This window comes from Pyrus communis, chromosome 13 (genome assembly GCF_963583255.1).
Source record: "Pyrus communis chromosome 13, drPyrComm1.1, whole genome shotgun sequence".
NCBI lineage: Eukaryota > Viridiplantae > Streptophyta > Magnoliopsida > Rosales > Rosaceae > Pyrus > Pyrus communis.
The window spans coordinates 17,464,170-17,608,348 of NC_084815.1; the positions used below are offsets into that span (position 1 = coordinate 17,464,170).

General features: G+C 37.5%; 8 protein-coding genes, 1 long non-coding RNA gene, 1 other non-coding gene and 3 pseudogenes across 10 annotated transcripts; 7 read left to right on the forward strand and 6 right to left on the reverse strand.

Moving 5' to 3' along the window:
* Positions 1-25,017: 25,017 nt before the first annotated feature.
* On the forward strand, positions 25,018-28,936 carry LOC137712970 (cellulose synthase-like protein G3). The gene is made up of 6 exons (XM_068452186.1): positions 25,018-25,847; positions 26,278-26,427; positions 26,657-26,782; positions 26,896-27,339; positions 27,562-27,906; positions 28,142-28,936. The coding sequence occupies exons 1-6, from the start codon at positions 25,257-25,259 to the stop codon at positions 28,691-28,693; spliced, it is 2,208 nt and encodes a 735-aa protein (XP_068308287.1). The 5' UTR covers positions 25,018-25,256; the 3' UTR covers positions 28,694-28,936.
* A 2,162-nt stretch (positions 28,937-31,098) lies between these two features.
* Positions 31,099-35,575, forward strand: LOC137714001 (cellulose synthase-like protein G3; annotated as a pseudogene).
* Positions 35,576-36,752: 1,177 nt separating this feature from the next.
* On the forward strand, positions 36,753-36,834 carry TRNAS-UGA (transfer RNA serine (anticodon UGA)). Its single transcript has one exon. It is a non-coding gene; the product is annotated as a tRNA-Ser (tRNA).
* A 400-nt stretch (positions 36,835-37,234) lies between these two features.
* On the reverse strand, positions 37,235-39,586 carry LOC137712016 (probable E3 ubiquitin-protein ligase RHA4A). Its single transcript, XM_068451167.1, has 3 exons — positions 39,301-39,586; positions 38,865-38,950; positions 37,235-37,877 (listed from the first exon to the last, which is right to left on the reverse strand). Exons 1-3 carry the CDS (start codon positions 39,547-39,549, stop codon positions 37,412-37,414), a joined length of 801 nt encoding a protein of 266 aa, XP_068307268.1. The 5' UTR covers positions 39,550-39,586; the 3' UTR covers positions 37,235-37,411.
* Positions 39,587-53,638: 14,052 nt separating this feature from the next.
* Positions 53,639-54,885, reverse strand: LOC137712281 (protein FAR1-RELATED SEQUENCE 5-like; annotated as a pseudogene).
* A 4,911-nt stretch (positions 54,886-59,796) lies between these two features.
* Positions 59,797-61,903, reverse strand: LOC137713400 (small ribosomal subunit protein bS6c-like). The gene is made up of 2 exons (XM_068452693.1): positions 61,448-61,903; positions 59,797-60,271 (listed from the first exon to the last, which is right to left on the reverse strand). The coding sequence occupies exons 1-2, from the start codon at positions 61,817-61,819 to the stop codon at positions 60,032-60,034; spliced, it is 612 nt and encodes a 203-aa protein (XP_068308794.1). The 5' UTR covers positions 61,820-61,903; the 3' UTR covers positions 59,797-60,031.
* Positions 61,904-62,408: 505 nt separating this feature from the next.
* Positions 62,409-65,277, forward strand: LOC137712708 (26S proteasome non-ATPase regulatory subunit 8 homolog A-like). Its single transcript, XM_068451842.1, has 6 exons — positions 62,409-62,585; positions 63,063-63,141; positions 63,365-63,467; positions 63,627-63,890; positions 64,168-64,279; positions 64,934-65,277. The coding sequence occupies exons 1-6, from the start codon at positions 62,481-62,483 to the stop codon at positions 65,072-65,074; spliced, it is 804 nt and encodes a 267-aa protein (XP_068307943.1). The 5' UTR covers positions 62,409-62,480; the 3' UTR covers positions 65,075-65,277.
* A 1,747-nt stretch (positions 65,278-67,024) lies between these two features.
* On the forward strand, positions 67,025-69,160 carry LOC137713684 (protein ABIL2-like; annotated as a pseudogene).
* A 2,160-nt stretch (positions 69,161-71,320) lies between these two features.
* On the forward strand, positions 71,321-72,808 carry LOC137713654 (uncharacterized). Its single transcript, XM_068452979.1, has 4 exons — positions 71,321-71,417; positions 71,528-71,634; positions 72,284-72,318; positions 72,434-72,808. The coding sequence occupies exons 1-4, from the start codon at positions 71,415-71,417 to the stop codon at positions 72,499-72,501; spliced, it is 213 nt and encodes a 70-aa protein (XP_068309080.1). The 5' UTR covers positions 71,321-71,414; the 3' UTR covers positions 72,502-72,808.
* Positions 72,809-103,948: 31,140 nt separating this feature from the next.
* On the forward strand, positions 103,949-108,494 carry LOC137713873 (protein NLP6-like). Its single transcript, XM_068453226.1, has 6 exons — positions 103,949-104,388; positions 105,198-105,769; positions 106,050-106,097; positions 106,229-107,168; positions 107,320-107,547; positions 107,729-108,494. The coding sequence occupies exons 1-5, from the start codon at positions 104,109-104,111 to the stop codon at positions 107,532-107,534; spliced, it is 2,055 nt and encodes a 684-aa protein (XP_068309327.1). The 5' UTR covers positions 103,949-104,108; the 3' UTR covers positions 107,535-107,547; positions 107,729-108,494.
* A 1,126-nt stretch (positions 108,495-109,620) lies between these two features.
* Positions 109,621-112,240, reverse strand: LOC137712073 (bidirectional sugar transporter SWEET4-like). Its single transcript, XM_068451219.1, has 5 exons — positions 112,198-112,240; positions 111,932-111,968; positions 111,141-111,522; positions 110,112-110,231; positions 109,621-109,824 (listed from the first exon to the last, which is right to left on the reverse strand). Exons 1-5 carry the CDS (start codon positions 112,238-112,240, stop codon positions 109,621-109,623), a joined length of 786 nt encoding a protein of 261 aa, XP_068307320.1.
* Positions 112,241-119,847: 7,607 nt separating this feature from the next.
* Positions 119,848-123,234, reverse strand: LOC137712863 (protein KINESIN LIGHT CHAIN-RELATED 1-like). Its single transcript, XM_068452040.1, has 3 exons — positions 122,331-123,234; positions 120,833-121,738; positions 119,848-120,409 (listed from the first exon to the last, which is right to left on the reverse strand). Exons 1-3 carry the CDS (start codon positions 122,975-122,977, stop codon positions 120,169-120,171), a joined length of 1,794 nt encoding a protein of 597 aa, XP_068308141.1. The 5' UTR covers positions 122,978-123,234; the 3' UTR covers positions 119,848-120,168.
* Positions 123,235-131,434: 8,200 nt separating this feature from the next.
* Positions 131,435-131,906, reverse strand: LOC137712638 (uncharacterized). The gene is made up of 3 exons (XR_011065234.1): positions 131,834-131,906; positions 131,680-131,735; positions 131,435-131,532 (listed from the first exon to the last, which is right to left on the reverse strand). It is a non-coding gene; the product is annotated as an uncharacterized lncRNA (long non-coding RNA).
* Between the last annotated feature and the right edge of the window lie 12,273 nt (positions 131,907-144,179).

Genomic DNA, 144,179 nt, shown 5'->3' on the forward strand with positions numbered 1-144,179 from the left:
AACAATTATAGTGCAAATCAAAATTTCTATTAGTATTTCATTAAAAACGTGGTTAAAATCATCATTTCAAACAATTCTCTTAACTAAGAAGCCGAGCAAATTGTATGTGTATGAAATCCCATTTCTAAATGATCATCTATACGCCTTTCACGAAATCTTTCCTCTTTCTCTTCAATTAAATCTGAAAACGACTTATAAACCTTATTATGACCATCCCTCATTGGTTGTCCACATATTACATAGATGATCATTGAGAAATGGGAAGTTATTAGAGAACTCATAGGATAGATGATTTAGGCTTATGAGTTGTGTCAATTGTTTAAAATGACAATTTTAACCACGTTTTAAAACAAAATACTAACATAAGTTTTGATTTGGACTTTTAATTGCTAAAGGACTTCACCACAAGTATTTAATTAACAACTTTTTCACTATAGGGGTCACATTAAAAATACAGTGTCACTATAAGGACCATGAAAAAATTTAACCTTTAATTATTTTTCAATTATAAAATATTAACTTTATCATATGCAAGTTATTCAAGTCGCAGTGCGGATTAACATAACATTTAAAAAAATTATTGATATGAAAAAAATAAAAATAAATTGAACTAGAAGTATCAAGTTTGTTATACACTATTATTATAATTTTATCGCCTACCACTATTATAATACACTGAATCTGTTTTTACGATAATACTTATAAGTTCATCAATTTGAAAAATGAGAAAATCAAGTCGAATTCTAGTCTTTCTTTACCACTTAAACACATGTCCCGAAGAATGATTTTTGTCTTGCCAAAACAATAATTCATATGCTTGACTAGCATAAAATTGGAATTTGGAATATGCATGTACCGTGAAATGCTTTGTTAATATATTCAGATCTATCTGGTATAAGCCCTATAACTAAAAGTCCTTCCCATGCGTGTGACATAGCAGCAAACACACACCATGACAACCACTCATGACGACCTCCCACTCCACACGTCCAAGCCCTCTCGTCAAACCACCACAAATCGCTTATTCGCGGTGGTTCATTCGTGTGCCATCTTAACCCTTCTCTATCACCGTTCACTCTCTCTCCTCAACTTCACAACCGCAACATCTTTCTTCATTACCCTCACCTTCCTTGTCTCTGACTCTATTCTTGCTTTCATGTTCACCACCACACAATATATGTTTTGGAATGCCGACCAATATACCGTGACGAAAAACCTGAAAGGGGTTGTACAAGAATTGGATGTTCCTGCATTGGACTTGTTCATATGCACTGCCGATCCGTACAAGGAGTCACCAATGAACGTGGTGAACACTGCCCTGTCGGTCATGGCTCATGATTACCCGACAGAAAAGCTTTCGGTGTATGTTTCGGATGAAGGGGGCTCGGCGCTGACTCTCTTTGCTTTCATGGAGGCTGCCAAGTTTGCAATAAAGAAGCTAAAGTATAGTCATCAAAGTACTGATAAGAGTTCGTTAGAGTTTGTTAGTGTCATTGTTGTAAATTGTTATTTTAGTTAAGGGTATTAGTGCAATCTGATAGAAGAAGCTTTCGGTGTATGTTTCGGATGAAGGGGGCTCGGCGCTGACTCTCTTTGCTTTCATGGAGGCTGCCAAGTTTGCAATAAAGAAGCTAAAGTATGGTCATCAAAGTGATGGTAAGAGTTCGTTAGAGTTTGTTAGTGTCATTGCTGTAAATTGTTATTTTAGTTAAGGGTATTAGTGCAATCTGATAGAAAAGCTCAAGACTATATATAATAAATCTGTTGTAATTATTTAGGATATTGAATGAAACAGTAACCTTCCGTTTCTATATGGTATCAAGCCCGTCTCGCCTCACAACTCTTTCTCCCTCGATCCTCTTCGCTCTCACTCCCAATCTCTAATTTTTCTTCATCAATCTTGCTGAAATTCTTCATTGTTCTTCTTCTATCCCAACCTTTGTGTAGTCGATTGGTATTTCTTTCATTGCAATTTGTTAATGGCGTCAACGTCTACTTCGTCTTCTCCAAGTGAGTCGGTGCAAGCTGCAAACCCTAATTCCTCAAATTCGTCATTCTCTTCGAATTCGTATACCTCTTTTATGATCCAAAACATTGGAAGCATGGTGCAAATCAAGCCCAAACACTCCAATTATCTCCCATGGCGTGCTTTATTTGCTCCCATTCTACGCAAATATAAGTTTCTTAGCATCATTGATGCTACTGAAGTCTGTCCACTGCCTCTTCTTCCCGATCGATCTCTCAATCCTGCATTTGAGATCTGGTATGAGAAAGATCAGAACCTTCTGATTTGGTTGAACTCTACTACGTCTAAAAAGTGATTATGTTCACTGTCGGCATTTCATCATCTCAGGATCTATGGCTCAAGCTTGAGCAACATTTTGGAGGAGTCTCAGATGCTCACATTCATCAATTATGATCTTGTCTCCAGTCAATTCAGAAAGGTTTACAGTCGATTTTTTATTATCTTCAACAAATTAAGGAAATTTCTAATGCCTTGATGGCCGCCCGTGCTCTGGTCACTAATCGGGACTTAATTGTTACTACACTGGCTGGTTTACCTGATGAATTCAAGTCCTTCACTAATTTCATTCTCCTTCATATCTCAACCACAACGTTGGATGAATTGCACAGCCTACTATTCACCAAAGAGTTGTCAATGTCTCGAAGGAAGAAAATTGCCTTATCTAGCACTACAGAACCTTTTCATGCTTTTGCTGCTCAATCACAGCCTCCTCTGTTGCCTACACCACTGCACCATCAAGCCTTTGTTGTTCAGTCCCAACTTTATCGTGGTAATTACAGAGGCAATCATAGAGGAACTTACAGAGGCAATGCTCATGGACATCGTGGAAATTACAAAGGTAACAACTTTCGTGGTAACAATCAAGGCTCTCATGGAAAATCTCAACGCTCCCATGGTATTATTTGTCAAATATGTGGATCAAGCAGTCATGAGGCTATTGATTGTTTTGATCGAATGAATTCGAATATCTTTGGCAAAATTCCTCTTGCCAAACTAGCTGTTATGTGTGCTCATTTCTCATCAAAGCCTTTTTCTTCTTAGATCATTGATTCAGGTGCCACCTCACACATCACCAATGATATTTCTAACATTTCATCTCCTACTCTTTACCGTGGTGAAGACAAGGTCTACATTGGTGATGGTAAATGTTTTAACATGAACAACCTTGGTTCTTCCTTTTTACACACTCCATCTGCCACGTTTAAACTACAAAATGTTCTTCATGTTCCCCAAATGCAGCATAATTTAGTCTCTGCATATCAATTTCTCAAGGATAATTACTATTCTTTGACACTTAATTCTGATGGATCCTTTGTAAATGATCGTTCTACGGGGAAGACGCTTTTGCAGGGACCGGTTTAGGGTGGTTTCTATCCCCTGCAGTGTTCAACTCGGTCATCTCCATCATATGCTACTTCATATACTGCCTTAATAAGTGTCAAAGCATCAGTTTGAGTATGGTACAGCAAACTTGGTCATCCATCTTCAGGCATGTTCTTTCATATAATAAGCTTGCTCTTCAAGGAAGCACTTCAGTGGATTTCTTTTGTTCCAACTGTGTTCTAACAAAAAGTCACAAGTAATCGTTTAGTACTATTAGTTCTTATTCCTCTTCTTGTTTAGAACTTTTACATTGTGATCTTTAGGGACCAGCTCCTGTTATGTCAGTGAATGGTTATCGGTATTATCTGTTGATCGTTGATGATTTTAGTAAATACAGTTGGTTCTTTCCTTTAAAGTCAAAATCTGAAGTGTATTCTGTACTTGTTGAGTTTAAGAGTTATGTAGAAAATCTCTTTAGCAATAAAATCAAAGTTCTTCGTTCAGATTCAGGGGGTGAATTTACTAGTAATGATTTACAGTAATTTCTCAAAACACATGGCATTATTCATCAATTTAGTTGTCCGCACACACCTGAACAAAATAATTGTGTAGAAAGGAAACATCGCCATCTTGTAGACACTACTCAAACTTTATTGGTTGCTTCTAATGTTCCTCATGTTTTCTAGGTGGAGGCATTTTTCACTGCGACTTACTTCAATAGACTCCTTCTTTCTTGCATATTGTAGTCTTCTTGGGAATTATTGTTTCACACTCCACCTGATTATATTAGACTGAACATGTTTGGTTGTAGTTGTTTCCCTTGGCTTAAGCCTTATATAATTTCAAAATTGGATAGCAAGAGTAAGTATTGTGTGTTCTTGGGGTATAGTCTCCAACATAACGGGTATCGATGCTTGGATCCATTTACTTAGAGGGTATATATACATCGTCATGTGGTTTTTGATGAATCTACTTTTCCCTTTCATCACTCTCAGTTCTCTCCCACAAGTGCAGCTCATATGTCTCCTGTATCTATCCCTGATACTTCTCAAATGGATTTGCAGTTCACCATTCCTCATTTTTCCAGGTCCGAGGCATCTTTCACTATTCCAGCAACTAATTCAAATGTTGGTTCTCGAGTTGGTTCACTATCCTCTATCCACAGTGTTTCCAATGCTAATTCAAATGCTGCTTCTTTACATGTTCAGTCTGTTGATGCACATGATAATTCCCCTGCACCAACTGTTGATTCACATGTTGCTTCACCAGTAGCTATTATTGACTTTAATATTGCTCCCACTGTTGACCTCATTGTCCTCTTCATTGCACCAAATACTCACCCTATGATTACACGGTCAAAAGCAGGGATATTCAAGCCAAAGGCTTTTTCAGCAACTAAACATCCCCTTTCATTCTTCCATAGACTTTGTTCCATCTACTTATTTGCAAGCTTCAAAGCATGCTCATTGGAGATCTACCATGCAAGAAGAGTTTAATGCTTTGCAATCTATAGGAACTTGGATTCTTGTTCCGTTATCTCCAAATCAAAATGTTGTTGGTTGTAAGTGGGTGTTTAAGATTAAGAAAGATCCTAATGGTTCTATCGACTGATACAAGACTCGGCTCGTTGCAAAAAGGTTTCATCAACAAGATGAAATTAACTATAAGGAAACCTTTAGCCCTGTTGCTAAACCTGTTACCATCAGAATCTTATTGTTCCTTGTAGCTCAATTTCAATGGTTTTTAAACCAATTAGACATAAGTAATGCCTTCTTGCATAGGAATCTACAAGAAGATGTTTTTATGTAGCAACCTCCTGGGATCAGTGATCCATCTTTCCCAAATCATGTTTGCATACTTAGAAAGTCCATCTATGGCCTTAAACAGGCTCCCAGGGCTTGGTTTGACAGATTATTCCAAGTGTTGCATTCCTTTGGTTTTCAGCAATCATCCTCTGATGCTTCTATTTTTATCTTAAAAACTCCAACCATGGTTATCATTCTTGTATATGTTCATTTTAATCACTGGTCTTAATGCCACTCTCTGTTAACATTTTATCCAGAAACTAAGCACTATATTTCCAATCAAAGATTTGGGTCCGTTACACTACTTTTTAGGACTTAAGGTGCATAGATCTTCAGAAGGTATATTAACCTTCTTCATAAACCTTGTTCCACTCCTTTAGGCACAGCCAAGCTCGATCACAAATGTTCACTGTTGTCTAACCCCACAGAGTATAGATCCATCGTTGGTGCCTTGCAAGATCTTACCTAGACTCGACCAGACATTTCCTTTGTGGTTAACCAAGTATGCCAATTTATGCATGCTTCACGAGACTTTCATCTTCAAGCTACCAAAAGGATTCTCCATTTTTAAAGGTACTCTTACACATGGATTATGGTCTCCAAACCAGGAACTTTGCATCTTACTGTGTACGTTGAGGCCGATTGGGGAGAGTGTACCTTTGACAGAAGGTCCACCAGTGGTTATTGTATCTTTCTTGGTTCTAATTTGATTAGTTGGAGTGCCAAAAATCAGTCCGCAGTTGCACGATCCTCAACTGAAGCTGAGTACCGGTCTTTGGCTCACACTTCTGCAAAAATCACATGGATATGTAAAGTTTTTAGAGATATTGGTCTTTCATTACCACAGATTCCTCATCTCTGAATTGATAATATTTCTACGATCTTTCTAGCTTTTAACCCTGTTTTTCATGCCCGAACTAAACACATCGAAATTGACTACCATTATATTCGTGAACTTGTTCTTGCTCGACTTATCAAGATTCAATACGTTTGTAGTCAAGATTAACTAGCAGACATTCATACAAAGTCTTTGTCTTGACACAAATTCTTATATCTTCAATCCAAGCTTTCTCTTGGTCCCTTTGATGGTTCCAGACTATATATAACAAATCTGTTGTAATTATTCTGGATATTGAATGAAACAGTAACCTTCAGTTTCTATATACAAGTCATTGGTTGCCTTTTTGCAGGAAGAACAGGATTGTATAGTGCAACCCAGAAGCTTATTTTGCTACCGATCATTCTCGGTTTTTTGAGGTTGAGAAGATCAAGGTACGTAATAGCCAGTATATATGTTAATAAATGTTATTTTACCATATTTATGTTTGTCAAATATACGTATGCATATGATTAGCATATCATATTTTCCAAACAGCTGGTAGGAGAACAGTAAGCTGTTAAAACTTATTTGTCATGAAATACTACCTATGCTGGGAACCTTTTCCTGTACAGTGGCTGCACTGGCATACCTCTAAGGTCGGCCTTGAAATTTATGTAGATATTAATATATATATATATATAGCAAAATAATGTGTTATACGAAACTTAGATGTTCTATTGATTCTTGTAATTTCTGGTTTTTGGTGAGCTTGCTTTTGAAGAAGTGCTTGAAGTCCACTTATTGTTTTGTAATTGGTTATATTTAATTGTAATTCATTTTCTAGTTTGCAAAGACCCTTTGGGGCTAAACTTTTCATTAATGGATCTATGTAATGTCTTTTATTCAATGAATGAAACATCGTATTTTTCTTAAAAAAACGTTCTAAATAATACTAACATGGTCATTGCTTGACTATTCTTTTATTTATGCAAATAACAATTTTTTTCATACCCATAAGTAACTGATTAAAAATACAAAAATAAAAAATTAACACACATGTCAAATTGCAATTGATATAGATATAAAAATACCTACTTGTGAAAAAAAAAAAGGAGCCAAAGTTTCTTTTGGAATAATGACGAATTGATCAACATCATTTTATATTTAGTGCTTTTTTTTTTTATTGGATTAGATCCATGAGATTACTTTGTGGAGCAACCACCAATACTGGCTTAATTAATTAGATGTTCTGAATCATGGCACACGATATGTACCAAGGCGTGAAAGTAAGGGTAAACAATGTAATTTAGATTGGCACGGTTAGTCCTGAACATATAACGGGAGAGTGGGAAATTCAAGCTTTTAAAGCACTTCCACCGGAAGCAAAACAGGCCAGCACTCAGTGGAAAAAATAGGCTGGGACTTAGCCAAGACTGGCATCCAGCCCAAGCCAGCCTAAAATCGACTGACCAAGAGACCGCCCATTTGTTTTTTTTGAGCTTGGCGCGTGGCCTTCACTCGTGCATGGGCGCGAGTAGCAGACAAGAAATCAGAGGTGGGGCCCGCTGGCAGGCCCACTCAATCAAGTATGATCATGCTTTTGGACAATTTATTGATGCACGTAAGAGCACTTTTTATCTTAGGTTCACCTCTTTTCATCATTTGACTTTTGTCTCCAGACATTTTGGGCTTCGTTTAGGTGTTGCACCCTTCACGTATCTTGGTGTCCTAATTTTTCGTGGTAAGCCAAGGAGAATTCACTTTTAATCTTTGGTTGATAAGGCTAAAGCCCGTCTCTCGGGTTGGAAAGGAAAACTTCTTTCTATGGCTGGATGAGTTCAATTAGTGCAGTCAGTTTATTAAAGTTTAGTTTTGCATAGTTTCTCATTATATTAGTGGATGGCTTGCCTTTTGAAGCATCTCTCCTACGATACTTTATTTGGTCTAGAGATTTCGCTTCTCGTAAATTGGTAATTATTAAAGGGAATATGGTGTGTGGGCCTAAAATTAAAGGTGGTCTCGTTATTTAACTACTTTGAACTTGACGGTTTCGGTCAATTTTGGATGGGGTTACTTCACAATCTTCTTCCTTGTGAGGTTCTTTTGCTCACCAAATTTTTTCTCTCATGCGTTACAAAATAAAATGTCTATTTGTAGTCATCTGTGTAGCGTGGTTTGAAGGTGATGTACTTGTTATGAATATTAATAGTAGTTGGATTATTGGAGATGGAAGACCAATTTGTTTTTAGTTTGATAAATGGATGAACAAGCTGATTATTAGCCCTTCATTATATCTAGTCATTTCTTTTACAATTCTTCTTGAGTTGGTCATTATAGATTTTTCAAGCTCATGAATTTTTGCATCATCTTCTACCCTTGACAACGACTAATGACAAATTGATTTAGGAAGCCATCTCTTTCTAGGAATTTTTCCTTCTCTTCTGATTATGATCTAATTCAAATGAGACATAGTGATTGTGCTTGGGCAAAAGTTACATAGCAGTCTTTCATTCCGTCTCGACTATCTATTTTGACTCGGCCTTTTTTTCGTGACAAACTTCCTAGCGATGTTACAATGCAACGACTTGATACTTCTTTGGCATCCATTTGTTGTCTTTGTCATGTTTATGAGGAATGTACTTCTCATTTTTTTTTTCTTTTCTAGCTACCAATTTTCTAAGCAACTTTGGAAGTGGTTAGCGTATTAATTTGGTACATCTTTGCTTGTTTCAAATTCTTTGGCTATTTTTTTTGGGATGCTTTTGTGCGTAACTGCTTTTCTCGTCTGTTGCACAATCTTTGAGTCTTTGCAAGTTTTTTTTTACTATTTCAGTTGTTTAGAAAGGTTGTAATAAGTTTAATTTCAGGGTCATTCAATATATTTCCATCATCCTTGCATGTCCATTATTTCTGACCTCGTCCACGGCGAGAGGTTTATTACAAGATACTCTCAAGGTTTAGATACTTGTATAATCTCTTCTTAGGGATTCAACATATTTCTCTCAAGGCCCCTACTATTTTTCCTGTGTTATGGTCTCATCCTCGGTATCCTTGGATTAAACTTAATATAGATCGTTTGTCGAAGGAAAATCCTGATCCTGCTGCTTGTTGGGCGTTTTAGGGATTGTCATGGTATTGGTCATCACAATTTTTTCTTTTGCTGCACTTTATAGAATTATTATTATTGTAAAATTTTCTTTTCAGAGGGGTTGGCGTGTATTTGGTTGGAAAGTGACTCTTCTAGTATTGCTTATATTCTCGGTTTGGATGATTTGATCCTCATTGATTTCTTCGCACACAATGATTTACTTTTTAGGCCCGCATTCATTAGAGGAATTTTTGTTGTTCACACATCTTTCAGGAAGGGAATGTTGTTGCAGATAACTTTGCTAACATAGGTCTATCTTTTCCTTATTTAGTTTGGCATGACTCTCCTAAGTTGGTAATTCATGCTGCTTTGTTTTCAGACTTTGCTAGCTTGTCTGGCTTCCGCTTCTCAAATTAATATGTATAACAACTTCAGGTGACAAATTGCTTAGTTAATTATGGAGTTGATCATCTAGTGATTTATAAACAGTTTCCCTTGGCTTGGTTTGGGATTGTAGTTTGAGGAATTTTTTTTCTTTCTTCATCCAGTTTTCATTTTTTGATGTTGTATTGTTCTTTTCTTCGCGGATTTTGGCTTCGTCCCCTCACTTGTATTTTTTTTTTTCGTTCTTTTTTTATTTAATAAAATTTCAGAAATAGTGGACAGAGAGGTTTTTCTATAGGGGAGTTAACCATTTCTAATCGCTCTGGACGAAAAGGAAGTAAACTAATTTTGTAGTTGATAGCTAATTCTTGAGGTCTTGGTTCTTTTTTAATATTGTGTGCGGGTTTGGAGAGTAAAGCTACCTTGGTAAACCAATGACCAAGTTTTATGTGTAGCTTGATCATCTAATTCATTATTATCCTTCCCTTAACAAAAAAAAACTAAAAACTTAATAGGTCATTCAAATTGTCGGTAGAGATCTAATTTTCGTACGATGGAAGCTACTCCAAAATGATAGTTATACAATGAAATACCTCTGTAAGTCTTCCCGATCCTCGTAAGATGTGGATAACCATGGCTTGCCACCAGTTGTTCCCCTTTTTTTTAAAAACCAAAAACAAAAAGAAAAAAAAAGTTATACAAAAATACTCAAATATTCTTAATTAAGCTAGGATGTCTGAAATATTCCTCTTTCAAAACAACCTTTCACTTTCCCTCAGATTAGATATTTTATATTTAACTAATCATTTCAAGGTAAAACTACCAAAATACAACGTAGCGTGAAAAAACGACATCACGTCCTCTTGTTTTTGTGTTTGCACCGTGTGCTGAGGATGGCCAAATTTTAAAACGACAGATATGGTCACATTGCTATCACAGTTCAATTTCTATCGCCTTAAATTGAGCAATGTCCAATTGTTCACGCCGCCATCAAATCGGCCCGCCCGCCATTTGTCTTGTTCAATAATTGACAAAAAGTTATTTTAGTACACTCTAGTTCATCCAGACTTCTCGATTGATTAAAACAAAAGAGTACTAAATAATAGAAATTAAGCAAATGTGAGAAAGAAGAAAGACGACGTGCGGAAATTATTTTTAATAATAATTGAGGGAGGACTGGCAAGTGGGAGCAGGACCACTCTGCCACAGACATGTATGTTCAGAGATCATTAGACCTCATCTAATATAGCCGACGTACAAAAACGAGAATTGGATTATTTGTTCATGTGGGTCTAAATTTGGCAAACGACGTTTCATAGTAATTTTTGTTTATGTTGCTTCACATGATGTGTCGTTTAATAAGAAAATTGTAAGGTCTAGAGGGAAAAAAAAAAAAAAAAAACCAAGGCAAAGCAAGGAATTCCGATCTTGAATATCAAGTAACCGAATTTTTACAAACGCTCACTAAGTGCCAAAGGTTGTTTTGCATTTGAATCAGCGGGATACCCTTCTCTCTCTCTTGAAATTTTGATTATAGGATGAAGTGTCAATTTAGTCTCTGACTATCATCTCAGTGAAAATTAGATTTCTGAATTATTTTTCGGTAAAATAAGTCCATAAATTTATTAAAAATTGCTAATTGCATCCCTACTATTATATTTAAAGTTATTCTATCTAATTTTTTTTGTCAACTTAAGTCACTTAACACACTTTATAATATAATACCGTCATTTTCTCGCCTATATGTCCTTAACATTTCATATAGGTTGAGAATCCAACCTCTAATTTACCCTTCAAAGTTAACTCCATATACCTTTTTTATAAGAAAATTACCAATCTACCCTCCAATGTGCATCACATGCAAGCAACATGACTTAAATTGACGGAAAATTGAATATAGTAACTTCGAATCTAATATTAGGGATGTAATTAGCAAATTTTTATAATTTAAAGACTGATTTTTCTATAAAAAAAAAAAATTAATTTATAGACGTAATTTTCACTCAATGATAATTCAGAAACTAAATTAACATTCCACCCTATTTTATATTAATAACAAATCCAATGCTTAATAAATTTTTAATCACTCGGACCACAAATTTAGATATTTATCATACGTTCTTGAATATTGCCCAGAAAGAAAGTCATGCGCTTGACTAATATTGTCAATATCACGCTAACATGCACTAATTAAATAAAAGCAATGTATTATGCTAACATCGTGTCCATTTCTGAGAATGGTCCAAATTATGTGAGGTCGATTGATACAATAGGAGCAAATGACTTGGGAGGAGGTTTACCATTTTCCAATGCACAACGGGATCTTATGTATAGATAGATAGAGATATACAGATCTGAAATTTCTTGTTATGAGCTCAAGTTGATGATATTATCTTCTGCTGAAATTTCTAACAGCCAACAAAATAAGTCATGCTTAGCTACCCACGACTAGCATCCATTACTTCCCATTCTCTCTCACTCTTTTCGGCCATGACACTACAGTAGGAGAGATTTTTTCAGTGTGCCAAAGATATGGCTCGATACACAAGCTGTCATAATACACGTACGTAATTGAATATTTAAAAATAAAAAAAAATCAACCAATTGTTTGACTGTATTCCCGAGACACTCAATTTTTTTCCTGCAATACATCATTCATCAATCATCAATAACTCGTTTCATTTTCTACATATACAATTTACAAGGATGAAACTGTCGGAACGTTTATAATAATCCGATGTACTTCGAGTTGCTAGATCTGGATTTTAATATATTTTGCGAAGAATTCAACAAAATTCCAAATACAATATGCCACGAAGTAGCATTAGCAAATCTCTAAAATTCCAAATTTACATGAGTTGTGTATAACTTTTCTTCCTAATCAGTCAGGGACGGAGATAAAATTTTCCTTTAGTAGGAGAGACCTTAACCTCCAGACTTGAGAAAAAAATTCATGACAGTAGAATTTCTTCTATATTTTTATTGTTTTTCTTTTCTTCTCAATTTTTCTTAGCCCAACTTGTAGACAATTTTTTATAATGATAGCTTATTATAAATATTATTTAAAATTTTCAACTAATCAGCTAAAGTACTTAAATATGATAAATTGAAGTTACGTAAGCATCTTGATTTATTTCCTCCACAGAAAATTTTAGTGGAGTAGCTACCCTCAGTGGGCCTAAACTGCCTCCATCCTCACGAACTGTCATTAATTTCTATATTTATCTTGCCAGGTCTTTGGTTTGAATTATTGGTATTTGATGTTGTATATACAGTAGTGATATGCATCATACCAAAAAGGGCCAAAACCCTAGATAATTTTGAGAAGTTTCAGCCAATTTCTTCATAAAATAAAATATAAAAAAAAATTAAAAAAAAAAAGCATATGTGTTATTTCTTTTTCCTTAGGAATATAGATGTTATTTGATATTATCTGGAAGTCAGGAGATGTAACCCTAAATAAACAAAAGAAAATGGTATGTGTGACTCATGCATTTTTGCGTACGAAAATGTATGTATGGCTCACGTAATAAGAGAATGAAGACCATATTAATTAGTCAATTTAAAGTCAAGAGCTAACATTTTATCCTGACAAAGTATAATTTGGATAAAACCTTTTTATTTACAAAAATGTTATAACCTTCTAGTTTAAGTGTGATTGTGTAAATCTTAAATTAGATTTTATTTTAGTTATTCTTTCCTATATGGACTTGTATTTCTTGGGGAGAATGATTGCTTCTCTCTTATTACTATAAATAAAGGCACTGCATATGGGGAATAACACATATTCCTCTACACAACCCTACAAATACATCTCTCTCTGTGTCGCCGGCCCCCTTCCCCTGTCAGTTAAATATAGGTCACAACATGTTATCAGCATACTCCTACAGCTACACTTAGAAATCTAACGTGAAAATTATTCGTCTTCAATAAGGGGAGTATTACGTTTCAGTTATATTTAATTGATTTTATTTTGATTTTATTGATTCGTATACTTTTATTGATTCAATTTAAATTTTTGTGTTGAACATGACACAAGCATTGGAGATGGAAAGCCGAAATTGAAGAAATTTTTTTGAATCAAACCAGTTCATCAATTTCATCACGCAATCAAGTTCTTTCAAAACAATAGTTTTTATCTCGATATTTTTGCAGCCCTGATAGCATGAACATTCACCATAATGGATGATCCAACAGTACGTTTTTTGAATTTTAGATTCTACATAAATTGTGTATGCATTATATCCTTAATTGTTGAATGATGTGAATTTGATATTTGCCATGAATTGTGATGAGTCGATATTATACTATATATTTTACCCTAATCTTAGAATTAATTTATTGGTTATTTTGGTAGAATTTTGATACTTTGGATTATATTTTCAATGTAGGACATTTGACTTCCTCTGAAGCAAAAAGTGATCAAACGGATGAATTTTGGAGCAATTCCAATTGGAGGATGTTCGTGTGCCTTTCAAGATGATTGTGTCAAAATTTCAGATTTTTCTACCAAATTGCATCCTATATATGCTCATGCATCAAATTATTTGTTAATATACATTGAATTATAATATGGAAATAAGGGGAAAATAAAATTCTAGGGTTCTTTGAACCCAAACTTGTGCCACAGCCAAAGCCTGAAGCTCTAAGCCTCTGGAACCTAACCTAAAAACCCTGATGCCCTTCACGGCGTCACATGCATAGCCTGCAGCCATGCCCAGCCACTACGGCTGCCATCCTCGACGACTTTCAGTCATCGCTGACATTGTTTTTGGTCGAGATTCGTATGAATTTCCCCGAATTTCGAAAACCCAAATTTGAATCCTAGGTTTTTCTTTGGTTTTAGGACGTCAAAACCTTCTCTGTCACACCATCTAGGTTCCATGTCAAAAATCACAACTCGTTTCGAGTTTTTTTACCAGAACATGGCCACCTGAAGCGACGGTGCCGATCTTTGTTCTCAGTGACCACACCAAGCCCAATTGGGTTGACCCTCTCAGCATGGGAAAAGAAAAAAGGGAAAAGAAATTTTTCATGACTGGGCTCTCCTGATTCGGCCCAAGACCATGGCTCGACCCAACACATGACACCAGCATGAAGGCTATGGTGTCCCTGCACCCGCGATACATGCGAGCTCAGCCTGCAGCTAGTGAACCGGTGCACCTATAACACGGTGCACCTGATTAGCGCCCATCTAGGCTTCTGTTTATTGGACTCGGTTTCTTGAAACCCGTTTGCTGCTATTAGGCTTACAGCCGACATTCTGTATAAGGCCTAATCAGCCCGTGTTTATCGAAGCCCAATTTTTGGGCCTAGACGACGGTACAAATTTGCTCAGCCCACTCGTGGGTTTTGGTCTATGTTTTTAGACCCCGAGTTTTATTGTTTATTTTTTTAGACAATTTGGGTTTTATAATTTTTTCACCCACATTTTAAATTTGGCCTAAAGTCCAAATAATTATTTCAATTATAACTATAGACCTAAAGTTCTATTTGCATATTTTATTGTTGCATATTTTTGTATATATATTTATGTTTGTCTACAGGAACATATGAACCTGAAGTTTATAATTATTTCAAAACCTGAAGTTTCTAAAAACATGCCTTGTTTGAAAACTTAAAGTTTTCCTTAAAAACATCACCCATGAAAACTCGAAGCTTTTTCATGCGAATTTAAACCAATACATGTTATTAGAACCTGAATGTTCTACTCTTATGTGAATGGATTGATATTCTTCTCCATTACACTAACCACATCTTGTCTATCTATTTTGTGATAGGAAGATGTCGAATTTGAACAAACTCGACTTTACCGCTTTGGAGGTCTCTGGAAGAAACTACCTCAAGTGGGTCCAAGATGTGAAGCTCCACCTTATTGCAAAGAATTTGCGTCCCACCATTGAAGATGAGACGGACAACCCAGTTGGCGAAGCTGAGAAAGCCACTGCCATGATCTTCATCCGAAGGCATATTCATGATGCACTGCAAACCGAGTACCTTGCTGAGGAGGATCCACGAGCAATATGGGTCACTTTGGTTGATCATTTTGATCACCAAAATGACATCTTCTTACCTGAAGCAAGACACAACTGGCATCATTTGTGCTTCCAAGACTCTAAGTCTATGTATGAATATAATTATGAAGTTTGTCGATTCCGATCACTTCTCAAGTTCTATAACGAGACCTTGACTAAAGAAAATCTCATGGAGAATACCTATTTGACCTTCTCTGCTACTAATATTGTCCTGTAGCAACAATATAGAGTTCATAAGTTAGCTAAATTTTCGGATTTGATCTCTGGTTTACTTCTCGCTGAAAAACAGAATCAGTTGTTGATGAAGAATCATCAAGCTAGATCTATTGGGGCGATTGCCGTGCCTGAAGCACACTATAGCACAAACAAACGCCCAAAATGCCAAAATAGGCATGTTAAGGGCGGCCAGAAGCCACCCCATTAAGGTCAACAGAGCCAAGGCACATCTAAGAGAGAAAACAAAGCCTAGAAACACCCTAACCTCGCTCCTAAGGCCCCAAACTTCAAGAATAAGGGCAAAGCACCTAAAACCATAAATGCGGATATGTGTTATCGTTGTGGTTCAAATGACCATTGGTCTCGTGTTTGCCGAGCTCCCCAGAAGGTTATAGTTGAATATCATTCTCGTTGTAAGAAGTTTGAATCAAACTTTATATAAGTGGACGAACTAAAGAGTACCAAGATGGAGGTTTCTGATTTTCAAGAGGCTATTGCCCCTATAGAAGATTAGAATCTTAGACATAAACTATTTTTCTAGTTGAAATTTAGATATTGGGGCCGAATTCCACCTAGTGGCCGAACCTTCCCTTGTTTTTTGGTTTAATTTTGAACAAATTTCCTTTATATTTGGATTATTTGTTGGTGATTTATTTTTGGATATTAAGTTTTTAATTAATTACCATCCTTGAATACTTAAAATTATTTTCAATGCATATTTGTTTTTAGAACTTTTATGAATATGATCGATTCAAATTAATTCTCATTCTAGGTATGACTAATGGGGAAGTTAGTTGCAACCACGCACACCGTTTTGCATGAACGCATCTATTTCACTAACTTCATACCTAAGAATGCACCTCTAACAACCCTCTCAGGCCCATCCAACCTAATCGAAGGATACGGTAAGGCATGTATAATGTTTTCCAATGGTACAATTTTGACCATTGATGAGGCACTTTATTCTCCGAGTTCTGAAAAAACGTTGATGAGTTTTAAGGACATTAGAGATAATAATTACCACGCTAAAACCTTATGTAGAAAACGGAGTTGAATTTATGTGAATAACTTCATACGAATATGGCCAGATGTGTATTCTAGAGAAGATGGAGCGTATCCTGAATGGTATATATACTACGACCATGCGCCCTACAAAAAGCCATTATGTGGCTTGCCCTACCTCTGGGACCACGCACAAAATTACACTTTGGCATGATCGTTTGGGACACCCTGGACGAATAGTGATGCGCCGTTTCCTCAAATCATCACACGGGTATCCGCTAACCTGAAGTTTAGGTTCGATTCAAGGAATCACATATCAAACTTGCTCCATGGGAAAGCTTATTATTAAGCCTTCTTATGACAAGATTCGTTCGAATCCTCCTATTTTTCTATAAAAGATTTAGGGGGGACATTTGTGGACTGATTTACCCTCCATACGGACCATTTAGATATTTTATGGTTTTGGTTGATGCTTCCACACGTTGGTCACACGCGTGCTTGTTGTCCACAAGGAACGCTGCATTCTCCAAACTGTTGGCTTAGGTTATCAAGCTCAGGGCTCACCACCCTAATTATTTGATCAAATATATTCGATTGGATAATTCTGGAGAATTCACATCTAAAACTTTTGATGACTATTACATGTCGGATGGGGTTGAAGATGAAAATCTAGTACCCCATGTTCACACCCAAAAAGCCTGGCAGAGGCATTCATTAAGCGCTTACAAATGATTGCTCGATCGTTGGTCATACAAACCAAGCTCCTGATCGCTGCTTGGGGCCATGCAATATTGCATGCAACCATGGTGGTCCGCTTGAGGGTCGTCGCAACCCAACCATATAGCGCTCTTCAGTTGGTTACCGCATACAAACCCAACATATCGCATCTGCGTGTTTTTTGTTGTGCGATCTATGTGCCGATTCTACTGCCTTTACATACAAAAATAGGGCCTCAACGAAGGATGGGAATTTATGTTGGATATGATTCTCCTTCGACTATTCATTATTTAGAACCTTTGACAAACGATTTGTTTACCGCTCGTTTTGCGGATTGTCACTTTCATAAGACAGTCTTCCCATCTTTAAGAGGAGATAAGAACGTCAACGATCCTGATGAACGATGTCAATTATCATGGATGATTCTCACTTTGTCTCATTTAGATCCCCACACCACTCAGTCTGAAACTGAAGTGCAACGTATATTAGATCTTCAGAACATAGCTCAAAGCATGCCAGATGCTTTCACCGATCTAGCGCGAGTGACAAGGTCACATATTCCGGTTGCAAATGTTCCAGCAAAGATAGATGTACCAAATGTACGACGGACTTCCTTCCTGGAGGCCTAGGACGCCAACTTTGGCGATCCACGTACATTAGCGGCTAGCTAATCATCTACCTTTACACATAAGCGTGGCACACTTCTTGGTTCAGAGGATTTACACCCCCGGAAGAGGAAACCAACGACACAAGCGCCTAAAAAGCCTACCATGAATCCGACTGTCGCCTACTCAATCTATCCAACTCATGAGGAAATTCTAGATTACATAAGCATCCTTGAAGAGACGAATCCACCTCTCGAGAATCATGAGATTTCGATCTATTATGCTAGCTTGGATGATGTTTGGTGTAGAAATGAGATGATCGTCAACGATGTATTAGCATATGCAGTAGGTACTGAGATTATGTTGAGCGATGACATTAAACCCCGTTCCGTTGATGAATGTCGACGTAGAACCGATTAATCAAACTGGAAACAAGCAATCCAAGTTGAACTCGATTCGCTTGCAAAACCTAAAGTGTTTGGACCTGTAGCTCCTACTCCTACTCCTCCACATGTGAAGCCCGTTGGCTACAAGTAGGTTTTTGTTCAGAAGCATAATGAGAAGAATGAAATTGTGCATTAGAAAGCTCGTCTTGTTACACAAAGCTTCTCACAACGCCCTGGGATTGACTATGACAAAACTTATTCACTCGTTATGGATGTGATTACTTTTCGCTACCTTATCAACTTGGTAGTTTCTGAAAAACTGAGTATGCAACTGATGGATGTAGTAACTACATATCTCTATAGGGATCTTAATACGAAAATTTATATGAAAGTTCCCAAATAACTTACATTGACTGGATCAAATATTTCCAAACCCCAGAATACCTCTCAATTCGACTAAGGCATTCACTCTACGGTTTGAAGCAATCCGGAAAAATGTGGTATAACCATCTGAGTGAGTATTTGACTAATCAAGGATATAACAATGAACTATGCTCTTGTGTGTTCATTAAGAAGTCACATTCTGGTTTTGCGATTGTTGCAGTATATGTCAATGACATAAACCTTGTCGGAACTCCTGAAGAGCTCGCGAGAACTGTCACGCACCTAAAGTCAGAATTTGAGATGAAAGATCTACAAAGACTTGATATTGTCTTAGTCTCAAGATAGAGCACCGTTTGGATGGAATCTCATTACATCAAACGAACTACACCTAGAAGGTGTTGCACCTCTTTAATGAGGATAAAGTGAAGCCTTTGAGTACTCTTATGGTCATTCGATCTCTAGATGCAAAACGAGATCCCTTCCACCCAAAGGAGGATGATGAAGAAATTTTGGAGCCTGAAGTTCCTTATCTAAGTGCGATAGGCTATTTATTGTACTTAGCTCAATGCATTAGACCCGACATCTGTTTCGCTATTAATCATTTGGCAAGATACAGTAATGCACCAATACGCAAACACTAGACTGCTGTTAAAGACATTTTCTGCTACCTTAAGGGTACTACGAATTTGTGCTTGTTCTATCCCTATGGATTCTCGAGTGATGTCACACCCACTTATCTCGAGTCGATTCTTGCCTTGTTGGTTATGCCAATGCATGATACTTATCTAAGCTGCACAAGGCGCACTCTCAAACGAGTTATGTCTTTACCTTTGGTGGCACCGCAATCTCTTGGGGGTCAACTAAACAGACCTTAGTTGCCACTTCATTTAGCCATGTTGAAATTCTAGCCTTGCATGAAGTAACTCGGGAATGATTTTGCCTGAGAGCAATTATGGGCCATATTCGAAGCTTCTGCAATCTTTACCCCGTCGTTGATGTTCCAACAACGATTTATGAAGACAACGCAACATGCATCGAATAACTCAACAAGGGTTACATCAAAGGAGACAACACCAAGCATATTGCGCCGAAGTTTTTCTTCTCACATTAACAACAAAAGCATCAGAAGATTGAAGCCACGCAAATCCGTTCACAAGAAAATCTGGTTGACCTCTTCACCAAATCACTATCGAAGGCGAGGTTTCAGAAGCTTGTTCAAGGAATTGGTATGCGTAAAATTTTTTAGTTGTAACATTGCTAATTTTCTTTGGAATTATGTTAAACTCAGGGAGAGTATCCTAAAGTATACTTGCTTGATCTTAATGTACTCTTTTCCCTACAATTAGGAGCATTTTTCCCACTAAGTTTTTGCTACCTAACGAGGCACCCACCTTAGGTTGATCATATCCCTGATGATGTCCCGTAGACGTTTCATTTGACTTTGTATTTCTCACACATTTTTCCTTAGATTATGGATTTTGTCCCTACGTGGGTTTTTACCATAGCCATAGGGTTTTTTTGTAAGACTTACTTCCTTATGCAAGTTCCTACCTTATTAAGAATAGCATGTTCCTAGAATCAGTGTCGACGAGTCGATTTTCTCAACCTCTACATGATGTCGAACTACTTGAGTATTTACACACTCAAGGGGAAGTGTTGTAAACTTCTAGTTTAAGTGTGATTGTGTAAATCCTAGATTTGATTTAATTTAATTCTAGTTATTCTTTCCTATGTGGACTTGCATTCCTTAGAGGAGAATGATTTCTTCTCTCTCTTGTTATTATAAATAAAGGCATTACGTAGGAAGAATAACACACATTCATCTCCACAGCCCTAATCTGTGCCGCTGGCCCCCTTCCCCTGTTAGTTAAATATAGGCCACAACAAAAAAAGGATTTTAAACCTGAATTTCTAGAGTATTCTTACCTATCACTGTAACGACTCTCACCATTGAGCTAACCTTAATTTCTTAATTAAGTTTGAGTATAATTCATTTAATATTGTTTTGATTCGCCCTCATGATTATTAATTGGGAGACTTTGGATGCGGTCCTTAGTTATGAATATTCTTTGATTGAAACCTTGTTGGTTTTTTATTTTTGATCGAGGTCCCTGAAATTAATGTGATAATTTATTTCTACGTACGTTACTATATTTTTTAAATTAAAAATTAGAAATTTTAGTTGTTTATATAAATGAGATTTTAAATAAAAAAAACCATAATTTGTGGGATTAAAAATATTAAAATATAAATATACTATTGTGTGTGTGTGTGTGTGTGTGTGTGTGTGTGTGTGTGTGTATAAACATGGGTACATTCATCAAAATTAACCAAAAAAATTATTGTATCAACACATGGGTACATTCTTAAAAATCACAAAAAAATAAAATTAAAAAAAAAGAAGATATTAGGCTTAATAACATTAATAAATTTCTTCGATTAAACTTGACATGGATACATTTTAAAATCAAAGAAAAAAAATGTACCCATATAAGTTTAAAAATGGATTAGAAAAAATTTGAATAGATTTTATATATAAAAAAAAATGGTACATTTTACATATAACAAATTGGTATGTATAAGCATGAGTACATTTTAAGATTAAAAAGTTTTACATGAATAGGTACATATAATTAGCATGGGTACATTTAGCAAAATAAAAAGTACAAATAAAATATATATATATATATATATATATATATATATATATGGGTGCAAATACAAATAAACTTTTAAAAATATGGATACATTTTAAATCAAAGAAAAAAGAATGTACCCATATAAGTTTAAAAATGGATTAGAAAAAAATTGAAGGGTACATTTTACATGAAACAAATTGATATATTTAAGAATGACTACATTTTAAGATTAAAAAGTTTTACATGAATGGGCACATATAATTAGCATGGGTACATTTAGCAAAATAAAAAAGTGCAAATAAAAAATATATATGGATACAAATACAAATAAACATTAAAAAAATATGGGCACAAAAAGAAATTAATATATGGGTACAAATTAAAACTGAAAAGAAAATTGGGACAAGTTAAAAAAGAATTACAAATTAAAAATGGGTACAAACTAAAGGCACAATGGGGTGAATCAAACACATCTCACAATTAAATCAATCTCTCTTCTCCCTAAAGCTTGCCGTACCCCTCTCTCTCTCTAACCCTAGATCGCTCAATCAAATAGGCCTACAACACGTTATCAGCATGCTCTTGCCAAAAGCTGAGGAATTGACGTATCGTAGGAGGAGACTATCATCCACCACATTCAAAGGCTTATGCTAATCAAGTACGCTTAAAATAAAGAAAGATATTTGAAACGTCCACGAAGCATGAAAACATTCCCCATGATGCATAAACCCTTCAATGTTTATATTTTCCTTTCGATATATATATATATATATATATATATATATATATATATTGTATATGTTCATATATTTGTCAATATATATATTTGTTTCATGCATTGCACAATTAAATTGTTATGTGGAATTTGTGAGTCAAAATATAAAATTAAATTAGAAGCAAATTTGGGTTTTTCTGAAACCCTAGGTTCGAAAATTGGGTATGTTTTTGGTCTCACCGTGCGATGGCATCACCCTGATGCCCTTGGACTATTTGTGCAGCCCCTGTAGGGCTTGCTGCTCCACAACCACGGGCCTGCAGCCCTAGTTTCTAGTCCACAGCCCGCAAGTTTAGCTTGTTGGGCCCTCTATGTCACGGCCTGCATCATCAGCAGCTAGCCCATGCTCTGGGCTTAGCTTCCTGTGCCCAAGACCCAGGTCCCAATCTTTGATGGGCCTTCCCGCATGCTCACCCACAAGCCAACGTATGCTGGGCTTGTTTCCATCCCCCGCTCACAGTCCAATTTTGAAACCCAGCTTGTGGTTGGGGTTTCCTTCCTTCACCGTGGCCTACAGACCACCCCAAGGTCCTTTTTGGGCCTCGCCTTATATTTAAGGCACCTAACCCGTGCCCTATTTCCACAGCACTAAGCCCATATTATTTTTGGGGCTTTATTTTCGATCCAATAATATTATTTTAATATTATTTAGCTTCTACAATCGACCCTGTATGGCCCGATTTATTGAATTAATTAAAAGTGACTTGCAGTCCATTAATCTGATAATGAATCCAAAATTATCAACCTAAAGATCACTTTTGGACATTAACGATTCAATAATTTATTTTTATACTTTGAACTGTCACATACTTTCGTAGTAACGAAGCTCTCACACTTGAGTTCCCGAAGACAACTCAAATCCATTACACTTAGTTAGTATATTGCATTCTGTGTTTCTTGCAGGAACCTCTCATTATGAACTAATCGTTCATGAAACTAAATTGAACCTGCAGTTTCAAATTTACTGCCTTTGAAACCTGAAGTTTTCATTCAAAACATACCACATGAAACCCGTAGTTTTCATGCATAAATTAAACCACTACATGTCTATAGAACCTGTATATTCTACGATACATGTCTATGGCTTACCATATGATTAATCACGTTTTCTCCCTCTGTTTTAGGGACATGTCGAACTTGAACAAGCTCGATTTCTCCGCTTTTAAAGTATCTGGAAGAAACTATCTAAAGTGGGTTCAAGACGTGAAGCTCCATCTCATTGCAAAGGGCATTAGAGCCACCATCGAGATACCTATTGACGAAGCTTAGAAGGCTACTGCAATGATCTTTATTCGAAGACACATCCATGATGCATTGCAGACTGAGTATCTCGCTAAGGAGGACCCACGCACCCTCTGGCTTGCTCTAGCAGCATCTTCGCTTCCAAGACTTTAAGTTCGTGAATGAATACAACTCTAAAGTTTGTAGGATCCGTTCTTTGTTGAAATTCTGCAAAGTGGAACTAACCGAATCAAATCTCCTAGAGAAGACCTATTCAACCTTCCATGCCACCAATATTGTCCTGCTGCAACAATATAGTTGCGACTTCGTCTAAACCATGCTGAATTCTCGCCCTGCATAAAGCATCGCGTGAGTGTTTTTGGCTGAGAGAAGTTATGGGACATATTCGAAGCACTAGTGGTCTTACATCAATCGTTGACCTTCCTACAACGATCTTTGAAGACAATGCAGCATGTATCGAGCAGCTGAAGAAGGGATACATCAAGGGAGACAACACCAAGCACATAGCGTCGAAGTTCTTTTACTCACACCAGCAGCAGCATCATCAGAACATTGAAGTCAAGCAAATTTGTTCCCAAGACAACTTGGCCAATCTCTTTACCAAGTCATTGCCCAAGTCTACATTTTAGAACCTCGTCCCAGGAATCAGTATGTGTAAATTATCTGAGTTGAATCACTTGTAGTTCTCTTATTTAGAAGTTATGTCTAACTCAGGGAGAGTATATTTAAGCATACTCACATGATCTTAATGTACTCTTTTTTCCTACAATTAGGAGCATTTTTCCCCACTGAGTTTTTGTTACCTAACTAGGTTTTAATGAGGCACCCATCCTGGGATGATCATACTCCGTTGAGTTCACTACCTTTGTCCAGTTTGACGAGTGTTTTAGACATTATGCATATTTTCTTACTTTTCTCCTTAGTCTATGGGTTTTGCCTATCTTGGGTTTTACCATAGCAAGGTTTTTGTGAGTTTTTACAAATGCATACTTCAAAGTAAATTTGAGACTCACGATCACCCATTGTGTCGATGACTTAATCAACTATTCTACCTTATCTGCTGAAGATCTGATGCGATGGTTTGTTAAGTATTTACATACTCAAGGGGGAGTGTTGCAGTCATATTTAGAATAGGAATGTGATTGTGTAAATCCTAGGGAATCTGGGAAAGTATTATATATTCCTATTAGGATTAGATTACCTATTGAATGTTGTAATCCTAAAGGGAAAGGTTTTACCCTTTCAACTACTATAAATAAAAGCACAATGGGGTGAATCAAACACACCTCACAATTAAATCAATCTCTCTTTTCCCTAAAGCTTGCCGCACCCTTCTCTCTCTCTAACCCTATATCACTCAATCAAATAGGCCTACAACAAAACATATTTTATTATTGAAATAATTAATGATGTTATTAATACCCAAGAACCTTGATCAAAAATTGAAAAGGAATAGGATTTTAATCAATGGAGTAACAAAAGCAATGATGAGAACCTAATTTCTCCTTATTAATTTAAGGAAAGAAAGAACTAGTCGGTTGATAGAGAAATGCTTTATCTATATCTATTTATTGGTTTGGACAACAATAAGTCCCAACAGTAATACAAGTATGCAGTAGATAGAGATTGGCAGATTACCATTTACCAAGCACCAAAAAAACAACAAAATCTTTATTTACGTGCCAAAGACTAAAAACCTTAATCATTTATAGGAAACCCTGTTCCCATAAATTTAATGCCATGCCTATAACCTAAGAGTTCCAAAATACAGGGAAAGCTCAAACTCAAAGAGTTTCCACTTGCACCACCATGCCCACCACCACCCATGATGGGCTCCCACCACTTCACACCCACAAGCCCTCTCTTCGAACTACCACGAACCGTGTATTCGTGGTGGTTCATTTTAGTGCCATCTTAGCCCTGCTCTATCGCCATACACTCTCCCTCCTCCACTCCACAACCCTTACCTCTTTCTTCATCACCCTCACCTTCCTCATCTCCGACACTCTTCTTGCTTTCATGTACACCACTACACAATCTTTGCGCATGAAACCAATTTATCGCACTGAATTCCCCGAAAACCTGAAAAGGGTTGTTGAAGAACCTGATTTTCCTGCTTTGGACGTGTTCATATGCACAGCTGATCCCTACAAGGAGCCACCAATGAACGTGGTGAACACAGCCCTATCGGTCATGGCTTATGACTATCCAACCGAGAAGGTATCAGTGTATGTTTCAGACGATGGCGGCTCAGCTCTGACTCTCTTTGCTTTCATGGAGGCTGCCAAATTTGCAAGCCACTGGCTACCTTTCTGCAGGAACAACAACATAGTGGAACGCTGCCCGGAAGCTTATTTTGAAACGGATCATTCTCGGTTTCCTGAAGCCGAGAAGATAAAGGTAAAAAAATTGTAGTGATATATATCAATTTTCCGAAACTATTAGCTAAAAGTATGTTCAGCTACATTTCATACATACATACATACATACACACACACACACACACACACACACACACACATGACAATATTCTTTTATGTATAAACAACCAACATCGTTTACACGGGCAATGTAGAGTTCAAGATTACTCAGCCTTTTTTTTCTCTGGTATACTAAACCACTTACCTGTCTTATTTTTTATATTGATTTGACTTTTATATTATAATTATAAATTCAAGTGAGAAAATAGAACAGGTGAGTACACATATCAATACTCTTTTTTTTCCGGTTTGTGTAAATGGGTTTACTTTATGGATCGAAATTATCAATCCCACCACAATAAGAGCTAATTAATTAAGTAATTACATGTTCTTCTGAATCATGGCACAAGATTATGTACCAAGGCATGAAAGTGAAGGTAAACAATGTAATGGAGAGAGGCAAAGTCGACCAGGAATATCTAACTGGAGAACGGGAAATTCAAGCTTTTAGCAAATGGACAGATGGATTTACACGGCAAGATCATCCTGCTGTCATTCAGGTGTTTTTCTCGTTCAAGTGATATAGCACTTTATCCTCGTGATTAGAACATGCACGATCATAAGGTAGCTGTTTTTAACTGAAACTTATCATGCAATTAACAATCTTGCAAGTAACCGTTTATGCTGCTAACATAAAACGTCGAATTGCGTCCTCACGTTAGATACTGAAGTGCATAACTTATGAGCAACCAAATATTCATGCATATGAATGTTGTGAATTATGAGCAGGTTCTTTTGGACAATAGCGAAGACAGAGACATCACAGGCCATCTGATGTCAAACCTAATTTACGTCTCTAGAGAAAAAAGCAGAACATCACCCCACCATTTCAAAGCTGGTGCACTTAATGCCCTTGTAAGCTCAAAATCCTAGATAGTTTTCTCATTAATCATCTTTTTATTAATTAATTTTCTACATTAATAAACAAATTAACTAATTTGTTTATCTTTTGATGTTGTGTTACAAAGCTACGAGTTTCAGCTACCATGACCAATGCTCCAATAGTCTTAACCCTAGACTGTGATATGTACTCCAATAATCCCGATACACCACTTCGCGCTCTATGTTACCTATCAGACCCTAAGCTTCGATCCAAAGTAGGGTATGTCCAATTCCCTCAACGTTTTCAAGGAATCAACAAGACTGACATATATGCAAGTGAGTTCAGGCATCTGTTCATTATCAACCCATGGGGATTCGATGGGCTATTAGGACCAAATTATGTAGGAACCGGATGCTTTTTCTCCCGACGAGCATTCTTCGGAGGGCCATCAGAGCTTATACCACCAGAAATTCCCCAACTACACCCTAACAATGTAGTTGACAAGCCCCTTCAGAATCCAGAGGTTTTGGAATTGGCAAACCATGTTGCATCTTGCAACTATGAGAACAATACCACTTGGGGACATAAGGTATGTAAATAAGCTAATTAGTGCTATGTATCTTCTAATCAGGGAACCGTTGTTCACACTTCAAAAAAATCATCCTACGTTCCTTGTAGTTAGCTCGATCATTCAGCAGTGAAACATGATCTTTCAAGAGCATGATTAACAACTCCCATTTTTCTTACAAATCAATGACATTATGACAGCGTAATTTGAAACCTAATAGATGAAATTGGTTAAATTGTGTAGATGGGAGTAAGATATGGCTCACTCGTGGAGGACTACTTCACGGGTTATATCATGCTTTGCGAGGGATGGAATGCCATATTTTGCAATCCAGAAAGGGCAGCATTTTTGGGGGATGCCCCGATCAACCTTCTCGATGCGTTGAATCAAAGCAAGAGATGGGCCATAGGCCTCCTTGAGGTAGCTTTATCAAAATATAGTCCAGTCACATACGGTGTTCGGGCCATGGGTCCTCTGATGGGCCTTGGTTTCGCCTATGGTTTTTGGGCCTTTTGGGCCATTCCCATCACCACATATGCCTTCGTCCCACAGCTAGCGCTCCTCAATGGGATCACCCTATTTCCAAAGGTAATGCACACTCACCCTTTACTAGTTTGTTTTCTTGAAAAAATTGTACAATATTCTATTGTCAGACTTATTTTGTTTTAACCTTGTGACTTCATACCACACATTTAAATAGAACTATACACAATTCATTCAAATTGATATAATGACAATATTTTGGGTCTGATCTTGTGCAAGTGTTCCTGGTCAAACAAGACGTGCTACACTTTTGAAACTAAGATTTAAGTACTTATTGCAGGTTTCGGATCCATGGTTTCTCTTGTATGTGTTTGTTGTCCTTGGAGCCTATGGTGAAGAACTCGTTGATTTTGTATTATCTGGAGGAACATTCCTTAAATGGTGGAATAACCAGAGAATGTGGATGATTAGGGGACTCTCAAGCTTCGCGTTTGGATTCGTTGAGTACTTTCTCAAGTCCTTAGGCATTTCCACACATGGGTTTAATGTGACCAGCAAAGTCCTTGATGAGGACCAAAGCAAAAGATATGAACAAGGCATGATGGAGTTTGGAGTCTCATCTCCCTTCTTTGTGCCACTTACAGTGGCTGCCATTGTCAACCTGGCTGCCTTTGCTTGGGGCCATGTAGAGATTTTCCGAGGTGGTGGTAGCTTGGAAGGATTGTTTATGCAAATGTTTATAGCTGGATTTGGCATAGTGAATTGCGTACCAATTTATGAAGCCATGATCAATAGGAATGATAAGGGAAAAATTCTTACAAAAACTAGTCTGGTTTCAACAATTCTGGCATTTGTTCTCTACGCATTGGCTTTTGTCACTCTGAGGAACTGATGATGATGATCAACGCCCTCAAAAGTGTATTTAGCCTTAGGGGTCTAAGGCAGCTTTGTGCTCTCTCTGCCCCACAGATTTCTTAGTGTTCTACTGTCTACTCCACCAATCTTGTTTTGCAATTTGCAAAATAAAATTTGTATTTTGGACCACTTTCCGTCCATTGTGTTAGGTTTCCTTTAAATAGGCCTTTTGAGAAGTTTCTACATTTATAAAATCAATAAAGACTTTAATGCGTTGTTCAAAGTTTATGGTTGATGTATTATATATTAGACTAATATTTTATCAGACATGATGAAAAACTTATATTAACGCACGATGAATTTGATATACACATTTTATAACAGTCCGATAGTTTAATAGACATTTTTATTTGCATCTTTCTAAGATGACATGGGCTGAACATTTTTATTTCCATTTTCCAAAATTCCAAGGTCAGTGATTCATGTGCAGTGTTGCAAGTTGTATAGGAGAGATTTTTCAATGTGACTGGTATACGGAGTGGTACACCACGTGTTACTATGCAAATAATGGGATATGTGTGCTAAAAAGTTAATAACTTAAAAAATAAAATTTCACACCACTTCTATTAAAATACGTGGTGTACCACTTGTGTTCCCATCATAATTAAAAACTTCTCGTTGTGCAGGGCCTTCCACCAACACCCTCATGATTAAATAATAAAACTATGGCCAAGTTGGAGGGAGTGACGTGAGAACACACACTCACGAAATCAGACCCTATCTTTCTTTAAATAATGAAGATTTTAACGAAAAGCTCCCGATACTGTTCATTTTAACAAAAAATCATATTTTTACACTAAAAAATCAATCCTGGTACTATTTACTTTACCCTTTATTTTGTCCTTATAGTTAAAATTCAAAATTTTCAAATCTTTTTTTATTAGTTTTCCTTTAAATAATTTATCTATGATGAGAATTATACACCTAAAACTTAATGGTCCAACCGGATTTACATACATCCATTGGGAAATGTCGCCCACGATTGCAAAGCAGATTTTGATTATTCTATTACTTTTGTTACTGAAAAAGAAACATAAATATTATATTTTATGGGGTGCACTCAAAGTTTCCAATGTAGTCGTGATGTAGTATTAACAAAGCGTTTATGTTATAATGTATTTATTAGGGCCAATTTCTTTCGTGGTTTTTGCGGTGGTATTTTATTTTTAAAGGAGTTTTAACGAAAAACTCACGATACTATTCATTTTAACAAAAAAACACATTTTTACACTAAAAAGTCAATTTTTGTACTATTCACTTTACCCTTTATTTTGTCCTTATCGTTAAAACTCAAAGTTTTCAAGCCCTTTTCATTAGTTTTCCTTATTTTTAATGTGATTTTTGTAGTGAAAAAATTATTAGTTAAATGTTTATGGTGAACTTCGTTAATAATTGCAGTGCGAATCAAAATTTCTATTAGTATTTCATTAAAAACGTGGTTAAAATCATCATTTCAAACAATTCTCTTAACTAAGAAGTCGAGCGAATTATATGTGTTTGAAATCCCATTTCTCAATGATCATATGTATGCCTCTCACGAAATCTCCTCTTTTTCTTCAATTACATCTGAAAACGACTTATAAACCTTATTATGACCGTCCCTCATTGGTCGTCTACGAATTTCATTTTCATCAATCATTGTCCCAAGAAAGCACTCCGATGCACATAGAAGATCATTGAGAAATGGGAAGTTATTAGAGAACTCATACGATAGATGATTTAGGCTTATGAGTTGTGTCAATTGTTTAAAATGACAATTTTAACCATGTTTTTAAACGGAATATTAACATAAGTTTTGATTTGGACTTTTAATTGCTAACGGAGTTCACCACAAGTATTTAATTAACAATAATTTCACTATAGGAGTCACATTAAAAATAAGGCTACAGGGACCACGAAAAAAATTTGACCTTTAATTAATTTTCAATTATAAAATATTAACTTTATCATATGCATGTCATTCAAGTTGCAGTGCGGTAATACATAACATTTTAAAAAATTATTGTTATGAAAAAAATATAAAAATAAATTGTATCAAGTTTATCATATACCATTATTATAATTTTGTCGTCCACCACTATTATAATACATCAAATCTTTTTTGACGATGATACTTATAAGTTCATCAATTTGAAAAATGAGAAAATCAAGTCGAATTCTAGTCTTTCTTTACCACTTAAACCACATGTCCCGAAGAATGATATTTATTTATTACTTTTTTTGTCTTGCCAAAACAATATTTCATATGCTTGACTAGCATAAAATTGGAATTTGGAATATGCATGTACCGTGAAATGCTTTTTTGATATATTCAGATCGATCTGGTATAAACCCTATAACTAAAACTCCTTCCCATGCGTGTGACATAGCAACAAGCACACCATGACCACCACTCATGACGACCTCCCACTTCACACGTCCAAGCCTTCTCGTCAAACCACCGCAAATCGCTTATTCGCGGTGGTTCATTCGTGTGCCATCTTAACCCTTCTCTATCACCATTCACTCTCTCTCATCAACTCCACAACCGCAACATCTTTCTTCATTACCCTCACCTTCCTTGTCTCCGACTCTATTCTTGCTTTCATGTTCACCACCACACAATCTTTACGAATGCGACCGATATACCATGACGAATTCCCTGAAAACATGAAAAGGGTTGTACAAGAATTGGATGTTCCTGCATTGGACGTGTTCATATGCACTGCCGATCCGTACAAGGAGCCACCAATGAACGTGGTCAACACGGCCTTGTTGGTCATGGCTTATGATTACCCGACAGAGAAGCTTTCGGTGTATGTTTCAGATGACGGGGGCTCGGCGCTGACTCTTTTTTCTTTCATGGAGGCTGCCAAGTTTGCAAGCCACTGGTTGCCTTTTTGCAGGAAGAACAAGATTGTGGAGTGCAACCCAGAAGCTTATTTTGCTACCGATCATTCTCGGTTTTATGAGGCTGAGAAGATCAAGGTACGTAATAGCCAGTATATATGTTAATAAGTGTTATTTTACCAGATTTATGTTTGTCAAATATACGTATGCTTATGATTAGGATATCATATTTTCCAAAACAGTTGGTAGGAGAACAGTTACGCTGTCAAAACTTACTTATCATGAAATTAATACTACATATGCTAGGAACCTCTTTCTGGTGGCTGCACCGGCATACCACTAAGGTCGGCCTTGAAATGTATGTAGATATTAATATGTATAACAAAATAATGTGTAATACGAGACTTAGATGTTCTATTGATTCTTGTAATTTTCTGGTTTTCGGTGAGCTTGCTTTTGAAGAAGTGCTTGAAGTTTGCTTATTGTTTTGTAATTGGTCATATTTAATTGTAATTCATTTTAAATCGAGTTTGCAAAGACCATTTGGGGCTAAACTTTTCATGAATGTTTCTATGTAATGTCTTTTATTTAATGAATGAAACATCGTATCTTCTAACTCAAGTGAAAACATTCTAAATAATACGAACATAGTCATTGCTTGACTATTCTTTTATTTATGCAAATCACAGTTTTTTCATACAAATAAGTAACTGATTAAAAATCAAAAATAAAAAAATTCATACACATGTGAAATTGTAAATGATATAAATATAAAAATGTCTACTTGTCAGAAAAAAAAGGAGCCAAAGTTTCTTTTGGAATAATGACAAATTGATCAACACCATTTTATATTTAGTGCTTTTTTTTTTTTTTTTGGTTTAGATCGATGAGATTAATTTATAAAGCAACTGCCAATACTGGCTTATATAAATTACATGTTCTGAATCATGGCACAGGATGTGTACCAAGGCGTGAAAGTAAGGGTAAACAATGTAATTGAGATCGGCACGGTTGGTCCTGAACATATAACGGGAGAGCGGGAAATTCAAGCTTTTAGCAAATGGACGGATAAATTTACCAAACTAGATCATCCCACAGTTATCCAAGTATTTTCTAACTCGAGTGAAAGCACTTTTAGGACCTGGAAAGAATACTTTAATTCTTCATCTCCCCTCCTGTGAATTATTAAAAACAAAAGGGTTACCTCAAAAGCAACAGTAATTATTCTATTTGGCACAGTTATTTACTTTCTGAGGAGTTATGCCCCCAACATCTTCTAGCCAAAAGAAAATTACAATTATGTTATATTTTTAGTAGACAATTTGCTAAAGACGTATCATTCATCTGATTCCAACATATTGAGTTTGTAGTTATTTATATAATGCTTATTTAGGGCAACATGCATTGAAATTCAATTTTTATGTCACTTTTGCTCCCTAAAGTTTAAGTCCATTAATAAAATTGTTAAAAGTTTCTATGGCACAAATGGAACCCATTAGTGCTGAGATGTGTGTCTCAATACCATGAGCAGGTTGTTTTGGACAATAGCAAAGACAAAGACGTCTCAGACCATTTGATGCCAAACCTAATATACGTCTCTAGAGAAAAAAGAAGGACGTCACTCCATCATTTTAAAGCTGGTGCGCTTAATGCCCTCGTAAGCTTTCATATCTATACATAATTTTCTCATAAAACCATCTCTTTACGATTAACTTTCTTCACTAGCTGATTAACCATTTCACTTGTGTCTTTTGTTGGTGTTAACAAAGCTTCGAGTTTCAGCTACCATGACCAACGCTCCAATAATATTAACCCTAGACTGTGATACCTACTCCAACGACTCACAAACGCCTTATCGTGCATTATGTTACTTATCATCAGATCCCAAAGTGGGGTTTGTGCAGTTTCCTCAACGTTGTCATGGAATCAACAAGAACGACATATATGCATGCGAACAAATTATTTTGGGACTGGGAGCTTTTTCTCTAGACGAGCATTCTCTTTGGAGAACCATCACATCTTCTACCTCCTGAAATCCCTCAACTTTGCCCAACCAATGTAGTGAGCAATCCCATTCAGTCTCCAGAGGTTACGGAGTTGGCACACCGTGTTGCTGCTTGCAGTTATGAGATTAGTACCAATTGGGGCTCGAAGGTACGTTAATTAGGGCAGCTTTCAGATTTATTTTAGAAGGTAAGTTCTTTAGTAGTGTTTGACAAAAAAACTTAAAAATGCTTCTTGTTTTTGTGTAAATATTGTGTAGATTGGTGTGAGATATGGTTCACTAGTGGAAGATTTTTTCACGGGTTATCGTATGCATTGTGAGGGATGGAAGTCGATATTCTGCCATCCAACTAGGGCAGCATTTTATGGGGATGACCCAATGAACCTTATTGATGTCTTGAACCAAAACAAGCGATGGGCAATAGGCGACCTTGAGGTGGCTTTCTCTAAGTATAGTCCAATTACATATGGAACTTGTGTCATGGGTCCTTTGATGGGCTTGTCTTATGCTCACTACGCATTTTGGCCGATTTGGTCTATCCCCATCACCACATATGCTTTTCTACCCCAGCTAGCTCTTTTCAACGGACTAACTACATTTCCTAAGGTAATTAATGTATATTCACCCTTAGCAATTTGTTTTTCTAGATAACGAGCAAGGTTCTAAAGAGATACTATGCGCTAGTCGGACGGTGGTTTGAGGCCTAGTGTCTAGGCGGCTAGATGGGGGCCTAGGCGGAATTTGCAGAAATCTATTATATTTCGTGTAAATAAGTGTCTATTTATACTTAAAATATATATAATTTCATCATAAACTGCAAAATAAAATGATATATATATATATATATATAATTTCATCACAAACTACAAAATAGAATGACATATATATTATGAAGTATTGGCATAATGAAAACATAGGGAACAAGCACATAATGTGTGTTCATTTAAATATTCAACAAGTCTCTACCATTTATTTAAAAAAAATGCAAATTGAAAGCTATATATTTTCTATTTAAGTGAGTTGCAACCTAGTCAGTGCCTACGCAGGTCTAGGCGGGTACCTAGGCGGTCTAGGCGGGTGCCTTAGCAGGTCTAGGCGCCCTTAATTTTTAAATGCCTAGGCAATAATCGGGGCTTTGGCTAGCCGCCTAGCGCCTACGCGGCGCTAGGCAGGGATTTTTAGAACAGTGATAACGAGTAAACTCATTTTATTATCAAACAGTTTGACATATTATATATATTCCAAAATTTCAATGTATTCCATGTTCAAAACATTCTGACAATGTATTATGAACATGTGGCAATCATTTCGGTTTTTACAAAATGTGCTACAATAATTCATGATTTTTTTCAAAAAAATGTTACTCTTGCTACGTTTTTCATACCTCATTCTCCAACATATAAATGTGGTATGAAAAATATGATAAGTATAACATTACTCTGATTTTTTAAAGATTGAAGTAGCTCAATGCAAGTTTCAGAGCCATGGTTTCTCCTATATGTGTTTCTTTTCCTCGGAGCCTACATTCAAGATCTCCTAGATTTTGTGTTAGCTGGTGGAACGGTCCAAACGTGGTGGAATGACCAAAGGATGTGGTTGATTAGGGGACTCTCAAGCTTCTTGTTTGGAACCATTGAGTTCTTTCTCAAATCCCTTGGCATTGCCTCACATGGATTTAATGTGACAAGTAAAGTCCTCGATGATGACCAAAGCAAACGATATGAACAAGGCACCATTGAGTTCGGAGTTCCGTCGGCAATGTTTGTGCCGCTAACAATAGCGGCCATTGTTAACTTGGCCGCCTTTGCTTGGGGCAATGTGGAGGTTTTCAGAGGCAAGTGTAGCATAAAGGGAGTGTTTGTGCAGATTTTTATAGCTGGCTTTGGCACAGTGAACTCAAAACCAATATATGAAGCCATAACCAGTAGGAAAGATAAAGGAAGAATTCCTGAAAAAACTGCCGTAGTTTCAACGTCTCTAGCATTTGCTCTATTTGCAGCAGCTCATGTAACTCTAAGGAACTGAATATCCAAAATTTATAGCCTTAGAAATTGGTCTCAAATAGTCAAATTTATGCAGAAGTGCATAGTATTTAATGTCTTTGTTATTCATCTTAGTGAATTGACATTTTTCTTTGACCGACCCTCTCCCCAGCCTCATGGTTGAGTGCGTTTGCATGACAAATCATGGTCTGGGGTTCGACAGTTGGTGCTCTGCTCCTGCCCCGTAAACAACAACCCAAAATTTGACAAAAATAAAAAAAAAAGAATTGACATTTTTCTTTTCTCGTGGCAAGAGTTATTGCTTATGCAAAGTTCACAGTGAATTATGCTAAAGATTTGCACACTACTAATCTTAATCATAATTTTTCATTATTCAAAAGCATTAAAAAAAAAATTAAAGATTTGTACACTACTTATCATACTCATAATTTAAGGCCATTGCTAATACAATGTGAACTATGTTTGTACTGGATTTGAGTCGTCTTTTTGACATATTTGCCTTGAGGCTCTTAGTTCTACAAAGTTTTTATGTCTCGTCTTTGTGACATATCTGCCTCGAGACTTCTAGTTCTAGTAGTGTGGTTTGTGTGGTAGCCATCTAAGCATTTAAAATCATTTGCGTTTTTGTGCGAATTATCTTCAAATCAATAAATTGGTTACTGGAAAATATCTACCCATTTGATACCTATTGTAATTGGCGTTGCTCTTCATAATAAAACTTTATCGCTTCTTTCCAAAATAAAAAAATTGTTTAGGTTGACTGGTTCACTTGAATCGGAATAAAAAACAATATGAATGTTAGTATGCTCACGTTCTATAAGACATTAGTATGCTAATTAATAGTGAACTTGAAAATTTAGAAATTATGTGAGTGCATTATGGCTACAAAATATGCATTACTACCCTTCTTTCTGGCGGAATAAGAATACTACCTCCCCTAAAGAATCCATTTTTTTTCCAAAATGAAGGGTTAAATTTCTTATTCCGTGTGGACCCCCTTCTATTTTGATTCCTCCCTGGTTCGTAAACACATAACTACATTTTAATCGCAGTCAAACTTTTTGTTTAATTCTGATTATAGAGTAGTAAATGTAAACATGTCATAAGCGTGGACTAAATGTAGATGAAGAAGTATGTTGTAGAGTGAAAAGAAATAATTAGAATTATTTATAATTGAATTTTCTCTCTCCGTGTAACTTGTCGATATGTCCGAGTGGTTAAGGAGACAGACTTGAAATCTGTTGGGCTTCGCCCGCGCAGGTTCGAACCCTGCTGTCGACGATCATCCTTTTTCCTTTCCAAATTTGTAGTTTAATTTGCGATGCTTTCTCTAAAGAACTGGGTTCGAAAATTCTGCATTTTAATAAATTTATCTTCTATACAGCTAACTGACTCTTATATCCAATTGTGATGAAAATTTTAACATCCCCATTGAATGTTTTCTAATTTTTTTGTACAATCAATTAGGAAAATTTCGGATTTCCTTTGCAAATGGTGTGATTTTTCCATTTTTCAATATTGTCACATAGCTCATATTTTTTAAGGCTACCACTACAAAATTAAAAAAAAAATTAGAACATGTATGCTCTGAACTTCCACTGCTCCAAATTTCATTGAGACTATTGACAATTAGGTTTATAAACACTTTCATTGAGGTTTAAGAAATATAACTACACTCTCATCTAGCTAACTGCCGTCAAAATTGGAATCTCGCTACGATTCGACTTCTTTCATTCAACACCATTAGAAAGCAATAGTCTCATGAGAATGTGGTTTCTGTCATGCATTCAGCACTCTCAGGTGGCAGAAACAGTCTCATATAAGTTTTTCTCGTGTATACGCACATGCACTCCTTGTCTCATGAATCATGAGTTTGGATATAGACAATGACTGGTTCTCCCAAATCTTCGTTACTATAGAGCCCGGGTAACCTCCCAGAGTACCTTAAGTTTGTACTACTTTGATCACTTGATGATGGACCTTCTTCAATTGGTATTGTTACACTAGAAATAGCATTATTGCCCGATTGATACTGTTGTTGCTGATTTTGTTGGTCCAATAATACAATACTCCCTGGACTCTGATGGGAGATTATTATGCTATGGTGCTGCTCTTGTATTACTGGATCGGACACACTAGCAGCTGCAGGTGGTGCGGGACTGTCGAGTTTGGTACTGATGGGAATCACAGAGCATCTGCAAAGTGGGCAAGTTGTGTTGTTATGCAGCCAGTGATGTATACAATCAACATGAAACACGTGTTTGCATGATAGCACTTGCAGTAATTCCTCTTCCACTTCGAATTCACTCAAGCAAACGCAGCATCTGTCACAAATAAATTTTCGGGTTTCGTTAGGTGCATGTTTAGCTATAAAACCTAATTAGCCTAACATAAAATCTGGTAATTTCATCAAATTAAAAGGAGCGATAGAAGTACATGATGATAGGTCGAATAAGCTAATAATATTGAGCTGCAGGTGGGGTGTTGTGATTCAATATTCGTTACCTATCAACAAGAATAAAAAGCAATTGCACACACAATTTTATTGAACTTTATTCACGATTTGTCTCCACCTCCAAATATGCCACTTCTCATACATATGCTTTACCATGGAAAAACATTTTCACATCACTAAAAGTGCTTTTAACAATGTTTCGCACCACAAACACTTTCAATTTATCGAAAGTGAACTAATATATGTGTGTGCACCCGTGCACAATTCTATTAGAAAACATTTAAGTTCCTTTTTTCGAAATCACTTACATTTTTAATTACAATATAGATGTGCTTAAAAAAGAAGTGTAAAAACTACACGTGCTTTTTTAAAAAGAATGTCTAAAAGGGTGTCTTGAAAAGCACTTTTGAGAAAGATGGTGGTTGCTATGAAAGGTTCTAAACTCACATGTGAAGAGATTCTATTACAACTACCCTTGCAGGCCTTTTTAGGCCATAACCGGTAGCAAGAATAAAACTCCATGATCACTAGATGAGAATTTCAAGGATGTGTCCTTTTCTATTAGAGTTGAGGTAGAAATTTAACTCCTTTTTTATTTTATTTATTTTAGTTTTCTTTTAAATGGTCAAATATCTCAATAGTTTGTTGGCTAATTAGTGCATACTGGCTTTTCAACTTCATGATATGACACCATCTTGGCACATACCACTTGTAGGGCACGATTGATTATGGACCGCATTTGTGTCTCTAATACAAAGACCTATTCAATTTTATACCGGTAGGAGTATGCTACGATGCAAAGTTCGAAGCCTCATTTGTAACTAAAAAAATAACGGTAGAAATAATTTAAACTTACTGTGAATCCTTTTTCCTTTGTTCTTCATCAAATAAAATTGTTTGAAGCTTCTCCTTGAGCTCCTCCTTCAAACCCACCGGACAAGCCTACACATATAATGTAATAACATTTCTAAAGTTGGATATAGAAATAAATGAAGCTGCATGTATATAATCCGACTCTGCAAATTGTATGAATATGTCTTTGTTAATATAATCGTTAATTACAATGGACATAATACGTATGAACATGATCGCTTCGCTGCTATAGGTCTGCAATTGGAACTCAAAATATATTGAACCATATCACATATAATATTAAATTAATATGTAATCTCTTGCTGTATCTCTAGCCTGCTCTTACCATCACCTTACCCTAACTCACCAATGTTTTGTTAATTTGTATGCATGCATGTATGTTAATGTTATGAGAGAGAGAGAGAGAGAGAGAGACTTACAGTGGAAACATGGTATCTGGTAGGTGCAGCTTGCAGATTATAATTACTCCTTGGAAAAACTGGTTGAGATGAAGATAAGAGAGCGGAAGCCCTTCTTTTAAGGTAGAACAAGTAGAAGAGAAGGAAAAGAATGATGGAGAAAAGGATAGGAATCGAGAATATGAAGGCCTGGTAAAGTTTAAGTTGGAGTGCTTGAGGATAAAGGTGAGGATTACTAGTACTGTTCGGTGTTTGAGGAAGACTACCCATCTGATCACCTTCTAAAACCTGGAGAGATTATTTTGCCAGTTAATAATTAGCTCAACATATGTAGGAAAGCAGAAATGCCCTGTTGATGAGTGTATTTATGGAGAGAAGTTGGTGGGGGATTTATAAGTATGAAAAGTAGAGGCGCTTTACACACACACACACACACACACACACACACACATTATCTTTTATAATATCATATGTGTGAAATGCAAATAATGACATACTCAGTCATTATAACTATTAGTTTTTAGTTTTTATATTTCGTGCTTTAGACATGTGAAATTATATGATGAAAAGGAGAAATACAGAGTAGGGGAAGGATGTATAAAAGATGTTGAAGAAATGTATAAAAAATGGTACACAAAGAGAAACTAAAAACTATTTCAAACTATTTCAAGTTGTTTTCACTTTTAAGAGATTTCTTTTCATTCATTCATTTTTATTTGTTTCCATCCTCCTCTTACCATTCTTCTTCATTCCTCCTTTTTGGTGTATATTTCTCTTTATCTCTAACACAAAAGGTCAAATCATTTATCAAACTGATCCTAAATTTTTATCTTTTACACAAACATCATTGGGTTTATTAATTGGCAGTAACTTTTTCACATTTCTGACATGATTGATAACTTTAGGGTTAACTCACTAATTAGGGTTTGTATTACACCGTTTTAAGTGTCTGCTGAAAACTTAAACACTACAATCTAATAAGAGTTAAACGATAACTAATCAATGGGTAAATAAGTGTCGATCAATCAGATAAAGGCTTCGAGCTTGCAAGTAGATCATATGTCCTTTTTATTTAGGATATTGTTATCGGCATTTTAAAAAGTCATTTTATTTAGAGTGAAAAACATCTCCCTTTATTTTCCATTTTAGATTGGATAAATAGAAGGATTCTTTTTCTTTTCTTTTTTTTTTTTTTTTTTTTTTTTGTGAAAATCTTTGGCTTGAGAGAACTCACAAAGGGCGTACATGATAATTGGTTTTAGATTGGGGAAAGGACACATAATACCTTTGTTAATCTTATCAAAGAAATAAAATAAAAAACTAAAGCAATAAACTTTCTAGAGATCAAATTTACATGATGCTATTGCTATGATAGTATTATATTCCTTCTTTCAATAAACTTCAATGACGGGAAACCGAATGTCTATCAGATTATCACTAAAACATTATAAATTCTTTCAATTCCATGTTTTATAGTAAAAATATTGAATTCAGTTAAAACAGGAAGAAGAAGAAAATTACTGTGTATAATTAGGTGTAAATGTTGCTTTAGGCCAAGATTAGTGCATTCGTCTTGATTAAGCTAGCTGTTGGTTGATCTGGTCGTCCATGGATGGTTGGCAGGTAGATAACCTAACAAACCTATATAAAGCGATAGAGAAATATATATGCAGAGTTAGGCTGTTGTTAGCATGGATGGTGGTTTGTCTCAACTTCAACTGATTGACACACCTCTCTAACTTATAAATATAAATTTTGGTCCGTTGATCATAAATAACGTAAATCCATAATTATATATAATTAGGCCTGCATGTTCACCAAAGGACATCAAGTTTGTTGGTATATGTTAAGATGTACAACATAACATCCCTAGTGTTTCTCCATCTGATTTGGTCTCTCTATGTTTTTTGTTTTTATAGAAGCAATATTGATATATACTCTAACTTATGCTAAAAAAAAGGTAAGGGTTTGAACCCAAAACGCAGTGCGAAATGCCCTATCTACTACGACAATCCACTGCTTGCAAAATTTAAACTATCTATTAACAAAATTCTCTTTGTCAACTAAAAGTGGGTAAAATGACAATTTGGTCTTCTATCACAAAATAAATGATTGACAGTAATGTAATTTCAAACAAACTAATTTTTGCTGAACTTCTTTCTTTCCTTATTCAAATGTCATCATAACATCTCTAATCTTAAATTTAAAAAAAAAATTTAAATATCTTCTACATTCTTTCTCTCCCGCTCTCTCTTTCACATTTCTCTCAAACTTCTTTCTTTCGTATATTTTTTTGTTTTAAATTTTTTATATTTATATATATACTGTGTGAGCTTCATTAATTAGTATTCACAAAGAAAAATGAGGTCTCTTTAGCTAGGTTTAAGGGCTAAACAAATTAAATGAAGAATTTGGCACACATTTAAGGGGTTTGGGACCAATTTACAGTAAAATATGTCATTCAGTTGCTAATTTTTATGAAAGATAGGCAAAGTTAAGTTATTTCCCTTGAAGAGAAACAATTAGAAAATTACATGTCTAAAATCGCAATTGAAACTGCAGGTACAAATGAAGTAGAACTTCGCCCGAGTTACAGGGACAAAAATTTTAATTTAATATATAGTAATATATTATATAAGGAATAACTTATTTCTTGCAAATGATCACAGAAAGCATTATTTCACTTTCTAAGTTGTTTAGAAGTACTTTATCTCATGACAAGAAAGAAAAAGATGATTTCTCTCTTCCATGCACTACACCGAAGTGAGATTGGTTGCTGTGAACTTTTCATCATTACATAAACACAAAAGAGATTGAGCAATATATAGCACATCACTAAATGATAGAAAACAATAAAAAAAACATGGCAATATAGAAGTAAAATCAGCGTGTTTTTGGGATACTGTTCATGCAAACTTAAACTAGCGTGTTTTTGGGATTTTGAAGCTTGTAGATGTGTTAGTGAGGTCCCAAGGAGCCTCGGAGTACTTCGTTGGAGAAGTTTGGACGTCGGGATCATCGTGGTCAAAGTTGGCCGGAGCTTTCGAGGGGTTTTCCGGCGAAACCACGGCGAGTCAGGGGTCGAGATAGGTATGGATGTGTTCGTCTCGTCAATACCTTCATTTTGATATATTATACGTCGAAAATGGTTAAGAAATGAAGAAGTTATGACACTTTGAAGTTTACCCAGAAATTCCGGCAAAACACCCACCGCCGGCGAAACCAGTCCGGCGACGCGAGGAAGAAGACGCGCGCGTGGGCAGCGCGTGAACAGTGCGCGTGGGGGCGCGTGAGAACTCCAAATTGAGTTCTGAAAATTGTCACGCGTTCGTGACGTCGTGTAGATCACCGTGGTATATTCATACACCCAAATTGAGTAACGTATGAGAAAGTTATGGACGAATGTTTGGTGTATGCGCGTTAAATAACGTCAATTTGGTTACTTTTTGTATAGGTGAAAATTATACAGAGGAAGAATGTAACCAAGCTAGGGAAGGCTCAGGGACCTATGAGACATCGATGTGATCAGTGAGTGGGCAGTTATTTTTCAGTATATATATATATACACGTATGCTTGACGTATTTCCCAGAAAACGTATTTTAAAAGAAATACGAATTAAATATCCTATCATATATGCATCATATTTTAATATGTGCATTACCATAATTATGCATACTGTTGCATGGTGCTGAGGAGGCCCAGGTAAGCTACATTTAATATACATTTGATATACGTATGAAATACATTTGGAATATGATTGAACTACTATCATCACATGCATTGGTAGTGGCATACATTTATATATGTGTATTTGGTGCTGTGGACGCACAGGTAAGTGCCAGGTAAGTGGTATTCATGTTTGTATTTCAGTAGTAGTTTGAGATGCTTAGAGAGCTCATAATCTGCACCCCCGGTGTTAGTGCTCCCGCCCAGAGAGGGGCAGAGTCCTTCACGTGTATGTTCACCAGCACCACACGCTCGCCTTGGATCCAAGTTAGGTGCAAGCCTTGTCGTGCAGACCACATTAGGTGGCTCCGACTCGTAGGTGACCCGCGATTATTCGCATAGTCTTCACGTGATCGTAGCACTAGAGCGTATATATTACACCCAGTCCTGTCGTACAGACCACGTTAGGTGGCTCCGACTTGTGTGCAGATTCAGATGTTGAGTTGAGATTGGAGCTCTATATGCAGCGGTACATGTCACGTTAGGTGACTCCCGGCTGCCAAATTATATGTTATTGATGTGAATTATGCTTGAGCATTTACATTTATTATGAGATTCTAATGTGGCATATTCTCAAGCATGAATGGCATATTCGCAAGCATGAATGGCATATTCTCAAGCATGAATGGCATATTTTGGAGCATGTTTGGCATATTTGTACATACGTATATATGTTTATTTTCTGGGAAATTATACTTGTTTTACGGCGAGGGGTTACAAAGTTTTGAGAAGTGTTTGGATTTGGAAAAGAATTGTTTTGCTGACCCACTCAACTTTGTTTTGCGCCCCTCCAGGTTCAAGAATTGCAAAGGTGTGGTGACTACGAGGAAATTCAACGGTGTTCTGACAGAATGGACCAAATGAGGACTCACCTTCGGGTGTTTCATCTTAGAAGTTGTATATTTTAAAGCTTCCGAACTGTGTAAATGGTTACGTCACTCTCACGTGACGGCCAGCATGCCCTCCTTCGGGACGGGGTGTGTCAGTTGGTATCAGAGCCTAAGTTTCAATCTTGGACATCTTGAGAAGTTCTAGTGAATTCTGTCAGAACTACACCGCCTCGTAGCAAACCACGTAGTTAGAGGAACTTAGTCTCCCTGATTTAGTTGTTAGGGGAAACTATTATTTTGGTGATTCAGTATATTATCAAAAAGGGACATTTTAAGATGGGTTATGAGTTGAATTTGAATCACCTTATGGAAAAATGATGGACCTAAGGGAGCAAAGCGATGGCTTAATCATTTGGAAAAGATGTTTTAGATTATGCAAGTCAAAGGAATCTTCCTTTTGACAGAAGGGTTGAGACGATTACCTGGTTTGAGTTATGAACTTGTATCCTGGTGGAAACAGGAGTATAATTCGTTGTCACCGGAGGAAACAGCCGATTGAGAATTGTTTAAGGACTTGTTTAAAGAAAAGAATTATTTCCTTTGGCATCTTACGATGGTAGAAAGCAAGAGTTTGCAAATGTGAGACAAGGAAAGCTGACGATCAATGAGTATTATAAAAAGTTCTCAGACTTGCCTTGTCCCATTCGAATATTGCTGTTATTTTGATTGAAGTGTTATATTGTTTTAGGCTGGGTGGCATAAGGCAGTGGTATTTTGGGTGACCACTATTCATTGTAATTCTTACCAGGAATATACAAGATGTTGTTGAGCCTTGAGGACTCTGAGAACATGTTCAGCGAGAGTAAAGAAGAATGATAAAAGAATGGGAATCAAAAGAGGACGATAAAGTTAATAATTCGTCATATCAGGAATATAGAAAGATTCAGAGCTTCAAGAGAAGTGAAGCTAGAGCTAATTCTTCCAACTGGGGTTTTAATGCCATTGACCAGAAGCGAAGTGATAGATGTATTGGTAATCCCAGATCTCAGCGACAAGGTGATTTTGGTAAAGGAAATGTACCTTCGTGCTGTAGGTACAATAATGGACACCTTTGAGAATGTAGGCAAGAAAGCATTGGACGCTTTACAAGTGGATAGATGGGACATAGAACTGCAAATTATGTCCAAAGCCAACAGAATCCCTAGCAGTCTTCTTTGCCACAACTAGCGCCGATCCAGCAAGTTCCTGGATCTATTAATTATAAACAGTTAGGCCGTGGTGTATATGAGCGAAGTATTTACACTAATAGAGGTTGTGGGAGAAGACAACAAACCCAGGGATGTGTTAACCACACATCACTGCAAGATACTCAGAATTATTCGGATTTGATTAGGAGTACGATAATTACTCTTAATGACTTAGTTAGAGTCTATTTGTTATTAATGTAAAAATTTTACGTTATTATTGTTATTGCCTAGAAAGTAGTAATTAAACGCGATTGAGACGTGTGTATGCATTTCCCAATGAGTGGCAAAATAGTAATATTACACCCTCGAGAGTTGTTGCTTACTTATCGAGACAACGATGATTTATCAATATTGCGGGCTGCAGACCGTAATATTAATAACTTATTCGTGGATTCGTTAAGCAAGTAAACCGGTAGGTTATCCTATGTTAGTATCGTACTTATTCAGAGTGCTCAGTATTAGTAGAGTATGTATTGTTGCTAGCTACTTTTGTTCCATTAGATTGTGGATTTTGATGTTATTCTAGAGCATTCTATTACGATACTTGGCATGACATACATTCATATTGTCTAGCATTTTTGAGATATATTACGTATATGAGTATATACTTTATTTCCGGGAAACCAATTATTTTCCATCGGTCTGGATGACTAGAGATTACTTTTGTAAGTATGCAAAGTGGAGTGAGGCAGGCCGTTATTTATGCTGTGAGAGCAAAGAGATTATTATCAAAAGGCTGCCAAGGATACTTATCTCATGTGATACTAAAGGATGTCACTTCTAGTAGTGTGGAAGAAGTGGGAGTAGTCAAATATTTACCTGACATTTTCCCTGAGAATTTACCTGGATTGCTGCCAGTTAAAGATGTAGAGTTCACTATGGATTTGTCTCCAGGTACAAACTTTATATTATAGAATGTTGCCTTTTGAACTAAGAGAATTGGAAATTGGTTGATAAAGGTTTTATTCAACCTAGTACATTACGTTGGGGGAACCCCAGTTTATTGGTGAGAAAGAAAATGGACGTTAAGGCTGTGCTTTGATTATAAGCAGTTGAATCGAGTAACAATTGAAAACCGTTATTCGTAACCTCACATTGATGGTTGTTTGATCAGCTTCTAGGTGGTTGTATATTTTCTAAGTTTGATTTGAGGTCTGGATATTATTAGTTGAAAATTATCAGTGAGGATGCCCTTATGATAACTTTCAGGATTCGTTAAGGTCATTTCAAGTTTGGTGATGCCATTCGGAGTGACGAATGCATCTACTACTTTATGAATTTGATGAATGAAGTATTCCAATGATATCTAGACCGATTTGTTGTTGTTGCTATTGAAAAGATTGATAAGACTAGAGCAAAGTATGCTAAACATCTTAAATTGGTATTGCAAAGATCGAGGGAACGTCGATTGTATGCTAAATGCCAATGTTGGATGAATTAAGTAGCATTTTTGAGATATGTTATGTCTGCTTCAGGTATTCAAGTGAATTCATAAAAGGTAGCAGAAATTGAGAATTTAGAACAACCACGAATCGTGATTGGGATTCGGAGTTATCCTAGCTTAACAAGCTATCATGGACGGTTCGTGAAAGATTTTTCAATCATTGCTTTGTCATTGACGAGATTGTTGAGAAAAGAGGTTATGTATGAGTGGGAAGGAAATTGTGAGCAAAGGATTCAACAACTGAAGTATTTCCTCACTCATGCACGTATTTTAGTATTCCCAGAAGATAGTGGTAATCATAAATTTTAGTGATGTTTCTTGAATGGTATGGGATGCATGTTGATGCAAATATTAGGGTGATTACATACGTTTCACGACAAAAGGAACCTCATGAAAATGAATTACCCTACTGGTGATTTGGAAGTCATGATTACCATCCTTGCTGTGAAGTTATGAAGACATTATATGTGGTAAGAATGCAAGATTTTTACGAATCCAAAAAGTCTCCAATATCCATTACTTGGAAGGATTTTGATATGAGGCAGCGAAGGTGGATTGAATTGTTTAATGAACATGATTGTACGACCAGGGTGATCGTAAAATTGTTCTAGCTGATGCACTTGGTGAAAAGACGATGGTAAGAGTTGATGTCTGGCACGCTTGCTAAGATTGTCTTCTTGTGGATTGGAAATCAACTGAAGTAAAGTTGAGAATGGAAGTTTGAGAAGAAGTTGTAATTGCTAATTTTCAAGTTAAGTCTTTTTAGTAAGGTCATACTCAAGACTCAAATGGTTAACGACGAAAATTAAGAATTAACCAAGGTAAAGAAAGAAGGGAAAAAGAAAGATTGCTGAGTTCGAGAATAGGATGGTTATGATTGAACTTGAGGTGATAGTTGATCAATGTACCAAGTTAGTACATTTACTCCAGTGTTGAGTAACAACCATAGTACAACAGTACTTATAAGTTTTATGGAGAAGAGATTTGGGTTACGGAACTGCTGAGTTTCTTAAGTATGTTGGTTGCGCAGTTTCCAAAGTAACGCCATAAGGACCATGAAATGTGTCGATTTTTGTTGATTTGTGGAAGAAATACTTCTGGATAGAGAAGATTCGATCACGAAAGAGTTTTGGTAGGCCCTGAAACTATGGATGAGTCTTCTCAAAGTATTCAGGTGATTAAGTTTAACCTGAGAGTAGCCAGGAATGGCAAAAGAGATTAATAGTTGAACATGTCACTAATCGAGTGTTTAACGTAGATGATCTTATAATTTTGAAGTTTTCACTTTAGAAAAGTATGATTCGGCTGGGAAAGGAAAGCAAATTAAGTCCTAAGTACATCGGACTTTATGTGATCATCGAAGAGTAAGTGAAGTTGCTTGAATTACTTCCAGAGTTATTGTAAGAGCATGATGTGTTTCATGATTCAACATTTTTAGAAATTTCATCACAAAAAGAAATAGTGAGATTTGGAAAGGAGACAAAATAAGTCTTAAACACATCAGACCGTTTTTGACTACTAAAGGAATCGATGAAGTTGCATACAAGTGGTGATGTCTTTAGAATTGGCTAAGGTGCATAATGCATTATATTTCGATGCGTTGTCACTAGATGGCAGATTCGTCACATGGAGTTCCGGTGCAACTATTGAGAATTAATCCAGATTTGACGTATGACGAGGAACCGTTAACGATCTTAGATTGGAAAGAGAAGGTTCTGAGGAACAAGACGGTGAATTTAGTGAAAGTTTTGTGGAGAAATCAGTCAGTCGAGGAAGTTACATGGGAGACAGAAGATTGGATAAGGGATTTGTATCCTAGATTGTTCTTTGACCACTAGGGGTCGTTGATTGGTTGTTTTGAATTTCGGGACGAAATTCTATTAAGGAGGGTAGGTTGTGACATCCCGTCCCGGAAATATCGAAACGTACATTTGAAATTACAATTTTACCCCTAGTTCGTTATTTTACGTGTAGTTTTGTGTTGTGTGGTGTTGTAGGACCACACACACACTCATACACCCCGTCTCACTCTCCCGTGTTTTCTTCTCCCTCTGTCTCTTTTCTGTCTCTCTCTCTCTCTCTCTCCCAAGCTCCGTTTTTCCTTCTTCTTTCTTCAAAAACGTACGGACGACACCCAAATCACCCAAACCTTGATGGATCGAAGGAACTAAGGACACCATCGAACTCGTGAAGCTCGTACGAGTGCAACCATACCATTTTCAGGTGAGAAATCCTTCGTTTTCGTGTCGATTCGAGGTATTCCGATTTCGATACTGTTCATGCAAACTTAAACTAGCGTGTTTTTGGGATTTTGAAGCTTGTAGATGTGTTAGTGAGGTCCCAAGGAGCCTCGGAGTACTTCGTTGGAGAAGTTTGGACGTCGGGATCATCGTGGTCAAAGTTGGCCGGAGCTTTCGAGGGGTTTTCCGGCGAAACCACGGCGAGTCAGGGGTCGAGATAGGTATGGATGTGTTCGTCTCGTCAATACCTTCATTTTGATATATTATACGTCGAAAATGGTTAAGAAATGAAGAAGTTATGACACTTTGAAGTTTACCCAGAAATTCCGGCAAAACACCCACCGCCGGCGAAACCAGTCCGGCGACGCGAGGAAGAAGACGCGCGCGTGGGCAGCGCGTGAACAGTGCGCGTGGGGGCGCGTGAGAACTCCAAATTGAGTTCTGAAAATTGTCACGCGTTCGTGACGTCGTGTAGATCACCGTGGTATATTCATACACCCAAATTGAGTAACGTATGAGAAAGTTATGGACGAATGTTTGGTGTATGCGCGTTAAATAACGTCAATTTGGTTACTTTTTGTATAGGTGAAAATTATACAGAGGAAGAATGTAACCAAGCTAGGGAAGGCTCAGGGACCTATGAGACATCGATGTGATCAGTGAGTGGGCAGTTATTTTTCAGTATATATATATATACACGTATGCTTGACGTATTTCCCAGAAAACGTATTTTAAAAGAAATACGAATTAAATATCCTATCATATATGCATCATATTTTAATATGTGCATTACCATAATTATGCATACTGTTGCATGGTGCTGAGGAGGCCCAGGTAAGCTACATTTAATATACATTTGATATACGTATGAAATACATTTGGAATATGATTGAACTACTATCATCACATGCATTGGTAGTGGCATACATTTATATATGTGTATTTGGTGCTGTGGACGCACAGGTAAGTGCCAGGTAAGTGGTATTCATGTTTGTATTTCAGTAGTAGTTTGAGATGCTTAGAGAGCTCATAATCTGCACCCCCGGTGTTAGTGCTCCCGCCCAGAGAGGGGCAGAGTCCTTCACGTGTATGTTCACCAGCACCACACGCTCGCCTTGGATCCAAGTTAGGTGCAAGCCTTGTCGTGCAGACCACATTAGGTGGCTCCGACTCGTAGGTGACCCGCGATTATTCGCATAGTCTTCACGTGATCGTAGCACTAGAGCGTATATATTACACCCAGTCCTGTCGTACAGACCACGTTAGGTGGCTCCGACTTGTGTGCAGATTCAGATGTTGAGTTGAGATTGGAGCTCTATATGCAGCGGTACATGTCACGTTAGGTGACTCCCGGCTGCCAAATTATATGTTATTGATGTGAATTATGCTTGAGCATTTACATTTATTATGAGATTCTAATGTGGCATATTCTCAAGCATGAATGGCATATTCGCAAGCATGAATGGCATATTCTCAAGCATGAATGGCATATTTTGGAGCATGTTTGGCATATTTGTACATACGTATATATGTTTATTTTCTGGGAAATTATACTTGTTTTACGGCGAGGGGTTACAAAGTTTTGAGAAGTGTTTGGATTTGGAAAAGAATTGTTTTGCTGACCCACTCAACTTTGTTTTGCGCCCCTCCAGGTTCAAGAATTGCAAAGGTGTGGTGACTACGAGGAAATTCAACGGTGTTCTGACAGAATGGACCAAATGAGGACTCACCTTCGGGTGTTTCATCTTAGAAGTTGTATATTTTAAAGCTTCCGAACTGTGTAAATGGTTACGTCACTCTCACGTGACGGCCAGCATGCCCTCCTTCGGGACGGGGTGTGTCACATAAACTTTGGGGTAACAAAAAGTAAAATCATCACATTTTTCTTAAGCAATAATACTAGGAAGATTAAATTTAGAGACAAAATTTTATAAACTAAATGACATGATAAATTTGTTTAGTTTTCTTAGCATTAGTACATCAAAGGTAGGTAGTTTGTGAATCATCTTGAGGACACACGGCGGCACATGATTATTTTTAAACAATTCGGTATTCCTGTACTTTAAAAAAAAATTGATTTTGATATACTGTAGAATTAATAAGTTGTGAAATGAAGCAGTTAGATACATGGTAAATTAGATTTGCTAAAAGTGTTTTGAGTCTAAAATGTAATATCAAAATGTTTGATAAACTTTTATATAAAAATATAGTAATACATATAATGACCAAGACGGACACACTGTTCATCCATATTTTTAATATTTTATTATTTTCTACAAATTCTCCCTCTTTCTATAAGCAAACTCACTCTCTCTCCTCTCCCCCATTTTCTCTGTTTGATTCTTCATACAGACCTACAAGCCTAAAAATCCATCTTTCTTCCCATACAATCCGGGCAAGTCCACGGTGCCAAGACCGAATTCGAATCTGGTCTCGCCAGAAAAGATGATGGTGCTTCTCGGAATGATTTTATTGGCATGGGAGTGAGTGAACGGACGAGAGAACACGATTTCGGGCTCTTCTTCGCCGGATTCGAGATGGGTATTCCTTCTTTGAGCCCCTCCATGAGTTCCCAAGCACTGATAAGTTCCGGATCTTCGCGGGGTAGCGACGATCTCATCGCGGCCCTTTTGCTCTCCTCAACGCCGCCAGTGATACGTTGTGGGCCATTTTCGAGGTTCAGGACGCCGCAGGTGCTGGAAGTGAGAGAGACGACGTGATCGATGACGTATTCTCTCTCAGAGATTTATTCAGATCGACGACGTGGACATGAAGAGTTGGTGCAATCTTCCCCGCCGCATCACCGCTTCAACTCGAAGGATTCCAAAGCAACACACCGAGAAGTAACGGAAGACGACAAAAGCATCTTGGGATGATGTATAAATTATTTAATTGCGTAAGGTCATTTTAAGTATTTAATAGTTTCACTAAAAGGCCTCAACCAAAATATGTGCAAGCTGGTTTTTCAAAGCTATCTTTTGCTAATTTCGCTATTATCACTAAAAGTTGTGAAAAAACTTGATTATAAGATGTTTACTACATTAGAAAAATTCTAGCTTTTTTTTTTGTTTTTTTAAATTTCAGCAATACAAACCTAGTACAAATCTTTTTCGAATTCTTTTTGTAAGAATTCTGATGATTCTTTAATCGTGTCAGTCATTGTGCAATTAGTTTTCGTTGGATACCATTTGTATTCAATTTTAAATGAAAATTGTTATTGACACTCTAAAAATTTCATTTTACACTTCAAACTTTTTATATTTGGAAAGAAAATTATAATTGTAAGGAGTGTAGAATAAGATTTTTAGAATCCCAATAACACTTTCCATAAAAAATTTAAAATGATTTCTCACTTTACAATGTACGATAAAGGACACGATTAGTAGATTTTCAAAATCTTCACAAAGATGATCCAAAGAGGATCCTCGTTACAAAGACCACTATCAAGCAATTCAATAATTTGGCCACTTTTTCAATTTTTTTTTTTTTTTTATATGTGGAAAAAAAGATCCCTGAGATTTTCAAGTTGGTATCTAAGCACCAAGACTAAATTTTGGACAAAACTAGCAGGAAGCCCTGCTAAACAGCCATTGTGGCTGCTTACCAGTTTGACACCTGTTCATTGTTTTTTTCCTTTCTTAAAAAAGTTATGTAATATTAAAATATCATGTAAAGCACCAAAATAACCTTATATCGTCGTTCAATCGTCTTCACCCTTTCTTCTCTTTTGTTCACAGACCCCAACTTTGTTTTGTTCCTCTTCTTGGCAAAAGCACATGCACGCACCAGTTTTAATTTTCAAGTTTAGGCAAATTTAATTAATGGGTTCTTTTATTTTATTCTTTTTATGCAATGTTAAAAATACTTGTATAAAATATTAGAATGACTATTTTAGAAAGCAGCTATGCCAATTCAAAGTACAAGTTATTTTAACTTAAGAGAGTACAATTCAAAAGGAAAATGGTGCAACCTCCGCTTCAACTTTCTATACTGCACAAAATTTGCCAAAAACAAAAAGAAATATCTTCCAATTTTTTCTTCATCTTGCACGACGCCAATATAGTAGGTGGATACTCCACACCTCCAATTTTCTATTTTACAAAAAATCTACAAATGAAAATCCTGCTCAATTTCCATTTTGTTTGGCTCTCTCATCTTGTGAAAAGGCATGGAAATTTGTTGTTGATTCCTACAAACAAAAAGTCAAGCGGCTAAATGTATAATAGGATCAATATTTTCTACACATCTATGTTTGTTTGTTTGTTTTATAGTTGTCATATATGTAATACTCACATTAAGTAGTTGGGTGAAAGAGATATTTTGTTGCCAACTTGTAATCTCGTCCAAACTTCCTGAAGTTAAAAATGAAAACCTGGTTCCCTTTGGTATATCATATGAGAGGCAAAATAAAAAATGAGAGTTGAAATTAACATATTAGGAAATAAAAACGAGATAAAAGAAGTTGACGAGTTAAAAATTCTTTCAAAGTAAGGTAATACATTGGTGCATTGAATTCCCTGTGTTGCCTGAAAATGTTGTTTTGAACCAGTACCAACATTGACATATCCCTACATTTATGTTTAAAGAGTAAGTTTGAATTCTCAAGCTCAACTCTTATGTCTAGAAATTAAATTTTGATATAACTTTATTAAAATTAAAAGAGTTAAAAGGCCTTACTTGAGGTAAGCTATCAAATAAATGAGCCTCATGTCTTACACCCTGGAGTGCACTTGTGCAAGTAAATTCCTACACCGCTTGCTGCAACATTTCTACATTTGCTAATAATACAGACTAGTCTCCATCATCTTGAAATTAGTAAGTAATTCTTGATATCTTTGATCTGCCAACACTACTTTGTGTGCTCTTCATATCTACAGTGAAAGTATACCCCCATACACCAAAGTCCATTTTTCTCACAAGTTAAATATGTCACCAACCAATTGTAGTCTTGAAGGCTATATTTATCAAGCATATTATTTCATGCTAGTAGCCACTCATTTTCATCTTCATAATCATATACACACGTGCTGAAATCATGAGCAAATTCTGTTGATCTGTGAAAAACATGGCTCAAATTCTTGGCTGCAATTTGATAAATGTGCCAAACACATAATCGATGACAAGTTTCAGGAAAGACTTCAAATATTGCCCTTGACATTGCAGCCGATTGATCTGTAAGAATTGTTCTTGGTTGTTTTTCGAACATTGCTAAAAGAAAAGTATTAAATAGCCACTGAAAATAAGTTGTAGTTTTATCATATAACAAAGCTGCACCAAATACTACAGTTTGCTTACAATGATTAACTCCAACAAATGGTGTAAATGGTCAACCATATTCGTTGGTTCGATAAGTGGTATCAAAGCACACAACATCACCAAATACATTATAATCACTTACCGAACATGCATCAGCCTAAAATATTTGCTTGTGATCATATCATCATCATCAACTTGCATTGCATGCAAATAGGAGGAGTTTTCATAGTGCATTTTTTGGAAATACTGCAATATAGCACCAACATCTCCCTTTTTCATTTTAATCTTTGGCTTGCTATGTCTATAATTCCTATAATCTTTATCCAAAAATCCAAGATTATCACGACCTCAAACTTCTATGCTCATTAGCTCCACAATTGCTTTAATAGGTAATCCTGCATTTTCTGCATCATCAATGTGTGCTTTTTGAGCCTTAGACATACTTCTATTGATCTTAAGCATATGCTTCATTGGTGTTGCAATCAAATCATGATTATGACCTTCCTCAAACGACACAACCCTAAATTTTCTGTTCTTCTGAAGTAGACAAGTCATATGTGCTTGGCAACCAACTCTTTAAATTGGTTGCAAATAAGTTACAACTTAACGCCGTTTGTCTTTTTGTCAGTAACCTTCTTTTGAGAAACAATAACTTAATCGTGACACCAAATTCATCTTGTTTTTTGTCTGGTGATGTTTCCGTACATTGAAACCACTTTTTCTACCATAATCTACATAAAACTTAAGGTTAATCTCAGTTTACTACCCCTAAAGTTTCGTGGTTTTCAATATTTGGTACATGAAATTTTTTTCATCCTAGAGTCATACCTCTAAGTTTCAATTTTCGAACAGTCTCATCCATCTGTGATGCTAACTGTTAAGTCATCCATTAACTGGTGATGTGGCGCCATGTGGAGAATGACATAGCACCACATGTCGTTAAGGGTCTACGTGGAAATTAAAAAATTAAAAAAACTAAAAAATTAAAAAAAACTTAAAAAATTAATAAATTTAAAAAAAGTACAAATGGGGATAATTGCTTCCTCTGTCCCCGTCCATTTTTCTCTCTTCTGCGGATCTGGGTGTGACGGAGATGCAACTTTGGTGGTTCTGGCGGGTTGTAACGGGTGGTCAGGCAAGCGCGAGCTTGCCATGGTCGAGCAGCAATAGGTGCGGGTCCCGGTGGATCGAGGTTGTTTGGGTGGTTCAGGCATAAAAGAAATGGTTGGGATCTGGGCTGGTGAGTTTGGCGTGCCTTCGGCTTTGCCCAGCTCCGCCGCAGCTCGGATTAAGGAACAAGAGATGAAAACCTAATGAGTGGGATTTGGCCGTGGACTGAAGAGATGAGCATGATTTCTTTGGCCTGCACCTTCGTCCCCAAATTTCTGCAATTTTTTTTGAAGGGCAAGAATAGGGAAAACACTAGATATTAGAATTGGAACAAAATTAATGGGCAAACTCCATAGACAAAGAATTTGAATTCTTGGGAGCAAATCAGGTCGATAGGCTTATCATTGGGCACACTTTATTTTCCCTTTCAATTCCTTCGTCGGTGGCCAAATCGATCTCCACCCAGCCATTGCCAGTGGCAGCAAGAGGAAGGGCGACGGTTACGAGGTCCGCAAACCTCTGTGGAGGGTTACAAGGCTGCGAGGGCAAGGGTTGCTAGGGATTTGAGATTTGAAGGACAGCTCAATTTTTATTTTTTAAATTTTTTATGTTTTTTAATTTTTAAGTTTTAAGTTTTTTTATTTTTTAATATTCACGTGGGCTCTTAATGACACGTGGCGCCCAGTCATTGTCCACATGGGCGCCACTTTGTCAGTTAATGGGAGACTTAACAGCCAGACTAACGAATGTATGAGACTGTTCCAAAATTAACACTTTAAGTATAATTCTAGGACGAAAAAAACTTCATGTACTAAATGTTGAAAACCACAAAACTTAAGGGTAGTAAACTGAGATTTACCTTGAAACTTATATGCATTATCACACGAACTAAATTCCCTTCCAAGTACATCCACATGAACTTTCGTTCTATATAGATTATTCGCAGGTGGATTATCATATTGTGACTCACCTTGTAAATCAACTCCGGAATCACCACATGGCCTATTGATTAAACCTAAAGTATCCATCTCTAGTAATTTGAAAAATAAAAATATTGTGAACAAATGAGTTGTTAAACTTAAACAGCCACCACATGAGTATTTTCCTTTTTTCAAACATATATATATATATATATTCCCAAATTGATGGATTGAAAAAGACAACTTTGGATGAACTACACAACCCAATGAACCAAATAAATGAAAAAGAATCAGACACTTTTCAAAATAATAGATTATGGGTTTGTATACGCATACTATACAGGGAACAAGTATCGGAAAAAAAAAAAAAAAAAAGCTTGAAAAACAAGTGAAAGAACAGTAACTAAATAACAAGAATTAGAATCGTAATTCCTAAATATCAAAAACCCACTAATTAAATTTGCCAAAACTTGAAATTAAAATGGGTGCATGTATACCTGATGCTGCTGATGAGATATGGAGATTAAAGAGAATCCATGAGTAAGAGGATTGGCTTTTGTCTAAGAAGAGGAACAAAAGAAAAGTTGGGGTCTGTGCGAAACAAAAGAGGAAAGAGAGAAGACTAGACAAATTGAACCGGGGCATAAGGTTATTTTGATCCTTTACATAATATTTTAATATTGGATAATTTTTTTAGAAAGGAGAAAAACAATGGATTGGTGTCAAACTGGTAAGCAGCCACAATGGCCATTCAGCAGGACTTCCTGCTAACCATTAAGCAGGCAAGTTTTGTCCCTAAATTTTCGAGGTGCACAAATTATTATTTTTTCTTTAAACAATAGATATTGTTAGATTAGTCACTGACGAGTTTAAATCCACATCGTCATGCAAATGTTCAACTTCATTTCACTACTGTGGTAAAAAGCCACTTGCAGGTGCACAAATTAGATTAGTAGCTACAGTTTGATTCTCCTAGCTATTAACTAGCACTAACTCATGTTCAAACTCTCTAAATTCTGAACAACGTGGCTGCTGTTCATTATGTTGGAAAAGTTAGCGATTTAGAAATTTGATTTATTTTTTATACTTACTTTTTATACTTACTGTTTATATTGGTGGTGCTATTCATATCTTTTTTTATATTTCATTCACGACTTTTAATTTTCAACCGTCATATCAAATAAATTGAAAAAATTAAATGACAAAATTTAACAAGGTGCATACTTGAGGTAAAAGAGTGTGAATAACCATGCCCTTTATATTTTATGTATTAGCGCTTTTTAGTAGAATACTTATTTTTTTACTTGTTATTAGGCTTTAAGATTGCTCATTTGTTTGTTCCAGGATTGGATTTTTATAAATACACCTCTTGTAACTTCGTATAGATCATGAGGCAAGATGTAGTCCATCCCATAATGTAGTCATTTTGGTAAATAAGTAGGTTTCTTCTTTCATTTCATTCAATGAAATAATGATCAGAGTTTGCAATCAGTTTTCTTCTCGTTATTTGATATGTTGACACATTTTGCTCCATCGGAATTCAAAAAGTAAGGACGTTCTATTTGGGAGTTAGCATTTTCTAATCGCTTTGAGTAGGAAAGAAGTAGCCTCCTTTGTAGTTGATGGCTATCCCGGGGGTCTTGGTTATTTTAACTGTTTTGTGCGGGTTTGGAGAGTAAGGATAATTTGGTAGACCATTGACCAAGCCTTATGTGTAACTCAACTTGCTTTATCCATTATCTTTCTTTTATTAAAAAAAAAAAAAAAAAATCTTTTGCCCTATCGGTAACCTCATTAATTTAGAACCAGTAAACTGTTAGGACTCATGAGACATGCCACATATAGTATCAAATTATTGTTATAGAGCAAAAAATAACCCTAAAAATCTAAAAGACGACGCGTTGACTTTTTCTCTACAAAGATATGAATGCCCTCATTAAATGGTTAAGGCATACAAATATTCCCACACGCAGCTCAGCATCCCTGGAGGTCCAAGACTATTGCTCAAAGCTCCCCCTCATGGCATGGAAAAGTCAAAGGCATTAAAGATATGATTAATTACTAAATCTTATCTTTAATACATTCTCAATTGAAGACCAACTCCATTGAGTAAGGAATCCTTATCACAACCAATCATGAATGTTTCTATCATCATCCCAAGATATTATCTTCTAATTATTATCTTAAGAATATTCTTTCCTCATTCATTGACCAATAAGATGGTGTCACGGGTGGGGCAAAACCCTAACCCTATGCCCGGCCTATCCTTGCTATAAATACCTCAATCTCCACTAAATTTTGGTAAGCTTTTTGCTATGCATACAACCCTAAACACTCACTCTTTTAAAAGTTATTGACTTAGGCATTGGAGATCTATTGGGCAAACCACCCACCTTGTTAGCTCGTGAGGCTTTGGTCTATGATCAAATGTGTTAATTATTTTGTAGGTACAAATTCGTCAAGACTAAAGATGACATATTTTTACTATCACAGTTGCAATCCACATATCATATTAAAACGTTGAAATTTGAGTTAGTGTTGTCGTACTCTTAATTAATTAAGATAATCCCATCACTAGAGTAACTTATAACTCAAGCAATTAAGAGGATTTATTTTGCACACAAAGTCCTCAGTTGAATTCATTCCTCCTCGATATCGCCTTGTTATTTGTTGAGAAGTTGATATCGCTTGTATAAAGAAATAGCTACTAGCCATGTCTTATTTCACACAGTTTGTTCTTACTGAGTAAAGTGTTCCTATTTTATTTCTGAGTAATCCTTTAGCACCCATGGAATCTCTGCATCTAGAAAATTAAAAGAATGAGTCCAATTCGGCTACCATTAGGCGGCGGCTTGTGAGTTGTGGCTGTGTCATCGTGCTTTGCTTAATCATCACTTCCAAAAAGGCAGACACCATAAACTCAGATGATTAAAGGTAAAGGTAAAGGTGTGTTTTAATTAGTGCTATCCAACAACAAGTTTATGAATTTGATTAAATTAAACTAGCATATAGGCACACACAAAACGCGTGAGAAATTTTTTTATTTATTTTTATTTTTGAAATAGAAGGAGAGAGGAAATGAGTGATAGAGAACGTGAGAAATTTATTTATTTTTTATTTTTATAATTAGAAATATGTTAGGATTACATATAAGCGAGGCTTTGAAAAAAACAAAAAGCAAAATTTGGTTCTGTGAAATTACATTTATGCCTCATATTTCTTATTCATGTTCTATTTTAATTAAAGAATTAAATTGGTAATTTCATAAGATTTTGATTGATAATAAGTGTTTTATTAATTAGTTGAGATAAAACAATTAAATATGCACTTGTTTCATTTTTTGTCAAAAAAAGTAAACCCCCACCCTTGAGGTTGCGCATTCTGCTGTGCTAAAAGCCTAAAAGATAATTCGAGCAATGCGATGAACCTACGACAGAACAAATTCGTGTATTCTATTCATTCCACAAGTCTACATCCAGGTTGCACCAACAAAGTGGGGATTCAGCGCATTAGTAATGCTTTCTTGTTTCGGGTTCGGGCAGACCTGGACTTCCACCCTCTGCACTCAAATTCGAATTCACCTCTGCACCCATCATGATACTCCTCTTGAAACCATCCGTAATGGAGATGTATACGGTCCATCGACGTGCTTTAATTCGCCTTGGCGCAAAGCACATAGGAAGCTAACCTTATCTCTGTGCCAGCAACTGGCCTTTTTTTATGTAATCTGCATTCGGATCGAAGAAAAAAGGTTTAAAATTTCATTCTTCCATTCGAGTTTCTGCTACAAATTTCACTCTGGAAACTGCATATTTTCCTTTGGCCATTAATTCAAATATGTTACAAAACAAACTGAATGATCTCAAACTCAATAACAAAGGAACGAATGGACAGTTCAGAACATCCGAAATTACATTGTACACGCAACTTTTTCTTTCCTGCCTTCCTCTAAGAGATGGACAAAAGATTCAAACTAATCTAGTACTTCCTCTTCCTTATTTTGAAGCTCATCGATCGGATGACATTATCATCGGCTTTGAGATTTGCTTCAAGAACTTCGAGAGAGTCAGGTTTTGTGAAGTAGGTAAAGAGGAGGTAGATACCATCCAGGTAAGTGTTAGACTCTCCCGCTTTGTTTTTCTTCTGGATGCCATACGCTAGAGGAATTACCCCTCTGTTGAAGACCTCCACGTACATGCCACCCCCGGCTATTAGCAACTGCAAAATATGGATCATCAGAATAAAACCTTGTAACCAACTACACTCACAGTTTTATAACCTGAGCAGGAAACGTAATGCTGCTTAAAGTAAATTGCATGTGTCAAAATTCATCTTATTTCAAATAAGCTCTTACACGGTTATCACAGCCATGACGCAATCGTACATGTATAGCTATGTCTAAATGCCTAGACTAGTTATGTCATCATGAGATCAACAGGAAGTCCACAACCTAGTTCTCCGAATCTTCGTAGCTACAAATAAGGCATAAAATGCATGACTAGAAATCAGAGGTGTAAAATAACGCATGACAAGATATAATCTAGCATTTCTTGCCCGTAGTACCCAACTTTCCCACCATTTAAAAAAATTAAGAAAACAAGGGCATAGCTCGTGTAGTATTGCACATTCTCATCATGACTGATTGCTCACTGTACTAATTCATTGCACATCCAAACAAACACAGCATACAATTCAAATAACAACTGTTACTTCTCCATCGAAAACAACCACGGTTAACAGACTAATATGTATATGATGATAATAAAAGATATAAGTTTACCACTATTCCCGAAAGGTTTAAGCTATTAGGATATGGTTATTTCCAAATTCAAATAATGCCTCCCATGTGTAGAATGTCAAATTTGGGATCTCCTGCTTTGATATCATGATAAACCAGCAACTACTTCTATCTTGTAACCCACGACGTAAACTTATACCTTCGACTAGATTATAAAAGATGTCCGAAAGATCCAGAAGAACCATAGAGGCCAAGCTACAATATGAGGACTCAAAATTCATTAGATTAGTAGTACCTTCGACATATCGCTCTAATAGCGAAAAGCGTTTCGCACTGCAAATGCAAAGTAAACTTTTCAAAACTAAACATCTCTGAAGGTCCTAACTCACTAAGAAATAAATGCATCAAATACTATCCGCCAATTGCCATTTTATTATATGTATCAATTCAACCAAAAATTCCAACTTTGTTCACTAATTTTTCTTATCTTTTCCTCAAATTTTCTCATCCGCCAAACAGATTACAAACCAAAATTGAAACAAATGGATAAAACCCACTAATATTAAGAGCCAAAGAAATCAAATTTACTTCACCAAAATAAAAAGGCAACAGAATTTGGAAAAAAAAAAATAATAATAATAATAAGATCATTTTACCTCCTCGTACTTCTGGGTAAGAGTAAGTCTTTCGTCCTCGGACATGTCGGGTCTGAGCACCGCCATGGTCTCGTACTGTCGGAGCCCCGGTGGGCACGGGGGCTCCTCCTTCTCCTCCACGGCGGTCAAGCCAGACCCGCGCGGGGAAGTCGGGTCGTCCTCCGACTGAAACCCGCCCTCGAAAAACGAACCCGAGAACTCCAGGGACTGGACATTGGCGGTTAGGCGCGAACTGGGATTCGGTCCGGTTCGGTTAAAGCGACGGCAGGAGACGGTTTGAGGTAGAGATGGGATTTGGGAAATTGTTTTGGGGCAAAACGGGAAATTTGAAGAAGGGGTAAGAGATGAAATGAGGGAAGAAGTGGAAGCCATTGCTGGAACGTTTGGAACAGAAGAAAGCTTTTGGGTCAGTCCTCGGTGGATACTGATAAGGGGCTAGAGGAGAGGACAATGGTGAATGAAACGACGGGTCGTGTATTTTGTTGCGTTTTACTGTAGGTCGTAATATAATATGACGGGTTGACAATTCTGGATACTGACATATGGACTAAATCTTATAATTAGCTAGCAATAAACTAGTATTAATTCGATTCAAATTTGTGAGAATCGAATTTAAAAATTCTTACTTATAAATAAAAAAGAATACAACTACTTAGAAATAAAGAAAAATACTACTAAATCAGAATACTAAATGGCGGTTACCCTCACACTCATAACACAATTGGAATACGAATAATAATCATTCAGCTAATGTTTCATTAATGAAATCATAATTCTTGATTTTTTTTTTTTTTCTGATGAATACTATTAATTTATTGTTTAGCGGGTATACCCGAAAACGGGCCATTACCATCCCGGCACATGAAATCAAACCTACAGGCCCAAGACCAGCCCACATTGAAGCCCAATAAAGTTCTATTTTCTTCTTTTAAAGGAAGCAAAGAGCGAACATGAACTCAGAGAAGCAAAAAAGCAAAAGCAATCGGAGGAAGAAGAAGACGACCAGGCAAGCAACCGCAGGAACACGAGAGAGATGGATCCGAAGTTCACAGAGATCGCACAGCTCTTCGAGCGATTCAAAGCTGCATTCGCACGGAGCGATTTCGATACCTGCTCCAATTTCCTCTCCCAGCTCAAGGTAACTCACCAATCCCCAAAAACCCTAATTTTCAATCCCCAATTCGAGATTATCAGCTGCTTATTCACATGATTAAGTAATATTTTTATGTCGTTTCACTGCTTAGTGCTAAAGTATGATTATTGTGTGTTAGTGCTAAAGTATGATTATTGTGTGTCAGTGCTAAAGGATGATTCTTGTGTGTTGCCCCGATTTGATTAGGTTTTTGGGTCAGTCAGAGTAATGGGATTGTCGTTTTGATTTGCTTCCTTTGAAATATTTTGTAATTAGATTTTGGGTATTGGTGAATTGAATTTACAAGATTTCGAGATTTCGGTGTAACTTGTTGTCGCAAGTGTTTGGTTGTTAAGCTACTAGGGAGTGAAATGCTACTCAAAGACGTTAGTTCGGAGGATTTATTAACTGGTTTTTATGTGAAGATGTATGGAATTATGGTGTTGTTGTATGTGGATTGAGTTGTATCGGTTGTGTTTTCAGGTTAAGCTGACTGAATTTGGAAGCCTACCGCCGTTGTTTCAAGACACACCTAATGCTGTCAAGGAATTAACATTAGCAAGTAATGTTCTTCATCCAAATCTATTGCTTCTAGTTTCCTGTTCGTGTAGTTCCAAACTAATTAGTGAATGCGCCAGAAACAAAAATTATGCTTTTATAGTTCATTTTGCTACCTACTTATGTGGTCATGAAAGAGTGTGCTAGTTTAACATTGTTCATTGGTGTAGTCACCTTCATTATCTTAACCCAACTACCTCCTCATTTTCATGTTTCAAAACTGTCAGGGGATATATATGAGCATGCTGTTGTTCGTAGTGTGAAGATTGAGGATCAGGATGCATTTGAAAGGGATTTCTTTCAGTTGAAGTCTTATTACGTAGATGCTCAGTAAGTTATCATCCCCTTAAGCTAACTATGAAGTTGCATTCCGTCTGTGCAATTGTAGCTTTGTTTATCTTATACCAATTACTCCGTCTTTTTTTCTAAACAGAAATAAATGTTTGTTTAGAAAGATTGTTAATGAATTTTACTTTTCTTATGGAGTAGAGATCGTCTTCCAAAGTCCCCTCAAGAGTACCCAATTTTAGGTCTCAACCTGTTGAGACTCCTTGTCCAGAATAGAATTGCTGAGTTCCACACTGAACTGGAACTTCTTTCATCTGCTGCTTTGGAGAACCCTTGCATTAAGCATGCTGTGGAGCTAGAGCAATCTTTCATGGAGGGGGCTTACAACCGTGTGTTGAGCGCTCGTCAAACAGTGCCACACGAGACTTATGTTTATTTCATGGATCTCCTTGCTAAAACAGTCAGGTAATTTGTTTTACTTAGTAATTATTATGTTTAAATAATTGCAAAAGTTCTTCAAACTTGTGACAAGAAATGCTAATATCTGGAAGTTGGGAATGTTTTTTTCTTTGGAATGTTCCATCGTTGTCCGTGGCTCATAGGAATAAGTGAATGATTTGAGCCCATCATCTTCCTGTTATTGAACTTATTGTGTAGTTAGCTATTTAGGTGATATTTTACAATGTACAATTAAAATGTCTTTGCGGATTTCTATTTGGTTGATCTGTTCTGTCACTTTTAGGGATGAGTTAGCCGGATGCAGCGAGAAGGCGTATGATTTTCTCTCTATTAAGGATGCCCGTCAAATGTTGCTGTTTCCTTCTGACCGCGAACTTTTGGCATATGTCAGTGAGGTACGTCATGCGTAACATGTTATTTTCCTTTTTCATAAAAAGTCCAAATTGACTGAACTTCTTAAGAATAATATATCTTCTGTTTTTGAAATCACGTAAAATGCCTACCGCTATCTGGCAGTAAGTTAAAAATGCATATCCTTGCAAATCATGAGTAAGAAAGGCACCTGTTTGACATGTAACTTTCCAATGATCTAAATTGATCGAGCCCCTTATTCCCAAATAAAAGACTGAATGGAAACCTTACCCGAGGCTTGGCCATGGGCTTCTTGGGCTTCAGTTTTTGAGTATAAAATCAAAATACATATTATATACACAGCATCAAGGCACTACTGCTTATGCTCCACCTGCTCTAGTAACACAATCCTTTCCCCAAATTGCCAATTGGTTTTATGGTGGAACCTCAACTTTTTTCATAGTATTAGAGCCAAGTTGTCCCATGTGTGAAGCCAAATGACCACACGCGCTTCACGTCACCCTCTTGTGTTGTCCACGTGTTAGGCTTGAGAATTGGCCACATGTGAGGTGACATGTTGAGAATGAATCCCACATTGATGGGAGGAGAGATATAAGTAAGTTGGGCTACTTCCCATATTGCCAATTGGTTTTATGGTTGGTTCTACAAATTTGTAAGACTTTGTTCCGTGGAAACAGGATCATCCTGAGTGGGAAGTGAAGAATGATGCGGTCTATTTCCAGAAGGCAAAGGAGTCTGCACCTTGCAAAGAGATACCTTCTTTACAACTCATCAACCAAACTCTCAGCTACGCAAGAGAGTTGGAGCGGATTGTCTAAAAGAGCTGCTACCGCATTCTGGTTGTTTTTTGTGATTCACAACTGTTGCTCATACTGTCACTTCCAAAATTTCTTCTCAATTTAGAACTGAGCCCAAAACTGTGTACTATTGTATTTTAGTTTGACAACATTGGGTGGCAGTATTTTTCAGAATTTATGTTCTTGCAATTTCAATAATCAGAAAGGTTGCTTTACCCTTAGAATGGTGCTATCGACACACTTTTTTTACCTTCTACACACCTCTCATAATTTTCGGTTGTCGAATTAAATGATAAAAATTAAGAGGGGGTGAAAGATAAAAAGAGGTGGATAGCACCATCCTACTTTTAATTACAAATCTGTCTCGAGTTAAATGTCACACAAAAAACCAACAGGATCCTCACTGGATCCTTTTGGTGAGGATCCTGAGATTTTGTGAATAGTATTTGTTTATCGTATATTGTGTGATCAGTTTTTATTAAGTATTATTTATATTTATTTGTAAATAAAAATATTTAAAATAATTTTTGATCACACGATGTACGATGAATGGATACTATTCACAGAACATCGGGATCCTCACAAAGAGGATCTGGTGAGGATCCGGACTCCACAAAAAATGTATAGTATAATGCGTTGTGGGATGATTATTGGATCCTTTTCGGATCTTTTCTATCAAGGTCACCGAATCAAGTGATCTAGACCTTAGAAATTTCATTGAACGGTAAAAAATTATTATAACTTATAAGAGATTAAAACAAATGGGTTGTTTGATGAAATTTTAAAAATTCGGATCATTTCATCTGGTGACTTGGTGGAATAGATCGAATCTCTTCTCTGGGTGAGACTGCCCTGCTATCCGTACCCCAAAAGTTTCATATCTAGTAGTTATATTTTTTATGCATTTCAGTTAGAATCATTCCTTTTGCAATTTAAAATAGAAGTGATTATTCACTAAAAGTACCACATGTCATGTTATCATGAGTAGACCAGATTTACAAAGCTATCACCTATATCAGAAAGCCTAGCTGATGCAAGTTAATGATTAATGGTGGTTTACACGTGGCCATCAGTCCTATTTGTATTGTCAAATAAATCCAATTCCAACGTCTAATTGGAATCCCCAACCGCCATACAATTAAAATATCTTGTTGGCATTTCCCAACATATTTGGCCTTTCTACTAAATTAATTGTAATTTCTTGCCACTTAGTATTACGATCTGATTGTATTTTTCTTTACTTGTAAGTGAAATGTTTTAAGTTCGATTCTCGCCACGAGTTTGAACCAAAAAAAAAAAAAAATTACAATTTCTTGACTTTAATTTTCACATGATCCATCACTCACTCTCTTAGTCGAGAAATTGGTATCATCATAAAGGGGTAGGGCAAAGTAGTTGGGTCGAAAGGTAAGACATGATAAAATTGAACCAGTGGATTAAATGTTTGTTGAACTAAAATTGCATCTTCTATTTACCCCACACTTAATTTTCTTCAGCCAAGCAAGCCAACCACTGTAATCATTCCACCCTTGATGCAAGTTGAGATCAAATTTAAGATTCACCCTATTCCCATCAATTTTGGGGGTCCCATGTTTACCTTAATCAAACCATCATGCAGACGACAAGTGGCTCGTTTTAATTGACTTATTAGGCTTTTCTTTTCCCCATCTTTCAAAGAATTCTGAAAGGAACCTGTTACATGCAAATAAGTTTTCAATATAATTGTCACACTGTCACGTAATGTTACCAATTTACTAATACTATAATATGTGAACATGTTTATCCTGTGTTCTTAATCAACTATATTATCCACTCGTATTAATAATACGCTCTGATGGTGTTATGAGTAATTTAACAACAAATAATTAGCCGCCTAGTTGATATTTTGCTTTGAAAATTTAGTAGTAATTTGTCATTTTCCTAATAAAACCACAAACAGAAGTTTCTCACTCACTTTTTTCTTGAGTGGAATGTCAGCATCTTCTATTCTATATTCTGAGAGTTTCTTGTCAACAAAGACAAACTTTTCCATGAAACAAAATCCAATTAGCTTTCTTTTGCTCTTCTCAATAATTGGATACTTCTTCAGACTACTCAAGTTTTAGCAACAAGTGCGTTTTGGATTGCAGTTTCTGCGCAGTGAGCTTACTTTTCATCTGAATTTTCTGTCGCCAGAACAACTTTAATTTCATAGACTCATGGGTTTTTTTGGCTTTCAGCTATAATTATATCAGAAGTTATATAATATATATATATATATATATATATATATCTGTGTGTGTGTGTGTGTATGTTGGATTTTTTTTGCTTTCATCTGAATTTTCTGTTGCCAGAACAACTTTAATTTCATAGATTCATGTGGATTTTTTGCCTTCAGCTATAATTATATCAGAATTTATATATATACACACACACGTTGTAGGTGGAAAAAATGCAGATTGTGAATTCTTCCTCTTCAGTTGCTTCTCCTCCCCGAGAGAAAGCTTCCCACCATGATGATGAACTCTTCATGCAGCAGAGAGTGCTCTTTTCAGCGAACCTCAATGTCTCTGTGTGCTTTTTTTTTTCACCTCTAAATTTGATCATTTTTCTTATTGATTTTAGAGTTGTTAAATGTTATGACAATTTGCTCATGCAGGAACTGAAGAATCTGAGGAAACAGTTGTACTCAGCAGCCGAATATTTCGAAATGTCTTACAGCAAAGAGGACCAACAACAATTGTGAGTTGAAGACTTGTTTTTCCCAGGGAAGTGAATTTTGCAATCCCCTTTTCTCCCCTACACTCTAGTGCTCAAATTGAATGAATCATAAACAAGGGGAGTGCAAAAGGAGAAAACGGAAGTGTGAAAATCACTGCCCTTTTTCTAACTAGCTCTTTCCTGTATTGTACTTAGGTTTCGAATCTTTAATTGTTGTTTCGATATTTTTTATTTTTTATTTTCGGGTAGAGTGGTGGAGACTTTGAAAGATTATGTGATGAAGGCAGTTATCAACACTGTGGATCACTTAGGTTCAATGGCATATAAGGTCAACGTATTTTTGGATGACAAAGTCGACGAAGTTTCAGAAACTGAGCTCAGGATGTCTTGCATTCAACAGGTAAGGCATTTTACTCCATAGGAGTTGGAAATTTTTCCTCTGTTTAACTTTGACAAATTCTAAGCATTTTTGTGGCAATCACAGCGACTGAGAACGTGCGAAGATTTCATCGGTCAAGGGGGCGTCTCCAAACATTCGCTAGCCATAAGCTTTCCGATGCACCATAGGCGATATACCTTGCCAGGCAAGTATCCTTTTATAGTTCTATGAAGTTTCTTTTTTTGTTTTGGGTGACTACTATTTGAAGTTTCCTTCCTATTACGCTGCATTCTTAATTGAGAGTTACTATGTGTTCAGTTGGGGCAGCCATGGATGCTGTCGGCCAGTCTGCCTTGGCATATCGAAGCGCTGCCGAAGAGGATTTCTTTGAGGTTAAATCTGGTATTCACTCCATCCTTACATGTTGGTAGTTTTCTTTGTAGTTATTACGAGAAAGATAATAGAATTCGAGACTGCGGCCTCATTTCTTAGCTATCTAATTTGCTCGATTAACACCCGAAAGGATTTAAATTACTGGGAAAAATCTGATAATTTGTTTGTGTGAATATTTTTCTGAAGCAACGAGGGATACTTCTCCAATTGTCAGGTACATTTTTTAACGCTTTTTTTTCGTCTTTATTTGTTGATACAATGGATATTGGGAGAGAGGGGTTCGAACACAAAAACTCAGTGCATAGTGAATGCTCTTAATCGCGTGTGCTATATATTCTGATGCAGTGAAATGTCTTCTGCATTGCACTCTCCAGAATCTTCACCCGGAGCATTTCAGTTCCCAAGAATTGCATCCAAACATGGTTTGTGCAAAAGAAATTTTCTTCCATACAAACAAACTACAACTGAAAATAATACGCTGGCGAGCTTTTCATTGATCTTGCTATGTTTATATGCAATTTATTTACTTTAATTCTATACATAAAATCAGAGAAAAGAACAGTCTCGCCACACCGGTTTCCACTTCCACGTTGTGGTACTCATGTGAAGAGATCAAGCACTCTGAACTCTTCTAGCAGCAAACAGCAGGTAAGGCACTTTTAAACTGCAGAATGTCGAATACAATCCAACACATATGATGATGATGATATTAAGAATATAACCTTCAAATTATATTTCCAGTACTCGTCAGAGCCCTGGACCAGGAGATCAACTTCATTATCTCTTAATACAGAAAAAGCCAGGACAAGAGACACTGAGCAGCGTTCGGGCAAAAATAAACGCTTCTATAAAGCCTTGCTTAGCTTCGGAAAGTCTAGGAAGGACGCCACATTTTTGGATGAGAATTGAGAGCACATAACAGAAGAGAGGTAGAAGCTTGTCCGAATTTTCGTTTAGTCTTTCCCCCTTGTATTGCACGTGCTACAAATTTGTATATCATTACAAGGAAAGCGTAAGAACTGCTCAGTTTTCAAGTTTTTTTTAACATTTCCGCAAGAGAGCAACAGAGTGAATAAAATCTTCCAATTCACAATTTACAAGCACCGGCCATTCGGCAATTGATTAGAGAAGATCTAGGGTTTTCTGGTGTCACTCTCGGCTCTTGCATGAGGCCATTAGATAGCTAAGTCAGTAAGTAAACAAGGATCCACTATAAGTGATCACCGGGCACGAAAGAACATTTCCCGGTGAAGTTGTTTAAACTCCAAGATCAAAACTTGGGCATACTTCGATTTGCTCCAAAACAGGCTCCTCAAAACGAGTCCTTTTCTCATCAGCGGCATCATGAGAAGCACACGAACTCGGACTTGATTTCTCTGAAGCGTATGCTCTGTCATGCTTTTTAGTGCCTGAATTATGCCGCTTGAAACAAGTACAAACACAATACATCGTATCAAAGCTACAAAAGTTCTCATGGTTGCCAAAAGAGTGAAATGCACTGTAAAAACAAGAAATCATACAAATAAAAGATAGCAGTGCAACTTATGTTGTCTTCCTAAATTTCAAGAAATATAACCATGGCCCTGGTTTTGTTTCCTCAACACTAGAGATACTATGATTTGAGTTTGAAGCTTTCTTCAAACAATCTTTGTCGTCGGACTTCCCTTCACCCTCTGGAAAAAACAATGCAGGAGACATGATCAAGACCTTAGCAAGCATCAATGTCTAAACTAGTGCCGGAACAGCACCATACCTCCAGAACTTGGGTAAGGTCCACCGACCTCCACCAGATATTTTGGTAGCTCAAATATACAACCTGGTCATTAGGGGTGGGGAAGATAGGATCAATGGAGGAAAAAACTTTAAGCAGTCACTTTCAGAGATGTAAAAGTTCAATCTAAAAGAAAAACACCTTTCACTTACGAACCTTTTCCAGCAGCTTTATCTGTGATAGCACCCTACCCTGTTCAAGCTTTATTCCTGCCTCAGCAACAACATTATGTTTGTTTTCTCTTGTACGCAAATCTGCTACAGGTTTACGATCTCCTTCGCGTTCTCCAATTTCAACTAAATGAGCACCAAATCTTATTGATTCACCGGATGCTACCACTTCATCTTTCTTAAGGAACCTGCAGTCCAAATGATTCCTGCTTGCATCAAACAGTATCATCTGAACAGAGAGAAAAAAAAAGTTAAATCATGTGCGTCAAGTTTGCCTTGAGTAAATTTGTTTGCAATCACACACACAAGGCAACAAAGAAATTCTACTTACCTAATTGAGCACTTAAGAATTTAAGGGGCAAAATTTGAGATTGATAACTAAAAAAGTAAGAAGAGATGGTTGAATGGCCATCCGTTTAGGTAAATGAGACTTGCAAATTAGAATAGAAGGATAGTTTTAGTGTAGGAGAATCCGATTCTGTTGGTCTAAGTTTTGTAAATCCTCATGGGCTTAGGATTATTTGTATCTCAAGTCAGTTGACTAGTATATTACTCAACCTGCTTTCCATAAGACCCAAAAGTCGAAAATTGTAAGAAACCATTCATGATACTTCTTGGCCCTTTGAGCGAGTTGTGTGGTGTACAGAACCTGCCATTCTTCATTGCAACGAAATTAGTACGTCAAATGTGAAGCAAGAAATCCCGAAACATCCGCCAGGTTCGTAATTTTCAAATTGCCGGAGCTCAGCTTCGTAATTTAAACCAAACGCAGGGGTATTTCAGTAAATTTGGATGACCTCCATATAAACGACTCGTCGTTTAAAACTGCTTCAGCTTTGTGAATTCTCTTTCAAGTTAGGTAGTGCAGAGCTCTCTCGGAAATCTTCGGTCATTTGCTCAGATCTCCGATCTTTCTTGTAGATCCTTACGAAATCGAAGAATCGAAACATGGTAATAATCTCTGAATTTTCTTATCCATCTATTTATAATTTGATGGAAATTTTGTGTTTATGATTAAAAATTAGGGTTTTTGATTTGGGTTTTTTGGTTATGGCATCCAGTCGGCGCTTTTCAATTTCAATTCGTTTTTGACGGTGGTGCTGCTCGTGATTTGCACGTGCACGTTCGTGAAGATGCAGTTTCCGGCCGTCCTGGAGCAGAAAACAGGGTCGGTAGTCTCACTTCCCCATTGCTTCTCTAATTTTGTAAATCTGCGTGTTTTTATTCATTTGATTTTATTTTCTGCTTTAATTAGAGTGTGTTTAATAAATGTTTAGCATAATCCAATCGTATGCATTGAAGCATTCTTCAGCATTTAATCAACGTTTCCTGTGCACATTGTTAGTTGAGGTTAAGAAAACTTCATTTAAATGTTAATTCTGCCCGGGTGTTGCATATAGCATCGGTTTTTGGTAGGATTGCTTAAAAACAAAAGGGTTGCGATTTTAAGCACTTGCGGTTAGCCCAAGTACCGAGCGAGGGTGGGGAAAGGGGTTTAGGATGAGGATGGGTCTAAAGTTTGATTCCCTTCAACGTCACGAAGACAAGGGGTGTGATTTTGAAAACTGGATGCCCACGCATAAGATGGTTGGTATTTGGACTAGGATTTGTGCTAGTTACGTATTCTACTGCTTATCCTGCAAGAATTGTGTACTTAGTGGTACTTGCATTGGTTCTATTTGATTCCGCCGTATTATGTGTTTTTCCTTCGATCAGTGATGTTTGTGTTTTGCTGTCCTTCATGCTTCCATGCCTTTGTATGATATGTCAAACTTAAAGATCAATTCGTGTTCTGATATTGTTTCTCATCCTGGCAGGTTCCGGGGATTTTTCTGGAAGGCAGCTAGAATAGGTACGTTTTTTAAGGGTTTTCTTTCATTCATTTGCGATCTTGGTGCTGCTAGAATAATTTTGATTCCCCAGTCCATGTTTCTGGTGGATGACTTTTGTGCGGGTACTTGAAACAGGTGAACGCTTGAGCCCTTGGGTTGCGTTTGGATGCCTTACAATGGGGATCTCGATTATATTTTTCTAGGCACAAGTTGCTTTTGTGCTCCAGGAAGCAGCTGGATCTCTTAGTTCATTTGTCAATTTGTTCCAACGCGTCGCTTGGTTCTTGTTCTTGACCTGATTTTGCTCGAACTGCAACGCAAATGGATTTACGTGATAGGTGTCCGGCTTGCGCATATGATTTCAACATGTAGTTGGTGATTTAGATTAGCATTCCACAGTTCTTTGGTTCTCTTACCGTTCATGAATGAATTGAAACCAGCTTCTTGTTTCTGCGTTCGCATGCGTTAATCCTTCTGAATGAATTGAGTTAGGTTGTTGATTTTTTGTTATTTCTTTCTCTATACTTCTGAAGATAGACTAAGAGCAAGTCCACTCCTAAAAAAATGTGTCAGCACCCAGCCTATGTAATCCACTTAATGAACAGTGAGACCCCTAATAAACAGTAATAGGCTAGAGGCATCTCCACTCCTCAAACATGTGTTGGCACAAAGTCTAAAAAATGTGCTGGTACAAACGATCTTCATCCCTACAAAATACGTAGGCACCCAGTTCATTTAATATTATAAATTTTTTTTTATAAACTATTAAATAAAAAAAATAGTTTTAATTTTTTAAGAAATTACATAAAGTACTAATGAGGGAGCACTCCCTTTTTTCTTTGCCGCCTTTTTACCTTGAGGCTTGATGAATTGACGAGTTAGCTGGGTCTACTGCACTTCTTCTGGCGTCCCTTCCATCTCTTCAAATGTGCCGCCTTCTTGTTTGGCCGTGTCTACTTTTGGTGAACTGTGTAGACCCCTGCCTTGCATGATAACTTCTGGACCAATTGCCACAATTCTATATCTAGGGCAATCTTTGACAATTTGCCAACATTCTCATTGTTGAATGATTAGTTGTGGTTCTTTGCATTGTAGAATGCTTGTGCTTGTAGTGTCCATAAATGTGGGATAAGATAGTATTATAAAATGTGGGTGTAACACGAATAAATAAATTAAAATATTGATGCAGGTGGAATACATATAAATAAATAAATATATTGTCACATGATTCGATAAACTTGTCCCACTACGTAGATTACCGGAAGCATGAGAGAGCATTTTTCCAACAAGTAAAGGATGCGTTGAGTTTCTTCCAACGACCTTGAAGACCTTGACTACTTCTGGCGCCTTTTCCATGTACATCGCAAAACACTTCCATAATTTTACTCCACATTTCTCGCTTATCCATCTTATTACCTGTAATCGGGTCATGAGTAGTTTGAACCCAACATTCACACAACGTAACATCTTCGATGAGCTTCTATGTAGTCATTTTTTTCCACAAAAAAAAAATATATGAAAGCTTTGGTTGAAAGTGTTGAAAATATTGAAAATATTGAAATGTGGTGTAAGGTGGAAGATAATAGTTAGGTATTTATAGAAAAAATATATATATATATATATATATAATAATTTTTATTAACTTAATTAATCTAGACCGTTGGATTTATAAAAGATTGAAATCCAACAACTCAGATGTTGACATGTGGACCAACGGTCATATTTCTGACCATTTGTTTGTTTGTTTGTTTTTTTTTTTTTTTTTTTTTGTATTTTTGGAATGAAAAACGTCGACCATTGATCTCGAATCAGACGGTCCAGAAATCGCCACGTCAACTAGCAATTACGTTCGAATTTCAAATTTTTTTGATTGTTGGAAATCCAACAGCCTATAACGAGCCACATGGCCACTCATGGGTGTAAATTGGTGCGCTGCAACAGCGGGACCCATGCCCTTTTTTCTGTCGGGGATGCGCCCCCATTCGAGCGTGTATCACACGCGCCTAATGCAAAAAAAATATCAATGGGCTTTGGCGTTAGGCTGATGCAAGCCTGACGTCAGATGGCCTGACTTTTTGGTCTGTCGATTCTGGGCCAGCCTATGGCTTGGCTTGGGCTGGGTGCCAGCCTATTAGGCTGGGTTGGAGGGTTTTAGCTGGGTGTCGGGCTATTTGGGGGGGGGGGGGGGGTTGGGTGCCGGGCTATCAAGCCCCAGTGCACTTGCTCTAAACTTCAGGAAAGTGGGCAGACTCTCTCTCTCCAAGGTTTGCTTGATCACCTTGATATCTTGCAATCGAAAATGATTTTCGCGCACTCTTTTTTAGTTCAACAGACGTCTAGCATCGAATGTACATACTTTTAAGTATTTTTATATTTTGTGAATGACCTCTATTATGAATCTTGTGTGTTATCCATTTTAATTTAATCTAAAGCACCAGCCACCAAACGAGCCTTCTGCGCTATCCTAAGCAATAGTTAGATTATTTGGTATATTTTGTTATTTATATTAACCATACGAGCATTTTGAATACTGATTTTGCCTAGGTGTGACGATTGGATTATTTTGTCTGTTTCGTTTTTCTCTATTAATCGTACAACTTTTTGAGCTCTGAGTTAGCTTTGGTGTGACAATTGGATTATTTGGTATATTTTGTCCTTGTATACTATGTCAACGATTTATTTTTCAAATCTTGTGAATCATCCATTTTGATCTAATATGAGCATCCCTCTAAATTAGTTTTGGCACAACGGTTGGATTATTTCACCCATTTCTCCTTATTATATGGAATTGATTCCAATTGTTTCCTTACTAACCAACTTTTGATGGGAAGTTTTATAGTCGCCTCATTAGGATTTGAAGGATTCATCTTCCTTCTCTTGGGGTAAGTTTGAGCTTGCACATGGAAAGCTATTTCATGGGGTGGTGGAAGTAACAAAATCAGCATTTTATTATTGCGAACTGAGAAAACATTCAATAATTTTGGACAAAAAAAAGTTGGCAATTTTCACACCTCAATTTGTCTATCGCGTGCAAGTTGCCATTTACCATAGTGGTGGCGAGGAGTGTGGCTCTAGCACCACGACGTGGATTCGAGGAGTGTTGCCCTTGCACCATGACATGGATTCAAACCTTGTCAACTCTCTAATCTAACATCTCTGTCATTTGACCAAAAAATAAAATTTGTCTCTCAAGCACCTAATTGTTTAATAGTTTAGTGTGTATGTTAGGCAAAATGAGGCGTGTAGTAATTTTCACACACCTCATTTAAACAATTGCAAAATGACCTCCTTATATATAATTATAGAAAAATTAGGGGTGTGAAAATTGCCAACTTATAAGTTCAACTGAAAAACTTATCTAATTATTTTCATATCTATCCTTTTAATATTTTTTATTTTATTTTAAAAATTTGTACCCCCTTCTTCAATTTCATGTTTAATTCAGAGAGTTTTAATAAAATAATCTGCCGCAATTTATGTCTAGTAGAAGCAGTAACCAAATCCCTTGATCCATATAAAATAAGAAGACGATTTATCATCATCATCATCATCATCATCATTGGAAACTGAGAAAATATCCATCTTTAATTTGCAGATCCCAAAAGAAATTAGAGAAAACATGCACGCCTCTAATTAAATTGGAACAAATCCAACAACAAGGCCTACCTAGCTAGAACAAAACCCTAAAACCTGAACGATAAGTAAAAATTCTAAATAAATAAATAAAATAAAAAAAACGCCCTACATAGATGATCGATGACCAACTAACAAACCCTACCTAAATGATCACGAACTATTAATTCGAATTAGTTAACCTCTATAAGGTACTCTGGGCTGATAGCGTTGAGCGCAATTTTGTCTGAGCTTGGGAGCATAGTAGTTATTGTTGAACTGATTGAACATTTGGCCATAACAATATTCATCAATTTCCACGACGGCAGCAAAACATTCCTGTCCAACGTGACTAAAATCGGCAAAAAGGAATCCACCAAGAATGTCAAGCACACAACTTTCTACCGTATTCAAAGACGACTGACATCTCTAGAAGTGTTACCCTTACACCATGGCATGGAGGTAAACCTTGTCGGGTCCCTAATCTAACATCGCTATCATTTGACCAAAATTGTTTTTTTGTCTCTCGAGCACCTTTTTTAATTGTTCAATAGTTTTAGCGTGTATGTTAGGCAAAATGAGGCGTGTAGTAATTTTCACACACCTCATTTAAACAATTGAAAATGACCACCTTATATATAATTACATAAAAATTAGGGGTGTGAAAATTGCCAACTTATAAATTATAACTGAAAAACTTATTTAATTATTTTCATATCTATCCTTTTAATACTTTTTTTATTTTTTAAATTTGTACGCCCCTTCTTCAATTTCATGTTTAATTCAGAGAGTTTTAATAAAATAATCCACTGCAATTCATGTCTAGTAGAAGAAGTAACCAAATCCCTTGATCCATATAAAATAAAAAGACGATTTTGTTGTAACCTTTCCTAGTTTAAATATGATTGTGTAAATCCTAGATTAGATTGGATTGTAGTTATTATTTCCTATTACAACTTGTATTCCTTGGGGATGAAGGAATATTCTCTCTCCTTTTACTACTATAAATAAAGGCACTGTATAGGAGGGATAACACACACATTTCCCTACAATTTTACAAACACATCTCTCTCACTTTCTCTACCCTTGCCACCGGCCCTATTCCCTTTGTCAAATAAAATAGGCTACAACACATTATCAGCACGCTCCTACCACTGCGCTTAGGAATCTGATGTTGAAGAATTTTTCTACATCAAACTAGTTCATCCATGTCATCACGCAATCAGGTTCTTTCAAAACAACGGTTTTTATCTCGATATTTTTGTAGCCCTAATAGCATGAACATTCACCATAATGCATGACTCAACTTTACGTTTTTCGAATTTTAGATTCTACATAAATTGTGTATGCATTATAATCATAATTGTTGAATTATGTGAATTTGATATTTGCCACGAATCGCATCAAATATATGTACATGCATTATAATATTGAATTGCATATGCATCAAATTAAATTGTATATGAATTGAATTGGAAAAAAACATTTAATAAAAAAAAAAGGGAAAACAAGAATCGCGCTTGGGTTCTTCGAACCCCTGACCTCGCCCAGGCCTGCAGCCTGCGAGCTGAGTTGCATCGAGCCATCTGCTCTTAGCCTGACCCTATGTTGCTGGGCTTCCCACGCTAAGCCGAGAACCACTAAACCACGGAGCCAGAAGCTCGGAGCTTCAAAACCCAAAAGTCCCAACACCATTGATGGTGTCCTTGCCCACATTGACCACAGGCATGGCCTGCAGCCACTGCCCTGAACCTTTGGTTCACGTCGCCAATGCCTAGAAGTCGTCCCATGTTGGAAATTGGACCGAGATTCACTTGAATCTCATTGGAATATTTTTTGAAAATCCGATTCAAATTTTCTAGGGTTTTTGGTTGTTGAAACGTTTAGATTAAACTATCTCCGTGGCTATCCATGACCACCGTGACTCGCCCCGAGTCCCAACAACCCAGACATGGTGACGTCAGGCATCTTCTCCAATGCGCACACCCAGCCCGACTGGGATTTGTGACCTGCGGCCCTTTGGGCCCCTTCTCGACCCAAACCTAAAACCTAGCATCGGTTTTGGGCTTGCATGTTGCAGCCCATAACAGTTTTTTTGGCCCAATCGTTTTCTCCTGGCCTGCAAAAAAAAAAAAAGAAATTTTTTTTTTTGGCTCGCCTGAAGCAGCCTGTATGAATTATTATTATTATTATTATTATTATTATTATTATGTTTTTGTTTTGTTTTGTTTTTGGGCTTGCCTGCAACAGCCTATTTCCTTGACTGGTCCTTCCTGTGGGCTTGCAGTCCTACCCGAGACACCCTAGACCAATTTTTGGGCCTGGGCTACACGGTTCGACATTTTTTAGCCCACCCCATGGGCCTAGGCCTTCTTTTGGGCCCCGAGTTTATTTGCCTAATTATCTTGGCCCAATGGGTTTTATATTTTTTCACCCACACTTTAAATTTGGCCCGAAGTCCAAATAATTAATTCAATTATAATTATAGACCTGAAGTCCTATTTGCATACTTTTGTTGCATATTTATGTGCATATATGTGCGTTTGCCTGTAGAAGCATATGAATCTGAAGTTCCTAATAATTTTGAAACCTGAAGTTTCTTATAAACATGACTTGTTTGAAAACCTAAAGTTTTCTTCAACAACATCATCCATGAAAACCTGAAGTTTTTTTCATGCAAAATTAAACCAATACATGTCTATTAGAACCTGTATGTTCTACTCCTATGTGAATGGATTGATTTTTTCTCCATTACACTAACCACATCTTGTCCACCTATTTTGTGATAGGAACATGTCGAATTTGAACAAACTTGACTTCACTGCTTTGGAGGTCTCTGGAAGAAACTACCTCAAGTGGGTCTAAGATGTGAAGTTCCACCTCACTGCAAAGAACTTGCGTCCCGCCACTGAAGAAGAGACGGACAACTCTGTTGGCGAATCTGAAAAATCCACTGCTACGATCTTCATTCGAAGACATATCTATGACGCTATGCAAACTGAATATCTTGCTAAGGAGGATCCACGTGCACTATGGGTCTCTTTGGTTGATCGTTTTGATCACCAAAAGGACATATTCTTGCCTGAAGTAAGACACGACTGGTAGCATTTGCGCTTCCAAGACTTTAAGTCTGTGAATGAATATAATTCTGAAGTTTGTCGAATTCGATCACTTCTCAAGTTTTGTAACAAAACTTTGACTGAAAAGCAGAACTAACTGTTGATGAAGAATGATCAAGCTAAACCTACTGGGGTGACTGCTATTCCTGAAGCACATTATAACACAAACCAACGGCCAAAACGCCAAAAGAGGCGTGCTAGGGGTGGCCAGAAGCCCCCCTCTGTGAAGGTTAACAAAGTCAAGGCCCATCCAAAGGAGGAAATAAAGCCCAGAAGCGTCCAAACCTCGCTCCCAAGGCCTCGAACTTCAAGAATAAGGGCAAAGCACATGAAACCATGGATGCGGATATGTGCTATCGTTGTGGTTCAAAAGACCATCGGTCCTGTGTTTGCTGACCTCCCCATAAGGTTGTAGCTTAATATCATTCTCATCGTAAGAAGTTTGAATCAAACTTCATGCAAGTGGACGAACCTGAGACTACAAAGATGGAGGTTTCTAACTTTCAAGAGGATTCCACCCCTATGGTAGATTATAATCTTAGACATAAACAATTTTACTTGGTTAAAATTGCACATTGGGGCCGAATTCCACCTAGTGGCCAAACCCCCTGTTGTTTGGTTGATTTTTGAACAATTTTCCTTTATGTTTGGATTATTTGTTGGTGATTTGTTTTTGGATATTAAGTTTTAATTAATTACCATCCTTGTACAAATGAAATTATTTTGAATTGATATTTTTTTTTATAACTTTTATTCATGTGACTGATTCAAATTAATTTTTCATTCTAGGTATGACTACTGGGGAAGTTAGTTGTATGGCAGTTAGTGCAACCACGCACACAATTTTGCATGAACGCATCTATTTCACTAACTTCATACCTAAGAATGCACCTCTAACAACTCTCTTAGGCCCATCCAACCTGAAAGAAGGATACGGTAAGGCACGTATAATATTGTCCAATGGTACAATCTTGACCATTGCTGAGGCACTCTATTCTCCACATTCTGGAAGAACGTTGTTGAGTTTCAAGGACATTAGAGATAACAATTACCACGTTGGAACCCACATAGAAAATAGAGTTGAATTTCTGTGCATAACTTCCTAAGAATATGGCCAGAAGTGTATTCTAGAAAAGATGGAGCGTATCTCGAGTGGTCTGTATACTACGACCATACGCCTTATAGAATGCCACTATGTGGCTGGCCCTACTACTGGGACCGTGCACAAAATTACACTTTAACATGATCGTTTGGGACATCCTGGACGAATAGCGATGCGCCGTATCCTCAAATCATAACACAGGCATCCACTAAACTGAAGTTTAGATTCGATCCAAGGAATCGCATGTCAAACATATTAAATGGGAAAGCTTATTACTAAGCTTTCTTATGACAAGATTCGTTCGAATCCTCCCATTTTCTACAACGGATTTAGAGGGGATATTTGTGGACCGATTCACTCTTCCTGCGGACCATTTAGATACTTTATGATTTTGGTTGACGCTTCCACATGTTGGTCACACATGTGCTTATTATCCAAAAGGAACGTTGCATTCTTCAAACCGTTATCAAGCTCAGAGCTCACCGCCTTGATTATCTAATCAAATTTATTCGATTGGATAATGTTGGAGAATTCACATCTAAAACTTTTGATGACTATTGCATGTCGGTTAGGGTTAAAGTTGAGCATCATGTACCCCATCTTCGCACCCACAACAGCCTGTCAAAGGCTTTCATTAAGCGCTTACAAATGATTGCTTAATCGTTGGTCATACGTACCAAGCTCTCGATCGTTGATTGGGGCCACACAATATTGCACGCACCAAAGTTGGTCCGTCTGAGGCCTATTGCGACACAACCATTTAGTGCATTTCAGTTGGTTACTAGATACAAACCCGACATATCACATCTATACGTTTTTGGTTGTGCGGTATATGTGCCGATCTCGCCACCCTTACGTACAAAAATGGGGCCTCAGTGAAGGATGAGAATCTATGTGGGATATGATTCTCCAATTATTTGTTAATTAGAACCTTTGATAGGTGATCTGTTTACCCCTCGTTTTGTGGATTGTCACTTCTATGAGACAGTCTTCCCATCGTTAGGGGGAGATAAGAACGTCAATGTTTCTGAACAGCTACACGAATTATCGTGGACGACTCCTACTTTGTCTCATTTAGATCCCTGCACCACTCAGTCTGAAACTGAATTGCAGCGCATATTAGATCTCCAAAGCATAACTCAGAGCATGCTAGATGCTTTCACCGATCTAGCGCGCATGACAAGATCACATATTCCAACTGCAAATACGCCTGCAATGATAGATGTACCAAATGTTCGACATACTTCCCTTATGGAAACCCGGGGCACCAATCTTGGTGATCCATGTACTTTAGTGGCTAGCTAATCATCTGCCTCTACACAAAAGCGTGGTAGACCTTTTGGTTCAAAGGATTCACACCCCCGGAAATGGAAACCCACGACACAAGGTCCTAAATAGCCTACCGTGAATCTGACTATCGCTTACTCATTCTATCCAACTCATGAAGAAATTTTAGATTATGGAAGCGTCCTTGAAGAAACTAATCTTCCTCCCAAGAATCGTGAGATTTCGGTTTATTATGCTAGCTTAGATGATGTTTGGCGTAGAAATGAGATGATTGTTGATGATGTATTAGCATATGCAGTAGTTACTGAGATCATGTTGAGCGATGACTTTAAACCGCGTTTCGTTGATGAATGTCAACGTAGAACTGATTGGTCAAACTGAAAACAAGCAATCCAAGTCGACCTCAATTCGTTTGCGAAATGTAAGATGTTTGGACCTGTAGCTCTTACTCCTCCACATGTGAAGCCCATTGGCTACAAGTGGGTTTTCGTTCAGAAACGTAATGAGAAGAACAAAATTGTGCGTTACAAAGCTAGTCTTGTTCCACAAGGTTTCTCACAACGCCCGAGATTGACTATTGAAAAAACTTATCCACCTGTTAAGGATGTGATTACTTTTTGCTACCTTATCAGTTTGGTAGTTTTTGAAAAACTGAGTATGCAGCTGATCAACGTAGTAACTGTGTATCTCTATGGGGATCTTGATATGAAAATTTATATGAAAGTTCCCGAATGACTTACATTAACTGGTTCAAATATTTCCAAACCCCGGAACACGCTCTCAATTCAGCTGAGGCGTTAACTATGGTTTAAAACAAGGAAGTTTTAACGAAAAGCCCGCGGTACTGTTCACTTTAACGAAAAACCACATTTTTACACTCAAAAGTCAAATCCAGTACTATTCACTTTACCTTTTATTTTGTCTTTATCGTTAAAACTAAAAGTTTTCAAGCCCTTTTCATTAGTTTTCCTTTAAAACAATCTGGAAGAATGTGGTATAACCATATGAGTGAGTGTTTGACTAGTCAGGGAAATGTGAACAACAAACTATGCACTTGTGTGTTCATTAAGAAGTCACATTCTGGATTTGTGATTGTTGAAGTATATGTTGATGACATGAATCTCATCGGAACTTTTGAAGAGCTCGCAAGAACTGCTGCGCACCTGAAGTTGGAATTTGAGATGAAAGATCTAGGTAAGACTCAATATTGTCTCAGCCTCGAGATAGAGCATTGTTCGAATGGAATCTTAGTACAGCAATCGAACTACACCCAAAAGGTGTTGCGTCACTTTCATGAGGATCAACCAAAGCCTTGAGTACTCATATGGTTGTTCGATCGCTAGATGCAAAACGAAATCCTTTTCGTCCGAAGGAGGATGATGAAGAGATTTTGGAGCCTAAAGTTACTTATCTAAGTGCAATAGGCGCTTTATTGTACTTACCTCAATGCACTAGACCCGACATCTCCTTCGCTGTTAATCTTTTGGCAAGATACAGTAATGCACCAACATGCAAACATTGGATTAGCGTGAAAGACAACTTTCGTTACGTTAACGGTACTACGGATTTGGGCTTGTTCTATCCCTACAAATCCTCGAGTGATGCTGCACACCCTGCTTCTCGAGTCCATTCTCGGATACAGGATACTTATCTAATCTGCACAAGCATGTTCTAAAACGGGTTATGTCTTCATAATTGGAGGCACCGCAATCTCTTGGAGGTTAACTAAACAGACCTTAGTTGCCACTTCATCTAACTATGTTGAAATTCTCACCTTACATGAAGCAACTTAGGGATACTTTTGGTTAAGAGCATTAGTGGGCCATATTTGAAGCTCCTGCGATCTTTATCCTATCATTGATGTCCCGACGACGATCTTTGAAGACAACGCAGCATGCATCGAACAACTCAAGAAGGGTTACATCAAAGGAGACAACACCAAGCACATTGCACTGAAGTTCTTCTTTTCACATCAACAACAAGAGCATCAGAAGATTGAAGTCACACAATTCCGTTCACAAGACAATCTGGCTGACCTCTTCACCAAATCACTGCCGAAGACGACATTTCAGAAGCTTGTTTATGGAATTAGTATGCGTAAACTTTCTAAGCTATAACATTGCTATATTCTCTTTAGAATTGTATCAAACTCAGGGGGAATATCCAGAAGATACTTGCTTCATCTTAATATACTATTTTTCCCTATGATTAGGAGCATTTTTCCCACTGGGTCTTTGTCACCTCACTAGGTTTTAACGAGGCACCCACCTTGGGCTGGTCATATATCTGATGACGTCCTGTAGATATTTCTTTTGATTTTTCATTTCTCACTCATTTTTCCTTAGACTATGGATTTTGTCCCTACTCAGGTTTTTGCCATAGCCTTAGGGTTTTTTTAGTGAGACTTACTTACTTATGCAAGTTCCTACTTTATTGAGAATAAGCGTTGTTCCTTGGAATCAGTGCTGACTAATCGATTTCCTTAACTTCTGCATGATGCTGAATCTACCTTGAGTATTTACACACTCAAAGGGGTGTGTTGTAAATTTTCCTAGTTTAAGTGTGATTGTGTAAATCCTAGATTAGATTGGATTTTAGTTATCCTTTCCTATTACAACTTGTATTCCTTAGGGATGAAGGAATATCTTCTCTCATTTTACTACCATGAATAAAGGCACTGTGTAGGAGGGATAACACAAACATTCCCCTACAATTCTACAAACACAACTCTCTCACTTTCTCTACCCTTGTCACCGACCTTATTCGCATTGTTAGATAAAATAGATTACAACATATTTAGTATTATTATTATTTTAAACTGAGAAAATATCAATCTTTAATTTGCATCTCCCAAAAGAAATTAGAGAAAACATATATGCCTTTAATTAAGTTGGAACAAATCCAACAAAAAGGCCTGCCTAGCTAGAACAAAACCCTAAAACCTGAATGATAAGTAAATTCTAAAAAAAAAACTACATAGATGATCGATGACCAACTAATAAACCCTACCTAAATGATCACAATCAACTATTTATACTGATTTAGTTAACCTCTATGAGGTACTCTGGGCGGATACCATTGAGCGCAATTTTGTCTGAGCTCGAGAGCATAATAGTTATTGTTGAACTGATTGAACATTTGTCCATAACAATATTCATTAATTTCCAAGACGGCAGCACAACATTCCTGTCCAACATGACTAAAATCAACAAAAATGAATCCACCAAGAATGTCAAGTTGCTAGACCCAAATTTCCACCATCGGCCCTTACAATCAAGGTCATTGAGTAAGCATAGCTCCCAACCGTCGGATGAAAAAGTGAAGATAATTTGGTTATTATTAAAGGATAATATTATGGTTTTTATCATAATAATTATCTTTTAATATGAATTATTTGCATCTTCTGAAGCCAGATAAAGAGGATGCAAATTATATCCCAAGCAAGCAGTACAATTCAAATTGATTTGGGATGTCTGATGACATTTAGAAGCTAAAAATGAATTTGAAATTCATTTGATCAAGATGCATGCATGGATGGGTTTAACGGTGATGGAATTATGATGTGATAGCCTAGGATTTGATGGTCTTGGATCATGATGAGATCAAAAACCTAGGTAGGCTAGGCCCTTTTGCATGGTGATGGAAATTATCAGATGAGTTTAAAGGCTTATGATGGAGGTTTTTGATAAGATAAGAAACCTAGGTGGGCTAGGTTTCTGATGTGATGTGATAAAGCTTAGATATGCTTTATTTTGTTTGAAAAGTCACGAAATCTGAAGGATATGCCTTGGCATTTAACACAGATCAATTTTAGTTCCGTGAGTTAGAGTTGCACTTAGACTCTACAAAGTTATAAGGCCGTGTCAAGCAAAAGACGGCCATTATAAATACAGAGTTGCATACAACATTGAAAACCCCCTTCAATTTAACAAACAAAATACCCTACGTAAACTCTCGCTCTACGCGAAACCTCTCAACATCATTGAGATTTTTATTTTCTTTTTCTCGCCGACACACCTTCAGTTTGGATAAACAACACTGGAGCCGTAGAATCAGCTGATCAAGGAACACTTTCAGTTTAGATAAACAACATTGCTTCTCAGCCAACTGGTTACCTATCCAAGTCTCGGTCGACAAAGATTTTCAAGTCCTTGTTGGTAGAGGTCATCTCATCAGTCTTCTCGGCAAAGTGAGGTGTTACAGATAATTGGGCTCGGCGCATTGAATGCCGAGTTGTTTTATGATTGGATATTCACAAGAAAGTTTTAGAGTTCGGCATTCTGACGGCCAAATTACATTCACCATCAAGACATACATCTCTTTTGAGTACTTATGTCCATATAGTTTGGTGTCAGTTCGTGCATGCTTATACTCTTATGAATATAATCACCGTGACCGAACCCGAAGCCGACGATCCGTGAACTTCGCAAGACTAGCAACCTTGTCTTCAGGCTCTAGAACCCGAAGGCCGCGACGTGTTCCTTCCTCGGCTGCAATCGCAAGATCAAGAACTCAGCAGCTCGCTCAACGCCACTTCCATATATTTTACTCACCAGATGAGCTCGACCATCGATTGGCACGCCCCGCACATAATCGAAAGACATAGTTAGCTTATTAATTATTCGGCCTGCACGCAACATAGGCTTAGTAGTTTTTAGGGTCAACACAAGCACACAACTTTCCACCATATTCAGAGATGAACAACATCTTTGAATGCCATCGTATGGCGTTGGCACTCTCAGGCTCCGTGGTTGCTATCTTGGAGAGGCTGATGTTGGTGTTGGTGGTGGTTGCGCTCTCGATTGCTACTGCTTTGGGGGGCTAGAGTTGGTCTTGGAAATGTCGGTGTTGGAACTGACGGCGGAAATAGCAGCCCGCCACCGCCAAAATAGAAGCCAAATCGTGAAACTGACTTTGGATGTGCTACACGATCGACATCAGATTGGGGATTAGACCTCCCAAACCCTACTTCGGACAATAAAGCCGAGCACACCAAAAGCAAAACAATAGAGATTGAAGTCCTCATGTTTTTTTTTTCCACACAAACATTTATCTCTTGATATTCCTCTTGGTTATACGTGCTTCTGCATGTTGTTCTTGTATGACACGCCCCGACCCCGAGGTCCTAGGGACATCGAGATGGTCACATGCTGGCCGACACCCGAAGGGTGACAAAAGCCATTTAATTTAAACAAAAACTGAGAAATAAGCTAAAATACGCAATAGGGGCTAATTACACAAATAAAAGTTCAACTTCTAAGTATTGAAATTAGGTAAATACACAACACGTCCAGAGCATAAGTCTATCAGAGAGTACAAGCAGAAACTAAAATAGAGAAGTGCTATTACAATAGATGGCGAAACGGAGCGAATATAACACAATATCAATGGTAGGGGAATGCCTCGAAGCTCAGATCATATTCCTCGTTCATAGGTCATAAAGGGGGCGCAAAACAAACATGAGTGGACCAAGTATATATATATATATATATAATAAAACAGTTATCAACGTACTAACCCCCAGGTTTTATGAAAACACAAATGTAATGATAAATATAGATTTTCCGAAACCTAGCATGTTGTGCAATGCCTCAAATCATAAATTGCATAAAATAATAAACACTAATGAATGTCCGATATAACTCTTCAGGCCCCATGCCAGCTCCCCGTCTCTGAGCAGACCGTCAGAGGAAAATACACTTCAGGCCCCATACCGGCTCCCCGTCTCTGAGCAGACAGTCAGAGGGAAACACACTCCATACCCTATGCCAACACCAAACCGTCGCCCGGGACGAACTGGATCTATCCCTACGTCCCGTAGCGGAAATGACCACTAGGTAAGTACAAAACCAGTGAACATACATATATTGAAAATCAACTTCATAGTATAAAGTCATCCATCATCTATACTATAAAGAGGTGTTCTAAACATGTTCTAAATATCATATCGTCATCCATCAGATATTATATAAGAACATGGGTTATAGGAAAAATAGTAATCATTCAAACTAGCCTCAGTAAACATGTTATCTCAAAGCATTTCGTAAAACATAATTGTGAAGTCATGCTTTTCTATGTATGCAATTCTACCATTAAAACATGCATTTTTAGAAGAGGTCTACTCACCGTATACCGTTGGTGCAAGCCGTACCAAACATGAATAACGGAATCACTGCTAGGAATCGCACCTAAACACACAATTGGTACTTTCAGTCAAACTCTACTCAAACGATTAAATTTGGAAAAACGGACATCGGAAACGGGTTTAGAACGTCGAAATTAGCCTAGGAGGGGTCCCGCACGAAAACCCAAAAAAAGTCAACGGTCAAAGTCAACGTTGACCGTTGACTGGTCAAAGTCAAAAGTCAACGCTGACCGTTGACCCAGTCAACGGTCAACGGTTCAAGGTTAACGGGTCAGGGTCAACCCGGTTTACTGAGTTTGGGTTCATTAATTCCAAGGTTTTAGAGTGAATTTTGGCACGGGTGAAGGCACACCCAACTCCGGCTAGTTTCGTGGTTGTCGAGGGATTTTCCAGCCACCACAGGTCGTTTTACGGCGAACCAAAGGTATAAAAATACTCCTATCATCTAGTGCTTCATTTTGGTACCTAGATCGGGGTCTCGTTTGTATGTTTAAAGTTGGCCGGAGCTGTGAAAGCTCCGGCGTCCTCCTCTGGTACACCCCAGGCCTTCAGGCCGTTCCCCCCCCCCCCCCCCCCACGACCCTTAGGCCTGTTTTGGTTTTCAGCCCAAAAGCCCGACCCTGTCACATCCCGGCCCAGGGCAGAACCACTTCCTGGGCCCGACTCTACCACAACACGATATTGTCTGCTTTGGGCTTACCATTCCCTCACGGTTTTGTTTTTGGGAACTCACGAGCAACTTCCCAGTGGGTCACCCATCATGGGATTGCTCTAGCCCCCTTCTCGCTTAACTTCGGAGTTCCTACGGAACCCGAAGCCAGTGAGCTCCCAAAAGGCCTCGTGCTAAGTAGGGATGGGAATATACATTTAAGGATCACTCTCCTGGGCGATGTGGGATGTCACATTGTACGTGGTTTATTATATAGGGCTTGTATAAGTAGAGTTGGACTAGTAATTTACAACTTTAGCTTACTTTTCTCCATGTGTAACAGAGACACTTTTATTAATAACTTAGTATTTCAACCTTATCGTTCATCTGATTCCATCTCAAAATGGTATAATCTCATTTCATTTTTTGTTAATAATATTATTAATTATTGTCTTATCATTTTATTCTCTTGCTATTATCTAAATCATGTGCTTCCAGTTTTAAATGTTATGGTTTTATATTGATCATAAAAATGATATGATTATATTTGCAGTGGTTTTTTTAGCTAAAATGGTCTCTGAGATTTGCATAACTCATCACTTTGGTCCCTGAGATTGAAAATCAATAGAAATGGTCCCTGAGATTGTCCATCATCCATTATTTTGGTTCTTCCGTTAAAAACTCCGTTAAGTGTCCCGAAGCTTTTGGTCGGAAGTTTGGGCAATTTTCAAAGCTTCGTAACTCAATCATTTCTTAACCAAATTCAAACCATAATATATCAAAGTCAAGATAGAAAGTGTAGAACAAGATTATACCATTTGGAAGCCCAATGGTTGCCGGTGATGGCCGGAAAAAAAATAGCCTGACAAGTGACTGGTCCGCGGGAAAACTAGAAAACTTGCAGGAAACTGGGTTAATTTTAAACGTTCATAACTTCTTCTTCAATACTCAACGAAATCGAGTGATTCAAAACCAAAAATCATAATTCTCAAAGAGAAAAAGATAATAGTACCTTTCTCGATGGCTAATTCGCCATGGCTTGGCCGGCAAATGGCTCAAAAATGGCTAACTCGAGACCAAGACCGCCACTTTCGAGCCGTTCTACTACCAAACCACGGTGATTTAGCCATCAAGAAAGGTATTATTCTCTTCGTCTCGTCGAGAAGTATGATTTTCATTTTTGAATCATTCGATTTCGTTCAGTATTGAAGAAGTTATGAACGTTTAAAGTTTACCCAGTTTCCGGCGAGTTTTATAGTTTTCCCGCGGACCAGTCACTTTTAAGGCTATTTTCCGGCCATCTCTGGCAACTATTGGGCTTCCAAATGATATAATCTTGTTCTACACTTTTTATCTTCATTTTGATATATTATGGGTTGAATTTGGTTAAGAAACAATTGAGTTACGAAGCTTTGAAAATTGCCCAAACTTCCGGTCAAAAGCTCCGAGACCCTTAACGGAGTTTTTAACAGAATGACCAAAATAATGGATGGTGGACAATCTCAGGGACCATTTCTATTGATTTTCAATCTTAGGGACGAAAATGATGTGTTATGCAAATCTCATGGACCATTTTAACTATTTAGCATATTTGTTATTATACGACAATCGGAATTCTATATGAGTTATGCTTTTCATGGTAATTACAACAAAATAAGTAATTAGTAGATTAGAATTAGCATATACCTTGGAAATTTGATGACAATCACAACTCTTATAATGCAATGGAGCTCTTTTCTGATTAATGACGATAACTTCTGGCAATTTCCTACAATAATCTTATCAAGAAAAAACCGACTTTTAATGTGCAAGGAAACTTCGTAGGAGGATTAATTGTGTTTTGATCCAACTTAATCAGCATCAGCTCAAGCCTATTTTCCCAAATGAAAATTTCATTAGTGGATAAGAGGTATCACACTGTCTAATGAACTTTTCATTCGGAGTCTTTATCTGTTTAAAAGCCCTTAGGGCCTATTTGTATCCTATTTGAAAATTTTTATCATTTCTCAAAATATTTCTTAAGAACATTTCTTGAAAATAATTTTCTTTAAGACTAAAAAAACTTGATTCGTTTGCGATTTAAAATTTTTAAATCTTACGACTTCAACTTGATTGGATTGGAGGAGATATGAAAAAGGTAAAAAAAAGAGGAGAGAGAGAAAAGAAATGAGTGAGTTTAAGTTTAAAAAATCTAAAAACTCACTTTTTATGTTTTTAGAGAATAAACTATATTTTTTTAGTTAGTTTTGAGTTCAGTTTTGAAAAATATCATACCAAACAAGTTTTTAAGGCCTAAAACTTGAAAATAATTTTTGAGTTTAAAATGTTAGATTCAAGTATGGCACCAAATAGGCCCTACGTTTTTTTTTTTTTTTTTTTTTTTTTTGAATTATAAGTCTTTGGTAATATTACATTTTTTTAGTGAAAAAACGCTTCAAACCCACTATAATTTAGGGAAAAAAAATAACCAACTGACTTGTTAATAAGGGGAGAATTTAACTAAAATCATTTAGAATATGGCAATGAATCTACTAGGTTATTATTCCTCTCCAAATGAGCTCTTAAAATATTTGTGTAAAACTTATAGTTCTCAACCTTTTTTTTTTTTTTTTTTCGAGAAAATTGTTGTTGGCACTCTAAAATTTTCATTGGCCACTCCAAACGTTCTATATTTTAAAATTTTCATTGGTCACTCCATACGTTCCATATTGCACAATGAAAATTTTGAAATGTCAATAACAGTTCCATTTTTTTAAGGCAAATTACAAACATGCACCCTTTTTATCATATCACACAGCTTGTCCGACCGTTATTTTCATTTCATCTATTTAATTTAATATGCACTCTTTTTATCAAATGATAAACATGCACTCTTTTTATACGCACGGGCCAACAAGCACAACTTGTTAGGAGACAAGTGAACAAGTGGATCGATACAAGCCAACCAGAATCGCTAATTTCGATTACACAAAAGGCCCCCAAGGTTATCGTCACATCGTCATATAATACTACTGTTCAATTGTTCTTGGTACATAAATTATTTATTAATAAAGTTTTATCTTGATTTGATACTTAGTACTACGGTCTAGTAGTATTTATTTTTAGTTATACATGAGAGGTTTTAGATTCGATTCTCGCCAACGGTGAATTTGAACCACATTATTGCTAACCCATAGTCAAATCTAGTACTATTCACTTGACCCTTTATTTTGTCCTTATCGTTAAAAATAAAAGTTTTCAAGACATTTTCATTAGTTTTCCTTTAAAACAATTTGGAAGAATATGGTATAACCGTATGAATGAGTATTTGACTAGTCAGGGATATGTGAACAACGAACTATGCCCTTGTGTGCTCATTAAGAAGTCACATTCTGGATTTGCGATTGTTGAAGTATATGTCGATGACATGAATCTCATCGGAACTTTTAAAGAGCTCACAAGAACTGCCACGCACCTGAAGTTGGAATTTGAGATGAAAGATCTAGGTAAGACTCAATATTGTCTCAGCCTTAAGATAGAGCATTGTTCGAATGGAATCTTAGTACAGCAATCGAACTACACCCAAAAGGTGTTGCGCCACTTTAATGAGGATAAACCAAAACCTTTGAGTACTCATATGGTTGTTCGATCGCTAGATGCAAAACGAAATCCCTTCCGTCCGAAGGAGGATGATGAAGAGATTTTGGAGCCTAAAGTTCCTTATCTAAGTGCAATAGACGCTTTATTGTACTTAACTCAATGCACTAGACCCGACATTTCCTTTGCTGTTAATCTTTTGGTAAGATACAGTAATGCACCAACATGCAGACACTGGATTGGCGTGAAAGACATCTTTCGTTACGTTAACGGTACTACGGATTTGGGCTTGTTCTATCCCTACAGATCCTCGAGTGATGCCACACACCCGGCTTCTCGAGTCCATTCTCGGATGCAGGATACTTATCTGATCTGCACAAGGCACGTTCTCAAACGGGTTATGTCTTTATCATTGGAGGCACCACAATCTCTTGGAGGTTAACTAAACAGACCTTAGTTGCCACTTTATCTAACCATGTCGAAATTCTCGCCTTACATGAAACAACTCGGCGATACTTTTGGTTGAGAGCATTAGTGGGCCATATTCAAAGCTCATGCGATCTTTATCCTATCAATGATGTCCCAACGACGATCTTTGAAGACAACGCAGCATGCATCGAACAGCTCAAGAAGGGTTACATCAAAGGAGACAACACCAAGCACATTGTGCTGAAGTTCTTCTTTTCACATTAACAACAAGAGCATCAGAAGATTGAAGTCACACAAATCCGTTCATAAGACAATCTGGCTGACCTCTTCACCAAATCACTACCGAAGACGACGTTTCAGAAGCTTGTTCATGGAATTAGTATGCGTAAACTTTCTGAGTTGTAACATTGCTATATTCTCTTTAGAATTGTGTCAAACTTAGGGTGGTATCTTGAAGATACTTACTTGATCTTAATGTATTATTTTTCCCTATGATTAGGAGCAGTTTTCCCATTGGGTTTTTGCCACCTAACTAGGTTTTAACAAGGCACCCACCTTGGGCTGGTCATATCTCTGATGACGTCCTATAGACGTTTCTTTTGATTTTTCATTTCTTACTCATTTTTCCTTAGACTATGGATTTTGTCCCTACTCAGGTTTTTGCCATAGCCTTAGGGTTTTTTAGTGAGACTTACTTACTTATGCAAGTTCATACTTTATTGAGAATAAGCGTTGTTCCTTGGAATCAGTGTTGACTAGTCGATTTCCTTAACTTCTGCATGATACTAAATCTACCTTGAGTATTTACACACTCAAGGGGGTGTGCTGTAAATTTTCCTAGTTTAAGTGTAATTGTGTAAATCCTAGATTAGATTGGATTCTAGTTATCCTTTCCTATCACAACTTGTATTCCTTGGGGATGAAGGAACATCTTCTCTCCTTTTACTACCATAAATAAAGACACTAAGTAGGAGGGATAACACACACATTCCCCTACAAGTCTACAAACACAACTCTCTTACTTTCTCTACCCTTGTCGCCGGCCCTATTCCCTTTGTCAGATAAAATAGACTACAACAGATTTAGTATTATTATTATTATTATTATTATTATTATTATTATTATTGCAAACTGAGAAAATATCAATCTTTAACTTGCATATCCCAAATGAAATTAGAGAAAACATATATGCCTTTAATTAAATTGGAACAAATCCAACAAAAAGGCCTGCCTAGCTAGAGCAAAACCCTAAAACCTGAACGATAAGTAAATTCTAAAAAAAAAAAAAAAAAAAAAAACAAAAGAAAAAAAAAACTACATAGATGATCGATGACCAACTAATAAACCCTACCTAAATGATCACGATCAACTATTTATACTAATTTAGTTAACCTCTACGAGGTACTCTGGGCGGATACCATTGAGCGCAATTTTGTCTGAGCTCGAGAGCATAATAGTTATTGTTGAACTGATTGAACATTTGGCCATAACAATATTCATCAATTTCCAAGACGACAACACAACATTCCTGTTCAACGTGACTAAAATCGACAAAAAGGAATCCACCAAGAATGTCAAGCTGTTGGACCCAAATTTACGCCATCGGCCCCTACAATTAAGGTCATTGAGTAAGCATAGCTCCCAACCGTCGGATGAAAAAGTGAAGATAATTTTGTTATTGTTAAAGGATAATATTATGGTTTTTATCATAACAATTATCTTTTAATATGAATTATTTGCATCTTCTTAAGCCAGATAAATAGGATGCAAATTATATCCCAAACAAGCAGTACAATTCAAATTGATTTGGGATGTCTGATGACATTTAGAAGCTAAAAATGAGTTTGAAATTCATTTGATCAAGATGCATGCTTGGATGGGTTTAACGGTGATGGAATTATGATGTGATAAGCCTAGGATTTGATGGTCTTGGATAATGATGAGATCAAAAACCTAGGTAGGCTAGGCCTTTTTGCATGGTGATGGAAATTATCAGATGAGTTTAAAGGCTTATGATGGAGGTTTTTGATAAGATAAGAAGCCTAGGTGGGCTAGGTTTCTGATGTGATGTGATAAAGCCTAGATAGGCTTTATTTTGTTTGAAAAGTCATGAAATCTGAATGATATGCCTTGACATTTAACACAGATCAATTTCAGTTCCGTGAGTTAGAGTTGCACTTAGAATCTACAAAGTTATAAGGTCGTGTCAAGCAAAAGACAGCCATTATAAATACAGAGTTGCATACAACATTGAAGACCCCCTTCAATTTAATAAACAAAATACCCTGCACAAACTCTCGCTCTACGCAAAACCTCTCAACATCCTTGGGATTTTTATTTTCTTTTTCTCGCCGACACACCTTCAGTTTGGATAAACAGCACTGTGAAGGCAACCAGCGACATCTTCAATTTGGATAAATAGCACTGGATCAGCTGATCAAGGAACACCTTCAGTTTAGATAAACAGCATTGCTTCTCAGCCAACTGGTTAGCTATCCAAGTCTCGGTCGACAAAGATTTTCAAGTCCTTGTTAGTAGTGGTCATCTCATCAGCCTTCTCAGTAAAGTGAGGTGTTACAGATTATTGGGCTCGGCGCATTGAATGCCGAGTTGTTTTATGATTGGATATTCACAAGTAAGTTTTAGAGTTCGGCATTCTAACGGCCGAATCACATTCACCATCAAGACATACATCTCTTTTGAGTACTCTGTCCATATAGTTTGGTGCCAGTTCGTGCGTGCATATACTCTTATGAATATAATCACCATGACCGAACCCGAAGCCGACGATATGTGAATTTCGCCAGACTAGCAGCCTTGTCTTCAGGCTCTAGAACCCGACAGTCGAGACATGTTCCTTCCTCCACCGCAATTGCAAGATCAAGAAGTCAGTAGCGCGCTCAACGCCACATCCACATATTTTACTCACCGGCTGAGCTCAACCGTCGATTGGCATGCCCCGCAAATAACCAAAGGACATAGTTAGCTTATTAATTATTCAGCCTACGCGCAACATAGGCTTGGTAGTTTTTAGGGCCAACACAAGCACACAACTTTCTACCATATTCAGAGATGAACAACATCTTTGAATGCCATCGTATGGCGTTGGCACTCTTGGTCTCCGTGGCTGCTGTCTTGGAGCGACTGGTGTTGGTGTTGGTGGTGGTTGCACTCTCGGTTGCTGCTGCTTTGGGGCGGCTGGAGTTGGTCTTGGAAATGTCGGTGTTGGAACTGACGGCGGAAATAGCCGCCCGCCACCGCCAAAATAAAAGCCAAATCGTGAAACTGACTTTGGATGTGCTACACGATCGACATCAGATTGGGGATTAGACCTCCCAAACCCGACTTCGAACAATAAAGCCGAGCACACCAAAAGCAAAACAATAGGATTGAAGTCCTCATGTTTTTCTTTTCCACACAAACAATTATCTCTTGATATTCCTCTCGGTTATACGTGCTTCTGCATGTTGTTCTTGTACGTGGTTTATTATATAGGGCTTGTATAAGTAGAGTTGGACTAGTAATTTACAACTTTAGCTTACTTTTCTCCATGTGAAACAGAGACACTTTTATTAATAACTTAGTATTTCAACCTTGTCGTTCATCTGATTCCATCTCAAAATGGTATAATCTCATTTCATTTTTTTGTTAATAATATTATTAATTATTGTCTTATCATTTTATTCTCTAGCTATTATCTAAATCATGTGCTTCTAGTTTTAAATGATATGGTTTTATATTGATCATAAAAATGATATGATTATATTTGCAGTGGTTTTTTTAGTCAAAATGGTCCCTGAGATTTGCATAACTCATTACTTTGGTCCCTGAGATTGAAAATCAATAAAAATGGTCCCTGAGATTGTCCATCATCCATTATTTTGGTCCATCCGTTAAAAACTCCGTTAAGTGTCCCGAAGCTCTTAGTCGGAAGTTTGGGCAATTTTCAAAGCTTCGTAACTCAATCGTTTCTTAACCAAATTCAACCCATAATTTATCAAATTCAAGATAGAAAGTGTAGAACAAGATTATACCATTTGGAAGCCCAATGGTTGCCGGAGATGGCCGGAAAAAAATAGCTTGAAAGGTGACTGGTCCGTGGGAAAACTAGAAAACTCGCCGGAAACTGGGTAAATTTTAAACGTTCATAACTTCTTCAATACTCAACGAAATTGAGTGCTTCAAAAACGAAAATCATAATTCTCAATGAGAAAAAGATAATAGTACCTTTCTCGATGGCTAATTCGCCATGGTTTGGCCGGAAAACGGCTCAAAAGTGGCTAACTCGAGACCAAAACCGCCACTTTCGAGCCGTTCTACTGCCAAACCACGATGATTTAGCCATCAAGAAAGTTATTATTCTCTTCGTCTCATTGAGAAGTATGATTTTTTTTTTTGAATCATTCGATTTCGTTGAGTATTGAAGAAGTTATGAACGTTTAAAGTTTACGCTGTTTCCGGTGAGTTTTCCAGTTTTCCCGCGGACCAGTCACTTTTAAGGCTATTTTCCGGTCATCTCCGGCAACTATTGGGCTTCCAAATGGTATAATCTTGTTCTACACTTTTTATCTTCATTTTGATATATTATGGGTTGAATTTGGTTAAGAAACGATTGAGTTACGAAGCTTTGAAAATTGCCCAAACTTCCGGCCAAGAGCTCTGAGACCCTTAACGGAGTTTTTAACAGAATGACCAAAATAATGGATGGTGGACAATCTCAGGGGCCATTTCTATTGATTTTCAATCTTAGGGACCAAAGTAATGTGTTATGCAAATCTCAGGGACCATTTTAACTATTTAGCCTATTTGTCATTATATGACAATCGGAATTCTATTTGAGTTATGCTTTTCATGGTAATTACAACAAAATAAGTAATTAGTAGATTAGAATTAGCATATACCTTGGAAATTTGATGACAATCACAACTCTTATAATGCAATGGAGCTCTTTTCTGATTAATGACGATAACTTCTGACAATTTCCTTCAATAATCTTATCAAGAAAAAAACCGACTTTTAACGTGCAAGGAAACTTCGTAGGAGGATTAATTGTGTTTTGATCCAACTTAATTAGCATCAGCTCAAGCCTATTTTCCCAAATGAAAATTTCATTAGTGGATAAGAGGTGTCACACCGTCTAATGACCTTTCATTCGGAGTCTTTATCTGTTTAAAAGCTCTTAGGGCCTATTTGTATCCTATTTGAAAATTTTTATTATTTCTCAAAATATTTCTTAAGAACATTTCTTGAAAACAATTTTCTTTAAGACTAAAAAAACTTGATTGGTTTGTGATTTAAAAATTTTAAATCTTACGACTTAAACTTGATCGGATTGGAGGAGATACGAAAAAGGTAAAAAAAAGAGAAGAAAGAAATAAGAAAAGAGAGAGATAGATTTGGAGTGAGAGGGGAGGAGGGAGAGAAAAGAAATGAGTGAGTTTAAGTTTAAAAAAATCTAAAAACTCACTTTTTATGTTTTTAGAGAATAAACTATATTTTTTAGTTAGGGTTGAGTTCAGTTTTGGAAAATAGTCCCACCAAACAAGTTTTTAAGGCCTAAAACTTGAAAAAAAAAATTTGAGTTTAAAATGTTAGATTCAAGAATAGCACCAAACAGGCCCTACGTTTTTTTTTATTTTTTTATTTTATAATTATAAGTCTTTGGTAATATTACATCTTTTTAGTGAAAAAACGCTTCAAACCCACTATAATTTAGGGGAAAAAAATAACCAACTGACTTGGTAATAAGGGGAGAATTTAACTAAAATCATTTAGAATATGGCAATGAATCTACTAGGTTATTATTCCTCTCCAAATGAGCTCTTAAAATATTTGTGTAAAACTTATAGTTCTCAACTTTTTTTTTTTTTTTGAAAAAATTGTTATTGGCATTCTAAAATTTTCATTGGTCACTCCATACGTTTCATATTACACAATGAAAATTTGGAAATGTCAATAACAGTTCCATTTTTTTAAAGCAAATGATAAACATGCACTCTTTTTATCATATCACACAGCTTGTCCAACCGTTATTTTCATTTCATCTATTTAATTTAATACGCACTCTTTTTTTACGCACGGGCCAACAAACACAACTTGTTAGGAGGCAAGTGAACAAGTGGATCGATACAAGCCAACCAGAATCGCTAATTTCGATTACACAAAAGGCCCCCAAGGTTATCGTCACATCGTCATATAATACTATTGTTCAATTGTTCTTGGTACATAAATTATTTATTAATAAAGTTTTATCTTGATTTGTTACTTAGTACTACGGTCTAGTAGTATTTATTTTTAGTTATACATGAGAGGTTTTAGGTTTGATTCTCGCCAACGGTGAATTTGAACCACATTATTACTAACTCATAGTGAGGCTTAGCCCAGGCCCCCATCCTCTTTGAGTAGATAGTATAGTTTGTTCAAAAAAAAAAAAAACAAAAAAAAAAAAAGGACCTTCCAATCAAAATGATCATTGGAATTAGGTCTCGCGAATCAATTTGGTCATTTTGTAGCATTTTCGTCAATTTTTTTTTGTTAGTGTGCTGACATGATACACTAATGAGTCTCACCTATCAAATTACGCGGTGCCATGTGAATTAATCACAAAAAACTATTATTTTTAAAAAGATTTGAATACTAAAACTGATAAAACTAATAATAATAATAATAAAATATCTTTTTAAAACAATATTTAAAACTCGTGTCTCACATCAACACACTGACAGAAAATTTAACGGAAGGACACAATGACTAAATTTTGTTTTTTTGTTTTTTTAAAGACGATATTATCTACACTAAATGTGAAGGGATGAACTTAGTCTCACAATAAGCTAGCAATAATTTGGTTCAAATTCTCATTTGACGAGAATCGAATCTAAGACCTCTCCACTTACAAGTGAAGAAGAATATCACTAGACCGTAGTACCAAATGCCAATGACTAAATTGATTTACAAAACCATTTTAATTGTTCAGTCTAATTTTAAAAGTCAACCGTGACAAAACTCTTTTATTAATATTATACTCTAAACTACGCTATGTATCAATAAAATAACACACAAATCACTAACCCCTTCCAATTGTATAACAACTACCGTCTGAGTATTTGCCGTAGTTTCTCAATCTCATGTCCAATTGGAAGAAAAAAAATAAACGTGTGGTATTGCGTCACTAAATTAGTGACATTTTAGTAATCAATATATTAGTGGATGCAATGGATCGTCATCAGTGAATGCAATGGGTCGTCATTATCGCTAATGGATCCAATTATATACAAAAAACCAATATTCTAATCGATGATGTCCAAATAAACAACTGTATTACTAGTTTTGACATCCATATTTTATAATTTCAACATCAACTTCCAGATAATCAAACCTTTGTTTAAGAAACTACCAGACTCCCTAATCTAGTAGCTTTTTTTCTTTTTCCTGAAAGGTTTGTCACTTTGTTGCAAGAAACAATAATAGTTGGGATTATCATATCATTAGCAAAACCTTTTAAGTAATTGCCTCATAGGCTGTGGCCACTTACTTGTACAGTTCCTTTTTCTTTTGAGTATTGCTAGACCTATTACAGTGTCTTATTTTCCTATTTATATTATAATTTCATCTACAAAAAAAAAAGTTACAAAAATTGAAATGCTATTTTATCACCCTCTATTACTAATTTACTAATAATTAAATACCCTCTAATCTATATCTAAGTTCTTTTTTAATTTTTCAGAAAAATAAACATTTGAGTGCTAATAAGCCTAGCTAAGCCTCAATCACCGCCAAGGCCTCCTTTCCTGAATTTTATTCTGGTTAGAGTTCTAGAATCCGGTCACTTCCTAGATCTCCAACAGATTACAACTCTCCTTCCTTCTCTCCACATCCCCAACACAACCCTCATCCATTGCCCCTCCAAATCCGACGACCAAGCCTCATGTCGCATTACCAAAATTTCATCCTCATCTTCTCGTCTCCCATTTTATTTTTATTTTTTAAAATAATTATGTTATTAGTAAAGTGTTTTGAACAACTATTATATATGATTAATTGGAGGAATGAAAAATGGAGAAAATATTTATTTGAAGGATCGTTGAGATAGCTGCAGATAGAGGGTGAAGAGAGAAGAAAAATATTATTTCTTTCTTTTTTCTTTGGCTCTTAGATGTCATTTTACAAGAGGGTAAAATTGGTATAAACTTTTTTATTAAAAAATGGGCGTGAAAATAAGACAGTCTGGTAAGTTTATCAACACTCTTTCTTTTTTTCAGGAAAAATTGTTAATGTGATAGTACATTGACATTTATTCATTCAAATTAAAGCATGTTAAGCTTAAAGTTTACTTAAACTCACGTTTCTTACAAAGTAAATTCATAACACGGTTTATTATCATTGCGACTCACAAGAAAATGAAATAAGTACTAAAAATACAGATTAAAACATCAAGAATATCGTTTTTGCTCGTCATATGATTTGAGAGTTGGTGAATATATAAAGAACAAAAGAAGACACTAAACATGTACTAGTTGTAAAAACTAGAAAGACAATATTTAGTCATCCGCGTGTATAAATCGATAGTTAAAATCAAGGTTCTAAAAGATACTAGGTCCTAGTAGGGTAGTGAGCTGGGGCCTAGCGCCTAGGTGAACTAGGCAGATTTAAGTGAATGTATTATATATTGTATAAATAAGTTCCTTCTTATAGTTAAAAAATGAGTAAATTACATTTTACCCCCTCAGGTTTAGGGTCGATTTCAATTCCTTACAACATCTTTAAAACATTTCAGTTTCATACATTTACTTATCATTTTATTTCAATTTCATACATCCGTTAGAAAATCCGTTAAGTGATGACGTGACAAATATGGGGTCCCCATTTAGGATGACGTGGCTGCCCCATTTGTGCCACGTGGCTAAACACTTGATAAAAATTTTAAAATATTAAAATAATTAACTAAAGAAAAATATAAAAAATAAATAAAAATAAAATAAAAAACCAAGAAATCATCTTCCCCACCCATTCCTTCCTTCCCGTCGACCTCGTACTGCCTCAACCTGGCTTAGATGGACCCTCGAGTTCCAGAGCTCCTCTCCTTCTCCACCATTGCTCTTGCTTTTGCAAGGACCCAGATCCGCTACACCATCGCTCTTCCTTTTCCTCCTTCTCCTTCCTCTTCTCCCTCCAAACCCCCATAAATTTCTGCATTTCTTCCAGAACCCACAAATCAAAATTAGCAAATCTTGAAGCCCCATTTGACACAGAGACCTCAAAAGAGAATTGTAAGTCCATACACTACTCAAATTAACCCTATTGCGCTCAAAGAATTTTAACCCTAATTTGGGATCGTTTAACCGTTTAATAACCTCAAAAGCAATCGACGAGGAAATGGAGATCTTGGTGTCTCAAGCCCAGAAGGTCAGACGGGCTGTGAAGAACATAAGAGTCATCTACAACGCCGCGCCAACTGAGCTTGTTTGAGGCGTGCAACGTCGACGGGAAGGAAGTGATGAGTAGGTATGGTGGATAAGGGTGGTCGAAGGAGAAGGTCGAATCGCTGGAAAACCAGACGACGGCGGAGGTTAGGGAGAGTTGGAGTTTTGATAGGGAAGATAAGTTTTTCGTATTTTTTGGATTTGAGAATGAGTTCAGATTTAATGTGGGAATGGCTGGGTGATGGGGATAGGAGAAAGGGTGGTGCTCGGGTGGGGAAGATGAAGACGATTTCTGGATTTTTTTTTTAATTAAAAAAATTGCCACGTGGCACACATTTGGCAGCTAGGTGGTACAAATATGGCAGCCATGTCAGCTCTTAACAGATCAATGAATGTAAAATGTAACGGATGTATTATATTGAAATAAAATAGTACTTGATGTATGAAATTGAAATGTTTTAAAGATGTTGTAAGAAATTGAAATCGACCCCAAACTTGAGGTGATAAAGTGCAATTTATCCTTAAAAAATACATAATTGCACATAGATACATGAATTGAAAAAATAAAATGACGTATAAGATATGAAGTATTAGAACATATTGAAAACATGAGGAGCAAACATATAATGAGTGTTCGTCAAAGTATTCAACAAGTCTCTTACATTTTATTAAAAAAATAAAATGTAAAATGAAAGTTACTTATTTTCTGCCAAAATGAGAGTCGCGACCTAAACGGGTTTAGGCGCCCTTTATTAATTTTCAAACACTTAAGAATTAATCAGGGGCAGTGACTAATAGATTAGACGGAGATTTTTAGAACAATAGTTAAAATAACAAGTTATAAAATTGGTACATGCCTCAAAAAGAGCCAGGTAAATAACAACAGATAAAGTAAAAGGTCCAAACAAAATGAAAGCTCCAACCAAAGATACAAGGGGTCCACATAAACTTAGGCTCGAAGGCTGAAAAAACAAACAATAGAAAACCCTAAGCGTTTGTTTGCCCTCACTAAGTCGGACTGGACTGGACTGGACAAGCTATTAGTCCAATACCGTGTTTGTTCCATGCTGGGACTAACATTAATGAGACTAAAGGGCACTAGCATGGACAAAACCCTTCACTAAGAGGTCTTAGCGAGACCCCCCAATAACCATGGGACTAGCTAAGACTATCCTTTCTTTCTCGTCCTCTAAGACTATCCTTTCTTTCTCGTCCTCATCATGCTCAACGACCACTCCCGACAGACTCCTCGTCATCTCCAGTCACCTAAATCAATCATTAACTTTCCGACTCTCTTTCAGATCCACTTCACAACCAACTTTCATATAAAATATACAAAATTGAAGTTGGGAGTGACAAGATTACGATTCTAGCTGAATCGAGGCCAAAATGTGGTCGAATGTGGCCGGAAAATGGCCTAGAAGTCTCGGCCTGTTTGGGTTTCTTCAAATCCATGACAGATTCGAGCATGCAAAGCTAAGATCTCGGTCCAGGGATGGTGATGAATTTTTTGGCGGTGTTAACTTCATCCAATTTAACGAGGGTTGGCTGGAAAACACATCGGGAAACTTGCAACTCGTCGGGAAAATTGGAGTCGTGAGGTTCTGTTCGAACAACGCATAGCTAAAGAAGGAGGGAGGACAAAGAAATAGAGACTGGAATCGATAAGGAGTTTGACCAGAAATGAGAAAGAGACATGAATTGAGAGGTCTAAGAGGAAAAAAAGAGGGAGAGGGTGGGATGAAGAACTGAGAGAAGAGGAAGAGAGTGGGACGGAAATGGTAGGAAAAGATGGAGAAAAAGATAAGATCATAATAAAATATTAATAATTTATATATTAAATAATATAATATTAGAATTTGTTATTATCCAGCTTCTTAGTCCAATACTGCACCAAACGCTTCACTAAGTTAGTCCAGTTTAATCTAGTCTAAGCCAGTCCAGCTTAGTCCTTGAAGCTAATCCAGTCCGAGATAGTCCGGCGTAACAAACGCCCCCTAATATGAAGCAACATAAACCAAATTCCCCCGGCGCCACGTGAATTACCAAACAGTTTCGAAATAAAATGAATTTTTCTATTTTAGTTGTATAAACGACTATCAAAAAAAAAAAAAAAAAAAAAAAAAGAAAAAAAGAAAAAAGACTATGCATCAATGGCAGTGTCACCCATTGCATTAGGCATACGCGGCTTTCCGTCCCTTGTATAATGCCGACCAATTTATTAGTTAATTGCACAACAGAAGATCTTTTTCCGGTACTTGCTTTATCCATGGTCCCAACTGCAAGTTGTAATAAAATACTAATAAGAGAAAACAATTCATGGATTCCATGGAATCAAACTGAGACGCTACAAATTGTTGCCGTTGCTCGTAGACTTCACTCTTTCTACCACAACCCATCTCTTTCTTTCCACAAAGATACAACTTTCCCGGAAAAAAACAAGACGAAACAAAACCAACGCTTTCCCGGAAAATGTCCGATCCTGAAGACGAAATCCAAACGCCATCCACTCCGCCGAACCTAAAGAACGAAAGAGAAGATGCGCTCATGGACTTTGATTTCGACCTCGACGTTTTGTGCACGTTGGATCCGATTCACTTTCTCTCCTACCCCACGTCGCCGCTTTTGTTGCCGCCCAATGACCAGCCTTGTACCCCTTTGTGGGCTTTTTCCGACGGCGATGTCGAAAGTGACTATAAGCTCGCCGGGCATGCTGGTCAAGCTCTTTCTGACCGTTCTCAGTTCGTTTCTTGTGAGTTTTTCATGGGAAAGTTGTAGTCTTTTATGCTTTTCTGGGTCAATCCGTTTTTACTCTATTTTAATTGAATTTTTTACTTCGGAATGAGAAATTAATTAGAAGTTTGTCTAATGACTTGTGTTTGACTTAGCTGAACAAATGCTCTTCTGGGTTTCTGTATTAAATTTGATTCTAATTAGGGACTAATTACATTGATTTGGTAATTTTACTAATCAGAGTATTCAGTTGGAATTAAGCAACAATCACTTTTTTTTTTGGCTAAAAAAGTGTTTTCTCTGCTCATTTCTCAGCAACCAAACAGCAGTTATACTCGAAAGGTTGCATTTTTGTCATTCCTGGTCAACAAGGAAGGGCTAAAAGTACTATCTGATATTGAAGTGTTTGATTATGATTGTCATATAAACTTAAAAGCGCTTCTGGGTCAGAAGCGTTTTCTGGAGAAGTCTAGGTGCATCTTTAGGTAGCAAGCACTTGGAAATTTTAATTAAATTTTTGACATGTTTATAATAGAAGTTCTTTCGAACAGAAGTGCTTCCTACAGAAGCAGTCCCAACCAAGCCCTTAACTTTGTAGAGTTCCATCTAATAGAAAGAGGTGGGAGATTCTAAGATTGTATAGAATTTTTTTTTTCTTCTTTTTGGCCTGAGAATTCGTATAGGAATTTAAAGCAGTTTTAATTGGCTTGCTTTGTGCCCTCCAGTTACAAACCTATTACGATATTGTTCGTTTAGCATTTGCAGTCAAGAGTCGCAGCCAGAGGTTCACTCATTTATGTTTTCTCTTTACAATATCACAAAATACAGGTAATTCTAATTCCGTAACGGAAGGGTCAACAGAGACTAAGAATAACAGAATGCTTCCATCACCATTTTCAGGACTGGAACCTCTTGAAAGTTCAGATGGTTATAGTTTAGTTAACGAGAAAATCACTCAAGCACTCAGGTACCTCAAGGAATTGACTGACCAACCTGTTCTAGCCCAGTTTTGGGCACCAGTGAAGGATGGGAATCGGTATGTACTCACAACTTTAGGGCAGCCCTTTGTCCTTGATCCACAGTGTATCAGACTTCATCAGTATAGGATGGCCTGTCTGATGTATATGTTTTCTGTGGATGGGGAGAGTGATGGAGTTCTTGGGCTTCCTAGCCGCGTTTTCCAGCATAAATTGCCAGAATGGACTCCAAATGTTCAGTACTACTCCATTAAAGAGTATGCACGGCTTCACCATGCTCGGCAATACAATGTTCAGGGAACCTTAGCTTTGCCCGTGTTTGAGCCCTCTGGAAGGTCTTGTGTTGGTGTACTTGAGCTCATAATGATTTCTCCTTTGATCAACTATGGTCCCGAGGTTGATAAGGTTTGCAAAGCACTTGAGGTGGGGGTTACTCTTTTTCTTTTCTATGCGTATTTATTGCATTTTGTGTGATGTTCTCTTCTGAAACAAGCTTTACTTATTTGGTAAATGGTACATGACGGATTGTATTTTTGTTATGGGAATAGGAAAATGGTTTCTGGATACCCTTTTCCGCCTCTTGCACATCCCTCGTATTTTTTAGCCATTGGTTTGAACAAAGCAAAGGAGAATCAATATGGTTTCTTAAGTAAAAATCAAACATGAAGAGATTTGTCACTGACTTAATTTTGTTCTCCTGCAGGCAGTAAGCTTGAAAAGTTCAGAGATACTGGATCATCCAAGTAGGCAGGTGAGCTGCAATAATGATGTGTGCCTAAGTATGGTGTTCTTTATGAAAACAAGAAAATAAATATGAAACTTTTCTTTCATTTCTTCCTCCTTCGTTCTCACAGATATATGCTTGCCACTTCTTGTAACCAGATTCAAATATGCAATAAGGGTCGCCAAACTGCATTGGCTGAAATCTTGAACATACTGATAGTGGTAAGTGAAACTCACAAATTACCACTTGCTCAGACGTGGGTTCCCTGTATGCATCGAAATGTTTTGGCTTATGGCGGTGGCCTGCAGAAGAGCTGTACTAGCTTTGATGGCAGTTGCATGGAACAGGTCTGCATGTCCACAACTGATGTTGCATTCTACATTGTAGATGCTCATATGTGGCATTTTCGAGATGCCTGCTTTGAACATCACTTACAAAAGGGTCAAGGGGTTGCTGGGAGGGCATTTTTGTCCCATAATGCATGCTTCTGCGAAGACATTACCCAACTCTGCAAAACTGAATACCCTTTAGCACACTATGCACGCATGTTTGGGCTAGCCGGCTCTTTTGCTATCTGCTTACAGAGCACTCATACTGGAAATGATGATTACATTCTAGAATTTTTTCTGCCCCCAAGCATCACAGACAGTCATGAACAACAAACTTTGTTGGGCTCTATATTGGCAATAATGAAGAACCATTTCCGGAGTCTCAGTGTTGCTTCTGGAATTGTACTTGAAGAGGAGGGAATGGTTGAAATTGTTCAAGCATCTAAAAATAATGGGCTTGCCACAAGACTTCAATGTATATTGATACCCCGTTCAGTGGAATCACCACCAGTGCCTGCCTTACCTAACAGAGAAGAGATGGTGCAACTAGATTCATCAAAACCACAGTTAGTGGTGGGATATGATGTTGTAAATGATGGGAGAAATTATGTTCACGAGGGTGGGGAAAACAATATTTCTTTCCCAGAGAATAAAGACATAAAAAAGAAACCGGAGAAGAAGCATGGAAAAGCAGAGAAATCAATTAGTCTAGAGGTTCTCCAACAATATTTTGCAGGGAGTCTTAAGGATGCTGCAAAGAGTCTTGGAGGTAGGCTCGCATATCATATTGTTTCCTGCAGTTAAGCTCATGTTGTGTCAACAGATGCTAAAATGATAAAATCCTTGTCTAAAATATTGGATCGTTTGGTTTTCAGTAGCAATTGCGATAAATTGTTTTGAAAGAAATTCTTGTTTTGCAGTTTGTCCCACTACAATGAAGCGCATTTGCAGGCATCATGGAATCTCCCGCTGGCCATCTCGCAAGATCAAGAAGATCAACCATTCTCTCACTAAGCTACAGCACATAATTGAATCAGTTCACGGTGCTGCATTTGGTTTAACTCCTCTTACTGCGAGTCCATGTCCTGTTGCTGCTGGCTCCATTTCTCAGCCTTATATTTTAAGGGAACTTTAACGAAAAGCTCTCGGTACTGTTCACTTTAACAAAAAACCACATTTTTATACTAAAAAATCAATCCTGGTACTATTTACTAAAAAGTCCACATCCTTGTTGTTAAAACTCAAAGTTTTTAAAGTCATTTTCATTAGTTTTCCTTATTTTAAATGGTTCTAACCAACAAGGCTCACCAAGCTCTAAATCTTGTGAAGTTGATGGACAAAAGAAAGACTCGCCCACCTCTACTTCACCAGGAACAGAGGGGCGGGCTGGGATTGACAATCATTTGCTAGATGGGCGGATGCTGAGTTACGAGGAACTTCTGCTGGAACATAACAGGTGTCTGTGAGACAGGGGTAAAGGCTCAAACACATCCAACAGGGGAAACAGCTCAACGGAGGCAAGTGCTTGTAGCTCTACTTGTCATGGTTCATGCCAAGGTAGTCTTGGAAACATAATTGCCATGGTAAACCCTCCATTTTCAGATTCAGCTCCCAAGCAATCCAACACAATGCCACATATCACGGGCAGGCAAGAAATGAAGAGTGTAACCATAAAGACCACATATAAAGAATACATTATTAGGTTTCACGTGTCGATGAGTTCAGGTATTGTGGACATGAAAGAGGAAGTGGCAAAGAAATTAAAACTGGAAGGGGGCACATTCAACATCAAATGTGTGGCTTATGACCTTGAACGGGTTCCTGTACCCTGTGATGTAGACCTGCAGGAGTGTCTGGAAGTTTGTAGAACATCACGCATCAATCTGATCAGACTCTCGATTCATGAGATAATGTCCCATCTCGGAAGCTCTTGTGTTAGGTTTTAAGTAAAGGTATACGTTTTCCATTTTATTTGTTGTTCTTGCCAAGGTGTAGGTATTGATTCTTTGAGGTTTGCTTCAGTTTTGCTCTCTATGAAGTTTCATTATCAAGAGCTTACGGCACTAGCTACTCCAAAATACGGCCATAATTTACAACAGGCTCGTAGCTCAATTGGTACAATGTATTTATCACTGGATGCGAGATCAGGTGCTTGATTCCCCCTCCACCAATATTGCCTGCATAATAATGATCAATAATCAATGACAATTTTTATATATAGAAATAAAGACGAATATGCTAATAAATAATAAATTCAACTTAATAATTGGCAACTTATGAATAAACGAAATTAATATCAAACAAGTAAAAATAGTGATTGAGGCTTGCGTACTGCAATATTATTGAAATAGAATTCCGTACCTACTTAGTGCTTGTAGTTCGATGGATGTCTGCTTCACAAGGATTCAACGATCAAACCAGGATTCTAGCATCGAAAAACTCGGTTCTTGTTGAATATCTTTGTGGTTCTCTCAGCAAGAAGGTTACGGTATTTAAGAAGAAGATCTCTTTCCTAGGTTCTAAATGCTATGTAGATGAATGTCTGTATAATGCACTTATGCACGTTCACAACATGTATGAATATGGAATGCTTTTTTTGAAGCATCTGCTCAGAGGGGTGCATAGCTCTAGGCGTTCTTTCATCGTCTTCAAACTTCATCCAAAAAGATGAGTTTGTTACTTTAAAAATTAAATAATTAAATTTGAAATTAAAAAAAATGTTAATTATTGAATTAAATTATCAAAACCCGAGCCCCAAGGCCCATCTTTTGATATTAATTATATATTAATTGTCACAACCCAAATGCCAAATCCAAGGTTCAAGCTCAGTTTTGCTCTCTAAGGTCCACCTCTCCAATCACTTTGTAAGAGGTAGAAAATGTTATAAAGTGTGAGAAACTTTTGATGGTGGCCAATATGAGACAATGAGTTAGAATGAGATTTCTACTCAAAACTCCAATAATATGCATATAAAAAATATATATATAAATTCAGTCGCAAAACAAATTGGATCATTGATCGTTTGAAATGGTTGCATACAATTATGAAAAAGTACTAGTTACATGCGTACGAGACTCTTGGTCTTGTATGCATGCATCATGAAATCCAACTATTTGTACGATATTTAGTAACATAGTGTAGACGAGCTAAAACTTGTAGATCTTTGACGGGGTCCCTGCTCGTTCGACTTATCAAACAGCAGACTTCGATGGTGGGGTTGATCATGTCCCGTTGTTCTGAGCGGGAACCCGGCCGTTCTGATGAGTGTTGCCAGTGTTTTTGGTTTCATCTCTGTCCGAAACCACCTCTGTCAAACAGAATTCTCTGGCTTTCCTTTCTGCCATCAGTCTCTTTGTGTTCTTGTAGTATGTAGCATAGAGAAGCAGTTGAGCTGATCCAAAAAGTAAGCCCAGCCCATTCGGAATCTGAAAATGAACACACCACAGGCCCATTTTAATTTGATCAAAATATGTGCATATGAGAACCATGTTCATCATTTTTGGTTTAGCAAAAATATATTCCATTACAGAATCGGGGATTCAAACTTGAGTGTAAGAAAGTGAAAGTAGTGCTCTGATCAACTGACTTAATCTAAAAACAGCTAAACGTGTTTCTTAATTATTTATGCATTCAGTTTTATTTTTAACTGACATGATTAATTAACTTCGATGGAGGATTTACTATAAGTTGAGTTTGAGTTTGAGGTGGTTACAGTCAAGTAGATGTCAAAACGGAGCTGAGCATATGTGAACCAGGCAACGCTATTGAGAAAGGTAAACAATGAGAGGAAAAACGGCATGTATTCCACACTTTTTGTCGTTATCACCAATTTCTGTCATATATGCACCAAAACACCATAGATTAGCATATGTTAAAAATGAGTGGAAAAAAATCATTAATATACCGTATGTAGAACATTGTCGATATATTAGTTTATTGTTATTCAACTATACATGAACAATATACCAAGCGCCGTACATTAGCATTGCTACTGGCCCATATAATAAAATGAGAAAAATAAAAATTGTTTGGTATTTGATAGTAGTTTAACCTATAAATCGTTTTTCTGGTCCAGCCTTTTTGGGTTAAATTTTTAGCCTGAGATTTTTAAAGAATGAATTTAGGATAATATTTTTTTTCTTAAAGTAACTTTAAAAATAAAAAAAATTATGTAGGCTATCATAATTTAATTTTATGAACGTTTTACCTAAAAGTATTTATATTCCAATAAATACTGAAAAATCACTTAACCAACACTATGAAACACGTGGAACGCTATTAAAGAATATGAAAAACACATGAAAAAATATCTTTTTTTAATTATTTTAACCGTTAGATTATTTTTTTTACCACTGGATTTGATCATATTAGATTTTAATCGTTGAATTCAATGAATTTATAAATATAAAGCTAAAAAAATACATATATAGTAGGCCAGCCCACTACCCAAGGGAATTCTGGGTTAAATTTACCCTAGAAATGAGTTCTAGTTTAAAACTCATATTTGGCCAAAGGGTTGGAACAAGTTGTGGTAGTTTAGAACCTAAATTTGAGTTTTACTCCAAGAGTTGGAGTAAGTTTTAAAACATTGTCAATCGATATATCTAATTAATTAGTCAACTAGGTATCAATCATATACCAGGTACTGAAAATTAGTATTGATACGGGCCAATAATCATGACCTTAAATGAAAAGATAAATAAATAAATATGGTTAGGAGGGTAGTTACCAACTTAATTACCATGACAGATAGAGGCGAAGCATACATCGCGATGTTACCTAGAACGCAAACTAGGCCAACAATTAGTGACCTCTTGCTGTATGTGTGGGCCAATTTGATAACAAGAAATGCCAGAAGAACCATGAAAACGAGCTCCGAAAGCAGCACGAGAAACACTTTGAGCCTCTGCTTCTTGTCAGATGCGTAGATGAGGAAGAGGATGACGAAGGAAAGCTCAATGAAAACTGCAGTGGCATTGATGGTCACCAACAGAATACTGTGCGGGTGCACCATAGGCAATCCGTACAGGGCCCATGCCATGCAGTTAAATAGGGTTGCAAGGTATGGGACTGGTGAGTATTGCTCCACTGACCCTTTTTTCCAAATTCGAACAAAGGTTTCCCTACAAATTAAATGGAAAATATGGAAATTATTAATGTGTTTTGTGTGAAAGCCAAAGAACATTACTTGGCTGCTACAAATATAGCAGCAGCTTCTGCTTCTACCCATCAATAAATAGACATGTGTCCAAATAATTGAAATTGTTAACACAGATTGAACATGTGTTCATCTATGATTGGTTAAAAGCAGGAGCGATTGCTAAATGAATACTACTTGGCTGTTGCAGATTCAGTGAACAAAGAATGTTGTCACCTTCAAATTGGGAAAAATATGGAAATAAAATATTGGAGGTCCGAAATATAATATATATGTGTCCAGATATAACAAAAATTGTTTATAATATTTTTTTTTTTCAAAAATGTAAATCATTTTGCCTTGAAATTCAAGAAATGGAGAAAAGTCATGCTTACACTGGTGAGAGGAACAGAGTGAGTGCGATGAAGTTTCCTGAAAATAAGTAAATGCGTTCATATCAACTTTGGTTCTCAGATGATAAAGCAATCTATATATACACCTGAAAAATGAAAGAAAATAACTTTAAAGTTTATTTCTTCTTTCTAACAAGAACCAGCAAGTATACAAATCTCACGTATTTAAGTTCAAAGATGCTGATTAAGGCTTTAAAATAGCAATCTTGTGTGATATATACAACCCACATTATATCTCTGTAACTCACCCATGATACCGACCACAGTTCGAATAGCATCTGCAGAAACCATGGTTGTCAGTCGTCACTAGTTAATTAAGCTAGATCAAAAGAAGAAGAAGAAGAAGAAGAAGAAGGAACTCAGAGATAATTACGGCTACGAAATTAAAGGGCTGGGATTTTAATCGTAAGAAGGAAATGAGGAGGAGCAAAGTCGGTGGGTGTTGTCTTGTATAGTTTTGGTGGGTTGGATTGTAACTTGCAACTGAGAGAGAGAGAGAGAGAGAGAGAGCTAACTGTTAGGTCACTTGCATTGCATGGCATGTATTGGGTGGTGCAACTTATAGAGCAACAAGAGTTCACATGAAAAGATGATCAAGAGAATATTGTAATCCATTCAAAGGAGAGATTTTTCAATGTGTCTAGAATATAAGATAGTATGCCATATGTCATTACACAAGTGGGGAAAACTAATTTTTTTAAGTATTCATCTATTTGTATAATAACATATGACGTATGTGCTTATGTTCCAAACATAATAAAAAATCTCACCATCCAAATGATGAGAGAGAGAGAGAGAGAGAGAGAGAGAGAGAGAGAGAGAGAGAGAGAGAGAGAGAGAGAGAGGGGGAGTGAGTTTGCCTTTGGACACTACGTACATACCCTTAAATTCTCGAAACCCTAGCAAGCAAAAGTTACAAGGCTCTCTCCTAGCTAGCAAACGTTATAGGACTTAAGAAAGTGAATCATGTTTTTTTTTTTTTTTTTTTTTTTTTTTTTTTTTTTTTTAAATCCAGTGTTTTTTTTTTTTCCCAAGGATTTGTTGCCACATTGATGCCCACTTTCCACTGAATATAACTCTTGCCTAACCAAATCAATTATATTTTCAGTGGTGCATTTCTTCTATTTTTGTTCACAGAAAATCATTTAATCTCTTCATTCAGTGCTCGTTACTGTGAGAAATCACACTTACTTTTTACCCCTCTTCAATATTTTTCTAGTCACATATTGAAAAAAATTGAGACTTCACAATCAAGTAGTGGGTTCAACTCCTTATAATGACATGCAAGATTCTTTAATTTTTTTTATGGGCATCAACATATGAATAATATACATAGTTCAAATCCTAATAAGTATATGCATTGTTCTTAATTTCTTGAGATTCACTCTCAAATATCTTAGTTACAAACAAGGTTCTAAAAGACACTAGACGCTTGTCGGACAAGGGCTGGGGCTTAGTCGCCAGCCTAGGCAAAGCAGGCGGATTTAGGTAAATTATTATATATCGTATAAATAAGTGTTTTGACACACCCCAACCAAAATCAAGGCGTGCTGGCCGTCACCTACTATATAAACGTTAATTTAAAGCACATAAACAAAACTAGCTAATAACTTCTCATACAATGCTTAAATGGGGTGATTGAATATACCAACGTGATCTACTCAACCTCACGAACATCCCCATATTTTTAGAAAATTTTTCCGACCACCCACGCGCCGGCCAAGGCACGGCCAGACTTGCCCCCACGCGCGACCAACCTTAATGGAATAGTTAACTGCCATTAGGAATATTCCGTGGAATATTCTGTTAAAACCTTAATAGAAGTTAATGGCGAAGGGTTAGAACTTTTGAGAAATGAAATGATTTTGAAAAGCTTTGTTTTTGCCCACTCACACTTTTTGTTTTGCACCCCTCCAGGTTCTAGTTAGGAGTGCTTTTTGGTGGCTTGCGAGGAATCCACAGCAGCTCTGACAAATTATCACCATTGTATGGTCACCCTTGGGTGTTGTATAATTAGTTTTCGTTCTGCTGGACTACACTTAGGCTACTTATGCTCTAATACCAAACTGACACACCATGACCAAAATCAAGGCGTGATGGCCGTCACCCTCACGTGACGGCCAGCACTCCTTGATTTTGGTCGAGATGTGTCATGTTTCCTTATACTTGAAAAAATAAATATTTGCATTGAGATATATAAATTGCAAAATAAAACAACATATAAATTATAAAGTATAAAACATAATGAAAACATGAAGAACAAGCATATAATGTGCGTTCATCTAAGTATAACAAGTCTCTTCACAATTTATTAAAAAATAAAATGCAAAATGAAAGTTGTCTAGTTTACGTTTAAGCGAGAGTCACAACCTAGAGGATGCCTAACCGGGCACCCAAGCAAGTCTAATCTGCTATGCACATATAACTATATAACTAGTTAGCCAAGGGCGGAGTCAGGATTTTTTTCTTGGGTGGGCTAGCTGAAATTAGTACCATAAAATCATATGTTTATTTTTTTTTCTTATATAAAATTATAATCAATATAAAAAAAAAACAACAATAGAATATAAACAATTCTTGAAATCATAACCCTAACCGACAACTTCACAGACCATATGAATAATTAACCTACTAAATAAATATAGATTAAGTAAATAAAGTGATTAAGAATTTACCAAGGTTACATTGATTGGAAAATCGCAACGAAAAGTAAGGAATTGCGAAGATAGGGATTTAATTGTGAACTAAAAGAAAATTCTTTTTCTTTTCTTGAGTGCGAAGTACAGAGGCTAAATCGCATAGGGTAAATGATACTTTCCTTTAACGAATAGGATAGAAGGGGGGAGGGGAGATAGAACTAATTTATTATTTTTAGCAAAAAAAAGTATTATTTTTAGCAAAAAAAAGTATTATTTATTACCTATCCTCTACTAAATATACATGAAATAATAACTTGTATTGGAATTAAGTGGACTATATAGGCAATATGCATTAACATAAACCATTAAAGCACGAGTTTAAAAAAGAATAGTGTTATTCACACACCCTCACTACTACAAAAGCACTCAATAGTGTCACTTTAAAAATGACGAGAAAAGCCCATTTGTATTGGATATTAGCAATAAATCCGACAGAAATTCATGTAATGTTAGATAAAGGAACCGAAAACATTGCTTGCGTCACAAAAGACTTTGGTTGTTGGATAGGACTCTTAATCTGCCAAGAAAAAGGAAACCTCATTAAACAAATAAAGCAAAATAGTGTCGGATACAATCGACACTAACATTACTGTCGAATACAACCGACACTAAATCTGAGAAATTCTGTCGGATACAAGTGCAATTATGTCGTTCATAACCGACAGAATAGATATTAATAATTTAAAAAATATATAAAAATGACAATTTAAATAAACATAAACAAAACTAATAACTAAATAAATAATACTAAACAAAAGCCAATAATTATCCGCCATAATATTGTTCATATATATATAAAAGTTCGTTGATTATATGTTTATAATCTTTTACTAATTATACAATTTGTAAGAAAAGGTAAAAAAAATATACCTACATTTGACTTTCTTTTCGTCCCCAAACCGATCTATTGCCACCCCTATTTCTTCTTTTGTTTTATTCTGTATAATTGTGGGCATGTGGGTCATATTTTCTTTGTTTTTATTCAAGGTGGTGGCAAGGGAGTCATACTCTCACTTCGAAATGTGAGTCGATCATGTATTTATACTTTCTTATTAAACCTTCCCAACTCCTGTTGGTCTTCTTAATTAAGGAGATATTCATACATTTTAATTTAAGTCATCGAGTTTAACCCATAAACACTTGTACTAAAATTGTATGCATGCCTTCTTTTCTTTTTTTTTTCTTTTTCTTTTTTTAACAAGAAGAAGCGATAGCATTTTCATTAATGAATAAAAACAATTACAAGAGTTGTCACAATGATTTTTTTTTTTTTTTTCAGTGGCCAATTCATTGATATGGAGATAATTTGCACAGATAAGCAAGCATAAAGAGTAATCTCCAAAATGGCTACCACAAGCAGCATCGGCACCAAAGGGACAGCTCTGTCACCAAAACGCAGATGTAATAGACCTAAACTGAGGCACACGCAATGTAATTGCCAAAAGAGAGACCATATCAAATCATCTTTGATAAGTGAGGCCACATAACTCGATTTTGATCAATTCTAATAAGTTAATACCAATAATACTGAAGCAACCGGATTTCAATCGCAATCCAAAGATAGAAAGAAAAATATCAAAGAGAAATGGAAATGGTAGAAGCATTTCTACCTCATGTAGATGCCATCATTGTTGATCATATCTCTTTGACAAATTGAGTTGCATGTGAAAGTGAAACTCGCCTATATAAACAGGTGGAAGGTCGCATATATTGGTTAGGAGAAAAACATGCATATAATGGGAGCTTACTTCTTTCTTCCACCAAGGTCGCATTATATTGGTGTGGAGAAAAAAATGCATATAATGGGGAGGTTTACTTCTTTCTCCCACCAGTACAAACATGTTGAGATAAGTCAAATCTCTACTGGAAAAATAATATGCATCTAACTAGTTATATATCTTTAAAAAAATATTATTTACATCTATTTGTATCATCATTTGTATTATCCTTTATATGTGTTAGCAGATCCTACGTCTGTTAGAGAGATGCTAAAAGTGATGGTACATAGTTGATAAATGTAGCACTACTCTATCTTAAATCTCTATGCATCCTCTCATCTATTTTATATATATTAGTGTATGCCAACACACAAAGTGTGTGCCAAATAATTTATTTTTGTTTTGAAAATTGAAGGAGAGAGGAAGAGAGTAAGAGAGAATGTGAGAGTGGGGAGAGAGAGAGAGAGAGAGAGAGAGAGAGAGAGAGAGAGAGAGAGAGAGAGAGAGAGAGAGAGAGAGAGAGAGAGAGAGAGAGAGAGAGAGAGAGAGAGAGAGAGAGAGAGAGAGAGAGAAGTTTAATTTTTATTTTTATTTTTTTAATATTAGAGATGTTAAAATCACTTATAAGTGAGACTTAAACAAAAAATAGCAAAATTTTATTTTGTCAAATTACTTTACTGTCTTTAACTTTTTTGTTGTGATAGAAGACTAAATAATATTTTCACTTCTTTTGGTTGACAAAGAAAATTCTATTAATATGTAGTTTAGATACAGGTGGTACATAATTATGATTTATTTAGTTGTAGTAGTTCTTTTTTAAGGAGGAGGATTTTCTACTCTTCTATTTTCATTCCCTTCCATCCCCTCCTCTCACACATTGTTTTTAGTCTTATTATCTCTAAAAAATCAATATAAAATATTGATGTGGCTTAACCATAACCGTTCAAATAGGAGGGTATGAAAGGGTAGAAAGATTAGAAGGGTAGAGAATCTTCCTCCTTTTTTTAAAGCCCATTTAATTGGAAAACACATCGTGACAAAAGAACTAGTTTACTACACATTATGACACATCAAGACACATGAGCTACATTATTTTTTTAAATGAGTATTGACTATTTCTAAAAATTGAATATGGTACTATTATTATTTTTTAATCTGACCACTGACTATTTTTAAATTGACTATATCTGAAATTGGACATGTGTATTACACTATTTCTTAAACTGACTATTTCAAAAACCAAACACGGATATTATTTCTAAAACTGAACACATATTAGATTTCTATTCATATTCATTAACCTTTTATGAACGTGTAAAAGAACCACAATGAATTTGGTTTTGAATTCACATATTATATAGAAGTGGATTTCGGTTCATGAAACCCCTTTTTGAATCTATCTATGGCACCCTTTTTCTTTTTCCTTATTTTATGCATGGTGACTTCATGCCTTTATAGTCGACATATTATTTATTGCTCCTCATTACCAAGTTTCTTGATTAACCTACCAAGTTAATTAGTTGTAAACCAGAAATTACATTAATAAGAATCTTACATTATTTTATTTTTTAGGTAAAGTACGATGTTCATTCATAGAAATTTGGAATACATACAAATGATGAGGATACGGTGCAATTACATGGGTCTTGATAAAAAATTTGTCAGAAATTTCAACCTGGCCGAAGAGAAAAAAAACGTCCCAAAGAATTATGGATTAGTTCTATCCCCATAAAGAAGGTCACAAATTAAATTAGGAGATTCTTCAAACCATGTTCTTTCTGCCTCCGCCCGCAGGCCAAACCTTGCTAATCGATGAGCCACCCTATTCGTTCTCTCCTATGCAGTGTAGGAACTGGTGCACCGCATACCGTACCAAAATGAGAATTATCATCATGATCTTTTTTACTACACGTGCTCTATGTCCCGAACATACGTATAGGAGTTGAACTTGGTTTCCAACTATATATATATATATATATATATATATATTAAGAAAAATATTCACTCAAGATTTTCAATTATTTTTCTCTCATAAGTACACAAGTTGAGCATAGCGATACACATCCAAAAAAACCTGCTACTGACGGAGACTAATGGTTAATTAGGTCACAACACAACCAACTAGCTAGTGGGAGGAGAATTGAGTCTCTGTCAAGAAACAGGCAGTGTTCAAATCACTGGAGAGGCAAATATATCTAGGGTTGCATACTGTGCAAGCATAGTTAGGGAGTGAACATATTCCTTTCCTCTAGGGAATTAATCATGTATACAGATATAGCTATCTCTCGATGAATCAAATTCTGATAACGACTAAGGTGACATGCATATGGATTCTTCTAATTGGACTGACATATGCATGAAAAGGTTAGAGATTTTAAACGACTACATGAACACACAGTGTAGGACTCAAAATTATTTCAAAACGAAATAATAAAAAAAGGGAGAGAAATTGGCAAACATCATAACCCTAGATTTATATACTAATCTCATAACCCTAGATTTATATACTATTCTTCTATATATGTGGATGCTTCCACTGCCTTGTATATGTAGTGCATGAGAAAACTACGTACCTTCTGATCTCCTAATCACAATCTTTCTGTTCCTAGCTAAGCTTATTATCTTTTTAAATTCTAATTAGGGCACACTTATCTTTACATATCCTCAATTATTTCAAGTAAATATGTTGATTATATAATACTTACGCATTAATGCTAAGCTCATACGTTAAATTTCACCGAATCTATTTACCAAATGCTATAGACTCATTTGTCAAAGTGTTGATAGCTAATTCGTATCAATAATGCTAGCCTCGTCAAATTTATCTACCAAATTTATTTACCAAAATATTATGTTTGTATACGTATTAGAGCCATCTTTGGACAATGTAAAGTTCTACTAATTGCAAGCGTATTTTATTTCTTGTCAACTATAGTGACTATGAATATGATTCATTAGAAATAACAGAGACCAGATTCTTAAGCAAATTGAGAGACAAAATGAGTTGGAATTTCCTGGCAAAATCATGGCCAACAACAAAAATTAAGTGATATGCTCCGTCCATTAAGGTATTACAGAAGATTAGGGAAGATAGCAAGAATTTGTGCCAAAGTTATGCACACGAAAAGCTAATAGGATTTAGCATTTCATACTTTAATTATTCAAGTTGGAAGTTAATCATTCGTGCCTAAGCACATGCTCATTTTTTGTACAATTCAGTTTTGATTGCAAGCTCCATGCGCGTTTGTTGTTAGATCGACGGGTTCACCCTTACCCTTATATGATAGGGTATAGATTAATCATAATCCTGTAGTCGTTAAATCATATTAGGGTCTAAATTAACCATAATCCCCTGAGTGGTGTCCGATGAGATGGAATTTCGCAGCGAAGATGGACCCCTGAATCAAAAGGTCTTGGAGTACAGGATAGTTTGCAGAGAGTACTAAGATGGTAGAACAATGCAAGGACTCAAGAATTCGAGAAAGGGGCAAAACATACATGTGAATTTTATTCATCAAATGCATATTTTTCTTTTCAGTAACCAGCTTCAAGCTCACAATGCAGCAAATCAATAAAACATCATCAAAGACGAAGAAAAATAATGAGAAATTCGAAAACTCGAGAAACAGAAAACATCGCCAAATTACGACTTCAAACCTATACATGCTTTTCTATGTTACAGAATGTGCAAGTAAAGGAGAGCAGAAAGAAATGGAGTGAAAGTGGAGAATTTTTCCTTTTTTACCCTCTTTTTTTTTTTTTTTTTTTTTTTTGGTGGATAAACCTTCCCTTGTTTTTTCCTTCAAAGTTTGAAACTTAACGCACCCCACCTCTTTGTCCCCTCTTTCCTTGTCTTCTTCGAGGTCGAGTTTGAGTCAATAAGGTTTTCCAGTGACTTTGCCTTTCTGTCTCGGGTCCTACCGGCTTCTTTCAGAAGCTCGGATAGCCTTCTCTTCTCATCTGCAAAATCCGGGTTTGCAATTCCAAGCTTTTCTTCTCGCAATTTAAGGACGTACTCCAGAATTTCAATTGCATCTTCAACTCTGAAGTAGAATCCAGAATAGAATTCGTTAAAAACTTCGTATTTGAGTCATAATAATCAAGTTCAACTCTGAAACAGAATCCAGACAGTGTACCAGAACCGGCTACAATTATCAGTACAGCATTCTCCGTAAACACTAAACACACAGTGAATTTTGATTAATATATAAAAGCAAAACAGGAACAAAAAATCTGTTGCCAGACTCCTTGTAGGACATGTGGGGGACCTCACAACTAATTGCAATTTTAGTGGACATTCAAGTTTGCTGGCTACAAGGGTCGTAAACTTTTCTGATTATTAAGGAGATGGGCCGCAAAGGGCTAAGCCATATAGAAAACAATGGTTTTTGCACAGATAGTTGAAGCAAATGAGAAAGATGGTACTATATTGAGGAAAAAATGTATCAGAGGACTCAATATATTACCTCCCCATAGCATCATAGGTTGCTGCAAGATTGCTATATACTCCAAGACTATCCTGATGACAAGGACCACATTCTTGTTCTAATATCCGTCTCGCTTCTTCAAACAACTCAGCAGCCTCATCTATCTTGAACAATTGAACACAAGCCAAACCCATCTGGTTCAATACAACCCCAAAGAAGGGCGACTTCTCTCCACTAGCTCTAAGTTTTGTTACAGCGCTTTCAAAAGAGTTCCTTGCTTCTTCATATCTCCCGAGCATGCAAAACATCACTCCCATCCGTGCTTCTATTCCAGCAATTGTGCTTTGCTGTCCTGGTTTACCCTCTAACAACTTCATTGCCTTCTGCAATAACTTAAGTGCCTCCTCGGGCTCATCCATTGACTCATAAATGGCTGAAATTTCAGTCAATCCACCAGAAATCTCTTCTGCCGTTGTTCCAGGCACAGGTTTCACATAAATCCTCAGGGCATTCTCACAGTATGATTTGGACTCTCGGAGCTTTCCAGTCCTATGATATAGGTCAGCAAGGCGTACAAAGACAGAGGCAACAGAAGGGTGGTTATCGCCCCTTGATGCCTTTAAAACGGTGAGTGCCTTCTGATAGGAGAAGACAGCCTCATCGAAGCGACAAAGAGACATATAAATGTTACCTATGCTGACATCAATAGCAGCAACCTCATTTTCTAGCCCATTTGCAATCATTGCCATGCTGGCGAGGACAAGTTGCTCAAGTGCTGATTCATAATCTCCCTTTGACTCGCATATGAGAGCCATCAGCCGGCGGTCAGCTGACTCTTCAAGAGATGCTGGTTCACTATGAGCATGGTGAATTTCAAGAGTTTTCTTGCACAATTCTTCTGCTCTTTCAAACTGCATTGCTTGGACATGCGCCTCAGCTAAATATCTGCATATACAACACCAGTTCACTTAAATAAGGATACTCCAACTTTCTTTCAAACCATAACTAGAACAACCAATCCTGTGGCAGTTAACGGTTAATCTACGTACTAATGTATCCCAGATGCTTCAACCTAAGTCTTTCGGGAAAAGAAAGACAGTTCTGTTGCGCCAAATTCAGCTCATTTTTACATCAGCATCCCACATTACATGCAAATTTATGCAAGGTTCATCAATGTGGACATTGAGTTTCACAAACATTGACACCAATGTCACTTAGGCAACGAACTTGACAATATCCTAACCTCAAGTTACAATCAACCGATCAGTTAAAATGCTCGAATTTTCCCTTTTCGAGTAAGTTTACATATCCTCATTTTCTTTCCGTTTGGTTTAGGCAATTTGATTGTGTTTTACAACTAAAGGGCCAAACTTTCAGCCGGCTTAATAAACTACTCACATTAAACATTAACAAATTCTCCAATTTTAGCTATGCAATTATAGAATCTCAAACAACCATTAAATCTGATCCCAATAAACCATGCACGCAAAACCACAATATCTGAAAAAATGAAATAAAAAAAGCAGAGTAATCAGACCTGCAAGTCTCGCCAACTCTGAGATCAGTGTCGCCCAAGGCCTCGATCTGGATCTTCAATCCCTCCTCATAGCATTCAATGGACCGGTCCACCTGACCTAGCATTGAATACGTGTCCCCGAGCTGCATGTGCCCAGAGAACGCAGCGAGCGCCTGATCCGCACCTCTTCCGACCTCTGGCACCAGAATCGCCCGGTCCAGAACCGGAACCGCCTCCTCGAACCGGCCCAAGCTACAGTAAATCGCCGCAAGCACGTGCAAGCTCATGGCCAGGTCCAGGCTCGGCTCGCCGTCCACCGCGCACCGCTCGAACGACTTGGACGCCCGTACTGCGTACTCCAACGCCTTGTTCGGACCCTCGCCGGAGGCGATTGTGTCCCGGGCCAGCTTGAGCAGAAATGGGCCGAGATCCGGGTTGTCTAGGGAGGCATCGGCGAGAATAGTATCCGGGGAGGCGGGTTGGGGCTTTTTGGATCGGGCGGGCGAGGGTTTGGATCGGGACGGGGACGGGGACGGCGGTTTTTTGGTGTGGGGGGAAGGGGTTCTGGAAACCGGGGCGGGTTCGGATTGTTGGGGCTGGGGCTCCGGGACGTCGATTCGGGGTGGGGCGGAGTCGGGCGGGTTTTTGACGGAGACTAAACCCGGCATCCTCGCTGAAGAAGAAGAAGAAGAAGAAGAAGCGATTGTGAAAAATGCCGAGAGAATTTCGGATTAGTTGGTTAATGAAAACAGGGGAGTGTTTAATTACGTGATTACGTGGGAGGTAATTAAGTTAATCATGGATTAGAACTCGCCACCATGCCCAACAAACTCAGAGACTGCTGACTAATTAATTAATCTGGGACTGATGCGATTAGTGGTTTTAGAGAGAGAAAGTGAGGAGAGAGAGAGAGAGAGAGAGAGAGAGAGAGACGGAGGATTGGATGTTTGCCAGGGATGCAGATCAGATGTCTCTCTACTCTCTGCTGGCTAAAGTGCGAAGGTGGTGGTTGGTTTTCAGTTTTCGATTTAGCGCGGGGTGAAGTGGTAATTTGGAATTTGACTTTGACCTGCCGTGGCGATTTCTTATTCCAATAGACCTTTCAATGCATCTGAATACCGGGTAGTAACCGGTGGCGGACTCAGTATGGAATTATTGGTTGTTCTTGCATCCAATAATTTTAAAATTTTCATATATATTTATTTATATATTGTATTTAACCTTTATAAAGAGCTAAGGTAAACTAAATTACAACTTCCTCTTCCTATTTTTTCTATTTTCTTCTATCATATTTGTCTTACTTTTCTCTTTTCTTGTATGAAATAATTTAGTTGAAATGTTTTGGCAATCTTCAAAATTACTCCACAATATCATGCATCCACCCTCGATAAGCATCTACAAGTAATAGTAGTTGTGATATATGTTGGCATAAACTTTTGACATATGTTGAAAGGAATTGGCAGTTGCCTACTAGGTGCTCAATGAAATGGCACAATGAAGCTCTTTGGTCGATATTATGATCTCATTATTTGAAAATCCTGACTACACCACTAGTAGTAGCCATATGGTTTTATACCAGTGTAGAAAAGTTTTTCTCATATGTCTTGTCACTTGTATAATGATATATGACATATTCCGGGTATAAAGAAAAATCTCTCGTTATTAGAGGCAAGTCAGTCCAATGATTGTACTGTTGTAGGTGACATGTGTCCTCGCTTTATTGGTGTAAGGTGTAAACTATAAGGAGGCAAATTCTCTGCCCTTCCATTTTCCGTGTCCTCCTGTTTTGTGTGGTCACGATTAAACCACGTCAATAGTTTATATTGTTTTTTTTTTATAAAGATAATAAGACAAAAAGGAATAGTAATATAAAATGTTGATGTGGCTTAACCGTGACCACACAAACAGGAGGGCACGGGAAGTGGGAGGGCAGAGAATCTGCCTCCAAACTCTTTTGTTTGTCAATAAATCTAAACCCTATGAAACTTACGGCTCCGCATAATTCTGTTTGGTTTGGTTCAATAGGGATGAAATCAAAATCGAAAAAAGTTTGATATGATTCGGTTTGCTTTTAAAGTGTGTACCGAGCTGATATCAAACTGTATGATTTCGGTTCGATTCGCCATGAAACAGGGTTGATTCGGTTTTGTGCTTCAATTATAGGCCCATTTTTTCTTTCTTTTTTATTAAAAAGGTTTACTTTTTCAATTTCTTGTATGTAGCCTATCTGAATTGGATGGAGCTAGCTTTTTTTCTTCTTGGATTTTTTCCACATGCAATTATGTTACCAACTTACTTCTTACTATAAAGAAATTTGTATTGAGATTTCCTCAATAACCCTTCAAAATCCCAAGCCCAAGTATCCAACATCAAACTTTTAATTAAACAAAGTGCCTTATAAATTCAAAACCAAGTATAGCCAAACGAAATGCCTTATGGCATTAGTACACAAAATCCAAAAACAAACTCTACAAAATACAAATACATATACCATTTAATTATATTAGTCATTATAAACTTCACCAAAACAACCAAAACCACATAAAATGATAAAATTCAAACAATAATTACAACTAAGAAGCGAAATTAGAAACCTACCCATATTCAATACTTTCGTAGAACTCTAGGTGGTCCATTGAAAGTGTATCATCGTCCAAAGTAAATATATTATCACCCCTCAACCAATTTTGCATGCAAATTAATGTCTCCACCAATTTAGGAGTTAAAGAACTTCTAAAATCGAAAATTACTCTCCTCCGGTGCTAAAAGCACTCTTCAATGCCACAGTACGGACTTGAATAGCAAATATGCCTTGCATTTCCTACTAATATAGGATACTTGCTATCATTAGTCTTCCACCATGAGAGAATGACAAAATTGCCCTTGGTTTCCTTTTCAACCTTCTCCAAGGATCCAACAAGTTCACCTCAACTTTAACCACTTGTTCCTCATTCTCTTCCACAATCAATTTAATCATGCAATCAATCATCTCTGACCGAGGCAACAATTGATGATATAGAAGAAGGCCTTATATGAGGTGTGGGGGTCTTCGTGTGCTTGCCCCCATCAACCATTGGAGCTTATTCCTCAAAAAGGGTGTGCATCACATCTATTATTTGCTTGGTTTTTATATGGGCCTCAATTTCTAATACTTGCTTTCTAAGGAGACAAGTGACATGCCTTAACTTGAACCGTTTACCTAAAACAAGAGCAATCACTAGTAATAGGTTCAATTCAAGGTAGAAACCAAAATATTTGTCATATTTTGCTCTCATGTCATTGTCAATTGCATCAATAGTATCTTTGTTGGCGAACTGGTTTACATGTTGGGTGGAGGAACCAAATTCTTGCATTTGTGATCTTTATTTTTTTTACATCATGAAGGGTCGTATGAGACATGGGGACCAAAGAATAACTCACCCACAACGTCACCTCATAGAAAACTTGTAAAAACCTCATAAACACCTCCACATTTTCCCAATCTTCTCTGGTTGGTGGTCCAGCCCTTTTCTTCCCTCTAGTAAGACAAGCAATTACCACTTCATCTTCATTATTTCTTCCTCACTTTATTGAAGTAGGGCATAAATAGACAATCATCATCAACCTATTGGGTTCCCGGGCATATTAAGGTTGGTTATAATTGATACAGTGACAAACAAAAATGGTTAACATACTAACTTAAGAGAATCCTTAGCCACGCATGTGCCACTAGATTGGATTATTCTTGTGCTCCCGATCTTCCTTTTCATGATTGATCATGTAAAGCTCCCACAGTGTTCAATCTGTAAGAATATCCATACTGATAAACTAGCAACGAATAATAGAGTGATTAACTTAAATGTACTAGCAATACCTCTCACTCAATTCAAAATGGTGTGGATGACACTAAGGTGTTGTTGGCTTGAGATTTTTCTCTCTTTTTTTCTGTGGGAAAGAAAACTGATTGCACTCGCATTAGGGACATATGAGAGAACACATGGGTATTCATAATACGCCACCATACAGGATTTTTATGTCATAGGCTTTCTTTAGTTAGGTGAGCTTCCCTGTGAGGCATAGGTGCAACAGTGGTGAGTCGTGGGTTGATTGGGCTGATTTGTAGGCCCGACGACTATCCACGTAGATTCGGCTATGCAGATCTAGCACGATCATGGTTTCACAAATTGAGAGTAGTGCAGCTCGTTGGAATTACTACATTGACCTGGACTGGGCTCTTAGCCGAGTTCTAGAGTATCGAATCTGATTAGCTATTGTGTCTGGATGTGGTTTGATATTGTGATCTGGAGTATCGAAGTGGAGTCAGTCTAAATTTCGTGATCTATAGCAGACCAAGGTGCGGCTGCAAATCTAATTCATGATGTGAATCGCATAGCTTATCATGGGTCTAGGTCATAATTTCAACATCTAAAATAAAGGAAGTCTGGATTTTGGGCAATGCTAAGGAGACTAAATTTGCAAACTAAATAATGTGTCACCAATAGGAAGTAATCATGTTAATCAACAATTAAGTAATAATCTCATTATCAACAGCTACTTCATTTAGTTTACAAAATTTAGTTTAAAAAATTAGTCTCCCTAAAATTACCCGTGGATTTTTATAGAAATTGAACGAAAAAAAAAATCCATAAATTAATAAAATTGAAAAAAAAAAATGGAAAATAGTAAAGCCAATTTTGTTCTCGTGTTGTATTTGTGCCTCAGTGTTCGTGGGTTAGAGATTTGCCTTTATATGGCTTGGGAAATGGTTGGAGAAAGACGGAGAAGAGATTACCACATGGGGAGGGAACATGGATGACAATGAACAAGAAAAGAAAAAAAAAATTGAAATTAGTTTGTGGTTGCAAGATATAAATGAATGGCCACATTATGTGGTCCACTGGCTCCAGTGAGAAAGACCCAGAGAGCATCTGGTAAAGAAGGTTGTGAACTTTTTTTCACATTGTTTTAAGATATTTTGATATTTGTCACTTAGTACTACAGTCTAGTGACATTCCTTTTTACTTGGAATTAGTTTGTGGCAACATTGAGAAGGAACATGGATGACAATGAACAAGAAAAAGAAAAAAAAAACAATTGAAATTAGTTTGTTGCTGCAAGATATGAATGAATGGCCACATTAAGTGGCCCACTGGCTCCAGCAAGAAAGACCCAGAGAGGATTTGGTGAAGAAGGTTGTGGGCCTTTTTTTTTACCTTTTTTTAAGTTATTTTGATATTTTTCACTTTGTGCTACGGTCTACTAGTATTCTTTTTCACTTGAAAGTGAGATGTCTTAGATTCGATTCACGCCAAAGGTGAATTTGAACCACATTATTCTAGCTCATTGTAAGGCTAAGCACACCCCCTATCATTTAGTGTAGTTAATATCGTTTGTTATAAAAATAAAAAAATAAAAAAATAAAAATAAAAATAAAAATAAAATTATTTTGATATTTATATTGATTTGGTTTGATAATTAATTTTTTTATTTTCCACATCATTAAAAATGTAGGTCTTATATTTGTCACATCATCACCTCATGGTTAGTTTGAATTGAGAATGATGTATGACATTGGTACGAACCATGAGCCGTTGTATGAAATTGTAAAAATTGAAAAACATTGTATGAATTTGAAATTAGGCGAAAACATGAGGGGGCAAAATGTAATTATCATTTACAAAAATAAAAATTTACACTTTTAGTATTCTTGATAATTTTTTTTTTTTTAAAGTGTCAATAATAATTTTATGTTTTTGTATAATTATTCGCGCATTTGTTAAATTCTTTCTAGTTGTGAGTATATCGATTTTTTTTTTTTGTCGAAAGTTAGATATTATTATATACAAATCGAAAGGCTTACATCAGAAGTCAGATAATTAAACAACCATCCCATAAATGACCACCCCTTACACGCGTGACATAAGATGCCACAAGATGCGTAGCCTCATTACAGGCACGAGGAGTATAAAGAAACTCAATGGAACATAATTGTTGCTTAATATGGTCAATATCCCATAAAATACCATCCATGACTACCTTCGGTTGCAAGCTCCCATGGATTATGTCGACAAGGACCTTCGAATTAGTTTCCAACTGAACAACCCCAAAGCCTCTTTCCACACAAGCCAGCAAAGAAAATCTCATTGCTTCTACTTCCGCCATGATACTCGATACACATAGAATTTTGCCCATACCTCCAGCATCTTTAAAAATCCCCAAAAAATCCCTCATAACCCACCCAAAACCACCCACACCAGTATGACTACACCAAGCTCCATAACAATTCACTTTGATTGTACCAAATGAAGGCTTTACCTACCCTTCATGGCTTTCCCTTCTCACTTGCTGCCCATGGTTTGGTTGCTGCACCAGTTCCCCTTCACACCCTGCTATTGCATCCCATTGTTGTCAAAGTAGTTGCAACGCAACACTCAGTTCTACCTCAATCTTCTTAAACACCACATTATTCCTACATTTCCATATCCTCCATAATCCACAAACTACCCAGCGCATTAGATCATTAGGTTCCCCTTCTTCGTCATATTTCTTACACAACCACTTCTAACACTCCATAAAATCCCCACCCACCACCATTGTCACATCCAATTGAAGCGAAGAACCAAACCAAAAAACACGAGCAAATGGGTAACGAAAAAAAAATGCACATGTGTTTCCACATCACCTGCACAGAACGAGCAACTAGTCTCCAACTGAATCCCTCGGCGTTGCAAATTTGTACGCACTGCAAGGATATTCCTACACCTCTTCCAAACAAAATGACACAGCTTGGGAGGAACCTTCAACTGCCATAAACCCATCCAAACCAGATCCCTGTTGTCATCCCTACTAGATTGACCCACCTCTTTCTGTCCAAGCTCCTTATTTTAATTCATCTCTTGAGCCACCATATACCATGATTTCACCAAATACACCTCATTCTGAATGTAATGCCAAATAATACGATCAGGGCATCCAAACTGGCTAAGCAACATACCTAAAATAATACATGCTTCCTCTTCATTAAAACACCTCTTAATAACATCATGCTTCCATTTACCCCCAGGGACCACCAGGTCAGTAACCATTCTAAGCATCTCTTCATGTCTTGAAATCAATTGAAACGTTCACGGCGTAGGCAACCATGGGTCCTTCATAATCTAAATACTTTTCCTATCCCTAACTCTCCATCGTATACCAGCCTTCAATATTTTCCTCCCCTGCAAAATCCCCTTCCAACCTCATGAAGTACCCCTTCCCACCGGTGCTTCAAGAAACGACGAAGAATGGTAGTATTTGGCTTAGAGCACTTTAGCCAAGAGCGATTCCAGATTGCATATAATACGCCACCCCACCTTAGCCAACACAGCTAAGTTAAAAGTAATAGTCTCCTTAAAGCCGAGTCCTCCTAAAGACTTCTTTTTTGCAACTTTATTCCAAGCAACCCAATGAACTCCCTTATTTGTCTTTTGATCCCTCCATCAAAATCATGCAATAATTTGTTCAATCTCCTTTGCCAATTGGATTGGCAATTGGAAACATGACATAGTATAAATAGGTAAAGTTACCGCTACACTTTTAATCAATACCTCATTCCCTGCAACTAACAAAAACAGTTCTGCCCATCCATTGATTCTCTCATCCAATCTATTCCGTACATCTTTAAACACCTTCTTTTTCGAGACCCCAAAATCCAATTGAATACTCAAATATTTCCCAAATCCTTCCTGATGTCTAATCCCCAACACCTGCGATAAGTGATCTTTCAACCCCTGTGAACAACCCTTACTAAAATAGACCGAGCTCTTGTCCAAATTAATAAACTGCCCAGACCCCTCAGCATACCATTGAAGCAAACATTTAACATTATGAGCCTCTAACTTCGTAGCCCTACAAAATAAAACCGAATCATCTGCAAAGAAAACATGGGATAAGGGCTCGACAAGCGCATTCACTGATATCCCCCGAATGCGTCCAACCCTCTCCTCATTATGAATTAAGGATGAAAGACCCTCAACATAAATTAGAAATAAAAAAGGAGACAATGGATCCCCTTGCCGGAGTCCCCTACTAGGTGTGATATAACCCGATGCCTCACCATTAACTACGACACTATACGACATGTTTTGCACACACTCCATCACCCACTGGCAAAAAATATCGTCAAATCCCAATTTGTGCAACATAGCTTTCAAAAAGGACCATTCAACACGATCATAAGCTTTTTCCATGTCCAATTTCATCACCATAAAGTTAACACCATCCTCATTTCCATGTTGCATAGAGTGTAGGTGTAAGATCCCACATCGCCTAGGGGTGAGGATCCTGTAAACCTTATATGTATCTTCCCATCTCTACCTAGCACGAGGCCTTTTGGGAGCTCACTGGCTTCGGGTTCCGTAGGAACTCAGAAGTTAAGCGAGTTCCCAGCGAGAGCATTCCCAGGATGGGTGGCCCACTGGGAAGTTCTCGTGTGAGTTCCCAGAAACAAAATTGTGAGGGCATGGTTGGGGCCCAAAGCGAACAATATCGTGCTACGATGAAGTCGAGTCCGGGATATGGTGGGGGCCCGGGCCAGGATGTGACAGTTTGAGTTCATGAACCACCAAAAACGCCGATTGATTCTAACTAATCACTTTAAGGAGAACTCTCTTCAACCGATTCATTAGAACTTTGGAAATAATTTTATACACCACATTACATAACGAAATCAGCTGAAATTGGGACATTTTCGTTGGGTTATCCACTTTAGGAATGAGCACAATATTAGTATGATTCAACTCTTTTAACATTGTCCTTGAGCCAAAAAAAGATTTAACCATACCCACTCTCACCGGGTCCGGTTGTGAGTACATCGATGTGTTATGTGATATCATGAGTAGCCAAATCACACAACAAAATAGTTAAAAGGTTGCAGTTTTGATTAATGATGCGATAATGGCAGATGTGATATATGCAGTAATTGCAAGCATATTAAGTTTCTAACATTTTATTCCATTTTGATCATGGTTTTTAAACCTAAGAACATAAAACTCTCTCTCTCTCTCTCTCTCTCTCTCTCGCAAGAAACACATCAGGTCATCACATTCTCTCTATATGCCCAGGGATTTTACAAGAGCTCATAACCCTAAGCTGAACGAGGTGGAGGTGGGGTATGACGTGGATTCGGCCTTGGCTGCGGGTAATCCAACAGTTCATCTGGTGAAACGAGAAGCTTTCTCCCAACTTTCAGCATCTGATTAACCTCCTAAACATGTTTATGAACATATTTAATTAATTCATTAAACTAAAATCACAAAATCAAATAGTTTTGTTTGCATGGAGGGTGAGAAATGAAACATATGATATATATATATATGTATGTATATGAATATAAGTAGTTTTAATTACGTACCGCACGACCACTTGAGTAGGTGAGCTCCATTTCATCCTTGAAGCTGTCAGCTCTGCCTACAAATTAACGAAAGAAGATGGTTTGGCTTATTTTCTAAGTCAAATTCAGAAAACTTAAAACCTATGAGATTTGCAACCTTAAAAATCTTACGTACCTGAAACCGAAAAGTTAAAGAGCAAGAGGAGCATGATGAAAATCTTGACTTGAGGAACCATCTTGAGTTTCTTACGTTCTTGCTAGTTCAATTTTTGGAGGAGATGTGTAGAAGTCTTGCTTTTTATAATTTAATGTGGGTGGATGGAGCCCAAAGAGATATATATTGGAGAAATTAATTAGTCAGCATTTTGGTTTATATTTATGTTACGTTATTTTTGATATTTTATGTATTAGATTTCTTAGTAAAAAAGATTTATAATTCATTACCCTTTTTTCTAAAAGAATTATAGGATTGCTTTCCTAATCTTCTAGTATGGTGTTTTTTTAGATGGTTTTCTATTTTTAGGATTCTATAATATCTCTTTAGATAGTTTCCTAGTTGTCACACCACAATATTGTAAACACGAAAAAGTTCCTGAAACAAGAAACAAGAATACCGTGTACAAAATATATTTTATGTTTAATGATTTTGGGGTTACAATCTCTTTGTAATTTGATCCTCTGATTCTATCTTCGTAGGGTGAAGGTTTGTGGATGAGTTGTTGATCCAAAGGGCCGTCGGGGCTTGATCTAGGGATGAACAGTTGATGAACGGATCTTCGAGGGCTTTTGGGCTTGATCTTGAAGACTGGATGTATGGATTTCTTCAAGGGCTTTTGGGCTTGATCTTGAAGGTTGATGGATGAGCGGATCTTCAAGGGCTTTTGGGCTTAATCTTGAAGAACGATTGGATGTGTGGATTTGTTGAGGTTGTTGATCCAAAGGGCCGTTGGGGCTTGATCTTAGGATGAACGGATGATGAACACTTTCTTCAAGGGGCCGTCGGGGCTTGATCTTGAGTCGGTGGAAGTTCTTCAAGGGCCGTTGGGGCTTGACCTTTGAAGGAGGATTTGACGAAGAACGAAGAGTGTTTTCTTGATCCTTCGGGATTTGCTTGAGAGCTTTAGAGTTTCGAGGCTTCAAGGTTTTGGTGTGATGTAAATTCCCTTCTTTCTTTCTCTTCTTCCTTTCTTTCTTCCTCTTTCTTTCTTCTTTTTCCTCCCTCAAATGAATGCCTTGGCTTCCTATTTATAGAATTCCAAAACTTGATTTTTGGATTTAAATAATCAGATGAAATAAATTATTTCTGCCAGGTATTGACACGTGTCCTATTTGATGACTTTTCCAATTTATTTCGATTTTTCGTTGAGTCACACGCTACATGTAAAATTTATGTAACACGTGAGTGTTGAAATTTTAATTATTGGTCAACATTCATTTCACCGAAATTTCGATGTCTACAAATGCCCCCACTTCAAGGCGCGTCGTTGACATGTGCTTGTCACGTGTAGAAGATGCGTTTTGAAGTCCCTTAATGTAGATGTCAACCCAAGGGCCGTCGAGGCTTGATCTTGAATTGAGCTGGAAATTTCTTCAAGGGCCATCGAGGCTTGATCTTGAGTTCGACTGGAAGATTTTCTGGTTTCCTCCAATCGTTGATTTTCCACAAGCTTAATCTTGAACTGGGCTGGAAGATTTTTTTGGTCTCCTCCGAAGGTCTGAACTTACTCCTTTTATCTGGAGTTGAATTTGATTCAAGGGTGGTGAACACTTGATTTTGAATCGGACTTGTGATTTCTTCAAGGGCCATTGAGGCTTGATCTTGAACTGGGCTGGAGGATTTTTTTGGTCTCCTCCGAAGGTCTGAACTTACTCCTTTTATCTGGAGTTGAATTTGATTCAAGGGTGGTGAACACTTGATTTTGAATCGGACTTGTGATTTCTTCAAGGGCCATTGAGGCTTGATCTTGAACTGGGCTGGAGGATTCTTCTGGTCTCCTCCGCTCGTTGATTTTCCTTTGTGCTACTCTTGAACTGGGCAGTAGGATTCTTTTGGTCTCCCCCCGAAGGTCTACGAGCGGTTTCAGGATATGGCAGGCAAGTACGAGGTGGAGGTGCTGACCTGTTTCTTTGTTCAATCTTTCCAATTCGTATTGAATACGAATCGGAAAGATTGAAGTTTCCTTGTCCCTTCTCTGGCAGTGTATCAACCGTTGAAGATGACTACTCGAGAGCAATACTAGGTAAGCAATCAGGAATAGATTCCAGGTAGTCGGTTCCAGATCGGAAGACTGACTCCAAGTGCCGGCTGATTGCTTCTTTCACTTTGCCATGCGAGTAAGAACAAGGACAAAGGAAAAGACAGGGAAAAAGCATGATATGAGATACCTTTGCTTTCGAAGAAGCAGCGAATGAATCAACACATATATTTGTTGTGCTTGTCTCCACATGCTTCGATGTATCATTTTCACTTGCCTTACTTGCTCCCCTTTGCAGAAGTGGTATTTCCTTATGCAGGTTTAGCATCTTCTCTTGTAGTATTTGTCCTCCGATGCAGGAGTTGAATGCAACCTTTGCATTTAAATGGTGCTTCACTTCTTGGTGGCAACTGGTTTGAGTGGAGGTTCCGACATATTGCTTTCTCTGTCCTTGTCTTGGCAGGTGAGAACAAGGGCAAAGGAAAAGATAGGGAAAAAGCATGATATGAGATACCTTTGCTTTCGCCCTTGATGATATGAGATACCTTTGCTTTTGAAGAAGCGGTGAATGAATCAGCACATGCTTCAATCTATCGTTTCCTCCTGGGTCATCTGTACTCCAGGCATCTGGTATCTTCAAAGGTTGAATAGGTTTTCTCAAAGGAAGAAGAAGAATTGTGTATTTCGAGAGACTTTGCTGGGAGTGCGCCCTCAGAGGTGAGGAAGAGTTGGGCATTTTCTTCAGGTCTGCCTTGCCATAAGAGACGAAGGTCGACACATATAGAGATTTCTTAATAGCAAGTGGTGGTACCGTTCTTTTACCCTTGTCGACAAACGTCTCTTCGATATCTGAACGACGCCTCTTCGATTTCTGAACGACTCCTCTTCGATTTCTGAACGAGCGCCACTTTTGACAAAGTTGCACGCGTTTTCTGAAAAGCAGAGAAAGCGTCGCCGAACTTTGCGCTTGTCGGCTAAAGACGTGTAGTTGCGATGATGGCCTCCACGTGTTCTCGACTTTGTCAGATATCTTTTGACAAAGTTGAACGCATTTTCTGAAAAGCCGCGAACGCGTCGCCGAACTTCACGCAGGAAAATCCGGATTTTTGAATCGGTGGTCGTGTCGCTTGGCTTTTTACAGAGGTATCGATCACTCCAACATACACACTTTGAAAATTGCCCATTCTTGAAAATCGTCTCCGGCCTTTTGAGAATTATCTTCATCCACCCCTTCTCTCTGAACACCTTTGAAAAATGACTAACTCATCGAACCTTTGCTTAGATTTGAGTCTCAGCAGCGATCCAGTTGCACCCCTTCAAGGTAATGTATGGCGCCCTTCTTTTTTATCTTCTAACGGTCCTCTTTCAGGTGAAGACTCCGTGATGCAGGACGCCACAACAGCTACGATAGTAGCTAGGAACCTCCTCACTCCAAAAGATAGTAGGCTGCTGTCAGGACGGTCTGATGAGTTGGCCGTTCAAGAGTCCCTCGCTCTTAGTGTTCAGTGTGCGAGCTCTGTGTCCAACATGGGCCAACGCCTACTTGCTCGCTCCCGTCAGGTTGAATCGTTGATGGCAGAGGTGGAAAGTCTCAAGCAAGAGATCAAGCAGCTGAAGTATGAGAATAGAAGTTTGCACGTGCTTGCAAACAACTATTCGACGGGCATGAAGAGGAAGCTTGATGAGCTGCAAGAGTCTGAAGGTCGGATTCAAAGTGACCGTCAAAGGTTTTCGTCTTTCCTCCAGAGGCACATTTTTCCTGGGTCTTCCAGCGTTTGGCCAAGTATTGAGGCCTCGAATGCTCTATCTTCGATGCCTCCCGCTCTGATGCCTTCCACTCCGAGAGTTTTGCCGAATAATGGGGCTTCACGTGAACATCCTTTGTGAAAGCTCCATCTTTTTTTTTTTTTTTTTTTTTTTTTTTGGTACAGTCTTGTAATTTCTTGGAGATTAATGGACATGCTTTATTTTATTCAGTGTATTATGCTAAATACAAATAAAACATATACATCACCGTCCATCATCATTCCTTTTCATTTTATTTTATTATTTATTATTTTTTTTTTTTTTTACTTTTCTTTGCTTTCGGTGGCACTGATCCACCATTCATTTATATATATATATTTTTCAGATGGTGCCAGAAGCACCATCATTGTTTTTTTTTCTTTATTATATATATATTTTTTCTTTTTGCACATGGTTCCAGAAGCACCATCATTGTTTTTATTATATATATATATATATATATATATTTTTTTTTTGTTGGGATGGTGCTGTCCATCCAGATTTCATCATTTTTTTTTTTTCTTTATATGGTGATCTGCAAGGCTGAGTTTGTGGGTGAAAACCCAGGCCGAGTCCGAGAGAAGACGGAGGAGATCTTTGGGTGTGAATTGACAAACTTTGATTTTGTCAATCACATTCAAAGGCAGCAGCAGAGGCAAGCAGACGGATGAGATCTTTGGGTGTGAGTTGACAAACTTTGATTTTGTCAATCACATTCAAAGGCAGCAGCCATGGCGGAAGTGCAGAAGCAGCCAGAGCTTGAAGTAGTGCAAAGCGTCGAGCTTCGCGATCGGCTAGTCGTTTGACAGCGGTCACTGAAGTTCTTCGCCGATTTTGATCACGACGGCTAGAGTGCCGAGCTTGAGGTTATTGGTGGATCAGAAATCCTTGTCCATATGCCGCAGGCTGAGATGCTGCAGAAGGAAAGAAATTTTTTTTTTTTTTTTTTTTTTTTATTATCAATTCCTAATTTAAACTGGAATTCGAATGAAACTTGGTCAGCAACCACTAGCGCCCATTCTTCTTTGGCTGGGCTTTCTTCGGGTTTCTGTCTCAATGAAGAACACCAAAAAGCTTTTGAAGACGACCATGGCACAGAAGTTTGGGACCATAGCTGGGCATGTTGGGTTCCTCTTCCCTACTTGTTCAAACGTGCAGAGTGATGGCTTCTTCTCCATTGCATCTCTGAAAAGAGAAAGAGAGATGTCGAAAACTTCTTTAGACACCCAAGAGGCTGCAGGAAGCTGGTTTCCGGTACCCAGCTGGGGCGCCGTGATCGGATCGCTCATCGTCCGAAACTACGCGATTCGAGTAATTGGTGGCCGTGTTCAGCGGCGCGGCGGATGCCACGATGGTAGTGGGCATCTGAGGAGGCGATGAAAGGACCGCGAAAGCACCGTCGTCTTGCTTCTGCCCAACACCACCACCAACAGTCATCTGAGCTAGCTGCTCTTCAATCCCTATCTTCTGATCCTGCACTCCAATCCCGCCTCTACCTCCACAGCCGCCATCTTCCACGTGGACCCGAATCGGCGGCAAGTTCGCAAGCGATGGCGACGATGACGTGGACCCAAACGATGAGGAGTTCTCAAGAATCGGCAAATCGGGGACAGACTGATCGTCCTGCCCGTTCCCACCGCCGGCACCTCCGCCCTGTTTGGCATTCTTGCCATTCGCAGGAACCAAAGCCTCGACGTCTCTCGAACCGGAGTCCAAATTATTGGCAGCACCGCCGGAAATCGAATCGTCGTCGAGACCCAGCAAGCAGTTGACGGAGGCGGAGTCGGAGAAGCCCCGATTGAGCATACCGGACGCGCCTTTGAGCGCGTTCAAGAACCAGTCCTCGGACTTATTGGCTGAAATATCGAGAATGGGCCCCATCGATTGCGACGACTCGGGCTTCAGGGGGAAGAGAAAGAGACGGAGTCGCGAGGGTTTGGACGAAGCGCCGCTGTGGTTGGCCGTGCCGTCGTACTCGTCGATCATGTTGTCGAGGTCCTCGTCGGTGGTGAGGGAGATTAAGGAGTCGAGGTCCTCGCTGGGGAGCTGGTACTTGAGGGTGAAGGGTCGAGGGAGTCGGCGTAGTTGAAGTAGTGGGATTGCAGCGGGGGCGGATACACCGGGTAGTACGCCGGAATGGAGACCGAACCTGGGTGGTGCTGGATGTAATGTGTTCCAGCGTGTATAAATTGATGTGGCTGCTGTGCTTCTTGTTGGTGGTGTTGTTGCTGCTGATAAGAGAGGAACCGGATCAGGTGCTCCATGCTCTGCAATCCTTGCGATGCCGCTTCCTGTATGGCCTTCTGATCCTCCACTTCTTCGCCTCCATCGGCTCTGGCTCTGGCTCTGGCTCCAGCTTCTTCTCCTCCTTCCGGGGCTCAGGTTGCTGCAAGAAAGCTTGGGTCGACGGGTCCGCAGTGAGCTTGGCCCATATCTCAGGACCTGAGAACGCATCCCCAAACGGGTTCATGGGGGAAGGTTCAGCCCGGGAGCGGTTGGAGTAGAGGACGTGGTTGGTGAATCACAGCAATCTGCGGCAAGTCCAGTTGCTGGAGCTGGGTTTGCAGCTTTTCTGGCGTGGAGATGGTGACTGGTGGTGGAGAGGTTGCTGGGCATGGGTGCGAGGAAGAAGAAGGACGCCATTGGGCTGATGCCAATAGGCTCACGGTTTTGGACTTTTATCCTCAACAATCCAGCCCACTCACGGTTTTGGGATTTATCTTCAACAATCCAGCCCACGGTTTGGGCTTTTATCCTCAACAATCCAGCCCAACGCCATTTTGGGCTTGTCGACATTTTGCTTTCTTTTTTTTTTTTCTTTTTTTTTTTTAATTTTTTAATTTTTTTAATTTTTTAATTTATTTATTCATTTTCCCTGATTTTGGGAGAACACATACACATGCATTCCCTTCCTCTATATATATATATATATATATATATTTTTTTTTTTAAAACAAATAACATGTAATTTTTTGTACAAAGAATGTAATAATATTGACCTTCATTAGTCACTTTTACTACAACCTTATTTTGATGTGACTGACCTCAAAATTAAACGTTCAAGCTACCTACATACCCTTCCAACAAAGAGATCAAGTCGAAACGTAGTTCAAATGCTTTTTTTTTTTTTTTTTTTTTTTTTTTTTTTTTTTTGATGTGACTGTACTTGAAGTTTTGAAGTTTCAAGTTGCCTACGTACCCTTGGTTGAGGAGGGATCAAGTCATGACGTAGTTCAAATGAGTGATGGTTTTGATGATGATTTTGCCGTACACAGTTTATGCTCTTGCGGGCCAGAAGCGTTTGATTGCGCCTTTTAGGCTCGTGCGAACGAGGAGCTTGTGGTGTCGTTTGCAGTTTCAACTCGTGCAGACAAGGAGCTTTTGGTGCCGTTTGCAGTTTCAGCTCATGCAGGCAGGGAGCTTTTGGTTGTCACCTTTTAGGCTCGTGCGAACGAGGAGCTTTTGGTGCTGTTTGCAGTTTCAACTCGTGCAGACAAGGAGCTTTTGATGTTGCCTTTTATGCTCGTGCAGACCAGGAGCGTTTGTTGTCGCCTTTTATGCTCGTGCGGACAAGGAGCTTTGGTTGTCGCCTTTTAGGCTCGTGCGAACGAGGAGCGTTTTTTTTTTATGATTTTGTCAAACGATCTTAGAGAGGCATTCCTTGCAATCTTCATAGCAAGGAGTCTTGACTGAGTGATTGAAGAAGTCTTTGGGGAAGAAATCGCGCATCGTGATGGCAACGGACGATCTTTGTGTCATAACTTCATCATCCTCAACACTTTCATGTAGCTTTGAAGGTTGACGGTAGCTGCTTTGCCCCCTTTCCGATTGGTGAACTTGTGGAGGAGACCTATGTTTCTTGTGCATTTTCTTTGAAGTGACATAAGTCCATCCTTCAACTTCACTTGACTTGACTGACATGGTTTTGGAGCATGCCCCCAGCGGTTGAGGTGAAGATTTTGAGTTCAAAGAGCCAGAAGTGATGGTGGTATAGTCTGACTTCACCACATCATTAAGATCTAGCTCGATGATCCCTTTCTGAGCCAACTTCATGATGAGATCTTTTAGCACAAAGCACTTTTCCGTCGGATGACCAATGAAGCGGTGGAATTTACAGTACCTTGGACTGTCAGTACGGTTCATCTCTTCCGGCCGTTTACACTCAGGTAGGTTGATCACCTTTTTTTCCAGCAAGTCATCTAACATGGCAACCACGTCAGAGTCGGGGAATGGATAAGTCTTCTCCTCAAGCTCCTTCAAAGTGCGTCTACGTATCTCTTGATCACGAAAAGCTTCGGTTTGAATCGCCTTGCCTCGTGTATGGGTTTTGACTGGAGTTGTGTTGACCGTCATTGCTTCCTTGGTGGGTTTCCACGCAGCCTTATCCACCTTGGGCCCCAAAACTTTGTCATTCTTGTAGTCGGCGATCTGTTCTTTCTTCCCATGACGGGTGATGCTTAACTCCATATCATGGGCGCGGGTGGCTAACTCCTCAAATGTTCGTGGTTTGATGCCTTGAAGGATGTAGTGTAGTCCCCACTGCATGCCTTGAACGCACATCTCAATGGCAGAGGTTTCAGAAAGCCGATCTTTGCAATCCAGGCTTAATGAACGCCATCTATTTATGTAGTTGATGACAGGTTCATCTCTCCACTGTTTCGTACTGGTCAGCTCTAGCATGCTTACAGTACGACGAGTGCTGTAGAAACGGTTGAGGAATTCCCTTTCTAGCTGGTCCCAACTGTTGATAGACTCGGGTTCGAGGTCGGTGTACCAGTCAAAAGCGTTACTTTTCAGCGAACGCACGAACTGTTTGACGAGGTAGTCTCCCTCTGTCCCAGCATTGTTGCAAGTTTCAATGAAATGGGCGACATGTTGCTTCGGGTTGCCTTTTCCATCGAACTGCATGAATTTTGGGGGCTGATAACCCCTTGGCATCTTCAAAGCATCAATCTTCTTGGAGTAAGGCTTTGAGTACAGTACGGAGTCGTGCGAGCTTCCTTCGTACTGTGTCTTGATAGTGCTTGCGATCATCTCCTGTAGCTGCTGGATAGAGAGAGATCCCATGGATGCCATTGCTTGGTCTAGCTTCGGCTTCTCTTCAACTTTCTCCACTGGTGGCTCCTCTTCTTCGTCGTCTTCTTTCTTTAATAGGCCAATATTTGGGTCGACTTTCACGTCGGGCAGCGCATCTAGTTGGTTGACAAGTGCGGCAATCTGCAAGTCCTTCTCTTCCACAGTCCGTGTGAGCTTTGCGATTGCTTCATTCATCTGAGCTAGCTGCTCCTCGATTGAAGTTGCTCCAGTGGTCATGACTTGCATGGTTGTACTGCCGCTTGGATCAGGGTCGGAGAGTAGGGACTCTGAGTATTTCCTCGGGCTTTCGTCTTCTTTACCTTCTTGAACCGTGATGTAGAAAACATCTTGGATCTCCTCTTCAGTGCCGTTCTCTTGGGTTTGTTGGCATGAAGATTTGCCAGTGTGGACGATGATGCGCCTCCTTACCTTCAGTGGTCCTTTTGTGTCGACCTCTAGGATTGCTTGGCGCTCCATCCTTGAAGGAATCAAGCTTCGAGCGTCGTCTTTTTCTCCTAACCCATCGAGCTTTTCTTCCTTTGGTGTTGTCTTCCTCTTTCCAAATCTTTCTGAAGCTGATCGTTGCAGAGGAGAGATAGCTGTGTTGCTTTGTTTCTTAGGCTTTAACAACCTTTCAAAAACAGAGCTTTGGGATGTCGGCGCGTTAAGCCTCTTGAAGACAGAGGTTCGGTCTTGACCACCAATGCGATTAAGCACTGAAGTTCTGGAGCTTGAATGGCTCATCCTATTGAAGACCGACGTCCGAGGGGAGGGTTTAGGCTCTTCTTGGTCTTGTTCAATGCTCACGCTGATGTGTTGAGCGCTAGCTTTCTTCACTTTGCTTGAAATCTTCACGGGTGCATTTGATGTGAAGCCAAGTCCAGCTTTGTTGTTGTCAACTCCATAATCATGCTCCTTCAACTTCTTTTGAGTCTCGGTGAGGTCGCGATCTTTGTCGTTGACGGTGTTTGAAACCTTCTTTCCAAGATTTGAAGAGGAAGCAAAGTCATGCCTAGCCTTTGACATGAGTTCGTAGGCATATGGGTTGAAGCCTTCTTCGGTCCTCTTAGTTGGAAGAGAGCTTGGTTTCACTTTGACGCCATGCTGTGCCTCCAGACGGTTGATGAGTCCGGCGGTTTGCAAGTTTTTCTCCTCTGCAGTCTTTATCAGCCTTGTAATTGTTTCCTTCATCTGAACCAGCTGTTTTTCAATGGAGGTAGTGCCGATAGTCATGACTTGTTCTTTGTTTGAAGCCATGGACTGTGCTTGAATATCTTGAACGGAGACAGAGATGAGAGGTAGAGATAATCCCACCGGGCGTGCCAAATTTGTAAACACGAAAAAGTTCCTGAAACAAGAAACAAGAATACCGTGTACAAAATATATTTTATGTTTAATGATTTTGGGGTTACAATCTCTTTGTAATTTGATCCTCTGATTCTATCTTCGTAGGGTGAAGGTTTGTGGATGAGTTGTTGATCCAAAGGGCCGTCGGGGCTTGATCTAGGGATGAACAGTTGATGAACGGATCTTCGAGGGCTTTTGGGCTTGATCTTGAAGACTGGATGTATGGATTTCTTCAAGGGCTTTTGGGCTTGATCTTGAAGGTTGATGGATGAGCGGATCTTCAAGGGCTTTTGGGCTTAATCTTGAAGAACGATTGGATGTGTGGATTTGTTGAGGTTGTTGATCCAAAGGGCCGTTGGGGCTTGATCTTAGGATGAACGGATGATGAACACTTTCTTCAAGGGGCCGTCGGGGCTTGATCTTGAGTCGGTGGAAGTTCTTCAAGGGCCGTTGGGGCTTGACCTTTGAAGGAGGATTTGACGAAGAACGAAGAGTGTTTTCTTGATCCTTCGGGATTTGCTTGAGAGCTTTAGAGTTTCGAGGCTTCAAGGTTTTGGTGTGATGTAAATTCCCTTCTTTCTTTCTCTTCTTCCTTTCTTTCTTCCTCTTTCTTTCTTCTTTTTCCTCCCTCAAATGAATGCCTTGGCTTCCTATTTATAGAATTCCAAAACTTGATTTTTGGATTTAAATAATCAGATGAAATAAATTATTTCTGCCAGGTATTGACACGTGTCCTATTTGATGACTTTTCCAATTTATTTCGATTTTTCGTTGAGTCACACGCTACATGTAAAATTTATGTAACACGTGAGTGTTGAAATTTTAATTATTGGTCAACATTCATTTCACCGAAATTTCGATGTCTACAAATATATTTGTAGGATTCTATAATATCTCTTGGGTAATAGGGTGAGTAATCACACTACCTAATTCACCAAATTTTATCTTCTCTGTGCTTGCCACCTCTTTCCCTCTCTTTGTCATTCTTATTATGATTTTTTATTTTATTGAATTAATATACCTGCTATTGATTCAATTTCTTCTTTTTATGTTGAAAATGATACAACGCATTAAAGGTGGAAATCCGATATTGGAGAAGGTTCTTCTACAAATAACATTCAATGGCATCATTTTGTTTCCAGTAAATCAGATCCTTCTAAAACGCAAAATTAAGATATTATAAGTCACCGGTTAGCATGAAAACATTAACCATGATGCAATTTTACTATTATATATATATATATATATATATATATTGTATATTGCCTATATTGTTCAATATTTACAAGCATTAACATATTCATATTTTGGTAATGCAAATTATGTTATATTATGCTATATTGCTATGTTGAATTATGTGAGTCAAAGAAAAACAAGAAAATGGAAGCATGAACTTTTGGTTTTGTTTATTTTCTAAACTCAGCTTCAGAAAACTTGGAGCCAATAGAATTTTCAACCTTAAAAATATTACCTGAAACCAAAAAGTTAAGGAGCAAAAGGAGGAGGATGAAAATCTTGATTTGAGGAAGCATCTTAGGGTTTATATTTTCTTTCCCTAGCTTATTGCTCTTGTAGCTAGTTCAGTGTTTGGAGGAGAAGTGCACAAGTCTTGGTTTTTATAATTGTGAGTGCGAGGAAATGCAGCCAATAGAGATGTAGAGTCAATGACCCTTACACAAAGCTCCTCGTGTAGCAATTTTTCAGTGTACCTTATCATCCACTTTTATGATAACATGTGATAAAGTATACCACGTAATTTATGTTTTTAGCACCCATAAAATTTTACTTTTGTGATATGATTTTGAAAATTACTTGCTAAACACAAAAGATATGATTCTAGAAATATACAATACACCTTATCCCCCACCTCAAAGTCAACTCCACTCAAATTCCTTAACATCAAAAGCTTTGCTTATCCTTCTATGTATCGCTCAATGCATTAAGTGGAATGTGTGGGGGTGGGACAATACAATATAGCTTGTGGGTTTTTTCAACCTTTTGGAATTCACTTCCCCTTTTGATCTATCTAACTATTCTATAAGCTTTTAGCTTTCATTTGTGGGTCACTTTCAGACTTTAGGTCTCATTCCATACATATATCTAGTTTACGGTGTTTAC

Coding starts and splice junctions, on each gene's coding strand:
- LOC137713654 (XM_068452979.1), top strand. Junction 71,635..72,283: donor GTCCTGGAGCAGAAAACAGG/GTCGGTAGTCTC, acceptor TCATCCTGGCAG/GTTCCGGGGATTTTTCTGGA. Junction 72,319..72,433: donor CTGGAAGGCAGCTAGAATAG/GTACGTTTTTTA, acceptor TACTTGAAACAG/GTGAACGCTTGAGCCCTTGG.
- LOC137712073 (XM_068451219.1), bottom strand. CDS start 112,240: ATGGTTTCTGCAGATGCTATTCGAACTGTGGTCGGTATCATGG. Junction 111,969..112,197: donor AACTGTGGTCGGTATCATGG/GTGAGTTACAGA, acceptor ACTTATTTTCAG/GAAACTTCATCGCACTCACT. Junction 111,523..111,931: donor ACTCTGTTCCTCTCACCAGT/GTAAGCATGACT, acceptor TTTAATTTGTAG/GGAAACCTTTGTTCGAATTT.
- LOC137712708 (XM_068451842.1), top strand. CDS start 62,481: ATGGATCCGAAGTTCACAGAGATCGCACAGCTCTTCGAGCGATTCAAA. Junction 63,142..63,364: donor CAAGGAATTAACATTAGCAA/GTAATGTTCTTC, acceptor CAAAACTGTCAG/GGGATATATATGAGCATGCT. Junction 63,468..63,626: donor TCTTATTACGTAGATGCTCA/GTAAGTTATCAT, acceptor CTTATGGAGTAG/AGATCGTCTTCCAAAGTCCC.
- LOC137713400 (XM_068452693.1), bottom strand. CDS start 61,819: ATGGCTTCCACTTCTTCCCTCATTTCATCTCTTACCCCTTCTTCAAAT. Junction 60,272..61,447: donor TTACCCAGAAGTACGAGGAG/GTAAAATGATCT, acceptor CATATTTTGCAG/TTGCTAATAGCCGGGGGTGG.
- LOC137712016 (XM_068451167.1), bottom strand. CDS start 39,549: ATGGGTAGTCTTCCTCAAACACCGAACAGTACTAGTAATCCTCACCTT. Junction 38,951..39,300: donor CCAGATACCATGTTTCCACT/GTAAGTCTCTCT, acceptor TTATATGTGTAG/GCTTGTCCGGTGGGTTTGAA. Junction 37,878..38,864: donor CAAAGGAAAAAGGATTCACA/GTAAGTTTAAAT, acceptor TATTTGTGACAG/ATGCTGCGTTTGCTTGAGTG.
- LOC137713873 (XM_068453226.1), top strand. CDS start 104,109: ATGTCCGATCCTGAAGACGAAATCCAAACGCCATCCACTCCGCCGAAC. Junction 105,770..106,049: donor AGGTTTGCAAAGCACTTGAG/GTGGGGGTTACT, acceptor GTTCTCCTGCAG/GCAGTAAGCTTGAAAAGTTC. Junction 107,169..107,319: donor TGCTGCAAAGAGTCTTGGAG/GTAGGCTCGCAT, acceptor CTTGTTTTGCAG/TTTGTCCCACTACAATGAAG.
- LOC137712970 (XM_068452186.1), top strand. CDS start 25,257: ATGCCCACCACCACCCATGATGGGCTCCCACCACTTCACACCCACAAG. Junction 25,848..26,277: donor CTGAAGCCGAGAAGATAAAG/GTAAAAAAATTG, acceptor TCATGGCACAAG/ATTATGTACCAAGGCATGAA. Junction 26,428..26,656: donor ATCATCCTGCTGTCATTCAG/GTGTTTTTCTCG, acceptor AATTATGAGCAG/GTTCTTTTGGACAATAGCGA.
- LOC137712863 (XM_068452040.1), bottom strand. CDS start 122,977: ATGCCGGGTTTAGTCTCCGTCAAAAACCCGCCCGACTCCGCCCCACCC. Junction 121,739..122,330: donor AGAGTTGGCGAGACTTGCAG/GTCTGATTACTC, acceptor TTGTATATGCAG/ATATTTAGCTGAGGCGCATG. Junction 120,410..120,832: donor ACCTATGATGCTATGGGGAG/GTAATATATTGA, acceptor ATTCTACTTCAG/AGTTGAAGATGCAATTGAAA.